Below are 144179 nucleotides of genomic sequence, written 5' to 3'. Positions count from 1 at the left end.
CACCACATAAACTAGGAAAAATTGTGCCCAGCTCCTATTTGCAAATCGGTGTATTTTTGACTGATAATTGGCTTGAAATTAAAATAGATCTTAGATTTTTTTTTGTCATATTTCCTATGCTTCATTGTACACTTTGCCATGTCAGTCTCGCCTCTACTACGTAACACAGATCTAGCTATGATATTATCTGATGGCAGACATGCACTGAAATGACATAAAAAGAAAATAATCAGGAAAGATCTTTCTGAAAGCTCTTAGTGAAAATCTAAAAGCTATCTGAGCTCTGAAGTAGGGTGCATAGATATAAAAAACAGAGCAGAAAAATAAAGAAGCTATTTGAAATAAATCTGGCCTAGATTTTAACACAAAAGGCTTAACTGAACAGAACTCTCCTGTCCCAAAAGAATCCTGAATTCAGCTTAAGGTTTATTATTGCCAGCTTCCTGTCCAGGGATTTACAAAAGTAGCTCTACTTGTTTATAGGGTAAACAGCATTTGAAAGTAACAAAAGTGAGCTGTAGTAGCCATCTTCCCCCCACACGCACGCTTAGTTGTGAAGTTACATATCTTACCCTTTCGGTGCCAGGTTTGATGAAGTGTGAGCCGTGAACTGCTGTGTGAAATAATTTCATGCTTGTTTTTTGGATTCCTTCATGTTCTACCAGTGCTAATTTATGAAACCACATCTCTCACGTGACAGAGTGTTAAAAAACACTCAAATTTTAATGGGAAAATATTTTTCCCTTTAAATGACAATTTCTGCCCCATAATCTTTGCATGGGGTTTGGGCTCAGCTCTTTGTGTTTCTAGGCAGTTTAAAATATCAAAGTTACAGCCATTGTCCAAAAGGAGCTCTGCGTTTGCTGATCTGAAGCCCCCCCACATACTAGCACCACCGCCACTTCTCTTGAAGACTTGTACAGATGCCTTGAGGCATCTTTCAGCAACAGTATCAGATTTGCTTATAGTGCTGAAGCAAATGTTTTCATGGTCTGTCACCTTGATTTTATTAAAGGTGTTGGGCTAGGCTATTATCCAGTGTTGGAAAAGTCCCCTATAGAGGCTTTATATTAGGCTGGGAATTTAGAAAGGCCAGGCATTTTCAGCCCACAATAAACTTTTCTTCACAGGGTACATGATGGAGCACTTTCACAATAAGTCTGAAACAGAGTGATGCTCTGCAGGTACGTCAGGCTGTAGACTCTTGTAGTTTGTGCCTCTGCAACTTAGATTTCATCACTCTTTTTCACAAAGACTTGACTTTTCTTTCCCAGGATTTTTATTTTGCCTGCTGAAGAAAACACTCAGTGCTGGAAAATTCTCCTTCCAAATCACTGCATGCCTGCCTTAAATGCATGGCATCATCAAAGCCATATTTTCATAAACAGCCTGATTAATCATGGCTTTAAAGAGAACAATTTGGGTTTATTCTATAGCTGCGATACATAGTTGCTGTTTTGTTTTTGCTTTGTTTCAGCCACATTAATATAAATAAGAGTAGCCTGAGATCAAAGATTTCCTAAGAGCTGTAGGAAATGTAATGTGTGTGCAGGTGCCTCTGGAATTTGGAGACTCTCTTGAAAGAAGGCCGGAGTGGTGTTTACAAAATGGTGCACACCATCTTCACGAGAACCAGAGACTCCTACAGGGGTGAACTTGGAGGTGCTGAGTTAAATGCAGTATTTCACTAAAACGGAGACGTTCTTGTGCACCAACACAGAGAGTTCAGTTGTCTGCTGTTTATACAGCAAAGGCAAGGCAAGCGTGTGCGACAGGACCCACATGCAAAGCAGAGGGATTGTGTGTGGTCTGAGTGGACTTTTTTTGTCATCCTGTTTGGGAACCAGTTCAGGATCTGTTTCTGTTGGCAGTTTCTTCCTGTTGTGAATGTATTAGTGCATTTCTCAAGGCCTCTGTGCAGCTGAAAGGCTAGTAACTTAAGCCTGGAGTATGACAGACAATCATCTTCCATCGGTTCAGACATGGGTGATGGGATGAAAAAGAAGAGATTACATCTCTGAAAACAAAGGAACTAAGGCAGGCCAAGACCAGCCAGTGGGCTGCAATCTCTGTTTTACCATAAATGTACAAAAATGTCTTATCTCTGGTTTTAGAAAGCACTGTGAGAGAGGTTGCAGCTCTAGGGCGCACCAATCGGCCCTAAGTGGTGGCTCAAAGAAAGGACAAGACTAAAAGAAGCAATTTAGGGAATCAAAAAACACACTCCATAAAACTGCAGATAGGAAAAAATTTCACTGACGGTCATTTCTTAACAAGGTATTTTAAAAGTTTCATTCTGCATTAAAAAGAAATTTATGCAAGATGTGAGCCTTTAAAACACCGAGCCAGTAGAAACATGCTGCATCACATTCAAATGTCCCATTTGCCGCCAGTGCCAGTGGATTATGAAGGTTTAAGATTTATGTTAATTCTTCAATGAGCAAAAGTCAAGTGCCAGCTCCTTAATGCAAACCGCATTGCGATGTAAACGTGCCACAAACCTCTCCCTCAGTTCACATCTGCAAATATTATTTCATACTTAAGGGGGGCAAAGAAAGCAGCTTGTGCTGGATTTCCACTAAGGAGGAGTTACTTTGTGCATCAATCCTGCTAGCCTCTCATGCAGCTCCTGGCCAACCTGAGGATGGTGCCTTGTGGCTGCACCCTGAACAGTGCCCCAGGCAGCACCTTCCCTGTCTCTTGGTAGATGTCATCCCTCTGTTTCGCTTCTTCCTATTTTTTCTTTTCCAGATTTCCAGATTCAGGACTGAAAATGAAGCGTAAATCTTACTGCCTAATAACCACGGCAGTTACTTCAATAAAACGTTACTTAAAAGTCAATGGACTGCACATGTTAAAGACATTAGAGCTGTTAACAGACCATTGTAAAGTAAGCAGAATCTTTAATAACCTGCACATAACGCATAGTCCCGTGATTTTCAGTGCAGGGCAGGCTACAAGCCCTGGCTCTCTGCGTCGGGGCTCTGAGCAGAAACCACTGCTGCATTCCTCACTCAAGGGCTGAAACAGGGCTGGAGAGGCAAAACACTGAGGCCCCCGATCTGGCTTTGGGCATAGCCAAGCCCAATACTTCCCCAAGTGGACATGAGAGAGTGGGGATGGTTAGTTTGGCCAATGAGCTCCCCATATGTGAGGGGCAGAGGGAGGTCCTCTTTTAGATCCCTCTTTTAAAGTCAAGCCTTAAGCATAGGTATGGGAAAGAGCAGCAGATAAAACATCCTTCAAATAAGCACTGTCTTGCCTCTGGAGCTTGCTATTCAGTAGGAAATGTGTGTGTGCTCACAGACCCGCTAAACCTTAGATATGCTATGTCTTTGCTGTTTTCTCTGTCTTCTCCCATTTTTGTTTTCAGCCAAAAGGCCTGCACTTCTCCCTCCTCTCCAAAAAAAAAAATAAAAAAGGAGAAAGGATGAAGCTGGAAAAGATAGTGAATGATTGTAATATTTTTTTGAATTTGCTTAAGTGGAAACATTTATAAATAAGCTGGAGGAGGATTTATGCATCAGGCTGCGATGATCTGCATGTGTGAGCGTGAGGCATGCAGCCAATTTTACACAAGCCAGAACATCCGCCTTCCCCGCCTCCCCACGCACATACACGCATGCCCTCACCAGTATCAAATAGATGTGCCAGCCTCATGATGTGCAACACCTTCTTTGCCCCTTTTCCAGATGCGTGCCAGCATTATCAAAATGTTGAAACTGAACGTGCATGAGCTGTCATCTACTTCAGCATTTGAAGGAAGAGGCAAATATTCTGCTCTCCAAGGAGTTGCCTAAATACTGCGGTTGCCGTTTCTAGCGCACAGAATACGAACAGCAGAGATCTGTTGGGACACCCCCGCAATACCGTGTCTCCAACCTATTACTTTGCTCATTGTTCTTTCTTGTTCAAGTGCTCCCCAAAATACCTCTCTCTTTTTTTTTCTTTTTTTTTTTCTTTTTTTTTTTTTTCTGAGACTGTCTCATATGCTTATAGACTTCATAGTTGGGAAACTGTCCTTATTTTTGACCTCCTCTTTTCTCAGTTAAGTTTTGGGCCCTTGCCTTACCTGCAGCCCTTGGTGTACTGAATTACTGTATTGTCACATCTTCCAGACCACCTCATCCAATCCCATAATTCAGGCTCAAACTACTGACATATCCCAATCTTACCTCTGCGTCTTTTGTTGCTCTCCTCTGATGCGTCATGCTCGTTTCAAGGGAGACCTAGAAATGCACATACAAAGCCAGGATGCAGCTCCAAGGAGACCACGACAACTCTCTGTCTACAAAACAGGAGGCCAGCTTTCCCAAGAGCCGACTTTGCTGCCTGACTTTGCTGGAAGTGCCTTTTTAATTAGCTCATTCGCAAGTTTTTTCAGCTGGCGTGTCTCTACAGAAGGAGCTACGGCGGCCCTCCCCAGCTCTGTCTGAGCCTCTCCTTCAGTGCTACCTAGCACAGTTCTCATGCCAGGGGCCTGGGGACCAGCCATGTTCCTGTGCACAGTCCTTACCCTCGGCATGGCCGCGTCCAGCCCTCTGTAGTATTAACGCTTTCCAGGTTTCTCCCTTTCCAGATGATGTTGTTTTAAAGCAAAGAACTGTAAATATTTTTGAATTCTTTCATGAATATTTTGAAAGCTGTCTTTCCTATCCCAGGCAATTCTGAACTAATTTTGAAGCAAAGTTTTATAAAACCCTACATCAAATGCTTGAGTATTTATTATTTGTTATTTATTTTGCCAAATGTCTCAAATGCATCTATAGGCGACAGGCCAGTGCTCTGATGTATAAGCCAAATACCATAAAGCTGTCTCCATGCAATTTAGAGAACTCTTTGATTATGCACGCTTTGGCTATATTTTTTACTAAATAATGATCTGGGTAGTTAAATTGCTCTAAAAGGTTCAGTATTTGTTGGTTTTAAGTACCCCAAGAGTTGATCTGGTAATTTTTCAGACTTATTTCTCCAGGCTCTGTGATCTGTAAGTGATGGTTACTGATTTCTTTCTTTTTCCTGTCCTCTTTCTCCCTCAAAGACTCTGCCATGTCTTCTGTTTCTGTCAAAGACTTTGCCATGATTTTCATTAAAACACATTTGTATAAAGTTGAATGGAAAAGCTAAGAACTTTGAATATTTTTTGTCTTCTCAGAATAGACTTCATGCCTTTCTGTATTTGTGTGAATTATATATGTGCATACATGTAATTATGTATTTTTATGCACAATAGTGTGCTAGTTCTGACTGAGACCTCTAAACCTTATCACAAAACCAGTAAAATAATAATTTATAATATCTCATCAATACGATGACATCAATAATTCTGACATATAATGCCTGATTGCTGCTTCTTCCACATTTTGACTGGCTTTTGTTGAACTTTCTCTAGCTCTTTTGTGACATTAGAATTTACAAGAGAATATAGGAGAATTTTTTTTGAATTAACTAAAAGCTTAAGTATAATGTAGATTAATTAAGGTCCTTTAATCACTGTGTGGAAAACACATAAAATTTAAATTGCTTTAATTTTTTTAGTTGGATTCACTCTCTGATATGCAAGGGCACCTTATTTTCCAGCAGCCCAATATGATCCTAGTATGTGGTTTTCTTTTTGTCAGACAAAGAACAAGCAGCGACGGTGTCTACCTCGACAGTAACTTCTCCATCAGCTGCAACAGTTGGTGAGCAACTTACGAGTACTTATTTGATGAGTAGCTCTGTTCAGTCAGTGCAGGGCTGTTTCCTGGTGGGTAAAACAAAATTTGAAGGAGGACTCAAATGAGGCAGGCTAGCAGGAGTTACAGACTTACCACATACATGGAGTCATGTTCGGCCAGGTGGAGCTCAAAGCTGGTAAATAGTCACTGGCTGTGGAGTCCTGGAGATGCAGCAGGCAGACACCTGACACACCTTGCAAAAACATCTTCTTCTGTCCATGCAAGGTGACTGTCTAAAGCTCAAACTGGCACCACATGGATATCTCTGAACAATTCTTTCCAGCATTATCAGGTTATCTGCCCCCCCATCACTCCTGCTAATGGAGAGTTAGCTGTACTATTTTATATGTGTTGTTGGTTGTGATTTTGAACAAAGGTGTGTTTCCAACATTTTATTTACAGGATCCAAAATATTCCATTGAAAAGTCAAAAATAATGAGTATTTCAGGGTATATATTATCACAATTTTGTTTCGTATATATTATACAAAAAGATGCCTACTGCATCTTTCAGGTATTTTTAAGAATGGTAACTACACTCTCCTGCCTGGGAAATGGTTTTTACATCATAGCACTTGTATTTCTTAGATTTTGTTAAATGTACTGTAATCATCTGGTATCAAAAAAAAAGAAAAAAAAAAAAAGAAAGAAAAACAAACAAACAAACAAACAAAACAAAACAAAACAAAAATAGAATTTCTAGTCAAAAGTTTGTGAATAGGCCCACTAAATCCCCTCACTGCACGTAAATGCAAAATGATGCAAAAATTTGTCCTAACAGCAATGAACAGATGAGTCTAAACAAATAATGCAGTGATAGAAGCATATCAGGCAACTTCAAGAATACGTCATTTTTCAAGACCAGTTGTACCAGCTGGTTAATGTTCATTTACCATAGCATGAAGAAAGAAGCATTTTCTTTTTGTACTTCAAGAGACCAGCCTGTTAGCCTTCTACCAATATGTGGAAGACCTTGGAGATAGTGTGTGGTTTTACTTTCTAGGTATGATACAGGTTTTTTTAGACAGTCTGAACATGCCACAATAGCGTACATTGCAGTGGTTCTTTGGTGCACAGGATTTTGGGACAGCTTCAAGAGTGGGTAAGCAGCAAGGAGTTTAATGTTGACAGATCCACATAAAGAAACACAAAAAGTAGATTGGTTTTTGAAGGCAAACAAAGACCAGGAAGAGAAGCAGTAATGTTATTTACCAGTATTGCTGGCCATGAAGGGTCAAGGTCTGGAAGAGCATAAATCTCTCTTTTGAAGAAAGTCGTAAGTTGCCTCCACCGTCATGTTAGAACTGTCATCAAGTATTTTCTGTAGCTTGAACTCCATTTTATCACTCAGGCAGACATGCAAAGTCTTCTGTAAAATGAAGTTTTGCAGCAAGTGTTGTTTCATAGCCTCACAAGCAAAATGTTTGTTTGTTTTTACTCTCTTACTTGATGGACTCTCATCATTATACAATATTTTTCTATGTAACTCTTCCCAAAAGAGCATTTTGAGAAAGTGAGATTTCTATCCTGAAATGTCACGACAAAACATACTCCGCAGCAGTTCATTTTATGGCACATTGCCTGTGAAAAATACTCCATAGCACATTAAGGAAATCCTATACTCCCAAGCAGGATGTTGATCTAGCTGTAAGGTGAACACAATTGGATAGTGCCTGCTTGTCACATTAGTCCATTAAATGTAATGTCAAGTTTACTATCAGATACTACTGTGAAAGCAGGTGGTGTAGAAAGTACAGTAGTGTAGAGCTACCATTTAGAGTAGTAGGAAGGCCTGGAAGGGAGGAGGAGCAGTATGTTTTTCGTCATGCTGAGGTAAGACAACCAACATAATGTAGCTTCTCTCCAAAATCAATGAGGTCCCTCTTTTAAGCCTCTTTCTGCCTTGGGCATGCTTGGAAATAGTGGTAGAGGGGATAAACACAGTAAAGCTCCTACTTCACGTTTTTACAAAATTGCTGCAACCCACAGAATAGACTGAATGCCAGCTGCTTCCTGTGGTGTTTAACATTGCTTATAATGAAAGGATTAAGTCTGATAGATTACTAGGGGTATAATTATTAGTTTCACCAAAAAATCTGGCCTAGCAGCCTCACGGGCTGGGCTGCTGCACAGCAAGTGGATCCACCACAGCAGGCTCTTGCTGAAGAAACAACAGACATTCAGCCACAGCCAGCAAATATTTCAATGTTATTTCATTGAAAGTATTACCTTGTTCATCAGTTATGTAGGTAAATGAAAATACCCATCAATGGTGGAACAAAGACTTATCAGCTTTTAACATTTATTATAAATTTGATCAAAAGGATAGCATAACATTTTCTTGGCCAGCTCCATGTTCAATGATTGGCCATCTGCATCATTTTCTTCCCAAGTCCATTGAGTTTTCACTCTGTGAGAGGTCGAAATGTTTAATTTTGATGGCTTTCATTTTCTGTTCCAAGCTGTACTTATCTCTGAGCTTTCCTGTTAAGTTGCTTTATCATTTAATTTCATCTCCTACTGTTTACACCTTTTGTCTTTTCTGGTGGTTTTGGTAGCCTTTCAAATCCTCCTAATGTTTCTTAAAATTGAAAACATCTTTAATTTCTCTTGCATACATGTATGACATCCGGCTAAGATCATTCCTGGGACGTGAGAGTCACACATGTTTTGTACCCCACTTGTATGAGAAGTCATTTTTTCCATCAGGATAGCTCCTCGCTTACTGGAAATGTTAAGCCGGGCCATGGAGACATCTTAACAAGGTCACATACTATTACTTCCCATCCAAATGATTTTTTCTTTTTCTTTTTCTTTTTCTTTTTCTTTTTCTTTTTCTTTTTCTTTTTCTTTTTCTTTTTCTTTTTCTTTTTCTTTTTCTTTTTCTTTTTCTTTTTCTTTTTCTTTTTCTTTTTTCTTTTCATTCTAATTTATATTCAGAAATTCCCATTTCAACGAGTTCTTGGGTTTATCTCCTTTTTAGTGGTGAAGATGCTTGCACCATTTAAATGAAGAAACAAGCATGTCCAGAGGGTTTTCACCCTTCCTACAAGCAAGTCTCTGAGACAGGTGGCCCCTCACTGTGGAGAGGACTGGGTGGCTAGCTCTGACTAGGTGCCAACATTTAAGCATGAGAGGCTAAAACAGCCATTGACTGCACAGTAGCTGATTAATAATCAGGGCAGGCTGAACCTATCATCAGTGGTCAGACTTCACCTAGGTTCCTCACTGGAGGATTTTGGTGTGCTTAGCTCCAGCCTCTCTCAAACACAGTTGCTTGGTGCCACCCTCAGTGCCACCCATCCCTGCCCCCAGGACGTGACCCATCCTTTTGGTGAAGCTGTGACAAGCCTCAACAGATAAGGGTGGACGGGGGGGGGCCCAGATTTCTACAGCTCAGGCTTTATATGAGCTTATCACTGTTGTTTGGAGAAGTCCCACAGCTGTCCCAAAGAAATCCTTGATCATCTGAGAACTGACTGATCAGCGCCATACCATTTCTGTAGCCTGTTGGTTCTCCTGAGTCCCCTACGGCCTCTGATTTGGTCTATATTTTTTAAATTTCTCTGTTGCATGTAGTAAAGTTAAAAGACTTAATAAATCTTCTGACAGCTCCTAAAAACACCAACTTAGGCTCTGAACATTGAAGTATTTCATTTACTCATAAGTTTTCTGGCTCCTTTTCCATGCTTTCTTCTACACCCTTGTTAAACTAAGTTCTTTTAAAATGCCTCAGCTAGAGAAATTTTTGCCTCTCCAGGCTCATGCACAGTTTCACATTGGTTGGGATAATTGGCAAGAGCTTTAGCACATTCCTTATTTATAACTGCTAACAGTTTGTTAGGACAAATACCTAAAGCCTTTTTAAAAATCATTGATCTTTTAAATGTTTGGGGTTTTGTTTGTTTGTTTTTGTTTTTATGTATAATAATATGCTGTGAACAGGAGACCAGATTTTATGATTATGAAATACTGCCCCCAATATCTTATTTTATTCATCATTTTTTTTACCATATCTTGGTGTTGTTTTGAAGCAAGATCCATCATGACCAATACAAAACTGCAAAATGTCTGCGGATGGGTCTTCTCCATCTGCCTGTTCATCACTCTCCCAGCAACATTTGCCTACATGGGGATGTGTGGAGGATTTAACAGAGGTACAGGGGACACCTTTGTCTTATAGTAGACTACTGAAAATGTAGCAGTGGACACCAAAGAGAAGAATAGGGACATAAGAGTAGCTGTTATCACTGAGAAAGAGTATGTGGGCACATTAAATACAAATACATAGGAAGCCAAGCATCATTATTTTTGCTCTCACAGAACAACTTTTTAATCTAAAACAGAAACAAATAAAATAATGGGGTTAGCAAAAGCAAAATCAATAAAAACATGGGTGACCATGGCCTAGGAATCACCAGCTACATCAGAGTGTCATGACTCTCTCCAGAGTTTTTCCTTTTTTTTTTTTTAATCTTTCCAAACCAGTCATGTCTTTTGAAAGCCTAATCGGTTCAATCTTGGAGCTGCCTGGGGGGCAAAGCTCACATCTGAATACAAGGCTCATACTTTTCTCAAATTAGTGAGTATTTGGATTCAGTCAAGACCAAGATTGAGCTCATCTCTAGAAAATACATCAAACAGCCTGTAGAAAACACTGCTCACACACCTCATATTTTTTGAAATGCTCTATCATCTGATACTATTAGGCTTTTTCCTGTAACATTCTAACACCAGATCACTGAGTAGCAGATGGACAGAAAACACTTAGCTATTAATGTTAACCTAAGCATGAACATAGTATTTCAGTTATGTTTTACTAATTTATGTGAGTTTGCAAATCTTATTTATTATGATTATGTTGAAACAGGAGGCATTGTAAAGTCAGTGAGTGAGATTTATATATTAAATAAATTAAAGGAGTCTAATAATTGTCTAAGTCTAAAGACCCTTTTGTAAACAGTACAGGAACAAAAACAACAGACAAGTACAGAGATAAAGTGATCTTAGATGCTTGAGATGAAACACTCTTTGCAGCTCTCTCTTCTCTCAGCAGATAACAAAGGAAGCCTAAATGAATACATTAAACGACAGACCTTTAAATATCCGAAGTTTGAAGGGATGAAACCCCCTTTAAAAAAATAGAAAAGAAATGATGAAAGGAGGTGATAGCTCACAATAAAGGTGAAAGTGAAGAAAATGGTTAAGGAGACTATATTAAAAAAAGACACAACAGTTCATGGACCACAAAGCATACAGACCTCTTGCTGGTGAATGCAGACATTTTGTCATGACTCTCTAGAGTTTGTTATAAGAAAAAGTGCACCACCTAGATGAGTTGAAAGGCAAAAGCAGCAAAGTCATATGCATTCTCAGGGAATTCTTGTTTTTCTTTCCTTTCTTCTTTCTCCTTTCTCCTTTACCTTTTCTCCCTCACCTTTTCCCCTCTCCCATCTCCCCTCTCTCCTCTTCCCTTTCCCTCTTCCCCTTTCCCCTTCCCTTCCCTTTTTCACTTTTCTTCTTTTTATTTTTTATTTTTTCCCTTTTTAACCAGAACTGAAAGGAGCACCAAACGCACATTCCTCTTAGCATTTCAATGAATTCTGTGGGGGATGAATAGCAAGCGTGTACATAACCACACACATATGTATGTATAAATTTACAAGCTACAATATCCAGACATCACGAGGCTCTGCTAATAATTTTCTCAACCTTGCCCAGACTGTAGCTACATTTATGATCTGGAGATTTATTGATTTTAGTTATTTTATCCCTCCCATAATAGGAAACTACCCTCTGGACCATTGACCTATTCTTGTTATAAATATACTTTAGCTTGCTCTCATCATAACACTATCCCAGGCATCTAAGGTGTTGTTATGAGGTGGTGGTGTTATAAGGAAGGTAACCATAGCAGAGTTTTAAAGTAAATCATTTAACTCCTCAAAATGAATTTTCTTCTGTACCCATTAGCTATTGGCACAGCTTTTGTTCAGCCAAATGTAGCAGGGCCCTGATCCATCACAAGAGCTTCTAGGTGTTCTAGTAGCACTAAACAAACAAACAAACAAACAAGTTCCAATTTACAGCAACAATACAAACAGTACTAGCCTGAACTATGTGCAAATGTGTGGTGCCACTCAGCAACCTAACACAACCTAAGGGGCTTTGCTAAGGCTGCCTACCCCTAGCACTTCTGGTTTCCAGCAACTTCCACAGACAAGGAATTTGGAACTCACCCTTCCCTGTGGCCAAATAGATCCAGGTCTCAGGTCTCAGCCCCTGGAAGTGGCCAGTGCTCTTACTTCTGGTGACTGACAACAGTTTCAAAGCTGCTTTTAGGATATGATAGACCATCAGGAACACCTAAGCACCACTCAAAGCAATTGATCAGGTTCAGTTAATATAGCCATGGAGGTGTTCCAGTTCTTTCCATCTTCAAATAGCAACACCTAAAATACTTGCTGTTTTTTAGGTACAAATAGCATACTAAGACAACAATTTATTCTGTGTCCTGTATCACATTGAGTCAGATGATGCTTAAACACCATCCCATTCCCACTCTTGGGACTGACACCTGTGAGAAATGTGGTGATTGTAGGTGGTCAGGTATATTCAGAGGTCAGCAGTCACTTAGGTAGTTTCAGTCATGTCTATATACAACAACAAAGTTGAGTTTTGAAACTATACACAATTATACACACATAAAAACTTTCTGACTATCCCACGTAAGATGTGACTGCGGAAGTCTGTTATTTGCTGGTGTGCTAACAAATTGACCAAAGCGCACATGTTAAAAGTGGGGAAGATCTAGCCTTTAGACCAGTTGCATTTTAGTAACTCAAGCTAGAGGCCATGGCTAAGGGGGCCAATGTGACTATATCAATGCCTCAGAAATCAGCATGGAGCCACCGTCACAACTGCAGTTGCTTCAGCATCAGTGCCAGTGAGCTACAGGCTACCAAGGGCAGAGAAAGAAGATAGAAATTGATACCCATTCTATGCTGATCTTCTCACAGCCACTACTTGAAGTACTTACTCTTCCCACAACCCGAAACATGGTTTCAAACAGTCTTTGAGCAACAGCTTCTCAGCCCAGTTATGACAGCATTCACTTTTGATACATAATCAGTTGAAGAATATATATTAATTGTGTTAATGCCTTCTTGTTTTATCTTTCTAGATTTTCTTTTATCCCCAGATCTTATTTTTTTCCCCTGTAGTGAGGAATCTGACCTCACTTACACATGTATTTGTGGTCTCATTGTAGTGCAACTATTTCTTCAGTGCATGGCACTGCATGTCAGCAATGCCTTGTGACAGCCAACAAAGCCAACCCTTTGCACCAATCAAGAATTTTGATTAAATTAGCAGATTTATTTCCTTGGAAGAATGACAAATGAGTTCAATTTTCACCCAGCATTGTCTCTTCTGAAAGTGTACAATCACAGAGTCACAGAATGGTTGATTTTGGAAGGGAACTCCAAAGGTCAACTGCTCCAACCCCCCTGCTCAAGCAGGGCCACTCAGAGCAGGTTGCCCAGGACCATGTCCAGGCAGCTTTTGGAGATCTCCATGGAGGGAGACTCCACAGCCTCAGTATTCTTCACTCCTCCCTCCCAGTGTTTAGTCTATGAGAACAGGCATACAATCTGGCTCAGTCAGGTTACATCAGTGTAATGGATAACTATTTGTTGGCAGCATCTGAGCAATAATTTGTCACCCATCACAAATTCAAATTCATTGTGTCCAAACCTGTTCCCCTGTCCTGTGTGGGTCTATGAAGTAACACCTGATATTTAACCTCATGCCATCAGATTCTCAATGAGAACAACATCCAGAAGAAAGGTAAATCAGTCACAGGAAATTGGAGGTTTCTGCATATGTCTGCATGGGTTGGGGGTAGTGTTTTAGGAGTGCTAAATCCTGCTAAACCCAGAATCTAAGCTTGGCTCTGAATGAAAAGTACAGTCTGCAGGTGAATTTGATTTCTGCTATTTGTAGTACTTTGACAGAGTTTGGAAGGGTAAAGAATCAAATCCTTTGTCTTTACTGTGATTTCTGTTATCTCTTGCTTCTGTTCAGTGGTATTTAAGTATTTTTGTAAGTGTATTTAACTCTACCCTGCATCCTGCTGAGCACAAACCATAGAAAGTGTATTCATCTGCCATGTAGTAGACCCAAGATGCTTACCAAAAAACAACAACAATCTCTGTAATAATTTAATCTATTTTAAGAAGTGTTAGAAAGGCAAAGGTAAAACAAATATTATCCTGGACAGTTACGTAGAATAAAGCATTATCATCACCCATGGATTGTAATATTCTGCATTGATTCAATATATTGTGGTTTAAAAGCTTAAAGAATAGTTGAATAATTGACTGTAGTTATATTTGTAGTAAAAGAGAAAGAGCTTTGCTTCTGCAGAAGGGAACATCAAGGAACTCTGAGGAGTTATTACCTCTTTACAGCAGATTTTGCCATGTTCTTAAGTATGAAAAGTATAGTATAAATACAATTATGTATAAGTGGAACTGGTGACTGCACTTCCTCCTTGTAGGATTAGAAATATTAAGGAATTATTTTAGTCTGAAAATAGGAAGATTTAGTCCAATATGGAATTTAAAAGAACAAATCAAACCATTAGTTCTGGCCTTAAAAATTTGTCTGTACTTGGTGGTATTATTGTTCCTTCCAAATTGAGACCTTTGGAATTTCTGTAATGTTATTAGAACATATCTGAATCTTGAAAGATTGACATTTCAGAATTATTTCGTCATCCTCTGGGTCTTGTTTGCATTACGAAGGGAAATAACTTTTGCTTGAGCCAATTACACTGTGCTGAATGGTTAAATATATTAAGAGCAGTAACTGAAATCTGACATTCCATTGTCTGCAATCTTCCAAAAACACATGAGCCATTTTTACTTGAAAAGTGCAAAGAGGGTTTGAGAACATGCTTTAAAGATATGTTGCGTGCTTACATTTGGCCCCAAACAAGCTTATACGAGACATAATCTTAAAAAATAAAAATAATAATTAAAAAAAAAAAAAAGTTTCTGTGGGGCTTAAGGATTACCCCCACCCTGTTTCTTAGACATGTAAAATAATAAAAGAAAATCTGAAAATAATTTACAGTAACATATGGGTCCCTTGAATGAAACTGGTGACAGAGCATGTGCAAAAATGTTCATAACACATTAAGCAGGGAGCAAAAATGTCAATTTATAATTTAAACATAGATATGTAATGGCTGGCATTCCCTGATGGGCATGTCTGAGGGATGGAGATGCTGAGCTCTGGCTGTTAGGGCTGCACTGAGCGCAATGCAAGAGCATTAAGAGCTGTGCCTGGGTATGGTGGCACTGGGGCAGGAGGGAGCCGAGCTCTTCATGGCCATGGCTTGGGTTGTGCTGCAAGGTGTCCAAGCACTGCCTGCTCAGCTTCCCAAACCACGCATCCACAACTGTATGTAGCTATGTATTAAATGAAGGACAAGCCTTCCTCTCCCTTCCCCAACTCCCATTTTAGCAGTCTCTTACAAATCCTTACCAAAATTCAATCTTTTGGATGCAATACTGAAATACTTTGTTGCCTTGACAAAGATAAAAGTGAGCAATAGTGCCCACATTCCTGAAGGTCATGTTGAAGCAATGGGGGAAAGACTACAAATCTTTTATATTATTATTTTATTTTCTTTATCCTTCCATCACCAAGTATTCTTGACCCAGCAGAGTTGCTCTTACAGGGTACAGAAATTCCAGCATTGGCCATGCTGTTGTGAGCCTCCTGAGGGCTTCCACTGGGCTCTTCATTTTCCAAATCTCAACTTGCTTTCAAAAAAAAAAAAAAAAAAAAAAAAAAAAGTTTCTTCTTGTTCCTGTTGCCTAAGGGAAAGGCTGAAAACATGAATCCCAATTCTGGAGGCACATGATGCAATTGCTGCATACCCCTTTCCAGCCCCATGCTTTTTCATTATTAAATGCTTATGGGTAAAAACAAAACAAAACAAAACAAAAATTAATTAGAGTTAGTAAAATTATTTTACATTGAAGCATAGATTTACAGCCTCCCTATAGGTGGAACAAAGTATGTTGTTAATCCTAGAATTTCCTGAATTTAGCAATTAATTTGAGGTTCAATGCTGAATCAGGAAAGCACTGAAAGATCATGCAATTTCCTGTAGATGGGGAAGGTACCAAGTTATCATCCTTTTTTACAAGATTTCTGCCCTCCTGAGCCCATCAGATTTCATCTGCAAACAGTTACTGTTTAGCTATAAAGCCCCAAGAAAACCAAGGGAAGAAGTACAGCAAGGATTCGGTTTGGCACGCATCTCTGCTCTCACAGGGCATCGATTAAGGTTTGACTCTCACTATAATAATGGACCACGAGTGGCTTTGGATTCAGATCTGAACTACAACTCTAAGATACATGGCCCCTATGTTATTTAATAGAAAACACTGAAAGGTAAAGGACAGAAAATAAATCATTAGCACGTTTCTGTTTTGTGCTCTTTTCAAGCCAGGCCATAGTTTTTACATCTGCTTTCATTATCTCAGCAGTTTTCACGTAGTTTTCCCTGCATAGGACCATATCTTGCTACAATCCGATGCAGCCAAAACCGAGTTGAATAAACAAGTTGTAATTCAGAACTAGGTCACTAGGTGGTATATAACCGGAGATGCAGGGACGTTAAGACAAACGGTGATTAGCGCAATGTAATCATCTACGCAAGGGCTCCATTTCATTAAAGATGTGTTAGAGCACACATCCATGGCCATCTGGTTCTATTTTGCCAGCCCACTTGATTGGCCATCACAAGCATTCCCATGTGTGCTGAAGCATTGTTGAGCAGAACATCTGGCAGCAACCAACACCGCTGTTAAAAAAAAAACAACATGATAACAACAGAGGCATTAAAGCAAATATATGTACAATAATTTCATTGTTGAAATCTCTACCAAGGCAGGCACTTTGTCCAAAAAAAAAGACAACATTGAAATTGCTCCTTTCCTAAATTTTTACTTTACCGGGCATGCTAACACCTCAGTAGGAAGACGCTTCAGTGGAATAAATGGAATGCCTGTTTCTTTTTTTTTAAAAAAAAATAAAAAATTAATTAATTAATTAAAATAAATAAATGGCATTTACAAGAGAATGAAAAGTATTAAAGCAAGAATGAACTTTTGACTAATTTTCTTGTATTAAATAAATTAAATATATATATATATTCATTCCATATGTTGTCAGAACATAGAACACGCGCATTCTAGAAATAGAACTGAAAAACCAAAACATCTGACTCTTTATCTTGGCAAAATGAAGAATAAGTGTTGAAGGAACCTAATGATCTTTTGGGAGTGAGAAATATTTCTCTCACTGAAAATGGATGGAATTACTCCAGATTTACACTGATGTAAATCCAAGCTGAATGTGACCAAAGTGTTAGTCAGCAAGTAAATAATTGAGTCTGTTTACAACTATTATTTATCATAGACTTAAATTTAGTGAATAAGCCACTGTTTTTCCCTTTTACATTCTTGAGGCTAACTTTTAATGAGTTACGAGGCACCTCATGCTGAAACAACACGCAGCGCAGAAAAAGCGGGATGACTTCAGATTTCCCATCTTTCTTGATTCCTGTGTCCCTCTCTTTCCTTGTCCTTCACGTGGTCTGAGCCCTACCAGATTGTCCAAGCATCTACAAGGAGATAGAAGAAAAGTCAGACAAGGGCTATGTCTGTCCTCAGAAAGTGAGCTCTGCTTAAGATCCTTAAGCAAATACAGCTGATGCATTTGCAGCTTGTCTGCTTTTGCATTTCAGCATTCGATGCAGAAACCCAGCCAATGGAGATTGAGCACACTCCTTATATTGTAGTGTGTAATAAAAAGGTAAAAAGCAAGATGTATGTCCACAGGCCTAATGCCTCCAAACCCAAGGCACAGAAACAAAGTAACACCCCCCAAAAAAAGTCTTTTGTGTGTGTGTGCGTGTGTGTGTGTGAGTGAGTCTATCATAGTATCTTTCAATCAGTTACGTTACTTAGAAGTTATTTGAGTTAAGTAGCTGCCTCTATATACTGGTAAATAGTAGGAGGAGGGACACAGACCAGTTTCATTGGATTATGATATTTTACTCAAAATTTCTGTTGTATGGAACTCAAGGACAAAGAAATTTTCTGCTTTCTACATATTGCTAAAAAGGAAGGAAATGTGAGGTTTCAACCCACTTTCTTCTGGAGAACACAAGAACAGTATGAGGGCTGTCTTTTCCTGGCCTCAGCCCCTGAGAATGGCCCATTTAATCTGCTAACATCAGCACAGTTGAGGAGGACACTACCTGCTGGCAACCAGCTCTGAGGAGGGCTTACAGGAAGGAGGGGGACAAGTATGAAGATGCTCTTGCCTGTTAACTCTTCATGCTGGAAGACAAGAAACTGATTTCCTGCTTGTCCACTGTCAGGAACCATTACATGAGAAAAGGAGGCTCAGGGGCGACCTTATCGCTCTTTACAGGTACCTCAAAGGAGGCTGTAGCGAGGTGGGGGTTGGCCTGTTCTCCCACGTGCCTGGTGACAGGACGAGGGGGAATGGGCTTAAGTTGTGCCAGGGGAGTTTTAGGTTGGATCTTAGGAAGAACTTCTTTACCAAAAGGGTTGTTAGACATTGGAACAGGCTGCCCAGGGAAGTGGTGGAGTCACCATCACTGGAAGTCTTCAAAAGACATTTAGATGTAGAGCTTAGGGATATGGTTTAGTGGGGACTGTTAGCGTTAGGTCAGAGGTTGGACTTGATGATCTTGAGGTGTCTTCCAACCTAGAAATTCTGTGATTCCGTGATTAATCACACACGTAGATGGTTGCTGGGTCCTTTTCTCCCCTAGCAAAATCCTTTCATTTCACACCAGACCAGTGTGGAGGAAAGCCTTTGCACAGGTGCCAAGTCTCTCCTTGTTCTCAGATATGCTGCCTGATGCGGCCAGCTGGCTTTCAGATGGTACATCAAAAACCTTTCAGAGATGCCTGCCAGATCTCTGGGCAAATTGGTACAAACCAACTCATGTCCCTGCTGCCACTCCAGGGAGCGAGGACCTTGGAAGGAACTGTCTTCTCCTGCATGCTTTGGATGCTCCTTGGAGGAAATGGCTTGGTTTGTACCAACACTGAGCCCCACAGCAAGCTACCAGTGATGCATCAGTCCTGGAGTCGAACAGGGTAGGTATAAAACTGATGGAGCCATCACTCCAGCTTTGCACTATACCAGCTGCTTAAACCCGTGCCCTGTTACTGCTTTACAACCCCTGGCAGAAGGGTTAGGCAGAGCTGTTTTTACTGGCAATGATGAGATATGGTTGTAAGGGAACATTACTGATGCACAAGGAAGAATAAAGATGGGCAGTTGCGCTAAAAATACAGTGGTCACCACACAACTGCTAATAACCTCGGTAAATACGATCATGTTTCCCTCATAGAGCTGGCCCACAAGCTCTTGTCTCTTCCCCCTAGTGCCAGCGGTACACATCCTGGGGATCAGTGTGCCCCCTCTGAGCAGCCAGGAATATTTGCTTTAAAAACATTAGTTTTCTACTGGAGTAAATGGTTTGTCAAGGTACTTGTTCCCATATCAAACTCACATCAGTTGGATGTCTTGGGCTGTCTTTGACCTGTGGCTCTGACTGCAGTGTCCCTCCTGCCCTCCAGGAAAGGCACAAGCAGAGGTAAACAGATGCCCTCCTTCTCCGCCTTGGGCTCCTCTGTGTGGCTGATGTTCCCACATCATTTCTAGTATTGAGTTCCCACATCTTTTTTTTAGTGCTGAGTTTTGGACCAAGGCCCCTAGTCTTCCTGCAGCTGTAACAACAGCAGCAATTTAGTGGTAACTTCTGTCAGAAGGATTATGAAATTCATTGACAAATGTTCCTGTGTAGTGTGTCAGATTTGAAGCATAACTGAATGGGAAAAGAGTCCTATTCCAAAAAGAGCTTTTAAAAAATGTGCAGTATGTTGCACAACTATTTACTTTTTTGTTGTTGTTGCTCAAGGAATCAGTCTTTTGTTGTTGGTTTCTTGGTCTGGGTCTGGTGGTGGCTGATGGATCTATTTTTATGATATTGCCAAGGGAGTCCAGAGGTGTGAGGTAGGAGTTCTGGCACTGCAGTCTAATAAAAGGGGGGAAAAATGCATTCAGAAAAAATTAATGTAGAAGGACTATTAAGGGTTTGAGAGATGCAATGGGGGTACTTTCTTTTTTTTAACCCCTAACTCCCATTTATCATGGCCTTTGGGATGGCAAGCAGCCCTGGCCATGTGATTATACTGTTTCATTATTAAGACTGTGGTGTTTTGCTGTATTTGTGACTAGTAACACATATTTAAAAAAAAAAAAAAAAAAAAAAAAGTCACTCTTTAATACATGGAATCTGTCTGTGCTTGCCACTAAAGTGGAGAGAAGGGATATAGGATATTTCTTCGTGCATAGGAAATACAGAAGCTTTCACAGTGTGCTGCCAAAGTAGAAGGACCTACAGAAACTATCAAGTTCCACAGCACATTCAAGAAACTATTTATTTTTGCCTATCCATTTTAAGGTTCAGAAAATTTTAAAGTGCTCAGATTTGGCTTAACTCTGATCCCACTGACTTCAAAAAGAACAGAAATAATCCAGCGCTGAGTTCTTCTGGAAGCCTCATGCTTAATTCTCATGCAGGAAGGAAAAATGCGGCCTAGGAGAGCAATGAGTTGTATAAAGGAGTTGAAATGGAGGATCTCAATGCTCCTAGTTTTTCATCTAGAAAGGACTCAGATGCAACAGGCCTTATAGCAGCAGAACCTGGTATTATGTATGTATGTATTATAGATGCCAGCTAATTCTCTTCCAAGGTAAACTGGGAATAGCTAAGATTTCTTATTTGGGAAGGAGAGATCAAGGACTCAGAAGCAGGTCGTATTTCACAGAATGGAATTACACACTTCTGGGAGCAGGCTACCTTTTTCTTACTGCAGGCAGCCAAACAACAAATCTAAAATATATATATATATATATATATATATATATATATATATAAAAAAAGAAATAGGAGTGACCAAACTATGACTCCTGAAGCACGCGTAGCTCACAAGCAGCTGAAAGACAGACTGGAAGACTTAGCCAAGATGGATTGGAAGACTTAAACCCTGCAGTTATATGTTCTCCAATGCTTATAGGAGAGGTCTGCTATAGCAGGACACTTCAACTGCTCTTCAACTGCAAGGTAGACAAAGAAATTTGTGGAAGTGCTTGGAAGAAGCATTATACACATTAGATATTTCAACCTTATTTTGACCATAACTTACTCCTTCCCATCTCTGGTTCCTTACCTCTTAAACAAGTGTGGTCCAGATGAATAAAGTTTGGAATAGATATTTGGACAAATAGGAAATGGCAGAGTCAAGCAGACTGTCTCAGTTCTTGATACACTGGAATATATTTTGCATCTATAATTATCTTGGTATGGTGTTACCAAACCATGCATTTGTTGTCAATAAACAACAAAGTGAACAACATAGGAATTTATAAAGAACTGAAACCTATCTCCTTCAGAAAGGCATTCTTTTAGTAGTGTGTTATCTTGTCAATGTGAACTGTCACTGAAATCAATAGGGCTTTTGTTGGAAGGAAGAGATGCTCATAGACCCTGAATGGAAGCCAATCCAATACGTCAACACAGAGAAGAGAATTTCATCTGGTCCTCAGTGTACCTGCTATATCTGGGGGCATTTCTTGGGATGTCCCCTGGATTAGCTGCTTTAGCTGCTTCTAATTTTATTGCTTCCACACAAGAGGTGCATCAGAAATGGTAAAAGATTCCTAGTCACTTATTCGTGAGACCTTTGGACCAAACTCCTGCTACTGTACACTTCTTGCTTTACTTGTAAAGACCCCAAAAGAGAAATCAGGAGCACTTTGTCACCACCCCCAGGAGGAGTATTCCCACCCCATTCCATTCAGCTGCTGCTGACTCCAGCACCTACCCCCACGTACAATGGGTGCTTTTTATGAATGTTGTCCAAGTCATCTTTTGATAGCTACAGCATTGCTTTGTCTACTGTAAATGCTTAAGTAAATGTATTAACCTCAGATCTGTAACATCATAAAGCCTCATTATGGTTTGTATGCTTCACTGAAACCTTACCCTGTAGTACTAAACATCTGTGATTCAGGGTGTCAAAGTGTTAATCGGCTGGCATGATCAAGATTAAACAAGTAGATTATTTTGATATTCTTCAGTAATATATTAAAAGTGAAACATGATCTGTTGGCCCTTGAGGTTCAGCCTCAGCACATGCAATTATACAAGGAGTTCCCTGTAAAAGTGATCTGGAGAGCTGAAAAAAGAGAGTCCTTCCCAGATGTGGTCTTAGCAGTGGTCCATAATACATGACATCAATGAGTTAAACTAAGGAAACTAGTGAAGGCCAACATCTCGGTTTTAAGTTTCAGATGAGGTTTTTGCTTATGCCCACCTCAGGAAATGAATATTGCATTCATAAATTGTTTTTCTTATCCAGGAGATGAACCTTAACATTTTCATTCAGCCCCAGAGTATTAGATTTCTTTAACACTTTGCCACATTAGAATATGTTTTCCATCTGAATGTGATGATGCAATATCTGAAGAAAAAGTTGGCTGAGTGGCATTCCATAACAAGCAATAAAAGTTTATGATGCACACAGTATGATAATTGGCACAATATGAATTGAATGCTTCCTTATGGATAATATTTGATAAGATATAGCATGTGTAGCTATCATAACATTTCAATCAACCCACGATTGCTACTTTAAACTGTATTTATTTTATTGTCTCCATAATGGATTTTACAGTGCCAAAAATTGGTCTGACTTCACTAGAAAGATGAAAAATCAGTGTGTTGTTTTCCCTGGTGCATTTATTTCCCACTGAAATCCTTCTCTCTTATTTTCTTTCTTCTCCTTTTTTTCAACCCACCTCCTTTCCATGAGCTGTTGACATACGATTTGTTGAAAGTTGAAGCTAGTGGACACCGATGTTTTATTTTTTCCCCCCACCATGGCATTATTTTTTGCATAGGGGCTTTTACAAGGTTAATTAAATCATAATGGGGAAATCATTCACGGACAATGTCCTTTCCCAGTTTCCAGATTTTATAAACCTCACACCTGTTTTTCTTAGGTTTTTGTGCTGCATCAGCTTATAAATCCTCCTGTATTTCCCAGTGTAGTTTCTTATGAAATAAAACTTTTTTCCCTCCATTTGCTCAACTGTTTTCAATACTTGCAGTCAAGCCTGAAGTTGTCAATCAAGGAACAGCTTATCAGTCTGAGCTTTTCCTTTTCAAGCTTATAGTCAGTGACTTTTGAAACCTGTCAACACCCAGTTGATTTTAGCCTTAACAATAAAGTCACACTCTATCTCCCACCTAGTAGCTTTAGATTAAATTCTGATGTCATATACGTCATATTTACATAGTTAAAACTCATAACAAAGCAACCCACAGGCAATAGGATGTAATAACCATGCAACAGAGCCATTTCCTGTCCCCTTTTTTCTCTCACACTATGTTTCGTGTAGTTTATTGGATGTGAATGTTTTGAAAATGAAAATCGTCTGGGAGAAAACTGCTAGCCAGGCGTGAGGTTTAGAAGAATTCAACTAAAAGAATATATAGAGTTGTAAATGCTTGGCCACCTCTGGTATTGTAAAATAGAAACTCTTTCAATATTTCTTTCATTTCCACAAGAAGAATAGATGGGAGGCCACAATTATGTGCTCCAACAGTCGATTTTTAATATCTTTAATTCTGCTCATATTAAAGGAAAACAATTAACTTGGAGTCAGAAAGCCTTAAACACCAAAAGTTTTACAGTTTTCATTTTAAAGCACAAAGGACCTACTTCAAATACAATGCAACGGGAACTTTAACCACGGGCTATGTTTAAAAGACAAATCCACCATGGTACTTTAAACAATCAATTAAGGCAAGTTTAACAATTTTTTTTTCAGCCTCACAAAATAGCCCTGTTAAACGAAGGAAAATAAAACCCGCTGTGTGCTTCTCTCTCCCACACACTCACACACGCACACACACACAGAGTACCCTTTAACCATAGTCATATCAAGAGATTGTTTTATCTAAAAACAGCTGTGAAAAGAGTAAGCCTTAACCAGTGACCTTTATGTAAAGCAGTGCAGTACCTTCTGCAAACTGGTTTTGCAAACTGAGGACGACCAAAATCCTCTCATTGATTTAGCTATTACTAAGATTCTTAGTGAAAAGTAAAAAAAATAAAAATTAAAAAAAAAAAAAGCCTCAAATTATTTATTAAGGTGTTGTGTTTTTTTGTTTTGTTTTGTTTTGTTTTCACTAGTATTGATTTAGTTTAAAATTTGAACCTAATGCCCAATCAAGAGAATATGAAGAGTGAGGGGAAAAGTCATCAGTGTCTGTTGGAAGGCCAAAGCGCACCTTTCTGATCGGCAGACCCTGTAACATTTCCCTTCTACCCTCACCATTCCTGTCTCCAGGATGTTCCAGCATGGAAATAAATGGTCCTTTAATGCTGAAGGGGCACTCCAGGGGATCCTCCAATTGCTAAAAGCTTATGAGTAGGCTGGGTTTAAACGCACATGTCTGTCTGCATTGAGCAGGGCTTGCATCACGGGTTGAGTGCAATGGGCTTGCCCAGATGTATGGCCAGCATCCAGTTCCTGCAAACCTCGCTGCTTCTGTTTTCCTTGCTGCCGTGGCTGCTACTATTGTTCCAGCAGCTTTCTTTTCTATGACGGCTGGGCCAGCAAAGGTTAAATCAAACTAGCCTTGGGGCCAGATGGCTCTCAATGGACTTGGGAGAACAGTTTTATTTGTACTGTGTTCTCCATTTCTTTGCTCAGTAAATAATGGTTCATTTCAAAATGAACCATGTGTCAGAGCACTAGCTTTCTAGTTTGTCCTGAGAGTGCCTTATTCCTCAACAACCAGCAGTATAAATTCCTCATGAGGAATTCCTCGTTACACACCAGGACCATGGAAAAAGGACCTGTGGGTGACCCTGGTTAAATGTCAGATGGGAGCCACCAGTGCTGCATGGGGAGCTGCAGGAAAGGTGAATGATGGGGGTATAAACAGGAGTGATGTTCATGAGATATCCTATGACTTGCTTGGAGGGCCTCTGCTGAAGTACTGAGTCTGGTCTTGGATGCTGCACTGAAGAGAACTGCTGTGAAGGGAGGGACTCTCAGGGTCATACAGAAAGACAATGAGAACAAAACAGAGATTGAAGAAACAAGGAAAGAAAAGAAATCTTGTACAGTTTAGTCTAGAGAAAAAGATGGAGATAAGAAGTGGTAATAGACTTTGAAATCTTTGAATGATGTGTGCAGAAGGGGAAGGACCTCTTCTCATTCTTTTCACCTCCCTGTAGATGTGACAAGCAGTAATATGCTTGAATTGGAGCAGGGAAGAATAAAGTCAGAAATTAGGAAAACACTCCAGCCATAAAGATAACTAAACACCATCAGGTGTTTTGAGGTAGGCTTTTCAATTTCTAGTGCTGGCAGCCTTTGTAAGAAGAAACACATCTGTCAGAAACAGTTTCGGCACAACAGATCCTGTCCTGAGACAAGGGTAATGACCTCCTCACACCCCTGCTGTCTCTAAGCCTGTGCTTGGCCTTTGGCCCCCTTCCTGACTGCCTCCACACTGTCACCTGTCCCTCCACCTAAGCCATCCAGCTCAACCCCACAGACTCTCCTCAGGTGAATTTAATTGTCAGGAGCCCATAGCACTCATTGGAAGCAGCTCCCTCTATTCCCCCAGCACCTGGCAGTGTTTCTTGGCAAGGGCCTACAACTTCAGGAGGGGCAGGGAATGGATGACATGGAGAAGCAAAGCCACCGAAGGTCAAGTTACCAGCGAGGGGCTCAGCAGTCTTCTTGGGCCTCCTCTGCCCACAGCTTTGTGAATCCGGTGGACCACGCTACCTCTGTCAGTCAACCAGCCTTTAGTACCAGGGTTTGGCTATCTCTGCAAAAGGAAAAAATATACGGGTATAGTTAACATGTGTAACTCTAATGCATAACACATGTAGCCATGTATGTAGCCAGAAGGTGTTCATTGTGCTTGCTGGAGTGATGATTGCCTCAGCTTGCACCACATTTTTTTGTGCCACTGCTGCATTTCCCCCATCAATTGCCTGCTTGGCCACAGAGCATGAGTGCTTTTCTCTTCCAGCATACTGAAACAACCAATCTCATGCCAGCCTCAAACCCACTGTGGACCTCCCTGTACCACAGGAGACTTCAAGACGTCACGCAGCCAGTCTGACATTCAGAGCTGCTGAGCTCTTGCTGAGCTCTTGCACCGTGTGCTGAAGACAGCAAGAACAGATATTCATCAACTTTGGAAATCCAGCCAAGAGCCTTTGCTGGGATTGGGGTGATGGCAGAAGGGCCCTATTCTGTGTATGTGATATAAAACCCAAGCTGTGGGCTCCCTGCTCCTCAAATGGACATGTCATGTATGGTGTAAAATTGCACTCTTAGTCTTCTGTCTACTTCATTCCATGGCAAGGAGTTTATACAAAGCCCTCAGAGAGCCTGCATAGTAAAAGTCTTGTTTGAGTGGACATAGACCACTTAAGCCTGCAGCAGGCAAATTTTTAAGGGAGATGTGGCAGACTTGTTTTTTCTTTCCTAAATTAGAGACTATGTGTACCACCAGAAGTGACATGAGGAGCTGTGCATTAGAGAAGCAGGGTGCCGCTGAGTAGCATGTCTCTGGACTCCTCCTCTGGAGTAGTGAAGGCAGGAGCCAGGAGCTGGTGCTCCCCATGGACACCTCTTTTATGATATTGTGATTCCTATCTTCATGCCTTGCTGCTTGTCAGTCACAGCATGCTGGGTGCCAGCCTGGAGGTTACTGGCTCAGAGCTAACAGTGTCCCAGATCTGCAAGGGCTGATGTCCAGCAGCTGGGATGCTGGCCACATCTCCGTAGCCCAGGCTCTCAGCTCTCACTGGCCTTTCATACTGTCTTCTCTGCTTACTAGCAAATCTTTGTCACAACATTCCAGAGAAAGTATATGCTCCTTCTTCACTTCCCTTTTTTTTTTTTTTTTTTTTTTTTTTAATTTAATCAGAACATTTCCTGGTCTCATTTACCAAGGTTTTAATTTGTCTAGGATAGTGGTGCTTTCTTTTAACATCACTCACCTGGGCAGTGTCTGAGACAACGTGTCTCTGAACCACTACTATTCTCTAAATAATAATAGTTATGGTGATGATAAGAATAATAAATTAAGGCTTTCTAGCTCAGAGAAACATGAATTGGGAGCCACATGCTTGCAGGAAATGGTGGGAGAAGGAAGATAGAGGTGACTTGCTCGGTAAATATATTCATGCCTTTTCTACTCTGGGTGTTTCATGATACATTAGGCTTTCTGATTCTTTGGTGAATGAAGCATGGTGCGTATAATATAGAAAGATGACATTGCACATGAGAGGTTTATGATGATTACAAAGGCAGAAGCCAAGGTGCAGCGTGAGTTTTCTTCAACTAGTCTTCTACCAGACAGTCTAACAAGGAGGAAATATTGGGGCAATAACAGGAGTCAGAGAAGTAACTGGATTTGTTGGAGGAATGAAGCAGGCTGACACTCAGGATAAACACTTTCAGCTTGCCCAGCTTGCCACTGTTAGCTGCGCAAGTGATAAAATAATCAGACCAACAGAATGGCCTCAGATACTGCGAACTGTTACACAAGTCAACTCTGTGTGTCACATTAATGAATATTTATGAAAATTAATATGAAACAATGGAAAAGTTCAGTCATTAAAATATGACCTGCCAACTGCTTCTACCATTGTTTTTGCTGCACCCCATGAAACAAAGAACATTTGGAGTCCAGGCCTCTGCTTCATTTTCAGCTTGTCCCAGGCTTGTGATTTGTAGTTGCAATTTTGTCAAGATGCGAGAAAACAGTGGCCGGTCCCACCACTACCAACTTCCAGCGGCCTCTACAAGGATTTCACTACACGGCAACTGCCACATTGAAATGAACTGTCTCTTCTCAAACTCTGCGTTGCATTTTCTTTGTGGAACTAAAGGCATTCTTCTGTCCCTGGTTATGCAGGGCAAATCCTGTTTTTTCCACTGGGAGCTGGGCCACAAGGCTGGGGCAGGCGCCCGTGTGATGAAATGGCAGAGCAGATGGTTGCAAGCCATTTCTGAATCACAGCTCAGGCACCACCTCTTTGCTGAAGCCCATCTGATCCAAGGACCTCACTCACCGGTGTATCATCATAGATCTAGAATTAACACACAGGGATATCTGAGATTAATGTGTTTTTTCTTTACACTTTGGCTAGAAGATGTCTATGGTCACAGTGAGGTAATGACTGGCAGACACTGATTTTCCAGTGACCTGTGAGGATGCTTGCTCTTGATCTCAATTCAGCACTCCTGCTGGTATGTTTTCTTACCCTTTTTTAACTTACAGTCTTGGACTGACTCCCATACATTGAGCCTTTAATACTCTCAAACTACACGTAACAAATACAAGACCCTTTTTTCTAAATTACTTTCTATTCTTCTACATGCTTTATTCCACTTTTTGTCCACTTCCTTTCTTCTTTTCACAAATTATCTTCCCTCCCCCCCCCAAACTGGTGGGTCTCAGCTCTCTATACGTCTTTCACCTCCGCCTTGGGCTTTCCACACTCACTGTTGTCTGCCACCCTTACCTTTGGCTCCAAGGCTCCTCTTGCCTTCACCTCATCCCAGCCAGTGCTCACATGTTTGTGAGCCATGGGAGGAAATCTTTGAGCAGAGCTGACTGCTCCACACTGTCTATTTTGTTCTCTCACATCCTCACCCTTCTCCTTTTCAGAGCAAAGGATTGAAAAACAAAGTAAGAAATCATTTTCTTGACTGAGGGTTTATACACTGATCCTCTTTAGTTCTGGCACCTTCGATTCTCCTTTAATCTTATCTGGAGCTCCTCTGTATGCCATTTCAGAATCATATAAAATATGCAGCATATAATGTATCTTTCCTTGCTTCCTGCTTTCACCAGCTTCCTTACTGTCAGAATCTGAAGTGGCAGAGATCTCTTTTCATGTCTGAATCTTGGTTTTCCCGGTTCCATTTTTGGCTTCACAATTTGTGAGTGTGCTGTCTCCTCTTTGTCTCGGCACTGTATCTTACAGATGCTGCCCACACCTCTGAGGATACTACCTAAAGTACAAATAAGAAGCAAACATCTGAGATAAATGAATACCTGGGCAACCATGATCAAGTAAGAAAATTAATTATTTGAGAAAAACTATACCACACACTTATAACAACATTGGAAAAAAGAAAAAAAAAAAAAAAAAAAAAAAAAAGCTTTGCATTTTTCATCTCTTTTTTTCCAAAGACAGCTGCAAAAGACAGCTGCAAAGAGAGGGGAGATTTTTGTTTGTTTCCTTGGCTCAAACTGTAGATTCATGTGGTAGCTTAAAAAAAAAAAAAAAAAAAAAAAAAAGATCATTTTGACTTTAAATACATTCAGTTGTCCCCTACTGTTTACTGTCCCCTACTGTTTACTGTCCAGTAACACAAGCACAGCTCTGAACACAGGTGGAGTTTGAACTTAAACCATCCTGTGCCCAACAGCCCCAACAACTTCTCTCCCCCATCCTGAGGTCCCATTGGCATACCCAGCACAGACAACGGATGGACTTTAAACAAAACCAGGAGGGTTGGAGCCAGCCCTGGATATTTGAAGTACCTGCTCATATTGCCTTGTCCGAGCTCATTGTCTTTCGTAATTGCCATCATATGTTACTACGTGCAATGTGACTGAAAGATAGCTTTATTTCCGCTTTGCTGTTTGCCTATTCTGCACCACAGCATATACACCAGGAGTCTCTCACAGTTGTACAAAAGTTGGGATCAAAGTGTCCATAAACAAGCACAATCAGTAGCCTGGACTCATTTTCACTACGTAGAGACTATTTTAGTTATGTGTTCTTGTGATGGAAAGTAGCTAAAATCTGCTCTATTTCTAGTGATATTAAACACAGTTTTTTCCGTGCTGTAATTGCACTTCTTTCTTTAACTGTAACTTGGTTAAAGCAAAAGCATACTGTAGAACATTTTAAAAGCCGTTTATTTCCTTTTTTTTTTTTTTTTTCTCAAAGATAGAAAGAATATTAATTTAATATGGCAGGAAAATAACATTTTTTAATTCTTAAAACGTTTAACATGAAATCCAATCTATGTACATAATTTGTCTCAGATTGTTTCACAATTTGCTGCCAATACCACTTCACCATTTTCACGTTTGTTCATTTTGTTTTTAACAATCCCTAATCCCAAAATTGCCATGAGGAAAATTTCACAGTTCTATGTACTCAAGGAAATTTGACAATGTTAATTCACCAAAGACATTTCTGTTCAGAGGCCGAAATGGAGCAATTGTGAATGGATGCCAGGACTAAATTATAAAATGAAAGACTGTTTTGAACTTCAAGGCACCATTGTAAATTGACATTTTTTCAGTCTTTGAGTCATGTGATCACCATGTTTTCCTATTTCATTAACAAATTAAGAATATTCATCGAACTAGAAATCTTTCCATTGATAGGGAAGATTGCCTACAGGCTGAGTAAATATGTATCCAGAAACACAATAGTATCAAGAACATCCTGTGCATTAACAGAGATTAAAAGTATCCTACAAAGTTTCATAATTTTACATAGCACCATGGAAGATTTACATAGCATAACTCACAGAAGAACAGTTCATTTAGCTGGGAGATTTAGAATTTCATGGGCCATCAAAATGTTCACAGTGTCTGTGACCACATATATGGTTAATTATCACTAGAGCACTCTGTTACATAGAGATCTTCTCAGGTTAAACAATTCTGGTGGACCAGATCTGAGGGACTGGAGAAACACATCCATGCAAATCCCCATCTGCCTCTCCTGGTCACCACCTTCTAGATTTCAGCAGAACTGTGTTTTCTTTCTGCATCAAACCATCAAAGGAAGCCAAACATAGAAAGGGAATCCATTAGAAACCTCAAACTTTGGTCCAACCTGCTAAATATTTATTGAATTTGGAAAAAATGTGAGACAAATTTAGACTGACCTTGGGATGATTTATTGTGATTGGCAAAACATGGTTGTTTCGTATGATTATGACTGTCAAACCAGACAAAGCTAAGTGGTTTCATTTGAATGAAACCAAAGCTTAAATCAAAGTTGGAGAGGCATTACTGGAACAAAAGTTGTTGGGGTTTTTCTCTCTCTTTTTTTTTTTTTTTCCTCAGGAACAAAAGTTGTTTTGATTTGGTTCTTTTTTCATCTTGAGCCAAACTCCATAAAATATTTTATCTGTGCCTTCAGTCTGCCTGCATATATACAAATAGAAAATCATGTTCTTCCTGATCTTTATCTACCTATGTTAGCCAGAATGTAAGAAGTCTTCATAGTTTTATAAACTGGGTTTCTCCGCAACAAATAGATTCTTCCAGAATAAAGAACACTTTTTGCCTAAAATATGCAGAGACTGAACCAGAAGGAAAGAGAAACTCTCATGATTTCATTGGAGAGGTTAGAACAAATTACTATTCCAAATGTTAAATTTCAGGCAATAGGCAAGTGAAAGCAACAATAAAATATCAACATAAAAAAAAATGCAAGTCTAGTTTTGCTATTCTGGCATTCCTGCACATTGCAAAATTTATGGCACTTCCTTATATCATCATAATCATTGTTATTACTTGGAATCATCAAGTGGAGTGGTATTTTTTCCAGCCAGAAGAATTTTGGAGCATGTAAGTTGTAAACAGTTTCCTCATCGTTTCATTGATATTTTTAAGTAGACTTATTTTTTATCTATTGAAATAATCTATTTGAAAACATAGTAATATAATATAATCTTATGTTGAAGCTAATGCAGATACATAGCCAACTTCTTTAAAAAAAAAAAAAAAAAAAAAAAGAAAGAAAACATTAAATAGCAAGTTGAGAGAACTAGAAGAACTTGGGCAGGTAGTATTCCTTTTTTTTCTCATATGGTTATAAAAAAACATTTCCTTTCAGGTTTGAATTATACAATTCACCAAAACAAGCAAAATTTTTGCTTTGAATTGCAGATGTCTTCCTTGACAGAAGAATGCATTTAATTGAATTTGCAATGCAGTCGATACAGAAATAAACATAGTAACAGTTGTACTGCAATTTGTCTAAAAACAGAATTAAAATAAATGCAATAGTTTCATTCCTGGAGGCTAACGGAGAGCATTTTGGTGTCATTGTGGTCATGTAAAGGAGAATATGTTGTAGCTATGAGTTCAGTTACACTGATACCCTGGCAACTGAAAGTAGAATCAGGGCACTTACTTTTGGGTGTCATTCAAGGAACTCTAGAGAAGGCATTCAAACTTCAACAAAATGCAAAATGAGGGCACAGAATACATTAGCACAGGATATGAGTTAAGATAGGAAAGTAAGGTTCAAAACTAAATCTTTTTTTTAATTATTATTATTTTTTTATTTTACACAGATAAGATACTGAGAAGTGCAAAGGGTAACTCTTAGGAAAGTTGTGGTAAGAAACATGTACCTGGGAGCTTCATGTTGGGATGGTTTATCCTTTGAATGCTCAGTAAACAGAGCTCAGACCCTTGTAGGACCATGCAAAAGCCAAAAAAAAGAAAAACTGCAGCATTTTCAGTGCTGCAGAAGTGAGCCACACTTCACAGCCTGGTCTTTTGGAGTGTTGCCCCCAATTCAGTGCTTGCATAAAATTCACCAGTAAGGTAAAGTGAAATTGTTTATGTTCTTCCACAAGCGCATCTAAAATAATACCCATTCCCACTGTGGCAGGAGGAAGAATCTAGCTTTCATTAAGCTGCTGAAGTATAGCAATTTCTTTCATTAAAAACAATTCTTTGCTTTAGCATGCAACACAAAACACCCACAGACCACAGGAAATCTCTGGACTAATTCTCCTGCCCTTTCACCTCTCACACATTCGAGCTTTCTGCTTTCTTCCTCCTGTCCATCTGCTTTAATCATTAGCAAAAGCCTTGTGCAACAGCTCTCACAAGTGAAGTCAGCTGTCATCGGAGCATGTTTAAACTCTGACTGTTAGTTTCCACTAAATCAGCCCTATGCCCACAGGCCTCATTAAACACAGGGAAGAGCAGTGGTCCCAGAGAGCTCGAGGGGGAGCCAACCTTTCCCACATGAAATTGTGGTCAGAACAGTCCTCAGAGCAGGTTTATCCTTTCCTGAGTTTTCAGGTAGCTTTGAAATGGATAGGCAGAGAAAGCTGTCACCGTGTGACCTGAGCACTGGGGGTGGATCTGAAAATGGCGGTTCTGCACCGTAGGCATCTGAGTGCCAAAATACACTAACACCGGAAGGGGAAAAATAAGTGTAGCTCTTGACAGTGGTCTATATGGTGAATGCGGAGAGGACTGCAGTGCAGGACCTGGAGAGGGTTTGATTTTGCTTAGGAAATGAGCTCCCCTTTCAAAACATACTTGCCTTCCCACAGAGCGATGGCTGGAGGAGGAGAATGAAGGCAATGTTGGGGAAGTTCTTGATGGCCAGCCAGGAGAGACTCATGGTCAAAGAGGCCTTGCAAAGTCACAGTCCTTGCCCCTGAAAGCATCAAGGGGATTCACAACAGAGCAAACAAAGTGGAGATCCAGTCTTGCATTGCAAAAAGCTTTACACTTGGATTACCTCTGCTGGAGAACAGCATATGAAATTCAGAGATGCAACTGAAACTAACAAGTTAAGCCAAAAAACAATTGGTAGTGGGTTACTCAGCTGTGCGCTTAAGTGTCTTTCATCGTTGTTGCCTTCATTGTTCATATACTATCTGCTTTGTATGTATGCTATCCACCAGAGTATTAAATCAATCATTAGGTAGGCCTAGAGACCAACACATCAATGGAATAAGTCAAGTGAAAAAATGAGGCTTTGGTCCTGCGTATTCATTTAAAATATACGGATAAGTACACATATTTGGATGAGATCCCCAACTGCTGTGAATTTGTGTGCTAGAATTACAGAAAATACAGACTACCAGGACAATCATACATACACATAGCAGCTCCCATTCATGAGGAAAATATTTAGGTTAAGTGTCCTCAGCTTGGAAAAACAGAAGCGTAATTGGCACTACAGAACAATCAACAGTATTGTAAGTAACATGGCAAAGAAGAATAGGAAATCATTATTTATTGTTTGGGGGTGGATGCACTGTCTTTAGACCTGTGCCTGGCATTGTCCACCCCATGAAATACAAAGATGCTTAAAATACCTGTGTGGAAGAACATTTTCACACAGCACGCAGCTAGGTTTTGCAAGCCAAAGAGAATCAGACAGATTTATGGAAGGTAGGTCTATTTCAGGATATTAATCATGGCAGATGTCAGTCATCACTAAACCACCAATTTCTAGAGGCTGGGAAGATGAACAAAGCTCTACACACCTTGCTCTAGTACTCTGTCGCTACATGTCTGCTATCAACCACTGTTAGCAACAAGACACAGGGTGTGAGTAATCTCCAGCTTTCCAAAATCACAACATGTTTATATTCTCCAGAGTGTAACAACTCATAGGATGTCTTGCCAGGTATTTGGTTCAAATGATAAAGTCACAGACTGAAACACTACAAAGCAAACAAATCAATAAGCAGGGAAGACTCATGTTTGCATCACAGCATTGCCAAATTATCACCTGGTATCTTGAACAGTGCTTTTAATCTCCATCATACTTTACTCATTATCTGGTGGAAGGGTGGCAAGCCTGCAGACCCTGATCTTCAGAAAATAAGGTATGTTTCCTGTAGGGTAGCAACAGATTTGGGTTACCCTGAGTGTACAGTCTATGGATGGGTGTATTTAATGAAGTAATTTTAAATGTTTCAACAAAGCTGAATCACTCGTATTAATACAAGCACAATTAAAGTTGTATCAGCACCTCTGCTTTGAAACTGCATCTCAGCAGGTCACTTTCAAAAGTGTGTTTTTGACACAAGTTTCAGCAAGTGAAAAACTTTGCCAAGGATGGTCCTGGTGAGGTATTTGCGGAGGCTGCAGCTACACTCAGAGCACCTGATGCTGGGATCCAGGCTCCTGTTTGCCCCCTCCCTCCAGGGGAGCCTGGAGCCCTGGGTGGTTGGAGAACAAGGGAGTGCCTTGGGCCAGCCCCCGAGCCAAGGCACCCTTCCACATGTCTGCTGAAATGAATCTGGCTGTTTTCCGCCTTCCTACACCTCTCTAAATGGCCACATTTTAAAATACACGCACACACAGCACACACGAGAACATTTCACATTTGTTTTTTTCAATGTAATGGTTTTGCTTGCTTTGTTATGGTTTCTTGCACCAGATGTAGGAATGCTGAGACATATGGAAAACAAAATCAGCTAGCAAGAATGCGCTACCAGTTGCTATTGCAGGTTCCTCGCAGATAGGTGAACAATATTAAAGGTAACGTCAACCAACTGCCAGAATGGCTTAGAAAGCCACTGATGTTTCCACCTTGCTTATCAATGCTCTCAGCCCAAAACAGTGTAATGCTGGGCCATGCTTGCTCCATTCTTCAAAGGATGCAATTCCAGAAAAATCCTATGATGATAGTAATTAAATATCCCATTGTGAATTCTGCAAGATGACAGCAATTAAAAAAAAGAAATTTAAGCTTCCCCACAACCTAGTTTGGGCCTGTTCATTGAACAATTATATTAAAATGAGGGCTCCTGGGAGCACTCCAGCCTTAGTGATGTTACACAGGACAAACATCACAGGAGAAAGATTTAAAATGTCTCCATACTAAGTGAAATATTGGACACTGGACAGGCAGGCTGGTGAGGATCTGCTTACTCCTGGTTTACAACCCAGCACAGTTTCCTCCACTCTCCCCCAGCTTTGCCATGTCATCTCTTCCCTGCCTGTCTGGGAGTTTCAGTGGGGACAACATGGACACACTTCAACTAGCTTAAATCTCACCAGCCTGCAGAGCCACAGCTAGAGACCCACATGGGCAAGGTAATGCTTGGAGACAACCATATACAGTGCAGATAATGCACACAGCAAGGCATGCTGCCTGCCTGCACCTGTAGCCAGACTCTGCTGGGTCTCACTGGCCTCCTCCCAGTACCTCAACCACCTTGTTTAAAACCTGTGTGTGTCTCCACCACACCATCCCTACTGCACTGCAAGCAATCCTGGGTGCAGAGACAATCCCTTGCCTGGGTGGTTGTGCACAGCAAAACCTGCTTTGCAAAAGCAACTCTTCAAACCGGCTTTGGGATTGCTTGCAGAAGTATACAGCATACTTTGAGTGCTCAATGGCCTGTTTGTGTGTTTACCAACCAGAGGGGGGGTAGTAGCATGCAATTTTGCCAAGGCAAAAAAAGGTGTTCCAAGAAGAGCAGCAGCAGCTGTAAGCAAGCTTTGGGAATTAAATAATGGCATCTTATAAAACTTCACAAATTGAGCCAATAAGTACGCAATAAGTCAGTTTTGAAATTACTGTCTTATATCAAGTTTCTCTAATAAAAGTCAAATTTGTGCTTAGAAAAGCTTAAAGTCCATATGTAAGAAAACTTTATAACTCTAATGGGAGCCATGATAGAGCAGCATGTTAGTAAATACATGTGTAAGCAGCACAGTACAAAGAGAAAAGTAGCAATATGTTAATTATCTCCCTTCTGTATTATTTTTGGTTGTCACTGTGGATGCAGTTGCAGTGAAACACATGCATGTTCCTGACAGCTGTTCTACTCCACGAGGAATAAAACGGCAGGAAGACTAGCAATGGGAAAGAGAGAAAACAGAGGCTTTTCTTCTATAAAAACAAATTATTTGTCCATTCAAAGATAGAAATAACCTTTTTATGTTCTCAGTTACTGATTCAGAGGCAACTTTTCTAAAAGAGATATATGGGCTGGAAAAGAAAGCTGTCTGATGCTGGAGAGCTGTCTGTAGGGAAAGGCTCCTTATTAAGGTTCTCACTTACCTTGGAAGCATTGCAAACAACCATGCCAGCATTGACAGAGAGGTAGTCTCTCACATCCAGAAATCCTGTATGGCCTCTGGCAGTCACATCAAGCAAGTGTGAAGCCAGCCTGGAATCTAGTTCTCCACCAGACGAAAGGTGAGCAAGGCTGCTGCCACTCTGCAGGTGTGAGAGTTGGACACTGTGCAGAAGACACATCCCATCGCTGGAGAGCTTCCATGGGTGAGTGCCCATGCATAGCACCATCAAATAATGACAAATCAGCCAACAGCTAACGGCCTGATTTGTTGCATACGCCGACAGAGCTAACTTTCCATTACCAAGGACAAAAACGGGCAAACTCTTTTTGCTTTCATTTGCCCTTAGCTGCAGTACAGAGCAGCACCATTCTGTCCTGTCCAGATGAGGTAACCACTGCTCAGTCCTTTGAGTTATTAGTAATAAAAGCTCAGCTGAAATGAGCCAGGCAAGATCTTCAAGGACATTGGTCATCAAATTTGAGTATTTTTTGTAAAGGAAAAAAAAAAAAAAAAGGTCTAGTAGAGCACCATAAATGAAGGCCACTACAGGCCTTTTTCCACTCTAAGAGCATACTTTTAAATACTTCTAAATGCTTAAATAGGACAAGTGAAAAGACAAAAAAGCAGGCAGCATGACAAAGTGGTTTTACACGTTGAGTAATCCAGTAGATTATGTGATAAAAAGAACACATTGTACATGCAGTCATCCCTGCATCCTCCAAACTTCACCTTGTCACCCAGAAGACATTAACCATAATGAGTTGAATAGAAATCCAGAGATTTCCAAAGGTATCAAAAACTACTTTAGTTAATCCACAAAGGTGTGATTAGGTATCTTACCAGTTGCTACAATCATTTATTTTTTTTTCTAACAAGAAAACAGAAGAGACACCTAAAGCTTTGAGTCTGCAGTGGAAAAGAGTAAATATGATGGGTTTTTCCTTTGGGGACCATGGTTAATAAGCATGCACGAAGAACAAGCATGACTTAATAGCAATTACTTCTGAGGCAACGTATTGGATGTGATGGGAGCCAATCAGTGATGGGAGCCAATCTCTGCTCTGTCACAAGGGCAGTCAAATCTTCTAAGGCATAGGAGAAAACTCAACTAGAGATGTTGCATAAAAAGGATTAAAAAGTATCTAACTCCACAGGGGCATTCAAGACCTCAGGTCTCTATGTCCTCAAAGTCCAGCATTAGTAACCTATGTGCTTGTCTCTTCACCATTTCTTTTAGCTTAACTTATATGGCTCCAGTTTAGTCCATTGGGTTTTGTGGTTTGTATTCTTAGGCATTCAATACATGCACTGCCCTGTACAAGCACCAACCCTAATGTCTTTATTAGATAATGTTTAAAACTTGGGCATTACAATGCATACCTCTTTTTATGGAGCTACACTTGGGCTTAATGTAGCAAACCAGGTCACCTGTTTTGGGGGGAGGTGAGTTATTTTTATTTTATTATCATTTTGAGTTATTAGACAAAGTCACATCAAACAGTTTCTTTTGTCTTTGAGAAGAAAAAAAAGGTAGCTGCTGTAACCTTTCCTTATCACCAAGTCTCCCTCAGACCTACTGTTCCTTAGATTGATTCATGCTGCGCTGTTAGAAATAGACAAATTATATCCTCTTCCTGTGATATGGTGACTAAAACTATATAAACAAGTGTTTCAGATAGTAATGTGTAAACAACAAGCCAGGTCATCCCTGTGTGCAAGTACGACAGGAACGCAAACTTTCCTGGGCCACAGTTAGGGTGTGAGGAAATATGTAATAGCTCTGGACTTAGAGGCCAGAAAATGTGCTTTACCTATTGTACTCCACATAATTTTGATCATCATAAGAGTATGCAAGTACTTAAGTCTATTTTCTTAGTATGGTTTCTTCTATATATGGCTTGTTGCCTGAATAAGTCATGCATGTTGCAGAGGTTTTCTTTGTTTGGATTTTTCCTTTTGTGTTTTGCTTTTTGGGTTAATAGAGTTTTGTGTGTTGCAGAGGATGGGTCATGGATGCATGTCATGCCCGTCTGAGAGTTGTAGATGGTCATAGATGATCCCTGCCTTCACAGTGAAGCCAGGCAGCTATTAGCAGTCTTTACCTCACACATCTCTTAGCCAGTGTCTTAGAAAGCCTGAGCCCTGGTCATGGCTTCTTTTGAAAACAAGACTCAAGACCTTAAACTTGATTCATAATTCAGGGGAAATCCAGTTTTCCATCTTTAAGATCAAAGGGCTGCCTAGAGTTCCCAAGTCCATACTTCAGGCAGCCCAATTCCACTCAAATCCTTGTACTTAGGGTGTCCTGTGACTGGCTTGAGGCCTTCAGACATGCCTAGGGAATACAAAACACTTAACAAAGGGGTTTGGAGGGAAATGAGGATGACTGAGCCTGGGCCCATAAGTTTTCACTTCTAGAGGTTTTGTTTTTTTCCCACATTTTATTCTGCAGCATGTCCAAGATTGGCAGGAATTGTCCCAGTTATGAGAAACTACATGACAACCTACTGCAAACAGCCTGAACTAATGTCCCTGACTTTCAATAGGGCTTTCAGCTCCAGCACTGTCAATCCAGTTTCCAGTCTTCAATTCTGAGAGGAGAATCCAGATATACTTTTTTCAGATGTTCTAAGAAGGGCTAAGGTAGCTAAACAGAAGACACAAATCCGGTATATGAAATAGCAGATCTCAGCTGCACATTCACAGCATTTTACCTCTGATATTGCAGAATATCATCTTTTTGCTTTGTTGTGCATATGCATGTATACTGCAAAAGGGGGAAAGTTCTGGAGCAAATAGTACAATGCAGTTTCATATAATCATTCTGACAAATCCATAATGCTGTAGTAGAATTTAAATAACATTCTGTTAGTATAAAAAAAAAAGTGTTTTTAAAAACATATGTGTTTTTCCATTAAAAGATTGCAATCTGTACCTAGCTTATGAAGCTCTTTTGCTTTTGAGATAAGACTGTGAATGTATAACCAAAAGGTTTAGCCATTGTTTTTTCCCAGAATGTCACAACATGCTCTGCTCTTAAATTGGAAAATATTGCTGTCTCCATATTTCGTGATATTCTGGGGAATACAAAGTGAGCTCTTTTATGGACTAGGACAGAGGGGCATTGGAACAGCATGTGCAGGAAGTCACAGTGCAACCACTGGGGATACAGAGAGATGCAAAAAAAAATCACATTTCTACTTACAGTCCTATCTGGGAAGCAATTTCCCAATAATATAAGAAGATATATGGATAGTCTGACCTATTTTTTTTAGAGACTCACTGCAGCTGAGTATTTCCTGTACTGACCTGGATCCAATATCATAGAACCTAATAAATCAGTTAATATTTCAGGTAACTAAAATATTAAAAGATGCCTTAAAGATTTAAAATTTTTCCACACATCATACTCCAGTTTAACAAACAAAGGTAATGTAAAACATGTAAAAATTCTCCTCCTTTATTAATTTTTCTTTTTTTTTTTTTTCTTTTTCCTTGAAAGCTATCCAGCTAACGGAGGGGAAGCCATGACCTTAGAAGGCGCTTTTCTCTTTACCAGAGTGTTTGGAGACAATGTGTGTGGCACATTTAAGTGATACATAATCCCCAGTTCTTCCCCTCAGTCTCTGAGGAATACAGACAGAATCTCTTGTTGTGGGAAGAGCTATTCCCCAGAATGCAGACTTGATCTATTCAGTGCATCTAATGCTGTTCAGTTACTCAACAATTCTGTTCTGTTCTGATTTGTCCCCAAATATAGGATTTTCTTCTGTCATTTGACACAAGAATCCAAATCTTCATTTGTGTCACATAGGCCCCATGGCAATCACACAGTTCTTTGACAAGCAGAGATTCTGTATCACTATGCCAGCAATCATTATACTCAGAATAGACCCAACTCCTTTCATTTTGTTGGGCTCTGCTGACAGTGATGTAACTGCACAGGCACAATCTGTTTAGCCCAGGAGAATCTTCCCATTAAAAAAAAAAAAAAAAAAAAAAAAAAGGAAAAAAGAGAAAGGAAGAAAAAGGAAAATAAAAGAAGAGAAAAAAGAAAGGAAGAGAAAGGAAGAGAAGAGAAAAGAGAGGAGAGGAGAGGAGAGGAGAGGAGAGGAGAGGAGAGGAGAGGAGAGGAGAGGAGAGGAGAGGAGAGGAGAGGAGAGGAGAGGAGAGGAGAGGAGAGGAGAGGAGAGGAGAGGAGAGGAGAGGAGAGGAGAGGAGAGGAGAGGAGAGGAGAGGAGAGGAGAGGAGAGGAGAGGAGAGGAGAGGAAAAGAAAAGAAAAGAAAAGAAAAGAAAAGAAAAGAAAAGAAAAGAAAAGAAAAGAAAAGAAAAGAAAAGAAAAGAAAAGAAAAGAAAAGAAAAGAAAAGAAAAGAAAAGAAAAGAAAAGAAAAGAAAAGAAAAGAAAAGAAAAGAAAAGAAAAGATCTTAAAGTGTTTCTATTGTTTTCCTAAAACAAAAGGATTCTAGTTTCATAAAACCAAGGCTTTTATATTCATCAGAGAATCTGTTGATCTCTGCCAGCCAACACATTTCTTTGAAGCTTAAGGAGCTGAAACAGTTAATTCGCCATGATCTCTTAGAGAGACTCTAGTAGCAGTAAAGGGTTTGCTGAAGGCATTTTCCTGTACTCAGGGTTTTAGTTAATTTTATACACAACAACTAGGATGACACGCTATTATGGAAAAGGTCATAATTCATTCCAGTCCATTTGCAAGCCAGGAATTCTAGGATTTGTATAAGTCTTTTGTAAAATGGCCAATTTCATGTAGAGGCATGAAAACACTCAGAATTGCAACTGTCAGGAGACAAAATTCACTAACAGCCGAATGGAATTGAACTCAAAAATACTTGGGTTACTGTCTTGTATACTAGATAAACAGTAAACTAAATTTTACCTAAAAAGAAATGGTTGTGACACTGAAATAATATTTTGCCATCAATCCATAGGTATTAATTCAACCTAAAATGCATAAAACTCAAGGTTTTGCATTTTTCACAAATTTCCCATGGTTTCCAAGCTATCCTGACTCTCCCAGGCCTATAGTGGAACACATGCACTGACGGTCCTAGGCATACCCATAGTTAACACCCTACACACTGATTTTAGTTGTTTTTCTTATTTGCATATATCCCATGGACAGTGTGTGATCTGGCTGCTTATTTCCTGAATTCGATGTAGCTTCATAGCTGTGCTATGTTATTTCATAATGTGCTTCAACTTACAGGCTGGACACACAGGATTTATTGAAAGTATCCAGCAAAATCCATCTAAGACTTGAGCTAAAATTTCAGATTGTCACTAGTAGACAAAGATAAATCTTTGTGTTTACATACTTAAATTTAACTACATAATGTCATTATGTTTATGTATATGGCTAATGCTAGAAGTTAAATATATGGTTAAGTTTGCTGCTGGATAAGGGACTTATTTCAGGAAGAACATTAAAGCTCCGTAGTATTCTGTTTTACTTTAGAATAAAGAATAAATGGGTTGATTTTTTTTTCTTTATTTCCTTCTGTGATTCTTTTTTTAAAGTGTAATTGTGGACCTGAAAACATCAACATAGTTTATGAATACATTTGGCTTTTAAGAAATTGATTATAGCTTGGAAAACGTTAAAAAAATAAATAAAAGACCACAGAAACATTTTATAATAAATATTTTTTATTTTTCCTTGTTAAAATAGGAGATTTCATCTCCAAATATCCTTTCTTTTAAAAAACAAAAAACAAACAGAAAAAAAAAACTCTTTTATGCTTGGGTTACTTGATTTTTGAACTGCAAGTAAATCATCCACCCCAGAAGAGCTTAACAGAAAGACAAAACAGTCACAAATTTCAGCCTGGGAGCAGTAGCAAGACAAAGCAGTTTCATGCGTATTTGGTGAAAGTGGCCCTTAAGCAGCTCCCCTGAGCATGGGAAAGCAGGAGCTCAGTCCCTTTCATCTCTCCTTACATTGGTCTGGCAATGGCTAAGGCATAGATTGAAATTAGGTGGCAGAAGCCAAGTGCCAGCAAGCCATCCTGTCCCAACACCTCTCCTGCAACCAAAGCACCTATTCCACACCATCTTTGCAGGTTGACCAGTAGTAAACCAGCCCAAAGCTCAGCCCGCCTTAGGGTGGACTGGGGCAGAAGCTGCCCACGTGCTGGGTCGTGCCTCCCATAGGGAGGCAGCCCCATCGGCCGGCCAGAGCACACGGCTGCTGGCAGGAACCATCTCAGCCATCCGATATTAATCCTCTGCTGCATGTGAGCCAGAGCCCGAAGAGTCCCTGGGGCAGAATTGCCATTTAATAGCAACCTTTCTCAGTACACTCTAAATTTGGCCAAGTCAAGCAGCTGCAGTCCTATGTTAGTCATTTGGCAGGCAGTTTGATCCTGCAATTTGTTGAGCACACATAGTAGTCCTTTAATGTAGTCCATTAAACAAGCCTCGGTGCATGCGAGTAGCCCTTGGATTCAGTGGGAATGCTTCAGCAACCAAGCGGTTTTAGTTTCAGGAGTCCCATCCTGTTGAGTACATGGGAATTTTGCCATTGAATTCCATGGGTGGGGGGCTCTCCGGGATCAGGAGGACTCTGTAGCAAAGTGGGGGGAAAAAAAACACTTTTAGGCACCATGTGTGGTTAGCCTGGCATTGCTGTTCTGCTAAGGAAAAAGTTTCCGTGTGCAAAATCTGCATTTTCACTTTGCAATGTTGCAACTACAGTCTTTGCAAGTATCTGCTTCTTGACAGATGCAGACAGATAGTGAAGGTACAAATGGCCCAGTGCTGTTTTGGCAGTGTAGTGATGAAGAAGCAGTTCTTCCCCATCGCTCTGTGACAAGCCTGTGGGGCACACCAGCTGCCATATGCCTTAACTGCCCTGACAATACTTCCAAAGCAAACCTAAAGCTGCTGTACACTAGGATCTACTGTGAAAGTGGCTCAATGGGGTAAAGTGGGAGTGACTTGAGCTAAATGTGTTGCATGCTTCCAAAGGCTTAAAATGCCTTTTTCTCCTAAGTCCATCCAACACACACCCTCCTGGTTAATCCCGGGAAGCCAGGGAACAAAAAGCCACTTCACACAGTCTGGTTCATTTGGATAACAAAATATCCAGAGGAATTAGGTCTGGGGAAATGCTCTGACTTGCAGTTGTTTGAGGGCCAGACAAGTTAATAGTGTCACTGCTGAAGATAATCCAAGGAATTTCAGAGATAAACAGGAGCCGAAATGTTCCCTGTTTAATGGATATCTGATGTTACACCTTGTTATTTCTTTTGAGAAGTCTGCACTTATAAAGTCTGTCAACAGCAATGGATATGGTGGGCTTGAGGATCCTCATGACCACCAGACAACTCTGTTTTTACCAAACTACCACATATTCTTTGACTTGCAGCTACTTTTCCATCCATGCCGCCACATGTCAGTGCTGACCTACCCTAGCCTGGGTGCACGTGGCTATTGCCGCTCACACAGCACCGATAGCTGGCTGGAGGCTGTGCAGCCTAGCAGAAGGAAAGGTCACCACTGAAATAACTTTCAAGGGAGAAGTGCTGTCTGCAGCGGCAGATGCATGTTCTCACACACACTCCTGGGTCCCCCCCGAAGTCAGGGGGCTGCAGCAGGAGCAGACAGGCCTACCTGCAGGGAGCAGCAGAAAAAAGGTGCAGAAACACCCTGGATAGGAGAGAGGGTAGAGGGAAGAGGAAATAGAAGTGCAGCAGAATGAGCTTTGCTCATTTTAAGTGTTTGGAAGATGGTTCAGATGCCTTTTTTTTCCCCTCTGACCTGTAAATGCCTTTTGAAAAGACATATAAGCCATTTAGGATAAGCATATTTTAAGGATGTGGTTAAAATAGAAGAATATGAAGGCAGAGGAGACTGTATTTATCAAAGTTGTTTTAATACCAGAAAAAACATAACTATGCTTGTCAAGTAATTTCTTCCTGCTGAAGGCGGCAAAAATATTAATTGAACAACTTACTTGACAAAAAACTTTGGCTATTATTTAGTCAGCGTACTTACAGACTAATTTATGTCTGTTTCCCTCCTCACTGTTATGAGAGCATCCCTTGAGAGCTAACAGTGTGAGATAGTAAAAAAAAATGCTTTTATTTTACATTATTTTATTACCTTCATCCAAATGCTTGATAATGGTACTGGGTTTTCTCTATACAACAAGAGGAGGACATGCTGAGTGAGAACTGTAATAGTAAAAAGTATTTAAGAAGCAAAAACCTTGTTTTCATCAACTCCCAACCTCATGCACACCAGCATATAACTGAAGTTACGCAGAAAGAGGTATTTGTGATCCAGCCAGCACATGAACTGGCTTTAATGAGGTGATATAGTAACTAGTATTCAGCTTTCTAACACAAATCTTAAGGTCATTAAGGTGGGGTTACTTCCAAGCAGTCAAACTTGTCCCGTACCCACAGGACAGGCTCTAGGATCCACACTGCAGAGCATCCGTACAGCCCCCTCTTCACATGCGCACTCCAGGCACACACTCCATTTTCACAATGCCCGGAAAAACAATCTCAGTGTGAAACGAAAAATGCAGCAAAACCAGCAGGTGTTTGGGGACACAGCAGCATTTCCTCCCTTTACTCTTTTGCTTTTTCCTTCTTTCATCCTCCCTCCCCTCCCAGTGCTCATGGCTGCTCTTGGCTGTATCACCATTCGATCACAGCCCTCCTCCCATCCCTGCACACACCGGCAGTGCCAACAAAGATTCATGGGCTGGACGTGGCCTGCCCACCCAAAAGGAGAGCGAGCGACTGAAATATTCCCTTCAGGGTTTGCAAACACCAGCTCTAAGAGCCCAGGCTCTATGCTGTAGCCCAAACACAACTTAGTGTAATCCCTTGCTGCCTTCTGTGCTTATACAGTACAGATCTTCTTGAGTTACAAGACACTTTGAAGATCTCACCTTCTCCCATTACTCGTCTTTTACATAAAATGTCCACAGATGTGAGTCTGCTGGTGTGTCAGAGGACTGCGGTTAATAATTTATAAACCAATACTTCCTATTGGGCATATTGTGTAACGCACTGGGGTACGGGAGCAGGCTGTCTTGCTGCAGGAGCACCCTCTGCTGACGGGCAGCAGCCCTGAGGTGGGGTGATGGCCACTCTGGAGGCCTGTGGGGGACCAGCCCCTGGCCACAGGGACACTGCATCTCAGCTTCTTCAGGGTGGTGGCTGGATCGTGACTATTAAACCCCTTGCTCCGCAGCAAACGGCTTCATGTCCCCAGCAAAGCACAAATGAACGGTACTCTGGTGGAAATATCCCTACGTGAGGTTCCTGGGAGCCCCATGCAATGCAACCCCAATTCGTGAAACATGGATCACAGGAAGCCCAGCGTTTCTGTGTGCATGCTCCAGCAATCACACTGAAAAGGCTCCTCTTGAGCCAAAGCCACAAGGAAATGGTCTAGACAGCTACACCTGAAAATAGGTCGTTGTGTCTGATGGCGTTTGCCCTGTACTTCTAATTCAGCCCAGGTCTGAGTGGAGCATGGGAGAGGATGTGGGCAGATAGATTTGCAGTGCAGAAGATAATTCCCTGCAGGTGGGACTGATGCTCTGGACCAGCAGTCCCAGCCTGGGAAGAAGGGTCCTCCCTAGGGGCGTGTACTGGATGGATCCTCTTCAACTCCCTTCCCGTCTGTGACAGCTCTGGAGCTTAAAATTCCAGTAACAATGGTGAGAACAGTCCTAGAGCATTGTCCTGCAGGGATGCGTGTACTGTGTCATCATAAATAAACAATTTGGCATAGCTAGCAATGGCTGCTCCATAAAGAACCATTGTGTAGCTCTAGAGCACTGACGGCAAGTGCTTGTCCTTCCTTCTCTTAGCACATCTGTCTTTATGACCGTTACATTTATTTATTTTTTCACTTTATTTTAAATCTTTTTACTGTTTATTAACACTTTTTAACTATTTAATTTATATATTTAAATACACAAAGCTCAACCACTAATTGATAGGCTAACAGTTCTTCACATAATCAGAGATCCTAGAGAGATTTTAAATCAATTATTAATTTCAGATTCCCAAAACACAGTAGGCAGTATAAAAGTTATAGAAAAGCTTTCCAGGGCACTGTGCAATTTCAGCTTGTTTTGAATTTTACTTGTGCCTTTGGCCATTTTTCTTACCGGAAAAGTGATTACAAAACCAAAACTTTCATGGCTCTCTAGGCATACCTTTACTGACCTGAGGAAGAGTTTGTGTGCCGAAAGCTTGTCTGCTTTTTCAGACTAGTGTAATAAAAGATATTGCCTTCCCTAACAAACCTTTCCTCGTTGACTGATCAAAATGCTGCAAATGTTATTTCCAGCAGTGCTTTATTATTCTGATCAGAAGGGCAGCTTTAAAAACCTGTGGTAGAGGGATGTCCTCATATAGCTGGAAACCAAAGTGACACTCTTTTTCTTGAACCTTTTGGCTGCTTATGTCCAGTCTATGGCCAGGGAGTCCATTTTTGCACCAGCTGGAAAGGCGGACAGCTCTGCTCTAGACACCCTTCATGCAGGATGGAAGCAGCTCCACATCCTTCCTCCTGCCCCAGCCGAAGACTCCAGCCATCCTCTCACCACATGTCAATGCTGCTCGCTCCTCACTGTCACCCAAGCCCATGTTGATGCTTGTGAGCCCCAGACCGCCCTTTCCTGCGTTCCTCATCAGGGGGGCTGCTGGTTGATGAATAGCAGGGGGCATCACTGGGCAGCCTGGACAAATGGCGGGATGCTGGAAGCTGCTATGCTGAGAGTCATGCATAGGAAGAGTCCATAGGAAGAGTCAGAGTCCTGCACATGCACAGCACACATCCTTGCCTGAGCTAACGACCACTCATCCTCACAGGCTGATGCACCTTCAGGAACGCCTCTGAAGACTGCCATTACCAACTGTCATTATACTCTTCTTTCTCATCATGCAACACAGAAATTGTCTTGCAAATCTGCTGTTAACAGGGCAGGAATAAAGGTTGAGTTGGCATAAGTTGATTGAGTTTTTGTTCACTCACCCAGGGGCAACAACCACCTCCGCAGAGGGCAGACATGAACCACCATGAGGACAGATGGCGAACCAAGACCAACTGCCATCAGAAATACCACACATGTTATGCTGTCTTGGAGAAGCAATGTGTTGATCCCTGTTTCTGTGAATCAAGCCATTTCATATTTTTAAAGGAGGTCAAGAAATACAGATAGCCTCCTTCTGCCAAAATGTACCTGTTAAGAGGCCTTGTGCTGTACTTAACTGGAACAATATCCTGATGGAACTGGCTTTTGGCTTGTACTGCCAATTCTTTTAGAGTTAGTGCATCAGTAATATGTGCACCATCTCTCTTCCACAGCCGTGTAAGCATCTCAGTTTCTTCTCAGTGATCTCCTTTTGTCTCTGTCTTCTGTCTTCTGTCATTCATAATGGAGTAAAGCTCCATTTTGACTCTGCAAAGTGCCAGCATAAAGCTAGTAGCTCTAATGTCACAGGATGAAATATGTTCCTATGAAAACACCAGGAGTTTGGGGTTCTAGTCAGACCTTCACTTGAATGTGACAACAGCATTAAAAAATGACCATCAGTAGTGATCCTGGGCATCTTGAACGTTGCCCAGTTGCATGTGTCTGCACAAAACAACTTCCAGATCTTGTCTGCTTTCAACACAGCCATGGGCCAAGGCAATCCTTGAACAAAATCACTAGAAAATAAGTGTTTCTTCCTGGGAAATGCCATGTGCTTCTACCACGTATTGGGTTCAGTTTTGTCTTCTAGGTGCCTTCAACCTTAGGTGTTCATCTTCTGTATTTTTACCAAATTTTAGATCAGCAACAACTTCCTGTTCTTTGTGTGCTTGATGTTCATTGTCATTGTGGATTGTCAGTCATAACGTAGGGATAAAGTGCAGTTTTAATCATCTATTAATTTCCTAGGGCTTGTTACAAAGTAGCATCTAAAAAGCTCCTCAGCTCAGTGGGTCAAGCATCCACAGAGAATAAGATGTGTGCTGCCAGATAGAGCAATCCTTACAACAAGAGTAAGAGGATATGTTTTTGAAGGTCTTTTATTTAGGAAGAGGAGCAAAATGTTAAGAAGTGCCAAGATTTTTCTTTTGTGTATAAATCCACTCACTTTTATTTCTGGGGTCATGCACCACTGAGGTATGTGGTAAGGAAATAGCATCTTGAACTTGCCTTATATTGAAAAATGAAACAGATCTTCAATATTCCATTGAGAAGAGGGTGTGCATCGTTTCTTGAGAATAAGCCCTTTGTGTCTCTATTATTTTTACAATGCACTTTAATGACCTGAAAGCATGTGTGTGCCTTCTTAAATCATCACATACAAAACTACATTTTGACTGTAAAATATATTAAGAATCTTATAGAGGAAGTTATGCCATGTGTGTGTGTTTTTTTTTTTTCGTTTTTTTTTCTCTGCTTTCAAAGATAGGATGAGTTTTGCCCATATTATAAGGACAAGCTCCAAAAAAAATGAAAAAATAAGGTGGGAAGGGGAAAGGGTTTTTTTGAAAAAGAATAAATCCTAGCCCTAGACTTCAGTGTTAGAAAAGTCACCCTCACCAGATGGCTAATACAGACAAGGGAAAATAGCCAACTTGATTTCAAATGTGAGAGTGATTTTTAAAACGAATGATAGAAACTACTTCAGATTCATTATTTTAAGCAGGGAAACTCATGTGTTTAGCTTACAGGTCTGGTTTGAATAAAACTTTGTCTTTCTTGAATAGAAATCATATGTGATTCCAGGCAGTGGCCTGGACCATTTGCTAATACTAATTGTTGCTGGTTGAAAGTAGGGTAGAAGATTGTTAAAGTCTTCCCTGGCAGTAACTTGATCTGTGGAAATGTACTTTACAGGAACTGTGATGAGGTTTGCAGCTGGCAGACGCTTGTGATAGGATGGCCACATGACTTTACATCTTCCTTTTAATAACAGCATAAAAGCCTGTGTGACACAATTTTGGTAGGATGGCAGAGATTGTATGAACAGAAATAGGGTTATATATTTTTATAAACATTTCACATTTTGAATGATACTCGATGATGTGGCTATTTTGAAATAATATTATCACAATATGCTGAAGTAAATCTGGCAAGTTAGAAAACCACCAACGGAGGCCAGATGGGTTGTTGAAGTTCTCACATGAAGCATCAGTGGTAAATAAAAAAGTGTCAGGTTATAAGCATACCAGTTTATCCTCACCCAGTGTCAACAGAAACCTGGCCAATTGATAAATACTTCATTTGTTGATAACAAAGAGCTCTAACCTTAGTTAAATATATAAAATGTGATTTTTCTGGATAATTTATATGTTAGCACCAGAATCCTGGTAAATTTCAGAGTGAAACCTTATCTTCTGTTTCTGAAACACCAAGGCTACCTATTTTCTATGTTCAGCCATAAACCCCTGTACAGTGTAGCTGTTCGCATTCACATCCAAGTGGGCAGCATTTTCCTGGTGTGCAAGACACCCAGGGCATGACTCAGCTGCCTAAAAATAGGTCTCCATGCCCTTCAGAATGCCCTGATGTGTCTGAGACATCCCTGAGGGGCTGGCAGATGTGGTGCAAGACCCACCATACCCCATAACCCAACCTATCTGGACATCCAAGCCCTCCAGAATAGCATTCAGCTACCTGGGTAGACACCCCACAGCATAATTAAGAGTGGAAGGCACCAGAATTTGAGGTACCAAACAGACCTTTGCAGTATAAACCTGCTAAAACACTTTGGGATCAGTCTCTCCAGACTCCTGTAGTTGTGGCTGTGGAACAGCTGTGGGTTTGATGCCACCTTTCTCCCAGGCTGCATGTCCATATCTTCTTCCCCATGTGGAGCTTTCCAGAAGTATGAGAAAAGCTCAAATCCAGTTGAAGGGATGAATGGCATTTGGATGGCATTAATAAAGATGACATGTCACTTGCAAGCTCATCCAGAAGAATTTCAGCGTGCAGTTCCAGTCCGAGCATCACACGTTTATTTTCATTGTGCATCCAATCAGTATCAATGTGTTTTCTGAAGATTTGTCATGCTCAGCTAGATGGAAAGTATTCTTTTCACTAATATTTGCATTGTTTCACATCTGTTTCATAATATTTCTCATGCTATTGTCAGTGGAATTGTTCTGCCATTTCCTTTCATGATGTGCTTGATGGCTGTTCTGGAAAATAGTTTTTTTACAGGTTCAAGAAGATGCCGTTGGGTATATTTTCCATTTGGCAAACTACAAAAGTAACATTTACAGTTATAAACACCTGTATAGACTAACATATGTTGTATAACTTTCTTTACAGAGAGGTATACAGCATAAATAACATGTAAACAGCTTTCTACAAGTTAAAATGAATGCAGGGAAAAAAAAAAAAAAAAAAAAAACAACGCTGAGATTCTTAGGAAAATAAAAAATGGAAAAAAAAAAAAACTTTTTAAAAAACTTTTCAGTTCCATTCCTCCCCAGTCCCACATTTTATCCAATGACTTTCTTTTGAAAGTAGTGAATATTGTGTACTCATTTTACATTCTATTGAAAAATATAACAACTTCACAGCCACTGGCTCTTTTTATTTATGATTTTACTTCTCTACCCATTTGCAGAGTGGCAGCTGGCTGTGGAAGTGGTCTGTGTTGTGTCCTATTCTGTGTGGTCCTGTAAGAAATTTCAGTGTGATTTTCTCCAGGGAAACCTGAGCTCTTTGGTTGGGTCACATTGGCAGCCAAGGCTGGCATTAAGTCCCTTCACCCCTTGCTGGTTCTCACCTGAGCATACTTTGGCATTTTTTGGCAGCACAATGTCCTTGCCTTAAACCCTTGGCTCAGCTGGAGAGCAGACATGTCATTCTTAGCATTCATATTCTCAACACTAAAATGTGGACTTCAGTCATAATGTTGTCCAGTCTAGCTCCTGCTTTTCTCCGACTGTTTGGAGGTTTTTGGCAATCTCTTGTGACAATGATGATAATCTTACAAGCATAATTCTAAAGCAAACTCTGCTAATTTCTTCACAGTTGGCAGTTTCAAATAAAATTAGTAGGGTAGGTTGTACAAGAAAGTGAACCTTTGCATTGTGTTGTGTCTTGTTCTAAGCAGTATGTTGCAGCTTCAGGGATGTCTTTCATAGACGAGAAAACAGCTTTACCCATATAAATATTGTATTTGTATTTGCAATGGTCATTTGCATATAAAGATTGCAGCTTCACTGACTATGGAGTTTCCAAAACAGTGTAAAACATCTGGGAGAAAGTCCAGCTCTTGCACTCACAAACCTGATACTTCAGGCTTAAATCTCCCTCTTGTCTTCATCTCTCTCAAGAGAAATGGAGATGGCTGTGGGACAGATCTTTGCTTCTTCAATTCAGAAAGCAATGCACTTCTCACCCACTTCCCTGGCATTCATATTCCTGATGGAATGTGTGCTTTTTTCTCCGTGCTTCCTGTTATGCCCTTATGTTTTCTTCCAGTGGAGGACATGAGGGAAATGGACACAACAGGTGCAATAAAACTCACTTAGCTGCTTTGAGGGCATGCAGCCTTACACTGTAGTCCTCATCTGCCTCTGCTCCTGTGCACTTCTAGCAGGTGCAAAATGGTTCTGGTGATGTGGAGAAGCATATCAGAGGGCCAACAGTTCATAGCTGTTTGATAACATTCAAGGCCATAGAAGTTAAAATGCAGAAATGTATGAGAAACAACTGGCCTTCCCACTCCTGCTTGGACCTCGAGCAGGAGGAGCCAGAGAAACACCAAGCGACTCCAAAACCTTTAGGTGCACCCAGTGGAGACCATTTCCTCACACAGCCTGTGGGCCATACTCCAAGTGGCCCCTCACAAACTCTGAGCAGTGGGGGGGGGGGGGTGTCTGTGGGGAGCACTGTGGACAAGGCTGCAGCACGGACTCTGGACAGGCTCTTGGAAAGGGTTGCTGTAACTTAACAGGGTCTCCATGGCTGCCAAGATTATGTAGAAGACCACGGAGACCACCGAAAAAGGAGGAATGGGATAGATTAAAGCCACCTGAGACCCAAACTTTCTAAGCTATGCCTCTTAGAGTTTCTGCACGTGTCAGCCTTTCACAAACAGTTTGGTGAAAATGCTGATCAAATGCTGGCCTTTGCCAGGAGCATGCTTTCAAGAACTGTGTGGACAAAGCCTAAGAAAAGCCTTCACAGAAAGTATACAAAATAGGAATTACTGGAATCCCTTCTCCAGCTGTAATTCACGTGTGTTTTAAATACTATTAACACAGACAAAAACAAATTCTCAGGTAGTTTCTGTAATAGCAAAAGTGGCTGCCGTTATAACAGGTTATGATTCAATGTTTCATTTTCTTTCATGCATTATAACTTACATACAGCCATCTTTTAGCTGGCTCTGTCACCAAGCTCCCTGTTGAAGCCTCAGCCTCCGACACTCATAACTAAAGCAATGAGAACAAGTCCTTAAACTTATCCACTAAATGTGTTGTCTCTGAGAGCTTTTTCCAGAATTATGTCAACTCTCCACTTATCACTTATCTTCCTGGCTCCTGCAAATGCCCTATTCACAATACTCTGTACATGTCCTCAGACTTTCAGAGGCCATCATGAAACATATTAAAACCATTCTAATCTGCTGCTTCACACATAACCCCTCACTCGCAGCTCGTACTGATTCCAACCACCAGGCTCATAATCTTTGTAGCACATTAGCCAAAAGGAAAAAAAAAATCCATTTTCATTCTATCTTATCCATAACATGTGCAAATATTACCTCATCCATCCTTGAGCTGGCTCCAGAGATTAACCCAAAGCTGACATGATAGACGTCTAATTTAAAAAATAGTCCATTTCCTGGCAGTTGGTTTTATTGTCAGGTTTGTTTTAAACTTCAACTTTGGGTGTGACATTGCTACCAGAATTCCATATTTTTAAACACTGTTTTGCCTTCAAAGGCTGTAGCCAAGGATGATGTCATATATTCTGGTAGCTTTACACATATCTGGAGTGGGAGCCTGAAGATTAAAAAGCAAGTTTTATTTGCTAAAATGACAGAGTAGGACGCACAGGAAAAAAAAAAAATGTAAGAAACTGACACAACACCACATTTAACCTGCTGATTAGGTAAAGCATTACGTGAATCTTTTTAATTGAGGGAACGTCGCTTAGGCAGTTTACTAGGCAGGAAGTGGCCGCCGATGCCTAAAGCAAGCAGCCTCCATAAGGTTTGAAGCAGTGCCCTTTGAAGTGAATGGAAAGAGTTTTACTGAACTCAGCGGAGGTACTCTGCATTTGTACTAATGCAATTCCGAGCACAATTTGACCCACGGGGATGAAGGGCACCGGCTAAATGAAAAAATAGCATGAATCCTTTGTTTATTTTACAGAAAAGCTCATATTGTATGCAATATTACTAAGAAATAAAATATCCTTTGCAGTGAAACAGTTTGTTCTTCCTAATCCAGTATTATTGTTACGCATGTGTTAAATCATAGGATACACATGGTTGTAAAAGCTGATTTATTAACTAACTAGAAATCAGAGGCATCCACCCAAGCGCCACCCAGCATCTGCTCAGACTAATGTCCCTCAAAAACGTCCCATATGTCAAAGGAGAGCATAGGCTCAGAAAAACACTAATCCCAGCTGGTCAAAAGGAGCAAAAGAAAAACAGGTTTTGCTTTATAGACTACAGTATTTTGTTTGTTTTCATTAAACACTCTTACTGATTTTAAACATCTGTATTTGTTAACTTGTTTAGTTCTTCCAAACTTAAGAGTACAAACAGTGCCATATGTGCTCACTGATGGCATTTCTGTTCCTCCTGCTAACATTTGCCCGCAGGGCCAGGCTTATCTCTGACAACTCAGTAAACACAGCTCGCTAGGAAACCTGAACCGCCTGAGGTAGGCCACTGCCTACAGGGCAGAGCAGGCAGCAGGGACACGTGAAAATCTCTCTTCTACGGCTTCCAACACCCGACACAGCAATGCCAGCCCAGCTGAGGCAAAGCTGGCATATGGGGGAACCACATGTGGCCAGCTATATTGTGCCCGGTCGTTCACTTTCTCATCTTTTGTGCATGCTAGTTGGAGTCAGAACACACAGGTGGGACTGCAAAGCCCAGCCACTCGCACATCCAGCTGTTAAATTATCTTAGGTGCTATTTTTAAATGCTGAACAGAAACAAGTAGCTTCCCATAGTTTTATGAAGCAAGCCTAACTCACTTTGAGTCACAACTGGTCAAAAATAAGATTAAGAAGTGGTTTGGCTTCAGCCTGTTAGTGCTTCCACAGAGACAAAGTGGAGAACACTCTGGGACTTTTTAATCTAGCAAGGGAAGGTCTAACAAGTTGGAGGCTCAAGCCAAACACATTTAAGTAATGAATTAGATGGGCTTTTAACAAAAGGATTAATCATTATTACTGATCGGAACCAGTTACTAGGGGAAGCAATGTCTTTGTGGCTGCTTTCCTAGAAGGCAGGTCATAGTCAAACCAGTTCCCAGTCCCAGTGCCACAATACTTCTGATTGACAGGGGATGAGACAACACAATGTGTTGTTCTTCACCCTGTGTGCTCGGGGAACCCACAGACCAGTGGGTACACCACTCCCACTCCACAGCAGTGCGGGAAGGTGATGGTGACGCTCGTTCCTTCATGACAGGATGCGAGGAGCTCCCACTCAGTTCTGTGAGGAGGAAGAGGAGTGCTTTCCCCGGCTGTTGAGTTACACGCTAGCACGAAACTTCAGCACTTCCCTGGTGTAAGTGTGGTGGAAAAACCTCTGGAGCACATTTGCAGAAGAGGATGGTAGAAATGCTTCACTTCTACAGTTACCAGATGAAAAAAAAATCTTAAGGTCTGTTAATTTCTGATAATTTGAGTGGCCATGCTCTAAAAAACTAGACCCATTTAAGGCACTTCTGATTGAGTGACCTAATTTTGAGTATTCTGACCACTTTTTACATCCATTAATATAATTTCAAGCTGATCCCTCTTTCAGAGTGCTTTGACTTCAACTTTTTTTTTTTTTTTTTGTTTCTCCTATGTTCCATTTGACATGTCTAATTCCAGGTTCTAGCATATGCCCCCTTGGTAGGCATATGACCGTGGCAACTGGCCTGTAATCATCCAACCTAATTTTTGGCACCCAGGTTTCCTACAGAACAGTTAATAAAAGTGGGCACCTCTTAAACCATGATTCTTTGCTTCTGTTTCTCAAGTAGTCTGCTCCGTCACACAGAGAAGGCAGATGCTGGCATACAATGCTGGCTGGTATTTAGAATTACAGAAGCATAAACCTCTTCTGTCCTCAAACCCACCCTCTCCAAGACCCATTCCCAGTCTTCTAAGGCTTTCCACCCAAACCGTGCTCCACGCTACAAAGCTACAACTCAGAGCTCACCTCTCCAGGTTCTCTCTCCATGAACCAGTAAAGATGGCTATCAGTAAAGAGTTACTCCTCCAGACAAGGGTGCATCTGTACATGAGTTAATGTGACTGCATGGATGTACGGTCATGCTCATGCACTCACTTTTCAAATACACCAGCAGCTCTGCCTGCCTCTCTCCACCAGATAACATGGGAGATTCTGATACTATACAAAAGCTGGAGGAGTGCAGGCAGGGAGATGGTGTGGTAGGTGTATGTATTTCTTCACAGGAAAAGAGGAATGATTAATGGAACACACAAGTATGTTTAAATGGGAAACGAGGGGGCAGAAGCAAAGGAATGGCACAGTTTATTTGTTAAAGGCTACAGAAGGTGCAAGGCATGGAAAAACTGGGTCTGTAGATGGTCTCATGTAGAAGAACTAGGGGCAGCTTCTGCTGTTTATGTGCAAGTACAAATACACATTGGGGTAGGGGAGACTCATGTTGTGAATGGATGAAATTTTCTGATCCTCTCTGGGCACATCCTCTGTGAGCCTGACAGCAGCTGGGTGAGATAACCAACAGAAGATGAGGATGGGCAAGAACTACTATGCAGACTTGGTTCATTTAACACTTCCTGAAGGATAAATATAGGAGAGTGTGCATTAGTGTCTTTCAAAAATCTAGTAAACAATTTGTCAGAGCCACTGCCTTTGCCACTGCTTCCAGAGACTTTCTGAAGAATGATAGGGGATCTCATTAACGTGTTTAAATACCTGAGGTGTGAGAGACAGAGGGATTTGGCGAACCTCTTTTCATTGGTTTGTGGGGCAGGACAAGGAGTAATGGTCAAAAGATAGAGCACAGGAAGTTCCGCACCAACATGTGAAAGAATTTCTTCGTGGTGAGGGTGACAGAGCATTGGAACAGGCTGCCCAGGCAGGTTGTGGAGTCTCCTCTGGAGATATTTAAGGCCCGTCTGGACACCTACCTGGGCAGCTGTGGTGGTTTTAGATGAGGAGGGGGAGTGAGAGAGAGGTTGTGGGGTTTAGCTGCCCAGCACGGTAACAACACTGGTGTGATAACACTGCTGTTCCAGCTACAAGTACAGAGTATGGCACTGTATGGGCTGCTGCCGGGAAAGTTAACATTCCAGCCAGACCCAGTACAGCAGCCTGCTCTAAGGAACCTGCTTTGGCAGGGGGGTTGGACCCGATGATCTTTTGAGGTCCCTTCCAACCCCTTCAATTCTGTGATTGTGTGATTCTGTGAAGCTTCTCTCAGTAAGTTGCTCATGGTACAATTCTTGGCATTTCACTGACAAAAGTATGAAATTGTCACTTCTGTCTTTGTACACTTCCCCATAGGAGGAACTAGCAATATGAGCTCTTCAGAGAACACAAAAGTTTCTAAATGTGTGGCTTACACCTTTTGTTATACCTGCTTTCCCTGCAACATCACTTTCATTCCACTTAATTCTTTAATCTCTATCTTTTTGGATTATTAACAATTGACCTCCAAGAGAGCTAACTCTTAGCACATCAGTAAGAATGTGTATGTTAATCTAATTAGACTCAAAGTCCCCTGGAAAGGCAAAGAAGCATCTGAGGGGATTATCAAAAGCTTCCAGGCAATGAAATATCTTAAGAAATCTGGCTTTACTCTTCTGGGTGTGTACTGTGGTTTGTATACATTGCTGAAATCAGCGGCAGGTGTCTTGGAATGCTACTGCAAAGAAAATACACAGTGGGGTCTAGTTCATATCACTTCACATCCCCTCCTGAATTTGCACCTCTTTCCATGTTCAAGCATTGGATGTTTTTTATAGCTTATTACATTTTGAACTCGACACTGTGAAGATCAAATAAGCAGCCAGTCATCAATTAACTTTCCAAAGAGAATACTTCAATATTCACAACACATATGCGTTGCAGGCATAAATGTTGGTGTGTGTGTGTGCGCGTGCAGAAGAAACCAGGGGAATGGACTGCTCATTTAACACACAAGTTTCCAAACATGTGAATTATGCACTCTTCTTGTACCTCTTTTCCCCACAACATCTCTTTCACTCCAGGCACACGCAGATACATATACACACACATGCTCACCTTTGATATAAAATTGTGGCTGACTCTTGCTGTGAATGTGATTTTCTTCTGCTCAGTGGCTCTCATACAATCCTCTGTAAGTGGTCCAAGGGGGCCACAAGGTAAGGAGAATTTTGGCCCACGATGTTTTAAACCTCATCACACATTAGGGCCAGGAGCAGCAATAGCTTCTCATTGTAAATTGTGCCTGTTATTGTAATTTATCAGGATCAAACAGTTGCTGGCAGCCCTTTCCATAAGATCCGGTTGCAGTGTCTATATCAGCATCAAGCAAAATTAAACATGGCTTGCGAACAGAGGTTTAGCGATAAATAAATCACTCAGGGAGCTTTAGAGAAACAAGTCTTCACACACACCAATGTTATGGTACTTGTCTTTATTTCTCTTCCAGCTTTCTTTTCTTTTCTTTCTTTTTTTTTTTTTTTTAATTTGATTCACAGTGTTCCTATGACATGTGTTTTGCCTTATTCAGCCATTTGGAATACAGGTGCATGACTGTGTTTTTGATGGAGTGTTGCTATTCTGGAGTGCTCCATCCAAAACACAATCCCACACATGTAATCCAAACTGCTGAAGATGAGTCAACCATCTTCCCGTTGCCATGATAATTAGACATATTTTCATTCAAAGTTGCATAGTCTTTATTATTAGTTGCAGATGCCAAGCTTCAACAGTATTGTTGAATCTTAAAAGCCTTTAGCACCGGGCTATTTCATCTCTCGGCATGGAGGAAATGAACCAAAAGCCCAAGCTTATCTAAACTTAAATTAAATCAAATCAAATATTATTACACGGCAAGAAAGCAGTGACACCTAAATACTTTTATTATACATGTAAAAATTGTAGCTTAATACACTATTAAGTAAACATAGCAGCTGAACGGAGAGGGCTTGTCATAATTAAGGGATTCACGTAACAGCAGCTTCCAGTCTTACTAATCCATGCAGGCCACACATCTAAATTTCTTTACTTTGAAAACATTTCAGTTTCTTATCACATTAAGAAAATGACCACTTCCCAAAAGCCTGAAACAACAAAAAACTTCACTAGGTTTTAAATCCTTAAGCTAGGTATTACTTTCAAGACTAATGCTTGGAAAAGGCAGTTTTCACAGGTCTTAATATACACTGCCTGAACCTTGGGGCTGCTAGTGTTTATTTCTGGTACCTTAGGAGCTAATAGGTGATTAGTGGGATAGATATGGAGAGGAAGAGAAGACATGGGAAGGCAGGTGTCATGGGCCTTTGAGGCTAAGCTTTAAGGCCTATTTTAGATCGACAAGCTGATCTCTTGGTGGCATTTTTGGTACGAGGTGGGTGGCAGACAGACATCAGATGTTCAGCTGCTGAAAATCTCTAAGTAATGACAGGTCATAACCCTACCTAATGCCCTCTTTACAAAAAATAAATAAATAAATAAATAAAATACAATAAAAAATCTGCCTGACTGCATTTAAGAGTTTCAGGGTACTGAGGCTTTCCTCTCAGTAGCAACTATTTGTCTGGCTTCTGTTTTCTGTACACAGAAAATACACATAGAACATCAGTTTAGATTATCTTTATTTCCAGGTATGAAAAAAATAAACTGAAAAGGAGGGCAAATGCTGACTCCAGAGAGGTTTCTTGGCCTGTGGAGTGCCAGATCCCCCTGTAGAGCCCTTCCAGCACAGGGCGACAGGAGCAGTGGACTCTATGTTTGCTGTAGGCAAGGTGTCTACCTCCAAAGAAAACAACCCCAAGCAGTGCTGGGGATGCAATAGCAGCGGAGATGAACACGGGTCTCTTTGACTTCTCCATCCTTCGTATCCACGCTTGCAGCATCGCTACAAGCAGCGTGGGGCCAGGGTTGATGGCTTTGTGCACGAAGGGTTGACTAGTGAGACAGCTCCATTGAAATGACACACATGCTCACTCTGCACAGAGAACAGACTTGTAGCAGGCAACCCCTTTTCCTCCCCATAGATGCTGGTTAACACATTGCAGGGTTTCTGCCATGTGAATCTAATTTCGGGGAGGGGGGTGGGTGTTACTCCTCCAGTGGCCAAAGGAAAAAGGGCCTCTTTCAGAAGTCCTCATTGGCCTTTCCCATTTCTCAGGGGCAAAGAGCTCCCTACACATTCACTTTGGCTGCCCATGGACCAGGTGCTGGAGCAGAACTTTTTACTGGTAACTATTCCTTGCAAGGGTCTAACCTTGTCCCTTTAGCCTATAAGACCCAATACCAAATTCCCTGTGCAGGAATGGAAGACTAAGCTTCACAGCACAGCCTAAAGGAAAATAAAAAGGTGGAGCAGATTAATTTAGAATGCAATTATAATGAGAAAAAAGCTTCAGAAAGCAGGTAATTGGAATAAATTTTACACTCCATCTCTCCTCTCCAAAAGTACACTATAACTACTTCTAGCCTGCTGAAAACACCACAGAAACACCACTAAAAATCTCTTTGGTCCACAGGAATACTGTTTATAGCAGACACAAAGTCAGGAAAACTGTGGAATGCATTATTGGTTAAAAAGTTAAAACAAACTCCTGGCAAATAAATTAACTTTCGTTCCAAATTTTCTTTCTAAAAATGTAGGGTAGTATACAGCAAAGCAAGTGATCAAATAACAAAGTCATGACCTTCCAAGACAGAAGAGAATCTTGTCCAGTAACTCGCTGTTTAATGAAGTTATTACCTCAGTAGCATAATTACAGCAAGCCTTTTGCCAAAAACCAAAGTCCTGTAGACCCACTAGATTCAATGGTAAATGCATCAAGCTGCAGTGCTTACAGTACAAAAAGCCACGCAAGCGTGCTGAAATCCTCAGCCCAGTGGTGTGAAAGGCACTGCATATCCCGAGCTCTGCTTACAGCGAAATTCAGCCTTTAAAATAAGATGTTTCCTTTGCAGTATTTTGAGAATAGTAGGAAGAACAAACCCGATCCCAAGGGCAATGCAACCATGGCACCTGCTTTTTTTTGTGGCCAGGCACGGACCAGCTGCCACGCCGTCAGTGCAGATTTGTCAGGGCAGAACCACCAGCATCAGATGAGCATTAATTATTGTGCACGTACACACCTGCTGCTATGCTCCACGTCTGTTGGGGAAAGACAGACCTGCAGTTATGGGAGACTTGCCAGAAGTTTTAGGAAGGTAAAGGACAGGCTGCAGCAAGCGTCCACAAATAACCATGCGCCTTGGTGTGGCATTGCTGGTGCTGGCACACGTAGCTGCTGGTTTCAAGTAGGAAACGGTCCCGGCCTCTAATAGAGACAAATCTTACCATTGTGGTTGCACAAGGATTTCAAAAAAACTTTGAGTGATCTTCCTGAGAAGATGCACAAAGCTTTCTTTCTGTCTGTTCATTTCAGCAGACTCTGGCCTGAAATAACCATCCTGCACTGAAAGCAGGAAAAATAAGTTCCTTGGCCAAGTGGGTGTTCCAGGTTCCCACCACTCTAACAACAGATCATTTCTAAATCGACCCCCAAAAACCTGAAGACCTCCCAGTGGCACTCAACATGACTGTTTGATCATTTTTCGGCCAGTAGGGTAAAATATAATGTTATTGCTAGCTGTGTGTTGGTGAGAAATCTACTCCTGTAATCGTAAGGCTGCCTTACTTTCAAAGGAAAATTAAATTGCAAACCTTTCTCTTAAGATTTTGTCCTATTTCCGTACTGACAGATGTAATTGCACTTGCCATGCTGAGACTTTTCGGACACTTATTTGCAGAGAAATGATGTTCCCCTAAATAAGCTCTTTAAGATAAACACATATGCATGTGCTGTTTATTATACTTTAAAAATACAAAAAAAAAAAAAAAAAAAAAAAAGATAAAGTTGAGCGCAGACAAAACTTTTCAAACTGCATTTGGAGAGTGACCTAAGATGTGGGAAAGTTGTCTATTGCTTATGTTATTTTTTCACCCACTTTTGAGTGCTTTGAGGCTACATTTCCCCTGAGTTATGACAGATATTGCCACCCACCTTAGTTCTTCCTGCCTCTGCCCTAACAGAACCTCTTTGTTGTTTTATCTAATCAGATTCAGAGGCCCTGCTAGAGTTGGCTCTTTCAGACTGTTCAAAGCGGTTATATTTCTTATTTCCCAGGCTTCAGAAGAACTAAAAATAACCAAGTGAAAACCTGAAATGCAAAGCTAATATTCTTGCCAGTGTGAAGAAGATATGTTGGCAGGATTAACAAGAGATTCTACAGGTCTGAATAATTTTAATAAATGAGCACACTTAATTTTTCCTTGCTGAGTTTTTGGAGCTTAATCTTTGCTAAGCCACTAAGAATTTTTTGTAAAAATATTTACCTTATTTTTTTTCTGAACCAAAGATATGTGGTGTGTCTTCACGCAAAAAGAAAAATTTATTATAGCTTTCTGTATACAGAGCAGAATATTCAAGACAGATGAGGGTTTGCAGTTCAAATAACTTTGGGGTGAAAGTTTTGTTTCCCCAGCCCCGTGGAAAGTAAGTCTTCAATGTGCCAAGCACTGAGGACTCTCACTGGCAAAGAAGGATATGCAAAAGGCATAGGACGGGATTGTCAGGCTTGTTCAAATGCACTAGGGTTGGTCAAATCTATCGTGTTTGTATCTGTCTTTACACAGTAATGTTCCTAGGATCTGTCAAAAGTGAAAGCTCTTAATAGGAGGGATCTTGCTCCATGGGCTGGATTACGTAGTGTAGCAACATTTCCCAAAAAGTTTAGAAAGGATCAGGAAATGTCAGAAAAAGCAGTGTTAGATGCTTAACTTCTAAGTTAAGAGAGTGAGAAGCAGCTGTAATTACTGACTGCAAACTTTCATCCTCTTGAAGGCACTTTTAACTGCTTCTATTTGCTGGCGGTAGCACAGTTTTCTCCATGATGGAGAAAGGTTTACTCCTGCAGCTAGTTATTACGGAAACTTTGTGCTCCCCCTGAGAAGCTGAGACATTGGCAGGACAGGGCGCAGCATTAAGGCTATTCAGCATTTACAAAAACGAGGCAAAGGGAGGATTCGTTTTCAAAAAAATCTGAGAAACAGTGCCGTAGACCATGTCTGCAAACTTGCAGAAACCTTGAAATGACCAGCAACGTGACAGCCTAGCTTCCAACTTGCAGCTCAGTTCGAGGGACGCACATACAAAGCAGAAATAAGGTTAGTGAATGGTTTAAGCTGCTGGAGCAATTTAAAACAATACACAGTTTATTTCTCAGCTTGTGGAGAAACTGCATGACGGAAAAGACCTGGGGGGTGAGATTCAAGCTAAGCTGAGTTCAGCCTAGCTACTGTAACACAGTCCACCGTAAATCTGGCCCTCGGGATTTGAGGACTATGGTTAATCAGCAATGGAGCAATGTCAGATCTGCAGTGACACAAAATAGAAAGCATTAAAATTATCTTTTAATATGAAATTTTATTTAGGTGAACTATTTTATAACTAATCCTAACTTAACAATGCTATTTATTGTTTTTTGTTTGTTTGTTTTTTGTTTTTCCTCACAAAAAATACAGTTCCACATAGGAGAACATAAGAATATAGAAGAACATAATTCTTCTGTTTTCTATGAAACTCTTGTTTTTAAGGACGGCTCCTTTTTTTATCTGATGCATATAGTGGAAAGGATTTTGATTGCATAGTCGTGTAAGGAAGTATTATCACAGTGGGCATGAAAAGAGAATGCAGTTTAAAGAAACTTCTTAATTCACCACTGTTTGTTTGCTTTTCATTCAGTATGAAACTGTTAACCTTTAAAAAAACATAACCAAGAATATGGCTAAATATTTATTATCATAATCTCATATTTCACATATTTGCAAGTTCAGTACTGAAATACTATCTAATGCAATGCCTCAGCCAAAGTGGATGTGGCAGACGTTTTGTTTCCTTTTTATTTGATGTCTTTTTCCTCATCGACATTTATGGATGATATTAATCTGAAATAAGACATGCAAAAACAAAAGTATGGATATTTTATCCCTTTTAATTTTACCATTAATAATTTGAAATCATTATACTAATATGCAAAGCCTTCCATTTTAGCAATCTGAAGTAAAAATGTCTAAGTGTACACATGCCACATTTAAAAGAGAAACCAGTGACTACAGTGGCAAAATCTGATTCCACACAAGTCAACATAAGCCTCCCACCAATGTCAGTAGAGCCAGAATTTTACCTTATAATTTGGGGCTCTATCCAGCAGGATCTATTTCAGAATTTGTGACCACACTTCAGCTTTATTAGCATCACCACGCTAATGGCCAAGTTCCTGAAATTCATGGCTATCCCTGCTCTCATTTTTTTTAAGCTTTGCTGTTAAGAGCTCTACAGAAAACTGCTCCAACTGGATGGCATTAGAAGGAAATGAAAATCTTTTAAGTGGCTATTGTGCATGTCACTTGAATGCACTGGATGACATTTCAACACTAGGCAATGCCTCCTCTCCACAACAGTCATCAAGAGTGGTTTGTTTTTTTTTTCCCCCCCATATGGGCACTGAGGTTTCCAACAGCATTGATCCCTCTGCACATTTTTCTATACTTTGTACAAGCCTCTTTGAACATACTTCTGCAAGCAAAAAGGCTTCAATGTGCAACAGTTTTTTAGCAGCTTGCAGGACGACTGAGCCCTTGATGTGATTATTTGATTATATATGAAGTAACTCTCATGATCGATGAATGATGTCGCAGCTATCACTTTGAAGTTAATAGCAAAATTTGCACTGGCTTAAATGTGAACAGGATCAAGGCGCGCAGCATCAGACTGACATATCTTAATTAATTTCCATATTTCTCTTTAAATGCTCATGCCTCACTCCATGCCTCTTCATGACATATGAGAGAAAAGAGCAAATGCTGGAAACTGATATTTTCACCAGCATTAGGCTGTCACGCCTAACAAATCGTTCCAGTGTATTAGTTTATATGGGCATCCTGTCCTTGATCAGCTCCCACGTTTCCCATAGACAGCAGCAGAAGTTGCACACAAAGACAAAACAAATGACCCATACTTTGCAAATGGAAATACAATACTCCATCTGCAGACAAAAGGCCTGATTGAAAGAAGTGCTACAGCACCTTCAGCAGAGTAATTTCTACTGACTTCAATGGAAAAATGCACAGCCCATATTTCTTTGCTTCTTTGAATATAAACTGTAATTTATACTTGGATAAAACAATCTGGGACATATAAAGGCCATATTGGAAGCACAGTCTTTATCTCTCAAACTAACAGGAAATGAGAGACAGTAATAGAATTTTAACTAGTTTCTCACTTGCAATGAGTACCCAATGCTGGCTGAAGAAAACTTCCTTTCAAAATCTTTTCATTCCAAGTCTGCTCAGCAGAGGACCCAAATGCGAGTGTGTGTGTGTGAACAATGTTCATTTGTATTCTTAAGTGAGCTTGCTTTATTTTGCCATTTACTAAACGCTGGCGTAAAAAATTCCTGAAGCAACGTGACTCTCACAACAAACAGAACTGACAGACCCTGGCTGGAGAGCACATGCAGGCACAGACTGCAATTGTTCTGCGGTTATTTGAGAGACAGTGGTCAGGGGAGCGGGGGTCATTAATTCCTCTGCATATTTTAAACACTTCCAGAGATGCGCTAAAACACATTAGAAGCGCGGCAGCCAACATCTAAGGCAGAAACACGGGAAAAACTTCACGAGGGGATGTTTGGGTAAGAGCAAGGAGAGATGCTTTGGGTTTGACCTTTTTGTTAGGGAAATAGATGTAATTTTTTACTCATTTTTTCTTGGTTTGGTGAGGCTGAAGGGGCACACCCCTCTGAAATTTTAGGGGATCAGTGAATGTGCAGACTTTGAAGGGCTCGTTTGCCCCGAGCCCTGGTGCGAGCAGGCACAACGCTGCTTCTCGCCAAGGACCCGCCAGGCGGAAAAACCCAATTCAGCTCTAATTTTGGGGAGAAAAAAGGAAAAAGAAATAAAAAAAAAAAAAAAAAAAAAAGGGCAGAGGAGGGACAGCAGGCTGCCGGGACTGGGAACAGGAGGCGGCGGAGCGCAGGTGCGCGGGCAGCTCCTGTGCTATCCTGCCGTGACCCCTCATGGTGGAAGCGGTCAGCGCCGCCCGCGCCTTCCTCCCCTCCCTCCTCCTCCTCCTCCCTCCTCTACCCCCGCACCCCGCCGCGCGTCACGTGACCCGCGCCACACCCATAATGGCGGCCGGGCGCCGCCTCCCCTCCTCTCCCCGCCCTCACTCCCGGCGGGCGGTACGGTGGCCGGCACGGTTGCCAAGGCAACGGCGGCCAAGCGCGGGCGGCCTAGGCCTAGGCCTGGGCCTCGGCTGTGGTTGCCCTCCCGGGCCCTCCCCACGCCCTGGTGTCCCGGCACCTGCCCCAGCCCCAGCCCCAGCCAGGGGCTGCCCCGGCTTTTGTCTCAAAGTTTACGGTAAAGTTTATAATATTTAAAGTTGACGGTAAAGTTTATTCGCGAAGGGTTGCGGGCGTGTGCGTTCCGTTGTGCAAACCGCCTGCCTCGTTCTCCTTTTGAAAAATAAACCTGGGACGTCGCCAGCGTTCAGAGCTGCAATTTTATGGGTGACAGGAGTAGAGGTGTACGGGAAGAACCGATCTGCTTCTCTAGCAAAACAAATTAACCGTTCTCCACTCGTTTAAGTACGTGGCATTAACAGTTTAACAGTAAACTGTTATAGCATCCACTGTTTGCAGTGCCCTTTGATGTAAAAATATAAAAGGATAATGGATTATGTGTGTCGTGAGGGGTTACATTCTTAATCTCCTTACCATCTTTTCACAGATACTGTCCAAGTGCTTACATAAGGATATCTTATTTAAATCAAAGTCTGGGCAGCCTACTATAACTGGTTTGTGTTGATTTTATTTTATATTATTTACTTTAATTTATTTTATTTATTTTATTTTATTTCTGTCAAAGCCAAAGTGTCGGGTGGTCTGCGGATGAATAAGGAGTGAAAGCAGGAAGCGGTTGTCACCACTCATCTGTCAGAATCCATTTAGTAGGTAGGTAACAGTCCTGTGTACTGAGAGGGCTCCATTTGAGAGAAGTTTTATTTAATGGTAAAAGCATTTCTGCGAGTGTTGAGCCCTTTCATGTTTATGCAGCGCTTCTCTGCCTGGAGGATGCTAAAGTAGTTTAATACTGCAATGTGTGTGCAGTTTTGACGGTAGCCATATGTGTTGAGCGTTGTGATATGCAAAAGCTTTGTAGCATTTTGAGTGTGGGGCATATTTTATACCTGAGAAATCAACAAAGACTTTTGGGAATGAGAGGAGGGCAAGTGCTTTTGGTTTTGTGTTTTGGGGCAGATCAAACTGAATGTCATCCTCTAATTTTGAAGGCTTTTATGTATTTGTTATTTAGTGAGTCCTAAACACAGCAGAGACTATGAAGCAAAAGTTACAATGCCAGATGTATCTGCTTTTAGGAATTAAAAGCCCTTAAAAGAGATGGGAAATATTAATGCTGTGGATTCTTGATTTATCATTGACAGAACTCTTAATTGTAGGTAGCAAAGAGAGATGTCCTTTAAAGAATAATTTAAAGGTGGTGAAGAGACTTGTCATTTCTTTATCCCTCACAATAAATGCTGTGTAAATGCTGTAGCTGTTGTTCTGGAAATTAGTATTCTTATTATATGGAATCTGAGTAATGCAAATCTGTTTGTGTTGACTGTCTCATTAAGTTAATAACGTAGATTTGGGTTAGGAGTGGAAAACTCTGACATCTATCTGGAGATGTTTTTGCTTATAGCCCTGTGAAAGCAGAAAATTTATAGGCTACCCCTAATTTTAGAATGCTTTTAATTAACTTTTTTCTTATTGTTTAGAAGGTAACATCCAGTTGCAGATAATGGCTCATCGATTTTCAAAAGAAGAACTAGATGAGCAGTTTGAAGAGTTTCTGAAAGAGGTATGTCTCAGAGCAAGGTCACATTCATTTTCTCCATTAAAACACAGAAGAAAAATTGAGTATGAAATAGAAGATGCAGCTGTGCTTCTGTCATATGATTCACGTAGCTGTTTTTATGAGTGGGTCCTTGCAATGTCATAGCTCCCTTGCTAAACTGAATTCATACTACTCTGCTGTACTGAAATCAAGAGAACAGTTTTATGATTAAATATGATTATTTTGTCACTGCTAGGTTATTTCTTTAGAATAGAGCCAATGAGATCAAAACCCTCTGTATGTAGCTGCAAGGTACATTTGCAAGATGTCCTTATTTTTCCGTGTAACGCCTAATTTCATCGAACTATATTTAAACACTCATTTTAATTGTAACAAAATTAAATATGTTGTAGTGATTGGAAAAAAATAATTTGAATCTTTTTTTTGCTCATCCTGCTTGATGTTTCTGCATGTAGGCAAAATCTTGCACATCTGTGGGTTATGACTTCAGCTAGCAATTACTGGACATGGTCAGAGTGTCATAATTTGGTGTACTTTTTCATTGGAATAAGCTTTGCAATTTCAGAGTTTGCTTTCTGGTATATCAGACACACTGTGGTAAGCCTAAGATACAAATACCACACAAGTAAGGCCTTTACTGGATGCTACGACAGTATGTGTACAAGTGTAGCTAGCGATTGCAAGAATTTTCTTGGGGTCTTTGTAAGTAATGAATGCATAAAGTGTGTTTTTTGTACAATGTAATTACTTGTGAGAAGTTTTATAGAAGCTAGCACCTAAACTTTCACTTTCTACTGTGTAGTGGAAAACTGTAGTAATAGGAGGCTTCTTTTTCATGGAGATTTCAGTTTTTCCAAGTCCCTCTTTCTGGGTTGAATATCATGCAGCTGCTTTTACAAACACAATATAGATGTTACTTAATTGAGCAATACAAAATTGAGAGAATAGAGAACTAATATGCTATCCGAATATTAAGATTCACAAAGATCTTGAAGGTAAATTTTGGCCTTTAATTTCATGATGTAACTGACTTTCTTGAATTCACTGGAGTTACTAATTGAAGTAAAAATAGCAAAGTAGGATTTGCATTTCTGTCAAAAATGCTTCTTCTATTGTTATGAAGGCAGTTGCTCTGGGGAGGATAAGAGATTTATTTTTTTTATTTATTTTGTGCATCTAACAAAAGCCTGTATATGACCATTTCTTGTATTTTATTCTTCATTTACATGTTCTTTTTACTCTTCAGTTATTGTCCATGTTGAGAACAGTTGAGTTAGAATAATTCAATACAGCTATTTTGTTGTGTTTTTTCTAAGTGGCATTTGGCATCGTTCAGAGAAAGCAACTTTTAACAGCTCATATCTTAAACTTTTTTTATCGTTTCAAACTAAAACTATTTTTAAGCAAGCTTAAACACTTTACACATATATACTGTCCATCCAGTCATTACAAGTATGTTTTATTTTATGTTTTGCTAGCTACAGACCCAAATAATGACATTATCTATGCTGTACTTCATGTGCGTGCATCTTCCACTCTGTTCTTCCCTTTGCTATTGTTTTTTTCATAAAAAGCGGGCAGCCTTTTAGTGTTAGAAAGATGAGAAACTGATGTGCTCCATTTTTTGAAACACATGGCTGTGTAGGTGATGTTTGTGTTGAGAGTATTAAGCAGGAGGAAGGGGTTGGGAAAGTTTCTTAGTAGTTGGAGGAAGACTTGGTATTGTTTAAGCAAATGTTTTAGGAAAGAAAGGGAGCAGGATGTTTTCCCCTTTTAAGTAACTCTTGGTTGCACTTAGTCAAAGTACTTTTATTTGGGGAGGATTGTAGATTGTATGCGTGTCTGAGATGAAAACAAAAAGTTAAAAGGAACATTGTGGATACAATTGGATGATGCAGATCTAGTGAATTAAACTAAATGTGAATGTGAATTAAACTAAAGAAATCCTTTGACATACTCAGTGAACTTCAGAAACTGTCAATGAAGTGGATTTTCTCGGCTTCTGTCATTACATAGAAGGGAACAAACATATAGTAACAATTACTGCATGTGGAATTGGCCGTTTAAGAATTCCTCTGCCTGATGATACTTACTCCAATCTACTTATTTGTAGATATGTAGACTACGAAGGCTGAAGAGAATTATGGATTCAACAAGCTGTTGTCATCCATAATTCTTCTCTTGTTCCTGTGTTGTCTATGTACCAGTGATCCTTCCCCTCGACTTCCACCAGCTTCAGTGTACTTCCCCTACTGTCAGTTTGATTTTTTTTAAGTATCACCTGTCATACTGGTATAGCTCGTGAGCTTTCTGAGTGTTGGCTGTGTAGTTCCCATGGGACATGCTATGCAAGTTCTTTCTTATACACAATGCTTCCATTATTTGCATTTTTTGATGATATTTCAAGCAAAGCAATGTTAGAAAAAAGCTGTTATCTGCTTCTAGACTTCTAGGTTGTTTTTCGTTCTACATAATACTCATTTACAGCTGAGAAGGAAGACTGGAAAGGCTATGTCATCTTAATTAGCAAATCTGTGGAGTACCACAGAATAGTAGTATTTCACACTAAACCACGTGAAATGTTTTGGAAAAGCATTTTTAATTTTTTATTAAAAGATCAAATATATTAAGGTATTTTAATTTGGAGTAGTCTTATTTTCTTGAAAAAAGACTTTTTTCACAAAATAGTTAGGGCAGTTGTTCATGAAAGTGTTCTTGATCCAGTGCTGCATTTGCTTATCTACTTTCTTAAATTCCTTCTCTATAGGAGATGGTAAGCTGATTATGTGACATAGTGGTCCTAGATCTTAAAAATGACTTTGCTTTTATTTAAATTGAGATTAAACAACTTTTTTTTTTTTTTTTTTTTTTTTGTGGTTATTGTCTCTGTAACTGAAAGGCTGAGAGGCTCTTTTGTAGGGGTTAGGAAGAATTTGGTACCACTTACTGGTACTGAAAATCCATTACCAGTCCAAAAAAAATTTTTTTTTTCTTTTAGCAAACAAACAAGAAAAATCTAAGTTTCACTGTTGAGGCTGCTGACCTGTTGGAAAAACACTAGCATTTTTGTGTCAGTATTTCTTCTCCAGCTGCTGCAACTTTACTGTCTGCAGTTGACAAGATGGCTGGACATAGAAAGTTTCCAGAACTTGAGAGCAACATCTGGGAGTTTCAGTTTCTTTAGTTACAATGCTCTAAGGAGTATGAGCATCACTGAAGCACTCTGTTTGCAGAGTAGACGATGCTGTTAGTCATAAAAGAAACAGCAAGTGACAACAAAGCCTGCATCGAGCACCTGTCAGTACTTGCAACCAAACCTTTGGGGACAATGGCACTAGTACTTGGTAGAGACTAGTGTAAGGAAGTTGTTATTTATAGGACATTTATTAAAAATGTAAGACACTTTTGCTCTATGTGGCTGAGCCAACATAAAGTAATTGTAGTACATCCTGTTGTCTAACAGTTCCATAACTTGCAAAAATTGTTTTTATTAAACTGCGAGACTTGGGGTACTTAAACTGTGACAGGCATTTAGTTTTTGAAGGTGCAATTGCAAACTCTGAAGACGTTATTAGTCAGAGATATTAGTAAGAATTATTTTTTTTTCTTAAATGGTGCTTTGGGATGATTGGTGTTTTATGAATGTTCCTGTTAGGCGCATATAAATTGAAGCGTTAGATATCAAGTAAAAGTAGCCTTTTATGGCAATGCTTTTTATACAATAGAAGTCAGGCAGTGGACTACAGAGGAATGTTTTAATAAAACATCCTGTTGCACTTTACATATTAAGCATGCGTGATCCCGTCGCTTCCAGTATTCTGTTTGGACTGTCACGTTTTTTTATTTGTGACAAGTATAAAAGTGAAGCTTTTGAAATCTTCCTGTATGATGCATTCCATATGTGAATTCTTTGCATCCTATGTTTTATGGCTTTTGCTAACACTATTACTGTGTTCTGTAAGTCACTTTAGGACAATTGATTTAAAAAAGTAAGGCTAAAAAAAAAGAAAAAATAAAAAGGATAAAAATAAACAGTATGCCACACCCCTTAACCCTCTGCTTACTGAATTTAAGCACAGGGACTACGTAACACATAAGCTTGCAGTGCACTTTCTTGCTTCTTTGAGCCTCTTTGGTGGTGTTAGTGTAGGTAGAGAACATGTGATTCTGCCAAGGAAGGAGAAAGACTGGAAATGTCAGGTTTCCTGTGTAGTTCTTAAGTTATATTTCCTACATTAATATATTTCCTTGTTCAGTGTCTGGACAGCTATCTAAGTGGGGCTCAGATACTGCCATAAGCCACAGAGAGCTGTACTAAAAGAGATTTTATTTAGCAAGTTGTATTGTTTAAGAAAAGTGCTGTTGTCTTATGAAGGGTTTGTAGATCTTTTCCCATTACTATTTCATAACTAAATTCCTAGGATATTGTAGCCTTTTCTTCTCCACTGAATTAATCCATCAGTCAAATCAGTATAGATAACTAAAAAAAAATATATATCAAAGCTTAATACGTGGAGTCAGATAGAAAGGGATTTGGTGTTTCTGTTCATTTCCATGAGTACAAAGTGAATTTCTGAATTCTGTTTTGCTGGGAGCTAGAAAGTTACTTGTGAAGGTTCACTTTTAGAATATTGATAATGATTTTGTGTAAAAAGCCTGGCCAAGCAAAACAGTTTCTATGCTACTTATTTTTTTCTTTAATCTTTGGGGATGTAGGCAGGATTTTGTCAGGTTGTTATATGTTGTAACTAATTGAAAAAGGAGCTGATGATACTGTTCTTTTGAACATAAACTCTACAAAGCAGTTAACTTTTAATACTTTAAATTCTGGCAGTGGTGTTACAATATAATCTCCAGTATTGCTCCACATGAATATAGTTATTGTCTGTTACTCATTCTTTTCATGCATATACAAAACAAAAACACCAAAAAAAAAAAAAAGCAGATGGGGGGAGTAAAGACAGGCATCTGAACGCAGTTCAAGAACTGAGTGGCTAAAATACAGTTAAACAATGTTAAACAGTTAATGAGAAAAAGTAAAAGCTGTCTTTAATCTTGTATATGATTTGATCCAGTCTCTTTCAGATGATTCACTTGGAAATTCAAAAAAAAAGTCCAGCATTCTTGAGACGTTGGGACAGCCAAGGAAAAAAGAAACGAAGAAAAAGGATTCAGTGCCATGGTGGATAACTGAGGAAGATTCAGATGACGGTGGTAAATAATGTTGTTCTGCAGTTTTTTGGCCACAGGGTGTCAGGCTAGTTCTTTCCCTTCACGCAGGCTTGATTTCAAATGATGTCCATGCAACTCAAGTACTTTAGAACATTACAATGCAAGTTTGCAAAGGATAAAACTCAAATGTAATCGTATTTTTTAAGAGAGATCATATTCAAGCTGTAAGCAAGCTTTCTGCTGTTTTGTTTGTGTTTTTTTTTTTTTGTGTAGTTTTCAAGTTACTAAAACTTGTAAAGAGTAATTACAAAGAGTGAGGTGATTAGAAAATGTAAGTTATGAATTCTGCTGAAATATTTACAGGTATGTTTTGTAACCAACCTGTTCTTATACTGATGGTTTAACAACAGCGGCTGATTCAAAAACATCTGTTGTCAGTATTCTCAATATTTCCCTTGCCATAAAGCATGGCTCAAGGAGATAAGGGTCGTGATAACGCTGTTATTAGTTCACTGTTTGGTCATGTAGTTATGGAAGCAAATATATTTCTTGCAAGCTTTCCACCTCTAGACTAATATTCCTTCATTGTTTCCCTGTTTGGTAGCAAACCGTAGGAGTAGTTAGTTTCCACAGGGTGATTGTCTCTTATTCTTTTAATAATCAGTGGCCTCTTCTTTTCAGGATTTGTGTAGCTTGTAACGGAGCTTAACAGAAAATCCCAGAAATCAGGTTTTCATATGATGAAATTAAAATCAGAGACTACCAGCAATACTTTAAGAATAGCTCTGTCCTGTGAGTGTTATAGTTCAGGTCAAATCTTAGTCTGAAATTGTGCCATTTAGGCATAACCTTTAATGGATGTTGTCTGAACTTGTGATATGTCCTTGGCTTTTAAGATGTTGCTGGCGAACTCCAATGGATATGAGAAAACTCCTATCAGGCAGTGCAGCTGCCTGTTAGGTAGTTATGAGACATTGTGATTTCCTTACTGCTTTCCAAAAAAATCCTGACGAGCAGTGTGGGCATAGTACGATAATTAAGCAGTTAGCATGACCTCATTTCTGTTTTTTTTTTTTTCAATGAAAATTTTCAGGGGTCTTTAGAAGTTTGTCATTCTTCCATGATTTTTCTGAGATGCTTGAGTCAACCCATAAAGGGCTTTGATGCTTCTCATGCTACTTCAACCAGAAATACTGGAATAGGTACCTAAAGGGCAGGCTAATTAGAACTTTTGGAGAACAGTTCTTATACAGGTTAAGTGCAAAGCAGAACCAGAAGTGATGTGATGGTGTCAAGTTGTTCCTGTCCAGACCAATTCAATGGCTTATATTTTTTAAGCTAAGAATATCTTTTCAGCCGTGCAGTTTAACTAGAGGAAAAGCTACAAGAACTGAAACGTGCTTGATCTTCAGTTTGTTGACATATGAAATACAAATAAATTTCTAGTAAACTTGTTAAGGTCCTGTATTGGGTTCATGTGGCAAGGTTTTGGTAGCAGAGAAGCTGCAGGGGTGGCATCTGTGAGAAGCACCCAGCAGCCGCCCCATGTCAGATCAGGGCCAGCTCCAAAACAGACCTGCCTCTGGCCAGAGTTGAGCCAGGGAATTACACTGGTTGGGCCTCTGGGAGAGCAGATTTAAGAAAGGGGAAAAAAAAAAAAACACTGCTGTGCAATAGCAGCTGGGAGAAAGGTGTGAGAAAGTGGGAGACAACCAGCTCTGCAGACCCCCAGGTGAGTGTAGCAGGAGGGCAGGAGGTGCTCCAGGCAGGCAGCAGCAGTTCCCCTGCGGGCTGTGCAGGGAGAGGCCCCTGGTGGAGCAGGCTGTCCCCCTGCAGCCCATGGGTCCCACATGGAGCAGATCTCCACGCTGCAGCCCCCGCATTGGTGGAGGAGCCCCCGGTGGAGCAGGTGGATGTGGCCTGGAGGAGGCTGCGGCCCATGGAGAGCCCCCGCAGGAGCAGGCCCCGGGCCAGAGCTGCAGCCCGTGGAGAGGAGCCCACGCAGGAGCAGGGGGTCTGGGGGGAGCTGCTGCCCAGCCGTGGGGGCCCCGTGCTGGAGCAGTTTGCTCCTGGGGGATGGACCCCGTGGGACGGAGCCGTGTGGGAGCAGTGCTTGAGGAGCTGCTGCCTGTGGGCAGCCCCTGTAGGCTCAGTTTGGGATGGGCATCCCGGAGCAGGGGCAGAGAGTGACTGTGAAGGAGCGGCAGAGACAGTGTCAGGGACTGACTGCAGCCCTTGTACACTTTTCCCCTGTGCTGCTCGGGGGCAGGAGGTAGAAGAGGGTGGATGGGGAGAAGGTGTTTTTAGTTTGTTTTTATTTTCTCACTGCTATAGCTTGTTAGTAGTAGGGAGATTAATATAATTTATTGCCTATGCTGAGTCTGTTTTGCCTGTGACATGATTGCTGAGTGATCTCCTTGTCCTTATCTCAACCCCTGAGCTTTTTCCATCATAGTTCCTCCCACTTCTCCTTGGAGGAGGGGGAGTGAGAGTGGTTGTAGTGGAGCTTAGCTGCCCATCAGGGTAAAAGCATCATAGATACCTTAAAACAAACTTATCTTTTAATGTGAAAATATGTAGAAAGTAAATCTATCCAGTTTTGCAAGCATGGAATCAATTTACCCATGAAAGAAGCGAGACTGTTCATATTCATACTCTTCCTGAGTTACTGATATGGTTCTAGAACTGCTCGTTTTTTTTCCTTTCTCTGTCTCTTTGTGTTGCACGCTTCTGTGCTTCCATCAAACACAATTTTGCTAGGTCTAATATTCTTCAGTAGATGTGTGTTATGTATTATGTTGCTCAGGTGTATTAATAATGGATGAAGGTACAGCAGCATTGCAACGTAAGTTACTGCAAATGAGGAGAAGGTGATCTAGTTCTTAGCTTTTTGTAAGGTTGTTAAATGTGCCGTACGTAGCAGAATAATTGTCCTGCTGAAGAAATAGTAATATTGCTCTGTTGAAAACTATGGAAATTAAGCTGAGCTTAACTTTTGAGAAGTGTAAATTTAGCATTTTTCAAAACTTTGTGCAGATCCTTGTGAATTCTCATAAGCTTGAACCTCCATGTTGGTTTGCAGATAAGACTCTTATTAACAGGCTGTCAGGTAGTATAATTATTATTCTCAAAGTGTTTTGTTATCGTGATTTAACATTATGTAAATGTATGAATCTCACCTCCACCCCCAGTGCAGCATTACAAATACGTGAGCTAGCTCCGTATGAGTTGATGTGTTTGAGTGGCACCGTGGAGAGAGATTGTGATATTAATGAAGTGCAGAGTCTGGCTAATTAGCTTGAGCTATGCACCAAGGTGATAAACGGTTTCCAGTTTGGGGTTTTCATTTTGAGTTGCTTTTGTTTCTGTACCATGCTTTCCCGAAAGATGTAAGAGGGGTGACTGGAGGACTCCATATTTATGCATGTATTTGTTGTCTGATTGTTTTTTCCAAGGCGTCTCATTGCCAAAGTGTTGGGAAATAGGTAGCAATTTGCACTAATGACCTCTTTTCACTTGGTTTTGTAGGCTAATGGTAAACAGAGTAAACTACTTCTGTTCTTTTGGCTAAGCATAGTAAAGTACATTTTAAAATAACTCTGCTTATTATTCTAGGCACGTTTGAAGTCTGTTCTTCAGCTTTAAGATGAAATGCGTAAATTATGATTCAAGATACAGTCTTACATATTTGACAGGTTAAAGACATATCTCTAACTAATATAATGTCTACTTGTTTTTTGCCATTTAAATGATAAAGAGAAATTGGGTAATAATAACTCCTGTCCTGTCTTGCTTGCCTATCTGTTCTTGCTGTTTGTCTTACTTTTCAAGATTTTCAAACAAGATTTGTTAAAGTGAGAAAAGAGAAGAAAGGGATGGAAAGCCATGCTGAAGTAGTGGAAAACAGTGAAAAACAGATTCCACATTCAGATTCCCAGTCTGGTATTTGATTAAATATGTTTTGTTCAGTTTATTCAATATCAGCCTTACATTAGTAGTACATTTCCTGTAGAAAATCCTTTGTAGCAGTCCATTTGACCATAGTTTTCTCATAAAAGCAAGCTGCCACTTAATTTGTTTGTCATTTCCAGAAGAAACTAACAAGTGTGTGAACTTTTGCTTAATTGTTGTTACATCATTGATCACTGTACCTAGCAATGTAGGCAGACAGTATTGAATGTAAGCAAGTGGGGGAGGAAAATAACCTTGAAAGTCATAACAAAGATCAGTATAGTTAGTAAACAGAAAATATATTTTCTGTATTTCCTACTCAAGAAATATTAATATTCAGTGTTCTATTTGTCAAAGCTGAAAAACTCCAGTCAGATAAGTATTATATTAATTTTATATTGATATTATTTTCCGTCTGCTGTGCATGCTGCCTCTGAAATGGAAACAGTGCAGTTGGTATCGTAATGACAAATTGGGTTATTTAATCTGCAGGTTTATTTTAGTCAATGTAATTTCAGATTCATCCGTTTATGTAAAGTAACTATTAGTGCTATCTGAGAAGAAACTCCAAAGAATAATTAAGAGCTATAATTGCTACTGTACTTTACACAAATGTGTTTCATAGAGCAACAATTAACTTGAGTTATATATATAGAGATAAATAGATAGATAGACTAGGTTACATGTGGCATTGGTGTTGAATTCAAACAGATTCAATAATGTTTTGGAGAGCCATGACAAAGAAATATTTGGCAGTTGATCCTTTGTGACTACATAGTCTATAGATCATTTTCCTTAGAGTACATTTCTAGAGTGTATGTCCTGTTTTCATAAGCCTCCTTTGCACAAAATAGCTATAATGCATCTCGGTCTGGGTTATAAACAGTAAAATCGACTGTCTCAAATTAGGCTTAACATTTGAAATGTGAGCAACAGAAGTTTGACGGTTATGTCAAATTACTGTTTTAAAAGGCACAGGTGTTTGCATTATTTACAACTGAAGGTATGCTGTCACCATTTTTGGTGTTTCTATAGATGTGGGAGAATGAAGGTAGAGAAGTGATGCCTCATTAGTGGTCTTGGCCATCAGTCAGGGGAATAAAGGAACCATATATTGTATCAGGAAGGGTTTTAGAGCTTTTTCTTTTGACTTTAGCCTGCATCTGTCATATGTTTATCCATCTTTAGTCATCTTGCATATTTCTGAGTTCTACAAGCTTCTGGTCAGATCTCCCCATAGTCCTCCCATCTGTAGACAGGTCCTGGACACTTGACCAGGTCCCCTAGGCTGCCTTTGCTCTCTCATGTGTCAAGGTAAATTTGAACAATCTTTAACTAAGAATTGTCTCTGAATTAGCCAGTTTAGGATCACCCTACCACTCCTACAAAGCACATACACAAGCACACGTGCTTGATGGTTTGGACAAGTCTCATGCAGTGCGTCTGTCTAGTCTAGGGTAATATAAAGAGTATAGTATGACTATCATCTAAGTCTCATGAGAGAGCACAGTTTTCAGCAGTGGTACTGTTATCTGAAACTTAATTAGTGGTAAAGTGAATAAGTGTTTGGTTTTATTGGCCACTAAGCAAGTCCTCACAGGGGTATAAACAGGCAATATGCAGTTCTTTTAACTACCAGTTATAGAAGCAGTAGTAATTCACATTTTACCTACCAATGTTTTTCTTCTTTTCTTTGAACTGATCTAGATGCTTTCTTTCAAAACTTATTGTACAAAACATCTTTTATTGTTGAAGTAGTCTTGTTAGTTTTCTTTTTTTTTTTTTTTTTTTTTCAGGTAATATATATTTTGAGCTCCTAGAACATTGTATTTGAATGCAAGATATATGTGGAGTAAGAACTAACTAGTAATTTGTCTTTTAAAAATGAAAGAGGACAAAAAATATTTTTAGTTTCAAAATTCATACGTACTAACTTATTAGTTTTTATTTATTTATAGCTGCAAAATTTTAGATAATTCAACAAGAAAATGAATTACATTACTTTTTCAGAATTGGCAATCTGAATACTCACACCTTATTTTTCTCTTTATCCCCTGTCCATTGTATATTAAAACTCGTAAATGTTTGTGTACACCTAAAAGTAGTTCCCCCTAAACCTTCTTCCAGTGCATCTCGGAGCAAGGCTTTGTCTAAATTCAAAATGCTGGAAAAATTTCATAAGGACAAGAAAGATTCATATTTAAACAAAGAAGAAGAAAGCGTCGCTTCTGACAGTCCAGACAATTTGGAGGGTAACAAAATTACTGTGTTTTATATGATATCAAAAAGAAAATTGCTCAATTCTGTAAGTCGTGGCCATATTACAAATAACAGAAGTAAGTGTTTGTCATCATATCTAGGTTTGAGCCCTGCGTATTTTTGTTCTTAAGGTTGAATTTTGTTCTTTAAGGTTTTCTGCAGCTGTGATGAAATATTTTTCTAAGTGAAATTCAGGTTCTTACTTTAATTTATTGTAAGGGGCAGTATACCTCGTATCATGAGTCTTGCAAAATACTGCAAGAATCAACAGTGCAAGGCTATGGGTAGTAAAATGAAACTGCTGCTCAAGAAATCATTTTCACAAGAAATAAAAGTGCCCTGCCATCACCCTTGCAAGTCCCTCAGAAATCAGTAGGACTATTCAAACTGTCAGAAAACACAGTGAAAATATAAACTTTGAAAACCATCCAAGTTGATGTTGGTTTTTTTTGTTGTTTTTTTTTTCCAAGTTCAATAGGCTTCTCAGAGTTCAGATTGTGTAGGGCTACTAGATGTTCTTGCCTTCAGTAGCAACACTAGTATCCCCTTGTAATCTGGTGCACGTATCTGGGAATTGGGAGTGGCTGAGTTATAAACCTCAGTGGCTGTAAAACAGTATTTGATTTTCAGATTATAGTTGGAAAGTGCTTTTTGAAAAGCTCAGGTCTAGTTTGAACTGGAAAATTACTTGAATATATCAGTTTACAAAAAACTCATGAAAACTTCAAGAGCAAAGTCTGTCAGTTTATTGAGCTTGAGATAATTAAAATAAAATTAAAGAAAATGTTTTTTAGTATTTTCTTTCATTAGAAGTTGAGATTACAGCTAATCTAAAGCTGTGCAAAAAATTTGTGATCCAGCTGAAAGCAGACTCCTATTTGCTGTCTTGATAGCTAGAACAAAGTGCCCATCAGGGTAAATCACTTTAAATTATTGCATTTAGCTATCAGGGAAATGGACTGTTCATGTTTTTCTGTACAGCACAGTGAGTTTTTCACTTTATAGTTTTCAATGTAGAAGCAAATAGGTTTTGTTTAGTAGTAACTGTACAGAGGTGGAGCTAGTCTCCAATATCTATTTGTAGCATGCAAAGTAAGTCAGAGCTCTGTATCAGAGAGGAAACCAAAGTTAGGTACAGGATTGGAAGTCATTTGCAAGATGTAAAATCACATGTATTAGCTTCCCAATAAAACATGTAAGGGGACTTTGTCATTGCAACTCAAGGAAAAATACTGTACTACTACTTAACAAGAAGGCTCTTAAAATTAGAACGCATGTGCTAAGGATCTGGAAGGCCCTTCCACCTTAGGGAAGGAAAAAGTGTTCAGACTTCTTTTTCCGCCCTTTTTCTCCCCTCTTTGTCTCACTCTGGTGTATTTTCATTATTGAAGAGAGGGGGTCCTCCATTGTCACAATATAGGCAAGTATGGCATTTCTAAAAAGGAACTTGGACTTGTATATTACAAGGACGTATTAACAGCCTAGTGCTGACGTGCTTGAACAGCACATGGGAGACAGGTTTAGCGTTCTCAATGTGCAGGGTTGTTGAGGTATGCATCTCCTGCAATCCCCTGCCAGCAGGAAATGAAGTTTTGTCAGTGTCTTCGCCCCTTCTGGTATGTTCAGTACAAGCACACAGCTACAACCTAAACATCCTTTGGCCAGACAGAATAATTTCTGAGTTTATTTTACTGACTGGAGATTCATGTTGGAAAAGACAGACGTGGTAACAATCCAAGCCTAAAAGTGGGATGTTATAAGGGGAGGCAGAAGGGACTTAGTAGAGCTTATTTAAGTAATAATTTACTGTAATATTTGGCTTTTAGTTTTCAGTAAGGAAGTAGGTACAGCAGCGTTCTGTTTGAGAGCAGAATTCACACATAAAGTTAGTGCAGTGATGTTGAACCCTTGCAACAATTAAGTTACAGTAAGGAGAGAAACTGCCTATTGCAGTTGCAAAAACACAGAATGGAAGAACTATGTGTTTGTCAACGACCTCCAAGTTTGGTTACTTTTTTTTTTTTCCCCCAAAGCGCTTAATTTGCAACAAATGAAATGTAGCTCTTAAGCCAATGTCTACAAATTTTAGAAGTCTGGTGCTTTCTCCGGGATAGTTAATCAAACATAATTAATAGACTTTCAACAAAGAAGTGCTAATTTCTCTGTTCTTTTAACAACAACAACAACAACAAAATAGTTAATTGTTCTCCAATTGTTCCCCATGAGTAGTGTTGCAGGAAGTCGATAGCAGTTGTTACATACTGAGGCTTGGGCACAAATGTGTAGAATGGGAAGAAAATGTGTATAATAGGCCAGTTAACTCTAATTAAACAAGGTTTATATATCATAACAGAAACAGAAGTTAGAAGAACACAATTTGTAAGACTGTAGATCTTTGCAGTTGCAACAAGATCAAAAAAAAAAAAAAAAAAAGGTGGTTCTGGAACACAACTGAAGTGTCATACAAACAGCTTCTAGGTGATAGAAATATTGCAGCTTCCTTCCTAGGAATGCTTGGATCAAGTGGAAGCATTGTCAAGATACAGAACACTTTGCAGCTGATGGGAGGAACTGATAAGAATATGCACGCAGAAAAGATGCCTCTTCAGACGAGTAATGGGATCGCTGTCTCCTTAAGCAGAGACAGCCTGGAGACAAACGGTGAGAACTGAGAGTGCAACCACTTCATGAAGTTATCCAGATCTAAACCTAAATTATTATTACAAGAGTTCCTCTAATTTATTGCAAGTTGGGATTCCTCACTTGTCAGCTGAAGCTTACGGATTGAAAGCTCCTTATATTAATTTGTGATAATTTGATGCTGTTAATATTTTATGTCTGTCTACAGTTCTGGTTGACTGTTATGACTGTTATGTGTAGTCATAGAGTGCCAACACAATTAGTTTATTCTGTTTTCTCAAATTTAGATTCAGTGGTAGCTTCTGGGCCTAACCAAAGTATCACAGGAGTTGGATTGGATACCCTGGAAGAACAAGAAGAAAAGGAGATCTTTTTTGCCAAACTCGAACAGGAAGCTTCATCAACTATTGATTATTCAAGATTAAATAAAGAGCTGGATTCCAATGATTCCATAATACTAGCACCGTTTGTTCGGTAATTTAGAGGGAAGAAAAGTTGCAGACTATACTAGTGGGCACATGTGACCTGGGCATCTGAATACCACATTTGGGTATCCGTGAGACAAGATCCTCTGTGTTTTTCTGGGTGTGGGTGGGTTTTGTTTTTGTTGTTGGTTTACTTTTTTTTTTTTTTTTTTAAGACAAAGACAAGTGGGTTTAATAAATAAAGAAGTAATCTAAGAGTGTGGCTTGGTGATGACTGAGCATAGCTACACCATGTTTGTACTACGCAATAGTTATAAGTTGATTTAATGTTCTTAATTGTAAGGTGTAACTAAATGAAAAGAGTTAACAATTGATAATAACTAGGTAGTAGACCAGAAAATATCCTGTGTCCCCTGGGATGAATATGGAAGAAAGATAGACTAGGGATATTCATTTGTAATCAGTAACGTGAAAACAAGTATCTGTGAGAATAATGGAAGAATGGGCAGTTCAGTCTGCGTTCATTACAAATGTTAAGTGTAAACATCCAATGTGAAAACAGATGGAGAGAGTTCTGGAGAGTTTTAAACGAACAAAAAGTACTGGGAAAGGGGAAAGAGATGTTTATTTTTGTTTTGTTAATGCGGAATGTAAAGGTCAGAACAGCAAGCAAACCTGATGATAAATTTTTGTATAAGAATCTGGTGTAGATGTTGGAGGAAATGCAGAAAGGAGGTGATTTTAAGAGTTAGACTGAGAATTTGAAGTACGGAGATATACAATATGATGGAAATGAATATGATAAACATACATATTTATTTTAATAACTACTGACATTTACATGCCTTTCTTACCTATGATTTGATATGATGGAGAAATTCAGGTTTCTGGTACTTCTTACAATAAATGTGAATTTTTATGATTTAAAAAATATATTTATTTACTCTCCAAGAAGAGACAGTAAAATTTTCATTTTGTTTCTCAGAAATGAAGAAAGTAAAAAAGGAGAAGAGGAAGCTGCACATGAAGAGAAATCTGGTAATACTATCCAAGCTGTTAAGCTGTTCATTTGAAGATTTTTTTTTTTTTTTAAACAGTACGTATGCTATGAATTGCAACAACCTCATTAAGCAATAACAGAAATAAATTTGTGGATTAATACGCCTGTTCAAATGCAAAGACTTCATAGCAGGGCATCAGAGGATGTCTTGTGCTTTTTATTTTGAGTTGGATTTTTAATCTATTGTGACCAAAATGTATGAGAGAGGAGAAAAGAAAAAAAAAAATGAAAGAAAAAGGAAGAGAAAAAAAGGGGAAAAGAACTCTGCCTATCAAAAACTGATAAAACAACAACAACAAAACCCAACCCTGATCTTGAAATACCTCTTAACATTTGAGTTACTCCAGTGTTTCAAGTGTCATTTTCAGTATTTTTGTTCTATCTTTTCCTGCCTGAGCTTCATCTCTGTAATTTGCAGTATTACTCTTACCTGATCTTTTTTTTCCTGAATTTCCATGCTATACTCCTTCCATACTTGTCTTTCATTATTTGTATTTCATTTGCCTTCTTTATTTCACTCTTCATTCCTAATGTATGATAAAGATTTAGCTGAAGTTTTGAGCAATACTGAACTTGAATTTCCCAAGTATAAAGAGACCATATTTGTAAATCACAGGAAATCTCTTCAGAAATATGATTGATCAATAGATCACAGGAGATCATGGTAGGTGTTGTAGAAATACTATAGCAACTTTGTAGCTTTGCATCATTTCACCCTAAAGTGAGAGAAAAGGATTGAATAAAAATGGTCAATTCAAGTAGGCCACGAGGTGAAAGAGTTAATTTACATCTGTCATACAACAAACTTCATTTGTACTTGGAGATATTATGTGTGAGTTTTACTGTAGTTTTTGTACTACACTTAGTATCGAAAACTTTCTGTTTTTGTGGAACAAGTAATAATGGCAGTAGCTGTTCCTAGCTGAGAAATTGGGACAGAGGAAATAGCTTTTCCTATGCTGCTTTATCGTTCCTGAATATTGCATTTGTTTGATGTTTATTTTACTCTTCAGGCAGCTACAGTGAAGATTTTGAAGAAGAAATGGATGCTAATCCTGGCTTTAAAACTGAAGCAAATCAGGTAAATCAAAATATGATGTCAGGAGTGTAAGTACTTGCGACAAATATAACTTAGCAAATGTTTATATTCTTTTCATGAACTGTAAAATCTCTGCAATGTGTAACTAAATATTGAATATACTAAACCCTTGTATTATATGTACTGTCTGAAAGAATATAATGATCCTAGGACTATATTGTTTTATTGAGGTTATGCACTTCCCTGTGATGTATCACTAAACACTAAGCTCTTCACAGGGTTGCCTGCCTATTCCTCCTTTGAATTAAGAACTGTGGAAGAGTGCAGAAATCATGAGCTTTGCTTAAAGCCTCAGCCTCAGGACGGATAGTGATTAATTTCTCCCTTGGAGCTATTAAAGTGGTGTCTATGCTAGCAAGTGACACAGACCAAAAGAAGCAGATTTGTATGGAGAAACTGTTTGGACAGAGAAAGCAAAATCTACACAGCTTTGGGAATATTGCTATCAACCTGCTTTGTCAGGTCTTTTGAAGTGGAGGGTGTGTGGCTGGACCACACCGGCTGCATTCCTGGAGCATGCCTTCTGGTCTCAATTTTTGTGAAAGGAGTCTATAGAGCACTGTGTTCATCTATAGTAGAGAATTTGTAGTACTTTTTAAGTTTATTGGAGTAATATTTCTAAGAAATGTTTGAAAAGAACAAATAGAATGGAACTGTAATATACTTACTGCTACATTATTTTATATTCTGAAATTACAGTAGAAGACAACCAGAAAGGTGTAAATATCTTATTTCATTTATGCAGAGTATAATGTATATTATACTACTATATATATTATTATTATACTGCATATTATACTACTATACTACTATATATAGTAGTTCCCAGTCACTTACAAGAGAATTTTCAGAAGTGTTGAAAGAGGAGAGCTTTAGAAAAGTGCACATGGTTGGAACACTAAGAACTGCTTTAGTTCTTAGGTTTTGGTCCAGCTTTTAAAGTTTGTCTAGACTTTTTTTCATGAAATTCAAAAAGTAATATTTTTATTTGTTTATTCTTCACAGGAACCAAACACTGGCATGCTGGCTAAAGGTAAAATACAAAATTTCATCAGTAGAAGAATATTAAATGTACCTTTATGATCCTTTATGATAATTTTTCATCAGATTGTATTACTTTTTTTTTTTTTTTTTTTGCTTAATTTGGTTGTATTCTACTGGAAGTCTGTTAGACTGAAATGATTAAAAATAAATCTATGTTAGCACTTCAAAGTAATTACTAATTTAATTTTTTATTTTACTAGACAGTATTTTTGATGGTTATATTTAGAGTTGCTAATATTAATGACATTATAATAATCCATATGTCTGCTTTTTTGGCACGTTTAGAGCATCAGGATAAGCTTTGGTGTACTCCTAATTCCAGCGTAGATGGACTATGAATAAGAGAACTGTGTTTTCTTTAACGCTTATCTTCTTGGTTTTAGTTGTATTACTTGATTCACAAGATTCAACTACAGAACTTCAAAAGGCTGTTGAAACATCAGATGTAGCACTAGGTGAACATTATCTGCCTCAAGAAGTTAGTGGAATGGAAATGAAAGAAACAGGTAAAGCTTTTATTTATTTTAAGCAAACGGATGGTTCTGGAGTCTTCATTTGTTCTTAAGTTGTCAGTGAACATGAAGCCCTTGGCTTTTATTAATGTATCTTGAGAGGAGAAGGAATTATCTCAGTAAAAAAGGTGTCTTTTTAGCATAAACACAACTTTTTACCCTTGGTTACTGTAAAGTTGGTTTCGACATTGCAGCCTGATTTAAATACAATCTCTCCTAGTTATATGTGATAGCTAAAATTCTGCTTTGGCAGTGTTCAACAACAAAATACACTGTTGTACTAAGCTCTGTAAGAGATTGTACCCTGCTGATAACCAGAGTATGGCTCTGATGGCATCTATTAAAATTGTTTCACATATACTGTTAGCTTTAGTAATGAGACAATAGTGGAGGTAGGGCTGGGAAAGGTATGCAAACTGTAGATAAGGCTATTTAGCTCATACTAATTAACTTGGCAACTGTTTATTTTTGTAGCCGAAATAAGACATTTATTTTTTCAGTACTTGAAAACACTGTTCTCACCTGATAATAGTCCAAGCTTGTAACTGAAACATGGGTTGTGGTGATATGCTTCCCTCGCAGAAAGTCCTGTAGTGTCTCTTAAGAGCTTTTATTTTTCACAGGCACTTCCTATGGACAAACTAGCAGTGACATCGAAGCATTACACCAAGCATATCATCACATCGATCAGTCTTTGGAAGACACTGATGAGCAAAAAATACGTGATTCTGCAATGGCAATCTCAAAGTGCTTATTGGAAAGTGTTTCACAAAATAATGATATCTATTCAAAAAACGTGTCAACCACTGAGTCAGGTAAATACCTTAAAGGGAAAGGCGTGTGTTGTACAAGCATGTAAGTGAACTAGTAATATCTTTAATATTCAATTAATGAAATATTTTTAAATGTTGTCCTTTTTACAAATACATTTTCTATTCTTTTTAAAATATTTTTATTACTTTGCACCAATCAGACCTACCTACTGTGGAAGAATTAATGAGACCTATTAAAGGAGATTCGTATAATGCCAGAGGATTTGATTTGGAACCTGAAAGGTATTTATTTCAGAATGTGTTCTAAGAATTGTAATAACTGAAATCCATTAACTATTTGTGAAAATCAGCTTACAAATGACTCATCTGTCTTTTTCACTTTTTTCACTAAGACTGAAATTTTACAGCTTTGCATTGGCATTATGGCATATTGCTGTGAATTGTACCATGGTTATAGTTAGTTGGTTTAGACCAGGTTGCCCAGACTTTGTTTAAGTGATAAGCAGCAACATTTGCCATGTCATTTGGATGAGTCTTCCTCATGCTGACAACTACTATAAATAGGATCTCTGCTTTTTGGGACTTCTGCACAGGTCCTGAAGCTGTCAGAAATAGGTTTTGCTTAACAAATTAATTTGAGGAGCTTAACACTTTGCAGAAATTATCATTTGTGGTTTTATTAACACTGACTGCATGCTTGTGGGTGTTTGTCTTATAGCCCAGTTTGGTGCCTCCACAAAAGCAGTTACTGCTGGGAAATGTCTCTTGTTTCACAGTGTGGGAGTCAATCTTCAGCCTTAACTTTTTTTTTTTTTTTAAATAACTAAATCAGCAAGATTGTTCTTATAAAGAACCTAGTGACTCTTTCAAGTTCAAGCAGTCTTTACAGATGCTATATAAAGAAAAAATGTCCCACTTTTTCCAGAGTCGCAGAAAGGTAAAGGGCAAAAATCTTATTATATCGTGACTTTATTTCTTTTTCTTGTAGCCCTGTGAAACAGACAGGCAGCACAGGAAATGAACTTGTCAATCACTTGCCCTTTAATGAGCACCAGAATAATACAGTTTGGGAGACAAACTTAATTGAAAAATCTAACAAAGACGAGAGCATCTTTCTGCAGATGGGTGCAAATAAAAGTAACCTTCAGAGGGTGACTGAACAAGAAATTCATACCAGTGAAGTTCAGCCTGATGTACTAAATGAAAAGATTGTAGAAGACTGTCTGCTTTCACGAGGCAACAGAACTAACCAGGTAAGTAGTGTCAAAAAGATTTTTATTACGTGCAAATACATTCAAAATGTGTATGTCTTTAGACTGCCTGTTATTTGATTATTCTCCGATGTCTAGAAACTAAGAGCGTTGCTGTTTTTCTAAAACATTAAACCTTCATGTTCTGATTGCTATTGTTAGAAGGATCCACATCCATTAGACTTTGGGACTGGTAGGACAGGAAGAATCTTAGCCCAATACATTCAAGGCTGTTGCAGTTCCATATCCCTACCTCAAGCTAGTAGTGAGTTTGAGCATGTATTCCCATTGAGGGAATGTATGTGAACAACTGGAGAGTGCTCCTACAGAGTGGATAGTTAGAAATACAGCTCATTAAGAGCATAGATTAGGCTGATCAAATGTAGGGCATTTAATCAGACTAGCATGGTGACCAGCAAACCAGTCAGCTTCTCTAATCTTGTTTTCTATTTCCCACACTTGTTTCTACCTAATCCGTATGAATCCTTCCCTTCACCTAATTTGTCATAACAAGATTTAGACAATCTCCAAATTCTGTCATCCCTGAATCCCCTAAATTAACCCCACTCTTGCCTTTATGCAATCACTCCTTCAGTCTGCAAGGCACTGAGGAGGGAGGTTGTTTAGTTGATTCATTCTGGTGGGCTTCCCACAGGGCCAGTAAGCTAATCTTTCCCATTTCCTGTTCCTGGGAGTCATGTGCTCTGTTTTTAATGATGAGGTTTAGGAGATTTCTCTGCCTGCCTCTGTTTCGCTTCCTTACTTGGTTTCTTTGTTCACTGTGATTTAGCCTTTAGTCAAATAACCTGACAGCTACATGTTTAGGTAAGCTAAAGATCCTGTAATATAATACAACTTCCCAGAACAATGAAACAGAACCAGTGCAAATACTTGTTTTATATAAACTTATGAAGTAGGAAAGCATAATAAATTCTGCAGGATGTCGTGCTATTCACTTGGCTAAAATTAAATCTTAAAATTAATTCCCTTGTGTTTTTTTTTCTTCCCCTCCCATTCAAGTAGTCTTATTGCTGTGTAATTCTTGTTGCTGATTCCATGGTTTTCTAGTAGCAAAAGTTGCCTTCAGATCACACTGAACCCTAAAACCCATTTTAAATAAATATGCTTTGTCATAGGCTATTCAGTCTCATTCCACGAAGAATGAAAGATCAGAGTCAATGACAACTAAGCAAATGTTGTACAAGAATAACAGAAGTGCAGCACCTTTACGTAAAAAGAAGTCTTTGTATGGTCCTCAAGGAGTGGTTAGAAGTTCTGGGTATGGGAAATCCACTTCACACTCAAAACAGTCTTTTCCAGCTACTGAAAGGAAAATGCCAAGAGAAACTTTCAAGAAAAACACTGTGAAAGCCAGAAGTCCTTCAGACAGAGCCAAATCTAAAGGTAATTCTGTCTTAAGAAGTCTGAATTTTACTTTTAAGAGCCAGAGCACTTTGCTGTTCATGCTTCACATCCTCTTTCTTCCCTAGCTCTGCCCTCCCCCCCCAAAAGAAGTTAACATTTCAAAATGGTGTAGAAGAAACCAAAACTAAATGCATTAAATGTGATTAAGTACTGATGTTTTTTTTCTATATTTTTCTGTATATAAATCACCACTTTATTTAGGATTTAGCTATTGTTCACCAGTAAGTCCAAAACAACCCAAAGTCCAAAACAGGTGCTGTTCAAAAATGAGTCTCTGTACATTACATTTTTAATTACAGTAAATGCAAAGATTTGATAATAGACTAGCTTCTGCACATGATACTGAATTTATATTCTCGGCTTCTTTTTTCATCTTTGTTTTTCTAGAAAACAAAACACTAAAATAAATAAATGAATGTCCTCTTTCCTGTTCATGTCTCCTGTTGTAGCACTAAGGAAAGGATAATACCTATGTAGTCTTGTAAACGCCGAGCTGCAAGTAGAGGAATTTTTTTTTTTTTTTTTTTATGACTGACCTCTTGCTGGAAGGATTTTCTGAGGTAATTCAACTGGCCATCTTTTGCCAGACCACATTTGCAGTCTCAGAGGCATGGAAAGATAACTTTCTGGATGCCAAGGTTTTAGCACACTTCTACCACGTAATGCTTTTGAAAACCCTGCAAGTAGTGTTGGGAAAACCAGCTGAGGATTAAATTGCCTGACTTAAGGAGATGCTTCAGTGGCAGCTGTCAGACTAAGGAACCTTGTTCCTTAGAGCATTGCTGTAGAGCTGGAGATGGTGCAAGTGTACAAACAGACAGAGGTGATAGAAGTGAAAGACAAGTCCTAAGAAAATGAGGACACTAGCCTCACTCAGGCATGCTTTTCTCTCTTTGTCTAAACAATTCTCCCACAGCAATTTCACATGTGTTCAGAAGTTGCTTTCAATAGAAAGAAAGCATTCTACCTCTGTATCTAGGAAGAGAAGGCATTGAAGCAAACAGTTCCCTAATCATCAGTGCACCTTTGTGAGAGGAGAGTGTGGAAAAACTGTAAAAAGTATTAAATTTGGAAAATTATAATTGCCTGTTTGTTTTTAGGTGTGATATTCCTAAGGAGGAGCTCTTAGCTTAAATCATTAAAGGTAGAAATGAAGTGGCAATTGTAGTTAGTGCTTGTATTTCAGAAGACTAAGTTGTGCATAGTTCCATGTATGGTAGTTACTTTCTAGGGGGAGCTTCATTTTTTTTTTTTTTTTTTTTTTACTTTGTGGTCAGGTTGCTACTTGATGCAATAAGTAAATATTGCATTTCTGTGTGTGCTACCTGCACTCCAAATTTTGAAAATCACTGTGTCTTACCTTCACCGTAGCTTTGAATACATTTTATTTCTCTATATATGTTTTATTGTTTTTATTGTTTTATATGTTTATTTCTGTAATATGTTTTATTTCTGTATGCACAAATAATTGGTCCCTTCTCGAGCAGAGAACTGAGATGAATCTTGTTTCATAAAGGATTTATTATCCAGCTATTTATCCTAGTTGATCTTGTGTTGTTTTTTTTTTTGTTTGTTTGTTTTTTACCTTAAGTACGGAACCGATGCCTGCTATGTTTTCTGTAGTGTCTCATTGCTCTGAAGTTTCTATATTTAATTCAAAGTACAGGTTGTAGAACGCTTCAGTTGCATGCTTACGGGCTGGATCACATGAATAGATTTTTTTTTTTTTTTTTTCAAGGACTTCAAGTTCTAAATTTTAATTTTGTTCTGTTTTCCTTTCTGCCTGATGAAGAAGTCTTATTTGCTACAAGGGTAATAAGATCTGCAACAAATGAATCAGTTTCTAAGGAGGATATTAACAAGGTTATGTCTGGACAATCAGTTGTTCATAACGTTGGGCACCAGGCTCTGGATTTTTGCAAACAACATCAGCATGTAAGTAGTAATTAGTGATGCTCCTAATTATAGCATGTACAGCTTGGTTTGCAAACCTATTTTTAATATTATTTTTTAAATATTATTTTTAATATTATTTTTAATAATATCCACAAGATATTGAATAAATAATTTAGTCAAATGCTTGGTTTTGCTTTTAAAATCTGTAAGTATTCTGCTAAGGATCTTAAACAGTGCTTCTATTTGTTTTTCCACCTGAGTTACACTGTACATTTAGTATTATCTTTTGACTTCTCTAAGATGACTGAATTTGTAGTATCATGATGGATTTTCCTTCTTCCTTATAAACTGTATAAAAATGTATTTACTGAATGCCTAAATCATTACTGCTTTTCAAAAAAAATGTATAATGGAATAAATCCAGTGGGTGTGTAGTGGCTCTCATATGAAAGGTGTTTGCTTCTAGTTGTTCTTTTTTTTTTTTTTTTTTTTTTTTCCCATGCATTTTTAGGAAGTGAGAAAATAGCTCATTAAAGGAAAAATTTGTGGGATGTTTTGGTACTAGAATGGTGTTTTATTTTCTCTTCAAGTATCCTATGTGGTTGCCAAGAGCCAGAAAGCCAGTTAAATAAAATTGATTAGAGTAATTTTCTGTAAACAATCAATTCATTTTAATGGTTCCCTGGATTTCTCTCTTCAATAGCATTTGCCATTTTCTCCTGGCAAAAGTTGTGAGAGAGAACTGTATTTGCTAAGACGAGCACAAGTTGCTGAGGAGGACCTGAACAGAGCTCGTGATTTGATTCAACAGCTAACCAGCACAGTTGCACAAAAGGAGAAAGAAATGGAGACAAAGATACTAGAATTGAAAACACAACATGAAAAAGAGCTTTCTCAGTGGGGTCAGGAAAACTATGTTCTTCAGAGCAAGGTACTTTATCACTTTGTATCCTGATAGTATAGAAAATGAGAAACATTACTTCTGAAAGTTGTTATTCTGAAAGCATGTTATTTTAGATAAGTTGTTAATGAGCAGAAAATCCACACATACAAACCGGTAGTGTATGTGTTCCAGTGCAGTATATGTTTATCCAGTGCTTCATTTATTACCTATAGGACATGATCTTTTTTTCTATAAACTATGCTGTCCTGAATTCACTTATTTTGCTATTTTGAGATCTCTGCAGCAGTTTTTGTTTGTTTGTTTGTTTTTCAAAGATTTAACTTGGTCTTATGTGTTTAAAAAATGGGTAAGAGTAACAGATACCACTTGTTGAAAAGCAGAAAAGTATATGTTGAAATACTGTTTGTTTATTTATTTCAATGTTGTGTTTTATCTTTAAGGCATATTTGCAGGGTTATTTCACTATAACTTCCAGTCTAGGTAAATAACAGTAGAAAAGGGAGGGTATATTTAAAAAATAATAATAATTAAAAACTACCAAAATTTTTATACTTTGTTGCTGTTTTGTATTGCTTCTGTTAAACTCCAATTCATTGATCTACTTTTATATCTAAATGTGTAGTAACCTATGTATAATATAAAGTGTAGCACTGTAGAGGATTTCATATGGCTAAAAAATATGCATCAAATCACTTCTATTTCTTTCTGAAAGTTGAGAAGCATGGAAGAGCTGTCTAAAGAAAAGAGATGGATCCATCATGCAGCAACAGTTCCTGTCACTGAAGAAAAACTGTCACAAATACAAAAAGAAATTGAAGATCAAGAGGTCATTATTCAAGGTTATCAGCAGGTATACCACACAGCATTTCATGTTGTGTTCTGGCCAATTTCAGAAAGAAAACCATTTAATGGTTACTAATGTTCTGTTGAAAATAGTTACCTTTCTATCTAAAAAGTGGATGGAATTTAGATGTGAAGGGCAGAGAGATATTGCACATTAAGTGTTTTATACATGTCTAGTTTAAACTACCTTTTTTGCCCCGAATGTAATAGAAAAATATACTTCTAAGTAATATTGGAAGTCTGTAGGGTTCTGTTTTAAGATGTTTTTCACAGAATATGAGCAGCTGATTACAAGGAAACCTTGTAAGTGTGCCTGATTTATTACTTAGTCAAGCATATAAATAGATGATGCAAGCTTAATGATCCCTTTGAATACTTGCAGCTGTAAAATAAGTTAGTTTAACCAGCTTCCAGCTGGTGCTCAGCAGCATTTCTTAGTATATTTTGCATGCAATGTATTCCCATTGTGGCTGTAGGTATGGCAAATCAGCGACTGTTTTTGTTCAAGGAGTAGCAGCATAGGCAGGTTGAACTTTGACCAATCATCACTCACCCACGTATGTGCTTTTAGAATATAGTTGGGATAGCTTTGCGGCGGAGCTAACTCAGGAGGACTGGTACTCCAGAGTGAACAGACACTTGGGTGAGGTTTTAGAGGTCACTAAATACGACTTTAGTGTAAAGATAATGAAAGTAGATACCCCTTTTTGGAAATTTGTTAATAAACATTTGGTGTTTGCTTCTGCTGTTTCATTGTTTCAGGAGGGAAACTGCAGAAGTCATAGATAATTGTTTTTGAACTGGGTATAATGGTAATTTATAAACATTCTGTATCAACTAACATTAACTTTGTTTGTGTCATCTTAGGAAAATGAGAAGTTATACAAACAAATGAAAGAGCTGCAAATCCAAAACAAAAAAAATGAAGAACAAATGTTTAAGGAAAATCAGTGTTTAATGTCTGAGTTAATAGCACTAAGGTAGGCTTAATCAAACATCTTACCTAATGTGTCTAGATTTCTCAGGTGATTTTATTATTTTTGTTTATGAAGAATCACTGCAAAGTTTGTTAGATTCATGTTTTATGGATTTTCTTGGATTTGTGATTTTGGTGTTTTTCTTTTTGAGAAAATTTAGATTTATACTGATCATGGGCTGATCGTGCTGACGTATGGGAAGAGGCTTCATTTGTGGAATATTTCAATTTTGTGATTTGAATAACGATATTAAAATTTTAATGTTTAACACACATACTGCACTTGTCCTGGCATTTCAGCTCTGCTCAAATCTGAAAATGTTTTGATATTGTTGTAAGATAGATCAGGAGTCATGAGGGATCCTGGTAGTGGAGGAAACAGATTCACTGCACTGTAGGCCCTCTAAGATTTGTGTCCTATGTAACTAACAAGGAGGAAACAAAAAAAATTAAAAAAATAATAATAATAATAATAAAAAAAAACTAGCAACTGTGTATATTCCTAACTTATAAATCCTTGCCTGGGAGAGGCCCATAGGTGAGTTTCATTGATGCAAATAGGTTTTCTTTCCTCCTCTCATGTAGCAGATTTCCCCACATACAAGTGAATATTTTTGGTATAGGGATAAGCACTGTACAGTTGCTTTTTAATTTTATTTTTGAGCCTGCATGAATTGATGTTATATAGTACCATTTGGAGGGTTCTGTGTTTTGCTTTCAGTATGCCAAGTCATCACATTGCAAAATTGGCTTTTTTTTATTATTATTTTATTTTTTTAGAGAAAAGATAGAAAAAATTAATATCCAGTCACAAATTGTGCAGGATTCTGAACCAGCCAGGAATCAAAGTTTCACAGAATTGATTTCAGAGCTTCGAGCAGCACGGGTAGGTATATGCCAAGCCTGTTTGTCACATGGGGGGGAAAAAAATCAATATTGTAAACTAACAATGTAAATGAAGAAGGTAGTTGAACCATGCTTCTCTTTTACACTGCTAATTATTTGCCATGCTTCTGAGAATTCATTTGATGATACATTTGTAATATACAAGTAATCCCTTTCTCATCAGTGAACTCTCACAAGCAGTCCCTTAAAACACAGATCCACTGAAAGCGTGGTGTTTGTGTTTATTGACCTGAAGTCCTGAAATACCTTGTGTGAGATGTTGCAGAAAGTAGCAACACTTCTCTAGATTTCACCTGAGACAAATCCAGAACACTGTTTATCACTGCTCTCTACCAAGAAGCTTAGAAAAGAACGTTGGAGAGAAAATAATCTGTTACAATTTGCTCACCTCACTCATCTAGTACTCCACATGCTTCTGTTTTTGAGGGAGAATGTTTTGTACACTTCACCCTAAAATGAAAGGCTTCCAAGAGCTTTTGTTGCTCTGCTTACTGCAAGACTGTTATAGTACATACTTGCTCTGATGATCAAGCAAGAAACTAAAAGGAGTTTTGTTTTGTTGTTGTGTTGTTATAAAATGGTTAAGTCAGGGATAAAGAAAGCTGGATCTAAAGAGTTTCACAACCAGTGGAATTGTTCCTGGTCTGATACAGTTGATGTTGAGCTCTAGAGACTCCAAGGGCTCCTCTGGTTTCAATACAGCCATAGTGATTTAATCATTTTACGGTGAAAACCATGTTCATGTTGATGTGTGTTCAGTTTTCATGTCTTACCATTTTCTTTAAAACTCAGAAGGAAGAAAATAAATTACAAGAAGAGATAAAACGTCTTAAACAAGATAAACAAGCTCTTGAGGTAGACTTGGGGCAAGCAAAGAAAGAGAGAGATTTAGCAAAATTTCAAATTGCATCCACATCAGGTAAAGCACCTTCATTTTATTTAGTAATTGTGCTTATTCTTTGCATGACTCCTAAAATATACAACTAAAATTTACTTCTTCATATAGTATGACTTTGAAAATGATCTGGATACATTTGACTAATACTGTCTAAACTTGCAATAAAAGTATACAGTGAAAGAGAGACCACTGTACCTTTGGCACTATTAGAAAGACTTTTATTGTATCCAGCTAAACTCTTTATTGCTTATTAAGCTTGATTTCTTGCCTATCTCTCAGTGGACATGGAAAACATATGATTCCACTTTTATGACAACTCTATTCACAAGAAAAGATTGACCATGTTGCCTTAATCTAGTAGGTAGTGTAGAAGAGTAGATCCCATTGGGATTCTGTTTTCAATACCTTCTATGGCAAACTGTGAACTACTGACTACTACTATATATAAAATAACTATTATTTTATGGTTTGTTGTTTTTTACTTTTTTTTTTATATATATATTGTTGCATTTAAAGACCTAATTTGCATCTGATTTTAAAACTTTACTGCAGCAACAGGATTGTCAAAATAGGAAATGTATGAAATGTGCTGAGAAGAATAGTATTGACTATCCAATACATTCAAATAACATTGAATTATGTATTCTTCAACACTTAATTACTAATAAAACACTAATAAGGGTGTTTTATTCTTGTAGGTGAGAAGTCTTACGAATTTAAAGTTATGGAAGAATCATACAAACAGGAAATTCTTCACTTAAAAAAAAGACTTCAGTGGTATGCAGAAAATCAGGATCTTCTAGATAAAGATGCAGCCCGTCTTAAAGATGCAAGAGAAGAAATTGAAAAACTAAAACTAGAGGTGATAAATATTTAGCTTTATTTAAAGTGCTGAAACTTAAAATTATTTCTACGTATGCATACAATGTAACTTTGTCCTTCATAATGCTCCCACCTTTTTGAAGAAAAACCACGGGAAACCTTCATAACCTTTAAATCAAATGTGGATGTCTTTATATTCAAAATATGAATTACTGCACATGAAGTCAGAATTGCAAGTGAATATTGCTTAAAACTGTTTTTGCTTGTGTTTGACACACTAATGATACTGCTAGAAACAAAAGTAATGTGGCTTAAGATTAGCAGATTTCTTGACTAAGAAAATCTGACCCTAAATTCATGTATTATAATGTAGTACGTTGTATTATTGCATATTAACCAAGCCTGCGTACTGTGAGGATGGGAGGAAAGAAAGCAGATTTACCAGTTTGCAGTCAAGAATTGTCCCTAGAAGAAAAGTTTTCTTCTAGATTTCTGTGTCTAGTTTCAGTTTTAGCTCCATGGATCTTAACTGTCTTCAAGAAGCTGTAACTTAGTTTAAAAACATAAAGGAACGATTAGTACAGAAATAACTACTAACAGTTGTTAAGTTGAATATTTCTATGATTGTTTTTATTTGAAATGCTTGCTTTTGTACTACAAGAAAACATCTCTGAATGTATATTTCAGTTTTTCTCATAAATTGGATAGGTCGAGAAGCTCAGAGCTGAAGCTGGAGACGAGCGTGTGCAACAGAAGAAACGTTTGAAAGACAGAGCAGCAGATGCTAAAAGAATTCAGGACCTTGAGCGACAAGTAAGCCATAATATAACTGTGTTTCACTTAACCTTTACTTTAGATAAGGTCACTTACAAGGCTTACTAGCCCTTTCATAAGGGTAAAGCACTGAATGAAGCCCTGTGACAAAGTAATTTTATACTGTAGAACACTCAACGCAAAAAGCTGCAATTATTTAGTTACAAAGGGCTCTCCTGCTACTGTGTTCTAAGCCATTTACTGACAACCATTTAAAATCGTTTAATGTTAAATTACTATTCAGAGTTTCTTGGAAAAGAGCAAGAGGGCAAAAGCACATGTAAGCTTCCTGTTTCTCTTCTGAGACTCCCTCTGAATTTAGTAAATCCTTAATATTTCAACCAAGTTGTTTCAAGAGAAGACATTGAAATTCCATTGAGTTCCTACAAAAGCCATGAAAACTGGGAAAATAGGGAACTTAAAATCCATGTTTCTACTGAGGAAAAAGTCAGAAGGAACTGCACCTTCCTCAGTTTTTGGAGGTGGCAGTTGGTTAGCATTTCACTCCAAAATCGTTCAATTTGCTGTGCTGGGGGAGAAGCAGGGATGTAGGAAAAATAGGAAAGAGCCTCTGCAGTATTCTAATGCGAAGAATTCAGAAAGCATCTTATCCATAGATTTAAACAAACAAACAAACAAACAAAAAAACTTTATATTAGTCTTCCACACAAGGTTTTAGTTTATTTTGAAGTTTGCAATGAAATAAAAAATGACATTACATCTGTTACTGAGAGAATTTCAATGCTGTTATGAAATCTCTCTGTAGCAGTTGGAAAAGTAGAGTGGAACATGAAATTGTGAATGTGAAATCCAAAAGAAAATCAACTATTTTAACGGCATTAAGAGCCTTATACAACTTAAGAGTTAATAAAGTAAATAAAAGGTCTGTCTGACATAAGGCCATCTGATGACCAGAGCTATTCTGTTTAAATCTGTGACATTGTATAAGAAGTCAGTCACTAAGAGATGTTTACAGACAAGCAAGACTTATCAATAACAAACGTAAACAATGCAAAAGAAATCATTATAACAAAAATTCTCAAAACACATCTTCTCGTTCTTATCCCAGCTTAAATGGATCATGTTTGTCAATATTCTGTCACTCATTTCAGTACATTTTTCACTAGAACTTTCTTCTTTTTAACTTCTGACTTAATTTTCTTTTGGTAGATCAGAGAAATGGAAGGCATTCTGAAAAGAAGATATCCAAATTCTTTGCCTGCTTTGATGTTCGCTGCTGCTGCTGCAGAGAAAACTAACAATCTTTCAGCTAAAACAAACACAATTGATTTTTTGGAGAGAAGAATAAAAAAGTTAGAAACGGAACTTGAGGGTAAAGATGATGAAGCTAAAAAAAGTCTCCGTGCCATGGAACAACAGTTTCAAAAAATAAAGGTAAAAGATGGAGGCTTGTTGAGTAGTCTGCTCCACAAGTTACAGTCATAAGGCTATTGGGGTCTACCACAGACTAGTGGTGAAAACTGAAGGCCAAGACCACACTGAAAAAAATATTAAAAGAATTTATTGCTAGAACTTCAGCAATTTGGGCATCTAAAATGTAAAGAGCATTTAAAATTGTTAGAATAGTACCAAAACTGAGAGGTCAAGTTTCTGGGGCATAATAACTTAGTCCTTACAAAGAGGGTGTGTGGATATCATTCTGTGTGTCAGAGCTGCTGCTCACTAACTTCCTCGCTGTATACACAGCAGGTTGTGGTTTCCTTCTGCAGGGAACACTAAAAATTCTATCCAAAATCTATATGATAGCAACTTTTAAAGATTTGTGTTAGGAAACACTGAAATTTGGCATTTTACTTCACAGAAAAGTAAGTTTCACGGGTTCTTAATTAGCAGGAAAATTGTACTTCACATCTTAAAAATTGTGTTTGCAAGCATGGCAAACAATGGTAGATTTTAACAAAAATAATTTTTTTGATATATTGTGATATTAATTTGTTTGTCCAAGTTGTTTACATCTGAACAGAACAAAATTACATGAAAAATGGTTTCTTGTCCATCTAATTTTCTTTCTAATAACAACTCTATTCACTGTGAGTAGATGAATTTGTAGTAAGTGTCTTGAGTAATTCTGTTCTACCTCAGACTTAGCTTTGCTTCACATTTTTTTCACTGATTCCTGAACTGTTTGAGTAGTGTTGTTTGTAACAGCGATGTGTATCCTGTCTTAAAAATCTTGTGTCAGACACGAAACAACTTTAAAGAATAATAGAAAGAGCTATTCATAAATGTACAGTTAAAGAAACTGCTTCCCCCCCTTCTCCCACTCCTACTCCAGATACAGTATGAGCACAGACTTGCAGAGCTTGAGCAGCTGCTTGCCTACAAATTCATGAGTGAATTGCCAAAACCGAATGCTGATAATTCTACCGAACTTGAAGAGGAGCTTCAGAATCTGAAGAAGACCCATCAGATCACCGTTAAAAACCTCGAAACAGAAATTGAAAACCTGAAGAGTCAAAATTCCCAATTAAAACTCAGAAGTAAAAAGGATAACAAAGACTTAAAATTAACAGACTCTCAAATAAAAGAAAGTAACACAAAAGACAGACTGTTAAAACTAAATCAAGAACTGGTCACAAAAAATAAAGAAATAAGAGACCTTACAAAAACTGTAGAGAAACTTCAAAAAGAAAGGATGATGATGTTGTCTGATAATAATTTGAGAAATAAAACTGATAATAAGGAAAACTCTCAAGAGATCTTGAAAAAGCATACCTTAGCAACAGATAAAAGGAATTCCAGCAACAGTGAACCCTTTCTGGGCATTTTTCATGATGACAGAATATACCAACCTCATGTTTTTTCTGATCCTAATATCTCGGAAGTTCTGCAAGAAAATGCACAGTTGAAAGAGGAGCTAGAAAAATTGTCTCTAGAAATGAACCAGCAGAGGGTGAAGTCTCAAGCAACGCTGGCTTATTCTGAAAATAATATACGAAGGTAAATGCTCAGTATGTTCCTTTTAAAAAACTTGTTAATAATGGGTGATGCAGGATCAGAATGACACGTCAACCATGTGTGAAGCCAGGTTATACTTGACCATCATTCTCTGTAAATTTCATTTTTGCTGTTTGATTTTTCAGAGCGGTGTACAGATACAATTATTCCTGCAGGAAAACCTATCTCAATCCTTTTTCAGTACTACAATTTGTCATGGTTCTGAGTAAAAAAGATCTCAGTATAAATCATTGTATCATAAATGCTTTGTGTTGCATAGTATTAATGTTTGGTACATATTTTGGCACTTTGCTTCAAACTGAGGCATGCTTTCAGTTTTAACCAACAGTAGAAACTTTACACTTCGCATTGTTTCCCTTAGCTCCCTTCATATTCAACACAGAGGTAGTAAGTACATTCAGATAGCAACCCATTTTATTCTAAAATAAATACGTGAAATAGCACAGCTAAATTGTGATTTAACAGCATCTATTTTCTCTACCTTGATTTTTATAAGAGGAGCCTAAAAAGGTGGTTTGGCTGAGTTTTCAGTATTCTAGCTGCCTCTCGTTAAATGGAACACATCTCCAACATTGTAGGATTCCCACCCACTCATTTCTCCAAAGTGGTGGAAGTACTGGTGGTCATGTCTCTTGCAAAGTATTATGAAATATCTAAGATGTGCTACCTCTAACACTTTTTTTCATATTTTGTGTTCAAATGAGAAAATTCACTGCATTTTTGAAGAACCGTCTTGCTGCTTTACTACATGTTATGTTCTTCTCCTGTCCAGGATACAGGAAGACACAGCAGAATACATTGCATCTCTAAAAGCTTCCCATCAGAGAGAAGTAGAGAACATCCTTTGCCAGTACGCAAAGGAACATTCTGCTTCCAAAGTAGCTGAACTTAACAGCAGAATTTCAACGCAAGAGGTGAGATACAGTAGATACATTCATAGACACGTAGCAATCTGGAAACAAATGATTTCAACAAGTATCTGTAACTTTTATTTTCCTTTTAAGTAGGATGTATTGTTTCAGAAATGGGCCTGTGCTACTGTATTCAGAGAATCAAAATGGCAGAGGCTGGAAGGGACTTCTGGAAGTCATCTGGTCCAACCACCTGCTCAAGCAGGGACACCCAGGGCAGGTTGCCAAGGCTATGTCCAGGTGACTTTTGAAGATCTCCAAGGATGGAGATTCCACCACCTCTCTGGGCACCCTGTACCAGTGCTCGGTCACCTGCACACTAAAGAAGCCTTCCTTGACACTTAAAGGGAACCTCCTGTCTTTGAGGTTGTGGCCACTGCTTCTTGTCCTGCTACTGCGCACTGTTGTGCCAGAGCCTGGCTCTCTCTTCTGCACACCTTCCCTTCAGGTGTTTATATACATTGATAAGATGCTCTGAACCTCCTCTTCTCCAGGCTGAACAGTCCCAGCTCTCAGCTTTTCCTTATTACAAAAATGCTGCAGTTCCTTCATCATCTTTAGTTGCCCTTTGCAGGACTCTCTTTAGTCTGTCCAGGTCTCTCTTGCAGTGGGGAGCCCACAGCTGGATACAACATTCCAGGTGTGGCTTTACCAGTGCTGAGTAGAGAGAGGATCACCTCCATTGACTTACTCGCAACACTCCTCCTAATGCCCTCCAGGATATCATTAGTGTTTTATTTAACTTGGTGTCCACCAGGACCCCCATGTTGTTTTTTTTTTTTGAAAAGCTGCTTTCCAGCTGATCAGCCCCCAGCATGAACTGGTGCCTGGGGTTGTTCCTCTCCTGCAGACAGGACTGTGCATGTTCCTTCATGGAGGGTCCTCTTGGCCAGGTCACTCAGTGACAGCATAGCCATCAGCCATTCCCAGTTCTATGTCCCATCAGAAATCTTGAGGAAAATACACTCTGTTCCACCGTCCAGGTAATTGATGAAGATGTTGAGCAGGATTGGACCCACTATTGATCCCGGAGGTACTCCTTAGTTACTGGTCTCCAACTAGGCTTGATTCCACTAATTACTGCCCTCTGGGCCTAGCCATTCAGTCAGTTTTCCATCTACCTCACTATCTGTTCATCCAGCACTTATTTCATCAGCTTTTCTATGATAGTATTATAGGAGGAAGTGTTGAAAGCCATACTGAAGTCAAGGTAGACAATATCCACAGTTCTCCCCTCAAGCTAGTTGTTTCATCATAGAGCATTATTGGGTTGGTCAAGCATGGCTTCCAATTTTTGAGTCCATGCTCACTACTAGCAATCACTTTCTTGTTTTTAATGTGCTTGCAAATGGTTTGCAGGATTAGTTGCTCCGTCACCTTCCCAGGGATCAAGTTGAGAGGCTGACTGGCCTGTAGTTCCCTGAGACTTCCTTCTTGCTCTTTTGAAGGAAGGAGTGATGTTTACACTCAGCACTCATGGTAGCAACCCATCCGGGTCCATGGATTCCTGTATGTCCAGTTTGCGTATTCTCTAACCTGATCCTCTTCCACCAAGCGTACATCTTCCTTGCTTCAGACTTGCCCCCCTGGTCTCTGGAGCCTTGCATTCCTGAAGGCTAGTCTCACTAGGAAAGACAAAGGCAAAAAGTCACTCAGTACCTCAGCCTTTCCCTGTTCTGTATCACTAGGGTGCCTGCCCTGTTCAGCAGCAGGAACGCACATTCGCTAGCCTTCTGTTTGCCGCTTACATACTTAGCGAAGCTCTTTGCCTTTGTTCCTCTCACCAGTTTCAATTCCAGGTGGGCTTAGACTGACTTGTTCACCTCTCTGCATACTTGGATAATGCCTCCATATTCCTCCAAAGTCACCAATCCCTGCTTCCACCTCCTGTGTGCTTCCTTTTTGCATTGAGTTAGGCAAGGAGCTACTTGTTTGTCCATGCAGACCTTCTGGCATTTGACTTGCTGCTTGTTGGGGTAGACTGTCCTCAAGCCTGGAGGAGGATCCTTGACTATCAATTGGTTTTCTTGGGCCCCCCTTCCCTCCATGGCCCAATCCTTTAGACTCATCCGAGCACATCCCTTCAGAGGCCAAAGCCTGCTCTCGTGAAGTCCAGGACTGTTACCTTGCTTTTTGCCATTCCCTGGTGGATTCTGAATTCCACCATCTCATGGCCATTGCAGCCAAGGTTGTATTTGACCTTCACATCCCCAGTGAGTCCTTCCTTGTGAGTTTGATGCTCAGCAGAGGATCTCTTCTAATTAGGTCCTCTCTCACCCGGGTCAAGAAGTTGTCACTGATGCTCTCCAGGCACCTTCTGGGTCACTTATGATGTGAAGCAGATAGCGGAGTGAGTATTGTCCAAGAGGATCTAGATCTCCAATTATATTTGTGCAATAAAATTTGGGGAGAAAATGCCTACAGTATGAAGGTAGGAAGCACTAAAGGATTCAGATTCTCTCTCGATATTTTAACTGAGGGAAGGAAACTGAAGATGAAAGTTGTTTTTGCATACTATATATGTACATGTGTGCTGTGTAACAATTTGGGTAATTTTAGAATCAGTAGTAGCTTTTAATATATGCATTGCTTGTAACTGCAGTACTACAACACTTATTATATTTCTGGTGTGTTTTTCCTGTATAGGTTTTCATATGTTGTCATAAGAATTTGTTAGTGATAACTATCTTTTTTTTTGTAGATATTAATAAAACATCTCCAAGAACAAATCAGTGAACACCAGAGACATCAGGAAGCCCTTCTGGTTTCACAAATGCGAGAGGAACTCCTACAAAAAGAGGTATATGTAAATTTGGATTCCGTGTACCTTACAAAATTTTCTTTTTCATCCTTGTAATGAAATACCTCAAGTAATATATAGTCAAATAAGCCTTAGAAACAGTATTTTTATCAGTATCTCCTACATCAATTATATCTGAGAATATATATATATATTTTTTTTTGAAGAGGGTTAGTGCTGGGATATTGGATAAGGGGACTTGAGGGTTGTGATAAAAGACTATGTAAAGCTTTCACTTTAATTTACTCATTAGACATTAAGAAAGTGAACAAAAAAACTTAGTATGTTAAAAGAAAAAATATCAAGTTGAAAGAGGAAAAAAATGAGAATAAAGCAATAGAGCTTTATAAGAAAACATACCTAAATTTCTGGAGGCTTTGGAAAATCAATTGCAAGTCATCGGTTGAGCTGATTTGACCTGCCAGTTATTAGACCAAAGGGGTTTGATCATGTGTGTTAGCAGCATGTTTTTTCTTAATCTATTCCTGAGAAATGAGTTTAACTGATGCATTTTATATGTGATCTTTATCCAGTGTGTATGAGGAGAACAGAGTGTGAGAAAGTTTTTAATCATATTATCTATTAATTTTTTAGTATGCTTAGAAGTATAAAAATTGACTGTGAATAATCATTTTATGACTCATTACAAACAGGATTGGATTTATCAAAAAAGGACTAGACTTCCTTATCTTTAGGCCACTTCACACAAACAAAAGATAAAATCCCTGAGCCGCTATTCAAGCTTTCAAATAAAGGAGATATTTCTCTTCTAAGTCTCCCCTTCTACAGCTTTTAAATAGTCATTAAACAACACAAATACACTTTGCAAGGCATCTGTTGTTATCAGTGTTAAGTACTGTATGAAATCTTCATCAGTTATCTGAAATTTTAGGTGGCTAAATTGTTGGAAGAACTTAGAGAGGCAAAGGAGAGCCAGAGTCCCGAAATGAAGCACTTCTTGTGTCTGGAAAAGAAAATCAAGCATATAGAGACCAGATATGCAGAAAGAGAACAAGAACTTCAAAAGGTACACCACAGCATATTCTGCATTTACTGCTCAAGGGCAATTTATTGTTAGAACTGTAACGTTATGGTATGTGCACAGGCTCATTTACCCCATATTGGAGATGGGGGCAAATATTTTTTGATACAGCCATGGTTTGGCCTGCTGATACAATGAATGTGGTGCTAGTCAGCAATCCCTTGCTTCAATTACACCGTGAAAGCTGGCCATTGAATATGTGACAAGAGTTTGTAATTTAGTTTATTAAGCTGTGATATATTCCTCGACTAAACTCTTAATTTTACTTTCTAGTCCTAGAAGTCCCCTTCAGGAAAGCTGCATATAAAAGCAGGCAGAGAAACATCTTGCAGCTGTCGACTACATTTACTACCCTAAACAACAAAAAAAAACCTTTATCGTGTACACACTAAAAATTCTGTATAATTGCCTAATGTTTGTTTGACAGTTGGGTCTTTGACACAGCTCCTTGTGTCTGACATTTGTATCACCTGAATGGGCAAAACAGTTTTGCTTTTTGTTGTTGATTTTAGATTTTATATCATAGCCTCTAACCTGATCTCTCTATATGGGGAGCTGCTATCAGCTGGAGACTGTTTCCTAGTCCATATAAATTTTTCAACACTTCCATCGTTTCAATGTTTGAGTGTTTTATTTATTGTTTTAACTTTGACTTCATGTAATTAAGTAAAACCAAAGGACAGTTGGACTAGAAAACAATCAAACCTGTAGCAGTTCATAGCTTGTGGAGTTTGTTCTACAGTTTTGAACCAGATCTCAAGGAATTCCCAGTTAGGTACAGAATTGTTCATGGTAGAAGACTTTTCTCACACATTTCTACAACAGATCTTTAATTCCAAAAAAAGAACTGTGCATAAAACAAGCCTGTAGATTAAAAACAAACTCTACCACCACTAATGACTCTTTTTGTTTGCATTCTGTCATACTAAGGCAACTGTAATGCAATTACTTTTTTACGCTATTCATTTGCTTTTGTATGCTGTGATAACTTCCTATCATTTCTGCAAAATACCAGCTGCTGTCTAGTTTGTGATCCATCTCTTCTGAAATCCTTACATGACCCATAATATTTACTGAAATGTTTTTAAATGTATTATTTAAAAAAACAGAAACAACAACAAAACACAGAAATGATACTACGTAATAAGCAATTTCATCTTTTCTGCTGTTATTAGCTTTGCTATGCATGAAGCTTTAGGTTTTATTTGTTCTAGTTTTGTACCCTTAATCACATGCAGTGGGGAGCCAAACAGTCCTCAGAACAAACGATAACAAACCTGAACCGAACAATGTATGGAAAAACTGATTGCTGAACAAGGCAGTAACGGCTTGTCCTTGGTACCAAACTACAAATGTCCTTTAAGTGATAGAGATTTCTTTTAAGAATCTATTAGAGCTTAATAGTGGTGGTTACTTTCTGATTTCCTGTGACACTTTATGTTGGGTAATCCAATAGGATTATGCCATGGATTCATGTGAAAACTAATTCAACTGTGTATCTGCGGCAGCTTCAGACCCTAGTCAGTGATATTTGCTGATAATTCATATAACCGCTGGCTTTGAAAAGCACAGCAGTAGCACAGAATATGTAATTCAGATTTTGTTTGTTTCTGCTGCGGTGTTCTTTAATTAACACATTTAAATGGCAATTCAAAAAGCTCATTTTGATTACAAAGGGCTCTACATTATGTGATCAATTTTGTCTAATATATTCAAACTTTTAATTGCTGCTTTGGAGAGGCTAAGTCAAATTCTCCTGAGGCTCATTAGTCAGTGATGGCTTCTACCCTTCTGTCATCAGTGCAAATATCTAAAGGCAGTATATTGCCATGAGAACAATTTTTTGTAACGTTTGGAACAACTTGTTCCCACTTAACATCAGCACTGGGCTTTGAGACTAAGCATCAAATAAAATGAAGTGGTATATTTTTGCAAAGGAGCAGTGGTAACTGAATATTTGACTAGAAAATCACAATGCTGACTTGCTTGTAATTTGCAGGCAACACAACACATCACTGAAGCAAGGCAAACCCACGAAGCTGAGAAGTGGAGAAAACTTGCACAACAGAAGAATCAAGAACTGGAGAAATTTCGAGTGGAATTGGATTCAATTTTAGATGTTTTACGAGAACTGCAGAAACAAGGCGTTGTTATTCCAGCACCTAATTCCAGTGGATTCAGCATAACAGATAACTGTTGGAAGACATGATCAGATAGAATTCTGCTTGTGTAATCACCTTACAGTGTTCAGTTACATACATATGTAGGAAATGTTATGGGAAATCATTGATATAATGCTTGTGCATTTAATTACATTGATCTTACCTGAAATCTTGCTGCTTCAAAGGGAGAGCATTAAGCTACACTGCAGTCCAAGTGTATGTTATGTTTTGTTAGTAATAAAGGTCATGCACTATTTTTTTAAAATGTGAGGAACTTTGAGGTTATTCTATTGAAAAATTCCATGTAACCTTTTCAGATGCTATTGAACATTCCTGAATATCCTTAATGCCTGTATTTTTACTGTATAGTGTTACCAATAGCTACCATACAGTAGGGCATGGACTTCTCTTCCACCATTTTGCGTCTCCCTCTCTAACCTATAAAACTTTCTGATTTCTTTAAGATCCCTTTCAAGTTTTTAAATGCTTGAGGAGCAGGGCAGCCACTTTCCGTTGCCATTCTGCTGAAGTGGTGGACAACACAGCAGGTAAGAAGCTGAATGTTACAGATACCACCACACCTCCTATCCTGTTAACGTGCACGCACCTAAGTGTACTTACCCCTGTAAGATAGGGGCTAGCGTAGGAGGCCTTCCTTCTGCATCACTGTTATGTAACGTGGGCTGCCCTGCTCCAGAAGGAAATGGGAAGGGGGGAAGAAAACAGCTGTTACACCTGTCATCTGGAAAAAAACAAACTCTTATCTTGGTAAGAGGGTAGAAAAAGTAGAAGAAAATGAAAATATAGTAAAGAAAATTGAAGGTAGATATTTAGTGGCTGGAAGAATAGGTTTCTGAACAATAAAATCAGTCAATTACTAGTCTGACAATGTGACAATTAACTCCTTAAGAATTATGTAGGTCATACTCTGAGGTTCTAGCTCAATCAAAGATACTTAGAGCAAAGACAAGCTAAAAGCTAGAATGTACGCCTGAGGTCCTCTCCTGTAATTGTGTTCATTCTACACTGTATTTTGTTATTGATTTTGCCTTGTGAAGCTAAGCTTCAAATCAAAAATGATATTGTTCAGAGCTGTGTGTATGTATTTATATGTCACACTTCATTAGGGACCAGTGGTAAGCACGCATTTTGGCTTATACAAGCATGCAACAGTGCATAAAGCTCAAAATAGTACCACTTGCACCACGTAGGCACAGGCAGCTATTTACAAGTGTCAAGTAACAGTGCAAGATGTTTGAGTACACACAAATCTAAAACATATGCACATATATATTTTTTTAAAAAAAAGTCAAGGATGAATATGAAACAACCAGAGTTAGTATATTAAGCTGTTTTTCAGCTTCAGTTTTCTCCCCAAATAATGAAGTACTGGTCTATATTCATAAGATGTGTAAATACAACACTACTTCTATATAAAATATCAGGTGTATATAGAATCATAGAATATCCTGAGTTGGAAGGGACCCACAACGATCATCAAGTCCAACTCCTGACACTGCACAGGTCTAACCAAAAGTTTAGACCATGTGACTAAGTGCTCGGTCCAATTGCTTTTTAAGTTCAGACAGTCTTGGAGCAGTGACTACTTCACTCCAGGCTGTAGAGAGAATTATCTTAAGCATTTGTGCAGTTCATTCACGTACCTTTTAAAATTCTTGTATTGGAATCCCAGCAAATGCTGTGTCTTTTAAACTGTTTGAACTAAATTTCACATTAAGTTCTCCTTCAGTCAATTTTTACCTTTACTGTAAGACAGAATATGATTTATACTAAGTTCTCATAGGCATTTATGTATTTGTGCATTCACTGAAGCTTGTCTTTAAATTTGTAAGGCATTTACCATGAGGAAATCAAGCAGGCAGCTGGCTTTGGTGACTCAGTGACCTAGATTATAGATAAGACAGCTGGTTTGATAAAGGAGAACAGCATGTGCAGAAGAGTCACAGCAGAGGTGGCAGACACACAAGCACTGTTCTCTTTCAAGTTCTCTGAAACACACCAAAATTACTCATGTAACAAATTAAATAGGTTATTGTCATGGATGAAGACTTTATTTGATAGTACATAATACATTTTCAACTCTGCCCCTCTCTCATCTTTAACCTATACTGGAAAAAGAATAAAAACCAGACTCCCATTACCACTAAATATTCAAATTTTGCTTTACTCCAATTTTGCCTGGACTCTGAACAGCTGTCTGTTAAATGTGAATTGTAATGTTTAGCTTTACACACTGTTAACTGTATTCCTATTGTCCAAAATCAAGAGAGCACAAGCCTCCAACTCTTGCTGGAATAATGCATGGTGAAAGGCTCTGTGCTGTCCTTGGCTGTCAGTCCCTGAGGCTATAGCATGACTTCAGGGATCACCATGGCTCCAGGTGACCTGGCTTTATCATCTGTCATTGCCAGAAGGACAGGAGTGAGTATAAGAAGAGCACAGTTTAATTCCTTCTTTGCCACGGGCTTGTAAATGGTTGTATGGGGTTCTTTTCCTCACAGAATGACAAAAGCGTCAGTATTAAAGAGTTCAGGAGCTGCAGCTCAGATGTATAAATGCTAAATATTTTAAATGATGTTCACATCACTTACTTTGCCTTTTAGCCTCGCAGACAGTACATCATTAGATTTCAGTAGAGAAATTCATGGTTTTACCTTCCTCCTTCTTTTCTCTATCAGCAGATGTCTCCTGATTTCACTGTTATTTTTTTTTTTAAAGGTACATAACTAAAACTTGTTTATACACAGAAAAAATATTTACTTTTGAAAACTGGAATACATAACTTGCCCTAGTAAGAGTTGTTACACAATACATACTTAGGCTAACAAACATATGCAATTATCCCCATGAAGTTAAGTCTATCACAGGTGCTGTACTTACAGTAAATTTTGAGAATAGGCTATAAAATGGTCAGCCCAAGCAGTTAGAAAGCTTTCAATAATTCCATTTTCAGACATGAAGATGGGAAGACCATTAAGTTCCAAGTATTCCTTTTGAACAATTACCCTGGTCAAAACACTTTTCATTTACTTTGCCTGATGCTGGCTTTCTGGGGAAGAATGCACTTTTCTTTAAAAAAAAAAAAAAGAACACATATAAAGTTGATTATTATACCAGTCCCTTTTCTCATGAGACAAATCATCATGTCTATTAGTTCTTAAGAAAGAAAAAGAAAATAAGACCAGTTTTAAAATAATTGCTTTTGAAGACTACAAAAAGTTTCTGTATTTGCCTTTGACTGTTCTAATGCACAAGCAGAGCACAAGGCTGAACCGCATGGTTGCCACAGTGTTTCTCAAGCCACATCAGAGCTGCGCAAAGTGCAGGCTGTATGGTTGTTTACCTGTCAAAAGGAGCTTGAAGGGCATGGTTAAAACAGAAAGGAGACACGATGAAGAACAGAAGCAGGATCAAAATGTTTAATTACTCTTACAGGATTAATACATGCTTCCAAAGGACACTAAGAATGCAATTCAAATGTGTAGCATGCCCAGTTGGTATTAGCCCTTGGTCATTTTATTAAATGCCTGTCATCTAGGAATTAAGTGTCACCATCTTCCATACACATGAACACTTTTCCCGTCTCCCCAAAAGCAACAATTATGCTCCTAAACAAAAAGCTTGAAGATTTAAGGTGGGGGAAGAAAAGCTTAGACCACAGTGAATAGCAAGCTTTTCTTTTTCTAGAGCCCAGCCTTCATGATTTTGGTATCTAGCTTTCAAAATAAGCTTCGTTTCTCAATAGCAGAAGAAATGGATAATTTCTTTTGCACAGGTTTTCCCCACTTAAGCAGCAATTTGTTTTCAAGATTGGCAAAGGGGGGAAGAAAAGATCAAATTTCGCTGCAAGCAGCTCACTCGTCCAGAAAAAAGTTATAAAAGCCACATTTAGAAGCAGCAGACCTTGCTAGCAGGACCACTATTCTATCACATTTGAGCTTGAGCTCAGACAAAAACTTCCCATTAGACAGGTGAGATGCCTGAGCTCCCTCAGCAGGAAGCAGCTACCACATTCACAGCACAGCCCTTTTCCACTCAGCTTGAACAGTTGAGCAAAGAGGAATTACACTCTGGAACCACCTAGGTTTTTTCTGCAGAGCAAGATGGTTGATTGCCCTAGCTAAGGTGATTTTGGCAAGGCACGTTTACACGTATACAGGCTACAATGAAAGTTTTAGTCCTTTCCAAAACTGTATTTTAAAACGTGGGATTGAAAGAACTATACTCTGCAAACTTTCTGACATCACTGGAGAACACTTATTTAAGAACAGCTGTGAGAGACAGCTATATAGATTTTTGTCTATTTGTGCTGTCAAAAAGATCTATTGACAGAGACACTTCCAGTTCCTGGTGCTTTCTGGACATATGCAGTACCAACGCTAAGGAAAGGGACAGGAACTAATCTGGGAAGGAAAAAAAAGAAATGGAAGCCCACAAAAGCTACAGCCTCTGTACTCATGGTTAAGTACTCACAGTGACAGGAGGCCATTCCTGCACTGTAAGATACGAGACACCTCTGTGGCAATCTACACAGCTGCACTCGTTTAATACAGACTTCACTTCAGGCTTTTCTTGGGAAGTATTTTCAACGATAATCTGCCAGTTTGAAATAGCCCATGCTTTTAACCCCTACTTAATGTGCAAGGAAAAGGTGCAAGAAATTACATTTGAAATCAGGAAATGTAGGTGTCAGTGGTTTGCAATAAAGGCAAGGGAGATGAAGAGACAGGTTTCTTCCTCTTCCTATATTCTTTAAATGCATAACCCATTCGTTGCTTTTTTCCCCTATTTGTCATTTGAAAGGAAAAGAATGAATTCATCAGAATTTGCATCTCAGAAGATTATATCAGCAGGCCACTGCTACACGTTCATTTGGACAAAACCATGTTGTATACAAAGCAGGTTACTTTCAAAAGAAAAAATAATCCAGTTAAGCTGGGATCTTGAGCCCCCTACTTTGATACACGTGAAGAGCTTCCTACAAAGCACTGTTAACTCAAAATCCAGCAAACCTGGTTCTTCTGCCCTCCACACGCTTGCTCTAAAACCATTCAGCCACTAGCTAACCATCTCTTCAAGAAAGCTGACCAAAAAAAAAAAAAAAAAAAAAACAACAACTAAGGTTCAGAACCTTAATTCTTCTCTAAAAATGAAACAAAGATTGAAATTACACCTACTTGTTTTCTTAAAAAACCCTTACCTGGGGAATAGTTGTGGTTACACCACCATCCCAACCAAGTACAGAAAGATGGAGCAAGTACAGCTCAGCTATGCTTCTGGAGCTGGCTGCCTCAGAACAACTTAAAGCCTCCTAAGCCCTTCACTGGCTGTCTGGTCCAAAAAGGGCAGTTTCTAGAGCTGGAAAGCACAGGAAGGTTCAGCTGATAAGCAAAGCATGAATTACATACAAAGTGGTAGTGGTACTTTAACTCTGTTGGCAAAAGAATATTTTTCATCTGGTTTCCTGTGATCTAGCTACTGAATTCTGCATTACCCAACTGGCAGTTCACATCAACAACAAAAAACAAATTAATGTGTGTTGGATACTAATTCCAAGGCCAACAGAATGTGGCTCTGAAGTACCATAACTACAGGCACCAATTCGCTTCTACCAGGCAGCAGGTGGTGGCAACAGTTTGTAAACACAGTAACAGAACCATTTAATATACAAGGTATTCCCTCTGGAAGCTTGTAAAATGGGTCTCACCTGCACCTAAAAGCAGTTAGGCATTAGAAGTACAAATTAATGCCACGCAGGTATCCATCGTGCTGCTGTTTCAGAAGTCCTTTTGGGGAGCGGCAGAAGCTGCAGAATCTCCCCAGCGGCTGCCTGCTTATTCCTTGCTTCAGCTGTAGTTTGAGTTCACACTTTCCTTGGCTGAGGAGTTCTCATACACCTCCCAAAGCCAGGTTCTGGCCTTCACAGTCCCCACAAGTCATGGTATCTTCAGAAGTTGGACATAAACAGTCATTTAAAACCAAACTGAACAAAAAACAAACAAAACCAACAGGGAGCAAACCCAATACTGGACAAAAGGCCTAGATGACAGAAGGCATTGGAGTAAGGCATTCAGTGTTTTACTTCTCATCTAAACTGTTCCGTAAGCACAGCCATTCCTACATACAATTTTAAAAAGAAAAAAAAAAAGCAGGGGCCTGAAATACCTTCTACCGAAAAAAAAAAAAAAAAAAAAAAAAAAAAAACAGAAGGATGAGAAGGGCTTCCAACTGGACAACACCAGGTTTTTTTTTTTTTTTTTTTTTACCTTAAAGTAAAAATTTTCAGTCAAGGATCCGATGGGAAGATTGCATGACGGATTTGCTTTCTAAAATGATAGGCGGCTCTGAGATAAGGAGATCATCCTCACCTAGGGAAGAGTTCTGCTCAGTGTTCACAAAGTTAGGAATATTAAATTTTGTAAGACAATTCAGGTCCTCCTCAAATGTTCCACTGCTCCTGGGAACTTCCTGAAAGTGGATATTACTTTCCAGACCTGGACCTTTCTGATTTGGTTTTGCTTTGTCTAAGCGTTCCACTTCATTAATGCAGAAATGGAAAAGTGACCGGGATTCTTCAGCTATCTGACGAGAAAAGACTCTCTCCGATTCTAAAGGTCTTCCAAAATCTGCCACAAAGCTATTCATCCGGAATCTTTTTTCGGAAGGTTCTGCATTGCTAGGGAAAATAAGAAAAAAAAACAAGTGAGAGCACGAAAGTAGAATTATTGGTATTCTCACCATCAAATCAAGATTGAGCAGCCATTACGATCAGGAAGAAAGGAAACCCTATAGCTTATCTACAAGGGACTTAAAAGGCCAGCACTATTTATTTTCTGCTGAAGCTATTTCAAGTCTCAATTTGTAGTGGTAATTTTCCATGGGAGTAAGTTATCAACACCCATGTTCTTTAATGGCACTTATAGCAAGCAGTATATTTTAATAACCAGTTCAGCTCACTGAATGAGCCTACAGAATTTCCTCTTAGGTAGCTAACAAGCAGTAGGCAAGTTCAAAAAAAAAAAAAAAAAAAAAAGTTTCATAGAATGCTTTGAGAAAAATCTTCAATAGTGAAAACCTTTGAGAGACATTAGGTAACGCTGCTGTCACTAAAGGAGTAATTGGGTGGTTGGTTGTCCAGACATCAAACCGTCATTTGTATTGACCTCGGTCAATGTCATTCGGATTTCCAAATTTAAACAGACTACTATAAAGACTGGAAGGCTTAAAGAATCAGAAACATAGACCAGGAAGGAAAGACATCTTGACATTTCTCTTGGAGCTTTCTGTAAGTGTTAGCTCAGAACAGCTCCAGTCTACACAGATCTGTGCAGGAGCCACAAACAGCTGAAGGTGAGAAAAGCTCGACCCAGACAACAGTTAATCCTAGAAATCCCCGATTTTCAAGTGCTAATTTACTTTTATGACATTATACAAGAATTAGAGCCTAACAAAGTCAGTTACACTGGCCTTCAAATCAAACCAGTCCTCTAGTTTGTCAAAACAATATTGGCTCATTCTGCATTTCAAAGTGAAGCATGCAGAAGTTTAATGTTTAAACCGATGCAAGACACAGGATTAGCTAAATGATGATCTACTGGATGCACAGCAGGAGGCAAACACCCAATCACCAAATATCCTGAGTCAGAAGGGACCCACAAGGATCATCGATCGAAACAGACTGGAATAATGCCACGATAACCTTCAGAACAGGTGACTGACATTAACATATTTGTAATGCAGCTGAAAGCACCCACTGAGCTGCGTATAGGGTTTTGCAAAATGAGTTCCTGTATGGTTTTGTTGCACAGAGTGGAGCTGGCAAGCACATTAAGAATAAACATTGTAAGCCTAGGAATCAAGTTTTAAATGGAGGAACAGAAGATGCAGAGAAATTTTACAACAGCCAAGTTTTTGAGGACTTATTACAGAGAACGATCCTGTTCTGAACAGGGAGCACATGATCTAGCATACACTCATATTGTCAGATTCTGAAATTCATGAACACTACCTTGCTGTATTTTGGGGAAGACTTAAACTAGACTAAAAACTTTTATAGTCTTGCCCACTACAGTACCCAAGCATGCCTCAGTGTACATCTTTCCAGAAGACTGATAAAACAAGACAAGCAGTTTCAGAAATCCCAGTTCTTTATTTGGAGAGCCACGGCAGAGATCACAACCTACTCCTATTGCCGTATTTGGGCCAAGAGGATTCCAAGTCCCAGAAGCTGCCATTAAGAGCAGGATAGAGAACATGAGACACCTCGAGCATCACACTTAAAGAAAACCACTCAAACAAGTAGTCACCAGGGAACTAATGCAGGGAAACTAGGCTCCCTTCTGGGATCTTTCTAGCCAGTGGTACTGGGTTCTGGTTGCAGCACTGAGCTCTGGCCTCTGCCCAACAAATTCAAGTGTACCGTCAGGGTACAGACTGGTTTGCAGTATACCCTTCCACTGACTTAGGACTGTCACTTCAGATTCCTCTGTAGCTTAAGCAACCCTGCCTCGATACCTCCATGAAGCCTTGTAATCACAAGGGCCAGACTGGTTACATGAGCAGACTTGCACATTTGTTAGATAAACATGTTTTAAGGACTTTTTTTTAAAAGCATGAAGAAACACAGGGTAATGTCTTCTGAGTGACAAAGAAGAGTAAGGCAGAAATTTCAGAAAATTTCAGGCAGAAATATGGAAAAAATAATTAACCTCTTTTTGGACAAGCTAATGTTCTACACCTACTAATACAAGTGAACAAAAGAAAAGTGCAAGAGGTATTTCCTTTACTAATTGCATTTCTGCCTCCTCATCCACGTCCTGAACCTCTCCTCTTGGGCTGAGGATGTACCCAAACCTGAACATCTTGTACAGTTTTAAAAAGAACATGCTATCATACCCCTTTATATTGAGCCAAGAAAAGCTTATTACTAGAAAAATCAGAGCATTCTACTTTGGATCCATCCATCCGAACCCAGTTACACTTCTCTCTCGCGTTAATGGTACTTTAAAGAACAGCCAGAATGACTTCCTGAAGTCAGAGACACGTCCATCAACCAGGATGGCTTTCTCCCAAGACTTAGGGATCCCATTAACATCTATTTCTAAAGGACGGCTGCAAGATAGCCCACTAATGAAACTATGAGTCATGAAGAATCCAGTGAGCTGTAAAGACAAAATGCAGGCAAAATAAATCCACAGTCTACACTGTTTTTGCAAGTAGGTGTTTATGTTCTCCAGTTTTTATATATACGCAGCAAAAATAAGATACATCAATAGTATTTGCTGCCCTTAGCGTATCTCTGGATGTTGTTTTTCCAGTACTGTACACATTAAGTTATCAGATCTCAAAAAACAAGTGTAGATTTGTTAAAGGCACCAACTCAGCATATGAAATAAGTGGACAAATATACAAGCATACAGCTCTCACAGCTGCCAAGGAATTTTAAAGTAGGTACAGAAAGGAAATGTCTAGGCTGTGTTCAACAACTGAAGAAAAAACTATATTTAGATTTAGGATGGAAGGGACCCTTGGAGGTCCCTAGTCCAATGCCCTGATCAAGGCAAGACCAGGTGTGAATTCAGGTCAGGTTGCTCGAGGCCTTATCTGGACATGGAAGTTGACCAAAGACGGAGGTTTCACAAACTCTCTAGACAGCCTGTTCCAAGAATATTGATGAAGAAAGCAGAAATGCAGTGAGATATATCAAGCAGCCCTCTGCTACTTCAATGTACACTTTTACAAGCACACAAACATTTTGACAAATATCCATGTAAAATTCTCATTGTCACGTATTTGACTTCATCACTTCCTCCCCCACCTTGTATTACTCACATATGTACAGACCTGGATGCTAAGCAAAGAAAAAAGATCCCCAGAGAAAAGAGACAGCACACCAGTATTTGCAAAGATTTTAAATATATTTGGGAGCAGAGCATGGCTTTTCTGTTTGTTTTGTTTTGACAATACGTAAGGGAGGCAAAAATCCCAGCTATGAAATTCAGCAAGTCAGTTCCGGGAAGCTGAATTCTTCTGCTTGCTTCCTTCTCCTGCTTGCTTCCTTCTCAGAGAAGCAAAAACATAGGAGCAGAGCCAGGAGTTCTCCGTACCCGCAGGTCCTCCCTAACACGCGCCTGCCTCTGGAGAGAAGCTATTACAAGCTGTCAGATGCAGCCTTCATACGAGTAACCAGCACAGGGCCCTTGGAGGCAGAGACAGGCAGGCTGCGTCAGGAAGCGTTAACGGCAGACAATTGCCTTTCACAATCAGCTCCTCATCACTGCTACCTGCCTGCGAGCCTTCTCACCCTCCAGAGAGCCTTTTGATTTCTTCTTGATGACAAGCAAACGTGGGAGGAGATGCGGGCTCAGACTTTCTCAGAGGGACACTGATAGCCTGCGTGCTGCACAACTGCATTAAGTGTCAGACTTGCAGATAAGTGGTTGAGCCAAGGCATGGTGTGCACATACAGATCAGCCAGAAGGAGGTGGAGAAAGGCTTTATTTGTGATTAAGAGGACTCTAGTGCTAAGAAGTAAGGAGCTGATCGGGACTTCCCCATCTACTGCAATTTTTCAGCAGAAACTAAGACACCTGGAGGCTCGGTGAGCTACAGGGTTAAGAGAAGATCTTGCAAATATTACCAACATCTACGTTTTGGACTTAGATGCAAACATGTAAAACCCTCCATGCTTCAACATTCTTAAGTCAGTACCTGCATTGTATTTAATTTGTATCTACCCTGTCAATACTTGTGCCTTTTTCAAACACTTGGAACAAAAGAAATATTTTAAAGACACCCAACAGCCTTTCCTAAGAATGGAGTACAAAACAAAAAAATAATATTCTGAGCCAGTGCAACATCAGCACTGTCACCTGTCATTTGTGGGCTGCAGGACACCACACAGGCCACCAAGGCTGCATTTGTTATTGCAGTTTTTGGACTCACTCTTGATGTGGCGCTCCAGTCTTCGTCAGCAGAGTCAGGACAAAGAACATGAAGATGACAAAAACTGCAAGACCAACCCAAAATCCAATCACAATGGAATCTGGTGAAAAAGAGAAAATAATATGATCAGTATTTCACCTGCATTTGCAGAAAGTTCCCTTCCACATACAGTATGAGACTACAGATCCCCAAAAACTTTGCATCTTATTCCTGGTTGGCAAAATGGGAAGAATGATAAGATTTATTTTTATTTTTGAATTGAAAGCTGACACTGAACCTCTCATTTCTAGCGCAAATTTTGCTCACATCCAGACAAACCAGAAACAAGCTGAAAGCAGGAAGGGACTGAATTCTCTGCTATTGAACTAGAAGCAGCTTCTTTTGTTATGCCTGGCCCACATCCAAGCACTGCTTTGGAAATAATTCAACACTAGAACTCAGATAACAGGATTATTTGATTTTCAGAAAAAAACTCTGTCCCTATATAGCACAGAATTCCTGCTACTTTGAATGATTTCTGCCTGACACCACTGGGGTTCCAGGTTTTGACATCTCTTTGGCACGACAGGCTTAGGAAGATTTAGCTGTCTTTCAGTGGTACAAGTGGGACAAGCAGTTCCAAACAATTGGTAACCACAGCCCAGAACTACAGAGCACCAAGCCAAAACATGACTTGGGCCAGGACCTGCAGTCTGCAGGTGGTTTTTCACCTGTCCTTGCAGTTGTTTATTTTTAGTTTATGCAAATATTCAACACTTGCACTGTAAAAGTTCAATAAAATTAACACACAGACAAGCCAAAGGAAAGTCTCAGGCACGACAAGCTCTTGTCCCACAGCTACCTCCAAACCTCAGCGATCCCCAGTGAACGCAGAGCTCCTCGACAAGCCATCTGAGCCAATCCAGCTGGAACAGTGCAAAACATTTACCAGTACCTCAAACACTCAGTCTCCTATGGGACTGACTAAGTACACCAGAAAACAAGGAACTGGCCCTCCTGCCTGGTACTTGGCCCCAGTGGTTCATCACACTCCCACTGTGAAACATCTTCCACCTTAAAGGCAGATCTGGAAACTAGAAATCAACTGTAACCATTTGCTCTTTCTGTGTGAAGAATAAGTGCCTGCTGCAACTCGACATTTTCTCCCTGTAAAAATACTCGATCATAATCAAGTCACTCCTTAATCCCATTTTCTGGTAAACTAAGGAGGTTAAGTTTCAAGTCTCTCACTGCCAGTTTTTTCCATCTCTCCTCAACATCCTTTAAAATAACCAAAGGTAGATCAAGTATAGGTCTTCATGATGAGTAGAAAATGGGGGAAAAAATCACCCCTTACTGACGCTCTGTACACTTTCCAAAGCTTGGAATATTCCTTTTAGCTTCAAGCGTACTGGTAAGAGTTTATTTTTGCAATTCTGTGCGTTGTGAGCCCTAAATTATTTTCAGAATCACTCTGTATGTATAGCCTGTACTCGGTGTTTCAAGATTCATCAGGCATTTCACCTTATTAATACAAGATAGTTCATGGTTATTTATCATCTTAGACTTTGCAGTACCTGCAAATTTGATCTGAAAAGAAATATCCCCATTAAGCAATTCACCACTTAACCAACTGCATTGGTGAGCAGAACAAAATATGATCAAATAGGATGCTTTAGAAATACATGCATAGATCATATTGATCAAGTTGAAAAAATGAATATATCAGACAATCTTGACTTTTCTTTATTGACAAATTACTACTTCCCACAAAAATCACATCTGCTGGTATTGTGTGCTCCCATAATTCATGATTAGCAAGCCTTCCTCAGGGTTTGTTTGGTGTTTTGCCCCCTGGAAGAGAACTCCTACGCCTACTGAGCATAAAGCTACATCTTGCTTCACTGTGGCTGTTGACACTTCTAACCCTCTGCTGCATCAATGACGTTCTTTGGGTTTCTTTAAAATTAAAGCAGCAGGCCAGAAATCTCTTTAGTATTTCATTTCAGTCTCACTCATTTAAGTGCAAATTATCCAAACCTATTAATTTCTAAACATTTATTCAACATAAATGGCACGTCAAACTACTTGCATTCAAAATAAATGCTAAGACTACATTTACAATACCAGCCAAGTTCCAAATAGATTAGGAAAGCATCCCATCACCTTTCTAACTTTTAGTATCAGCCTTCCTAACACTAATTCATAATCCTCTTAACAGTCCTACCTATTTTACCTCTCTCTGATGTTACCAAGGCTTCTTCTGTTCCAAATGCACAAAAAATTGTTTGTATCTCTGCCAGTCACAGATAACTCCTGGTTATCTTTGTCTATTTACTTTAGAAACTTTTAATTTATAAAACATCTGGTGCCTACTTTTCTGGATTTTCTGATTTCTAGTTTCTGCCTTCACTTCTGCTCAGGCAGAACGTGCTTTCAGCTTTTGAAACAGATTTTTTCATATTTGAAAGATCATTTGGCATTTAAACAGCCCCTCTTCTCACCAACACCCTTTTTTTGTTTGTTTGTTTGTTTTTGTTTGTTTGTTTACTATTTTTTAATTAAATAATTTCTGTGAATTAGATTGTTTTTTAAGCATTTTTCTCTACAAATCACTTTACGTAACTTTTTCTCTACTTTCAGAGAACAGGCTTCTGAATTTCTTTTTCTGGTATGCTGAATTGTTAGGAATCTCCATTTGACTGTAACTAAATCAACACTAAATCCAAATCGGCCTCCGACTTTCTCTTGTAGAATTCATCTTACCTTATAGTCCAACACAGCGCTCCCTCACATTGGGTGAAATACCTTGGTACATCAGAAATTCAAAGAAATCACCTCTAAGTTTAAGAGGGGACAGATGTTTTACAGCTGGCAGTGTGCTGCTGCCAGCCTGCATCACCTGAACTGGAATCCACCCTAAGTTTTTAACATAAGTTAAAATACAGACGTACATGCCCTCTCCAGTTGGACTGGATTCTTCTCTTGTAGACTCATTTCTGGACTTTGGTGGAATTTATATACATTTATCTACCAGCATTCCAAGACTGTTGTACCATAAAGGTCCTTCCTGTTCTCAGTGCAGAGTAATAAGATGGACCCTTCTCAGCCACTTCTGTTTTTCAGTACTCTAACCATATGAGCAGGTGTTTTGGGCCCCTCGCTACAAGAAGGACATCGAGGTGCTTGAGCGGGTGCAGAGAAGGGCGATGAAGCTGGTGAGGGGCCTGGAGAACAAGTCCTACGAGGAGCGGCTGAGGGAGCTGGGCTTGTTCAGCCTGGAGAAGAGGAGGCTCAGGGGCGACCTTATTGCTCTCTACAGGTACCTCAAGGGAGGCTGTAGCGAGGTGGGGGTTGGTCTGTTCCCCCACGTGCCTGGTGACAGGACGAGGGGGAATGGGCTTAAGTTGAGCCAGGGGAGTTTTAGGTTAGATGTTAGGAAGAACTTCTTCACTGAAAGGGTTGTGAGGCACTGGAACAGGCTGCCCAGGGAAGTGGTGGAGTCACCATCCCTGGAAGTCTTCAAAAGACGTTCAGATGTAGAGCTTAGGGAAATGGTTTAGTGGGGACTGTTAGCGTTAGGTCAGAGGTTGGACTCGATGACCTTGAGGTCTCTTCCAACCTAGAAAATTCTGTGATTCTGTGATTCCACACGGAGTGGCACCACAGACACTTTCTCCCTGCACCTCACACCTCCCCATCAACAGTTCAGGATGTTTATTCCTTTGCTTTCCTTACAGCTCCCTGTACAACATACAGACAAGCCAACAGCACCATTTTAACTTTACATTGTAAACCAGATCACCAAAGCAGAGCCTCATTGCTTTCACATCAGTTCTTTTATCACTGATTTTGATTCTATCTTTACTACAAAAATCTTCGAATAGCAAAGCTGAGGAAGATGGAGTACTTCCAAGTGGGAGCACATCTACAAAGCCCCAACCTCACCGTTTATGATGCTTGACTCTACAGAATTTAAAATTCTTTGTTAACAAAAGCTGAAAATCAGTCTGCATACATCTGTGCAAATAAAAAAAAAAAAAAAAAGGGTTTAACATTTCTTACATGGCTAAAAAAAAAAAAAAAAAGAAAGAGAGCCAGCAAATAAAGTGAGGACTTGTCAAGTATTCAAGGTCTCCATGACAATGTAGCCCTAACATAACCTTCTCTCACACATTCAGATTGCAGTGACTAAACGTTTGACCATGTTGCCTCCACAATCCTCAATAGGCCCAACTCAGCTGGAGTTACCTAGAACAAGGTATTTATTGAAATATCATCGCATATGCAAAAGACATAGACTGTTCCTTTACTAGATTAAAATCAACCCACTGAAAATGCAGTAACACTATAGTAAAGAGAGGCAACTCCAATCTATCAGTTAAAAAGTGGGATAAAACACAAAAGGAGAAGGGACTTCCTAAGTAACTGATTCAGTACTGCTATTAGCCCCTCTCTTTCACAGATACAGCAAGCTCCACCTGAGAGGTGGTGTTTCCTCTGTCCCATTCACTAACAAGTGTCGTCCTGAGCCCTCCTGCTCTACGAGCAGCACAGCCAGACAGCAAAGCCAAGCTGCCATACCCAGCATGGCAAGCAGCTCAACGGCAATCTGAGATTCGTTTTACCACTAGACCTCCAGCAGTTCAGAGGTAACTATCATTTATATTTGTTCTCCCATCACACTGACACACAGAGCTAAGAAGATGGTGAGTACACACACGGCAGCTCATCTTCCTAATCAGTGATCTCTGTAATCAGGTTTGGTCTCTGATTAAGTGGAAAAAAGGAATATAAATTGGAAACATGATAAAAACTAACCTACATTTTTCAAGTACCTAACATTTGTAAAAACACAGAGAATAATCAGCAGACTTCTGTTAAAAAAAAAATAAAGAAAGAAAGAAAAAGTACAATTCAGGCCAAACAGTAGCTTCTGGTCTAGCTTTTGTCTTTTAGAAGTTGTAAGAACGTCTGTGAGTTCTTCTGATTCTCCCAGTGCCTCCCCAAAGCCTCCCGAAGCAAGAAGCAAAGCAGATCAGCTTTCCTGGGCTACTGATTGCCACTGCAAGCCTCCTCCTTCCCAGTCCAAATCCTCATCACAATGAATGAGGAAGGAAGCATGGATCCCACCCTGGACCAACACCCCAGTACTGGATGGGGACCCTGTCCCGCTACTTCAAAGACTGGTGCTTAAACATTTGCACAGAATATTAAGCTGTAAAACAGTGGGATGAGACGACTTGCTTCTCTTTGGAAAAATGCTTGCAGAACACATCCCAGAGTTTTGAGTTCATTTGTTCCTTTTTTTTTTTTAAAAGGAAAAAAAGGAGCTTAAAGGAAAAAAAAAAAAAAAAAAAAACTTCCCCTGTCTCTCCTTCACCCTCCTCCTCCCCCCCCAAAAAAAAAAAAAAAAAATCTAGAAGTCAAAGTTACTGTAACCAAACTTATTGTCCAATAAATATTGGCCTGGTTGCACTAGTTTGTCCTAGCTAAATCTCCTCTTGGAGATAATTTTCATCTCTCTGATCTCTATCCTCCACTTTCTACTTGTACTGTAATTAAACAGCTCCAGCATTATTACAATACTACATTAACACAAGCATTCTAGGAAGAAAATCCTAATGATAAAAGTTTCTTCAAAAAAGAAAATTCTTCTTTCAAGTCTCTTGAAAGCTTTACACATTTTTATGAAAGAAAAACAAAAGCAGTAAGGCTGCCCACCAATGCCCTTTTCACATTACTGGGAACAAGAACAGAACATGGATTGCAGCAAGTAGGCACCAGAAGCAGCAGGGGCTGCACCTGCTGTTATAAACAGTTCTTAGTAGTCTGCTATTCCTTAGTACTGAGAAATTCCTACTACACTCAAGAAATCCATGGTGCTCCTACACATAATGAAAACAGCCGACAAAAAGACAGAAAAAGAAACAATTATAATAATTCAGTAAAGAGGCTAATAACTAATTGTTGAGAAATCAGAAAGTTCAGAGAGACTTCTGTACAATAATCAGCTATAACTGAAGGGCAGTGAATAAGATGGGGAAGCTCAGCTGAAATAAAATACGTCTGTAGTGAACTTACATTTATGGGCCTTCAGGCCTTCAAACGACACCGGCCCATACTCGTAGTACTCGTACTCCCAGGTGTAATCAGAGTTAGACATGGCCTGCTGGGAGGTTCTGTTAGAAATCAACCTCAGGGCAGACATCTTGCGCTACAATATGTCCCTGTGGATACAAAATGCGTTAGTACAGAATACATTTTTCTAACACATCTTTTGATTTCACCCAGCATCTTTTCTTACTTAGGGGATTCTCTCATCACTGTTCCCAAGATGAACCACTCACGCTTACAAAGATGCTCCCACCATTAAATCCAGTATCACTGCCCACCAGGCGAGGCCATCACAAGCCCTCTCACCCTTTCCTCAGTCTTTGCTTGCCAATCCTGCTATTCAGGACCGTGACAAGCTGGAGAATTCAGCTGATAGGAACCCAGCTGACTGCTCGGCAGGAAAGGACCTGAGGGTGCCCCCACCAACACGAGTCACCAGCATGCCCTTGGGGTAAAGAAAGCCAACCACGCAGTGGCCTGAATTAACAGGAGTGTAGCTCGCATATCAAGAGAAGCATTACTTCTCTATTCAGTGCTGGTGAGATGGCGTCTGTGGTACCACATCTGGGTTTGGTGTCCTCACAAGAGGCTGAGGGAACTGGGTTTGTTCAGCCTGGAGAAGAGAAGGCTCAAAGGTGACTGCAGATGCCTCTGAGGTCTAAGTTAGTCAGAGGGCATTGAGAAACTGGGCCAGACCCTTCTCAGAGGTGGACAACAACAGGACATTAGGCAACAGACTCAAGTTGAGACATGGGAAATTTCAATTAGACAGACAAAAATACTTACCTGATCTAGCTGAACATGCTTTGAGCAGGAGGTTAGAGCAGATGACCACCAGAGGTCTCTTCCAACCTAGATTTTTCTGTGCTAAAAGTTTCAATATGCCACTGCAGGAGGAAAATAAGACAGGAGTGATTTTCCCCGCAGATCAACAAAACCTGCAGGGCAACATTACTGAGTATTAAAGTTAGCCTGATAGATATTCTGTCATTCCAACACTGTGCTAGGGATTTGTGTTTTGCAGAGTAATTTTTCAGCATTAGACAATTCTACACACACTGAAAGAGAGCACATCTCTGCACAAAACATCTGCTGCAGCAACTGGAATCAGAACATCTAACCTGAGGTTTATTACGAAATAGCATTCCATAAGAAACTGTTCAGTGCTTTTCAAAAAGTAAATTGAGCTTGGGTAATTCCACATTCAATTCAAACCCAGCAGGGTGAAGACTTCATGTGGTTTGCAAAACTATTGCAATTAACTGTTCTTTGGACAATGAAACTTCTCATAGTACAAAGTCAAATCCAGGTAAAACTTATTAGCAGGAGGGGGGAAAGGACCCTAAGTAGCCATGTCACTCAAAATAGCTGAAACTTCAGTCTTCTGTTAGATTCAATAAGACCATATGCAAGTATAGGACACTCCAAATGCTAGGATGGCCATGCATAAAGACCAGGAAATCAAGCAAAGTGAGAAACACAAATTCACTCCAGAAGTACGACCAGCCTTTCAAGTTCATAAAAAAACATTATATTTCTGTAAAAAGTGATAAATCATTTAGAACAAGAAATGGATCTATTTTTCAAACTCAAACCAGCTTCATTTTCAGGATTAGCCATTCACCCATGGTGGAGTGGGAGGCTGGAGAGGACGAGATTTGCTTGAGTAAGGATAAGGTGCTTCATTACCCTCACCCTTCTTCAGCCACTCACAAAGCTCCTAATTAGACTAAATAGCCTAAAGCACAGAAGGTGAGGAAAAAGATGATTTAGGGGCTGCAGTGTACAACTCATTTCACAGCTCAGGATGTTTCCCATCCTCTATTTCCTTAAGGGTAAGAAGGAACATAACAGAAAAATTTTTTATTTTTTAAAGTGCTCGTGTTAACAGGAAATTTCCTCCTCTGCTTTCTCAGTGACTTGAAAACTTTCCTTATTTCCCGGAATAAGAGAGAATGTCTAATTGAGCTCTAGACAGTTTTTCTTGTTTTCTAAAATCAACTGAGGTTAACTCCTACCTTCTGGAAAAAGCAAATGGCACAGAGGAAAAACTATGATTCTTGTCCTAGCTTGCTCCTACCAGCACAGCTCTGTCAGCTGTCTCTTACAAGCTTCTGCATTTCATTTTTGTGACTGACCCCTGAGGGTTCCCATCATCTTTTTCCCTTCTCCTCAGTGTTTACTTGATGATGCATCTCCTGTCAGATTTTATCAGCATGTTCCTGTCTAATCCTGCTTTTCTCTTTTGCAGCCTTCTAGAGGAGTCTCTTAAATATTTCTTGTATGGCTTTAGTGTTCATTGTCACTGCCTCTTTTAGCATTATCATAAATCCACAGGCAGAAAACTTCTGAATAAGATATATGAACAGTCCAAAAAGTGTTTCTTCATCTACCTCAAATGCAAGGAGATAGAATCATAGAATATCCTGAGTTGGAAGGAACACACAAGGATCACGGAGTCCAACTCCTGGTTCTGCACAGGACCACATAAAAAAAAAAAACACAAACAAATAAATAAAACCGTGCCCGAGAGCATTGTCCACAGGCTCAGCGCTGTGACCACTGCCCTGGGGAGCCTGTCCCAGTGCCCAACCGTGCTCTCAGTGAAGAACCTTTTCCTAACAACCAGCCTAACCCTCCCGTTTCAGATGCATGCTGTTAACTGGGTGTCATGCAGATCCCTCCGCGCAGCCTAGTCACTAGTGTCTACTTGTGACTCTTCTCCTCATAGGTCATAAGAGAATTTGTCCTGGTTTAGGTGTAGGTTCAGACTCAAAATTCCAGGCTATCACCACTGGCTATAAGCATTTCTACACTTCAGTTGTGGATCAGTCACTATCAGAGCAACAGGTGCTTACTGAAACTTTGGCCACTGGCTCCTTGCCTGATCTGTTACTCAGGCTTTGCAGGACATAAAGCACGCCTTTACGTGATGCAGTAGAGCTAAGCATAAGCATTGTCCCAACCTAGCATACACCTCACTTATAAGCTGTCTGCCCAAATGTCTCTAAAACCTTGGCCTGAAACACATTAAAACAAGCCTTCTATTCTACATGCCTACCTGTTGACTCTGATGTATACGGCTCACACTGGCTCTTTTTCTTTCAGAAACAAGTAAATGAGCAGTAAAAAGCTTTATTTTGCTCATATTTATTATGCTCATATTTATTTTGCTCATATTATCATAAAGTAAAAAGCTTTATTCTGCAGTCAAGGAGACTCGACTGCAACTCCTGGAGCTGAATTACACCTTCATGAGAACTCATTCTTAACCTTTGTGAAAGTCTGTAGGGTCACAGCTGCCTGCCAGTGGTACCTGTGCAAGGCAGTTTGACTGCAGCACTGAGTCTGCACAAAATCCATGTCTCTGAATTGCAGCAGTGGGGTGCAGACACCACTGAGGTTCGACTATTTGAAACACTCTGGATGTCATCAACACATTTGCTCTGCACAGCCACTTACCTCTCAGACTGACACCCAGTCGCTCTAAGGGCAAAGCTGGGCACACGCCATATCTGAAGCACAGCTCTGTGGTTCACACTGCCACTGGAGCCAACAGGGCAAATCCGTTTTTGTGTGCATCTGGAACTGGTCTTGGATGTCACCAGCAACAGCCACCTCCAAATCTGATCTGCATGCACTAGAGTAAATCCATGTGGACTGGTCAAGGTAATGTTCATTTCTGGAGCAAGATAAACTACCAATACTGTAGATGCAAGCAAGGAGGTAAGTTTTCAATCAAAAACTACATTAATTTTCCACTTTACCATTCTGCTTACTTCTGCAGAGATCAAACATTTTACAGACTTCATAGACTAAGCAAATTGTTGGTCCCTTGCAAACGGTGAAGATCCCAAAAGCCAGGCAGGAACAGAAATCAGCAGCATTTCAAACTGTGGTAAGTCTGAGAAAGCTTAGCACTGCATCCTGATGCATCAGCTCCACCGGTTATGCAGTACAATTAAACCAGAAGCACTGGCTACAAGAAGGTAACAAACTCAGGCTGTTTCTGTGCCCCCCTCAGTCCCCATCCTACCAACAATATTCTGCTTGCTGGGGGCAAGGGCAGCAGCCATCACACCACTGCATTGCTTCTTACTCCATCCTGAGGCAGTCACAGAGGAAGAAGTGAATGAGGAAAGCAAGCACAAATCTGTTTACTCTGCACTGCAGGAGCTGAAACGTAATAGAGATCTCATCTTTCTACAACCTTACCACACAGTTATTGCTTCGAACAAGCTGTGCCACTTCTGAGTACTGATGAGAAAGGAGTCTGCAGCAGATACTTAGCCAAATGGTCCTTGCTTCTTTCCAGTTCTCAAGATCCTAGATGTACAGGGTTTGAGATCCAGCTTGAGGTCTTGTACAGGGTATACCCAATCTTCTCACCTGCAATAATAGAGGAAATCAAGCAATATAAAAGCAAAATTTAGCAGGAAAAATAGCAAGATAATTGAAAACTGACCGTACAATTAGAATCAATCATACATGCTAACTTTGAGTACATAGCACCTGGGACTTTTCTTGGAAAGAAAAGAAAGTACCAATATTAGCAACTCAGAACAGCATCATCTGCATGAGCTATTGCACTACAACAACAAGAATAATTTTAGACTCATCACAAAAGGGCTTTATAACAATGGTACGGAAAAAACACTAAATTAGTCTAATGGAACTAAGGACAAGAAATGAAAAATCACAGGCAGCTGTGCAGCATACTCCTGTATTATACATCACGTAACATACATTTTAATATCCTTGCAAATGTAAACTAGACTCTAGCACCTGCTTATCCAACATGCATATGAATTCTCACGAAAACGTCTTATTTTCCACGAACTAGCACTTAATGTCTTATGCTGTTTTGCTGCAGCGTAGGTCTCCACACCATTATGTATAATTTTGCATGCTAATCGTATGGCTACTGCTTGTGCCTAGTTTAAAAGCAATAACTTCATGAATTTAAAGTCAAAATTAACAAGTAAAAGACCAAAACAATTTGCCAAGTACTTTCCTAAAATGTCAATCATATACACAAACACTGATGCCCACTTAGTAGTTCAACTCAGATGGGGCCACCTGAAGCTTGGCAGAAACTAATAGGAAATCACATTGTACTATGAGTTCGCAGACAACTACATGGATTTGAAAAAAGACAAAGAAACACTGTGTATGCTCGCTTTTAAGTCTTGTCTAAGAAGAAGGCTGAATTATACCCAATGGGACATCACAAAAGTTATATACTCCTTCTATTCTGAAGGAGTTTCAAACCTGAGCTGACAATAAAGGGACAGGGAACTGTCAGTTAGTACAAAGCTACTGGAACTAGCTCCCAAAACACACACTGAAGCAACAAGCTTAGTTCAACTCCAGTATCAAAAGCCTTTAAAATTACAGGCAAAATATGCAGTCCTAAGATAGTATTAACTACAAACAATAGAGAGATACTAGACATAATTCCATTTGTTTTCTGCAGCTACAACAAAATTATGCAATCAATCTTCAGAGCTCAACTTTGAATCCTGAAAACACATCAGATTTTGCCATCTCAAAAGTCCAAATGGAGTATTATGAGCATTCACACTTCCACCCAAATAATAAGTCTCTATAAAAAACACTCATTTTGACAGCTGATGTAGTCATTGGAGAGAACAAGACCAAACCTCCTCCTAAGCAAAGAGGAAATAAATGGAGAAAACTGTATCTGAATAACAGGTTCTCATCTCTGAGCAGCTTTAAAGTGCAAAAGCTACCCTTTACTAGATGTTTTTTTTACTAGCTCTATTACCACAACAAGCTCAGTGCTGAAATGGAGATCTTTTGGATTCCTTGCTAACCCCGAAATCTGTTACTCCAATGCCTTATTCTGAGTAGGGAGAAAGATTCCCCACTTTCCATATTCATACTGATCAGCCCACCTCAGGTCAGCTGCAAGGAGCTAGAAAACGCATTTTAAAAACAACTCTTATAGCTGTGTGTTATTATGCAATAACTGATAATAATAAATGATAATAAGAAGGCAACTTCAGTAGTAGGCTAGAACAAGTGTTTCAATTTTTATAACCCAAAGATGACATTACTTTTAATAGGAAAAAAAAATCTCTCTGTGAAGAGAATTTCTGTCAATGCACATAACCCTATTCATAGGGTTACTAGACTACAGATTTACTCTAATGGGCTAGTTTGCAAATCACAAGGAAACTGCAAACCTGGTGCTGAGTGTGGCCAAAGGAGCAACTGAATCCAAGAATAGAGGCATCAGGGAGGATTTCAAACAACCACATCTACCCTGACTGTTCTTAGCAGGGGTGAGGCTAAAAGAACTAACCATTTTCGCATCACTGCATCAGGGAACTCAGCGCTAATTAAGGGACTCGGCCCCTTTGCTGAGACACAGCACTGCTGCATGTAGGGCTGCACATCTAAGGAAGCAGAGAAGTGTGCTCACCCCTCATTTTGCAGCTCTCTGTCAGCTTTGCAGCAATGACAAAGCCAAGACACTGCAGCTAAGAAGCAGAGTGGAAACTGAGGCCATCTCCCCTCCTCCGTAACAAAACAAGCCCCTGACCTTCACACAGCACCCGTCGGGTGTGAAGCACAGCCACGCACTTCACTGCTCAGCTATTCTATCCACAGAAACAGATTTCCTCTGCACAGCTCCTGTCTGCCTTCAAGGCAGCAGAAGATAAACTGGCAGAGCCGAACCAAACAGGTATGATAAACCACTCGCTCAGAGTTGCAACCACTCTTGGATATCTCACAGCAGCGGTTTGGCCACACTGAGGTAGAAAAATGTCTATGGGTTAAGATCACACCCACAGGGTCTGTAAAATCATAATCTCCCTCAGATGCGAAGTAATTCTTGAGCTTTTCAGTTTGAAGAGTCAGCTGTGTATTATGTTTTCTCAATAAAAAAATAAAAAATACAGCTTTTCCTGAAGACTTCCACACTGCATGGATAAAGGATTTCTGAGCTCTTGCAGTTCATGTACAACACAATCAGTTCAGCAAAAAACTTTGAATAGCTACTGAAATGGATCTTTACTAAAAAGCAAACTGGTTTAGGACTTTTCCAAAACAGAACTGTTTTTTTTTTTTTCTTGCCTTTCTAATTCTCTCTACTGCTGTGAAAGAAGCAAACAATTTATTTCAAATTTCTTCCCAGCAATACAATCAGACAGCAATACACTACTCATAAATGCACATCCAAACACTCTCACCCTTAATCCCTACCATGTCTCTGTGCTACACCAGGCAATAAACATGCAACAAGGGACCAAGGAAGCAGCGTTAACAACAGCACAACTGAACCGAAGCTCATTGGAGCAAGCACACAGAATAAAGCCTCGAATGTACTAAAATTTTGCTCACACTATTGGCTTTAAGATTGGAAATTTGATTTAAACAGTTTAACAAGCTGCTTGAGCATCATCTGGGCTTCACCTTATAACCTTTTCCACCACAATGTGTACACAAGCTGTGAAAGAATAAGCACAGCAATAAACAACTTTGACAGCTCTTAACACTCTGGATTTTATTTCTTCAGAAAATGAATTCTCTGGCAACAGCTTGATTCTAAACATCTTTTCTCATGATTGATGCAGCCAGAATGTTTCATTATTTTAGGCAAGAAGGGAGCCAGACTGCCCTCAGTCAACAGGGAGTTACCATCTCACTGGCATCTCGCCAGGTATTTACTCCTATAGCAAGAACTTACCTTAACTCTCTGATTAAGAACCTGAATAGGAAGTAGGCAAATGGACAAGAAAAACAAGCAGCATTTGAGACAATTGCCTGATTATCTGAGAGCGGAAGCCAAAACATCTATTTATTTCCACACCGGTTATGCAAATCTGCATCTCTGAGGAGCTCAAATGAGGAGAAACAGAAAAGCGCAGAGAGAAAAGCGGCAGGTTGGAGAACACAACTGGAAACACAAGTGCCCTCACGTTGTGCCAAACGAGCCCTGCCCAGCCTTGCTGGGGCAGCATAGGCCAGCATCGCCACCGCTGCCCCATCCCTGTACCAGCCGTGGCTGACACAGGAGCAGTGCCAAACTATGGGTTTGCCACACACCCTGTCACCCACACACCCAGTCACCACCCGGCACTGCGAGCACCTACTGATGCGGACACGTCAGGATGAGCAAGGCAACCATGGGGGATCGGAGGGAAGCTCTGCCTGCTGGTCTCGGAGGGGGTCAGCTCCAGCCAAGGGAAGGGCAGGCAGCTGAGCACAGGGACCTGATCCTGCCACCGGCAGCAGCCGCTGCTCGCTGGAGGGGCCACTGAGGGATGCTGAGGGATAGTGGAATAAAGCACCAGGCTCCTCTGGGGAAGGACAAGGGCAAGGCTGAGAATGGGTAAAGCCATCCACTGCAGAGAGCCACACGTCACCTGGACAAAAAAGAACAAGAAATATATTCTTTTTTTTTTTTTTTTTTATTTGCAAGTGTTTTTAGGTTGGATTTTAAAGTTCGCTCAAACGCACAGCAGCCAGGGCAGAGCCGAACATCCAACCCTGGGGAGGGAATAAAAACTTTTAACGCCTTCCCGATGTGCCACAGCGGGGTGGTTACGGGCTCGCTGGGCTGCTTTGGGAGACGCGTGCTCCGGAGCACCAGAGGGAACCCCTCAGCTAAACACCGAGACGAGACACAAGCCCCCTTTTCGCAGGCACCACCTCCCCCAGCACCTCAGCCCCGTTTATGAACAGCCCACGCGAGCCCCGCAGCCCCTCAGGGCGGGGCGGGGCAGCGCCAAGGTCCAACCGCCACAACCGCCCCAACCGCCGCCGCCCTTACCTGGCCGGGCGCCGCCCCGCCCGGCACAGCCCAGCACAGCCCAGCACAGCCCGGCAGGGCAGGGCGCAGCGCAGCCAATGAATCAGCAGCAGCCGCGGCGCCCCGGCGGCATGGCACGGCACGGCACGGCACGGCCACCCGCACGTGATGCCGCCGCCCGGGCCAATGGGCGGTGCGGGCGGGAGCGGCGGCGCCTGGCGGTGCTGCTGGTACTGCTGCTGCTGCTGCTGCTGCTGCTGCTGGGGAGGCTCCGGCGCCGCGTGGGCGGCCGCGGGCAACGGCCTCGGCGGGCGCTGAGGGGGCGGCGGCCATTTGCTGTTAGCCCAAGGGGGGAGCGCGGGGTGGGGGAGACCTCTGAGAAATCAGCGTGAACTCGATGCCTGCCCTCAGCTGCTTGTGGTTATCAGAGCACGGGGAGTGACAAGCGTAGGGCGCCTGGAGGCTGGCTAGTTCTCGGTTAGAGCGCGTTGCTCGCATTCTCTGTGGAACCTGTTGTGGTGTTTGACCACCCTCACTGCAAGAGTTTTCCCTCTGCTTAATGGGAGTCCTCCGTTTCACTTTATGCCCCTTCCCTCATACCACAGAATCATCTAGGTTGGAAGAGACCTCCAAGATCACCAAGTCCAACCTCTGACCTAACACTAACCAGACCTCCACTAAACCATATCACTAACCTCTACATCTAGAGTTCTTTTGAAGACCCTGTCAGTGGATACCACTGAGGGGAAAGAGCTCCCTGATTCTTCTACCAAGTATTTACGCACATGGGTGAGAAGCCTCTGAGCCTTCTCTAGGCTAAGCAGCCTCAGCCTCTCCTCATACAACAGGTGCTCCAGTTCCTTCTCCATCTTTGTGGCTTTTATTCATCATCATGGCAATCAGGCAGTGTCCTTGAGCTGCCTCACACACTGATCCAACAAAGCCATTGGCCTGCTGTGCTACCTGCCCTCAAGTGTTACAGTGAGTCCTTGTTAGGACTCACTGACGTTTACCCTTTAGCATCAGATTTTCCATATGGTTCACATCCATTTGTCTTCTTCCACTTGAATACAGCTCATGTGCAAGTAAGGGCATCAGTGAAACCACTGTATTTCATCTGTCTCTCTTCAGGTGGGACTGTGATCTTGGACAGGGCTGTTTCTCTCCATAAACAGTTGTAAAAGCTCTCAATATTGTCATCTTCATCTCAAAAGTATTAAACTGATGCTTATGTATCATCATAATTAGAAAATTCAATAAACACAATGGAAAGTCAGGAACCTGCCTTCTCCTATTAATCCATTGATGTTGAAAGGGCAGCGTGACTCAGACTTTTTGTTTTTATTTATTAGACTTAAGTAAAATTTAGTGCTCAAATTCCCTCTTAAAGAAGGTAACCTCATGTAGCTTCTACTCATCTGTGCTTTTGTCCTTTAAGGAAAGATTAGAGCTGTTTTTGATACCATATGCAGCAGAGACCAAACAAAACCACACCACAGCTAGACTAGTGAATCAGAATTGTATTTTCTCAAGACTCTTAATATCAGTTTCTAACATTTACTGGTGAAAATGTAGAATTGGTGATTATGCAGTGCTCTTTCCAGGTAAGCTGCGGATCTCTGCAGGTGCACAAACTCCCAATGAAGATAAAGGTGTTTAATTTTTTTTTTTAAGGGTCTTTTCCCCATTGCTTCTGTCATTTCATTCTGTCTCTTCATGCAAATCATTAGTGTATCTTCCTGCTTACAGAGCTAGCAGTGGGAATTTCTAAAAGGTAAAGGAATTCAGCTGAGGGTAGTCATGAGCAGCGTACATTTGCATTGCAGCTGACCACAGTGAGAATGGAGCTTCATCTGCAGCATCTGCTCTCTTCTGGCTCAGCAGCTGTGGTGTCAGCCCAGGATTTAGTGAAACACAGCTAGAGACTACATTTACAATTAAAGCACAAATTCTGCAGAGAGTCATTCTACCAGTCCTTCTTACTTGCCAGATCTTTAAATTTATGTAGTCAGTAGCTGCCTGGGTTTTAGCAGCCAAATCAAAGCAACTGCAAACAAACAAAAAAAACAACAACTCTTCACTGTAGCTTAGTCATAATAGACCACCCTCCCACACACACCAAAAAAATACAATTTTGAAAAGGAATATTATTACAGAGTTAAAAACCTTGCAGTTCTTACGTATCTCAGGTGGTTTAAATGGAAGGCAACAGACGGACTTGCCTGCATCTATTATGACAAGTAGGACTACATTGCAAGAATAAAGTCATTGGGTTGCATTTGTACCTTAGTAAAAATGTTATAAAGAAACAAACTTTGAATGTATTTACCATTTTTCTGTACTACATTCTCAAACTTCTCAAAGTTGCAGATCTGTAAAAAGGCTGCCCTAGTGAGCTTTCCAGTGCTGTTGATGGACAAGTGTACTAACAAATTCAGGGTTCAATTTCACTAAAAAATAATTTTGATTTTTCTCTCAAACAATGCTGAGCTCCACAATCTGTCATGTTTTAAAAGAAATGGTATTATTAGGGAAAACATATTGTATCTTCCTTACAACATGAAACTAAAGGTAAAATTTAAACATTCAAGAATAGAGAGTGAAGTTTTGACATAAGCCACCCATGCATGTTTGATTTCATTCATATTAGTAGAAATTAGATGTAAATCTACAGATAAATGTAACAATAAAAAAGTGGTTGAGTAATGAACTATATTTGTACCTTTTTAAAAAAAATATTATTTTCTTATTTGATTATTTTTTAAATGAAATTAGTATTACATTGAGGTTGCAGGAAACTATTGGGAAGCAAGTGGAATAGCTTTCTGAGAGATACTTCTTGTCCACAGTAGCATTAGGAGAATCCAATTCCTCCATTGTAGCAGGTATCAGCACTCTTCTGCTCTCCTGTTACTGAAAATGTTATCTCCCTTCCAGTTTGAGTTTGATGCTTAGTACCATTCCTCTGTTAGAATAAATAAATAAATACATTTCATGGTATATTCTATTACAGTTGTGTATTTACAATTAATATTATTTGGATAAGTTTTATTGTCTTGAACATTGCATCTGTTAGTGATGTTTTTCTTTTGGTAAAGGAAATTTCCTTCTTTTTAAAGGTAGATCAGAATTTAAGCATTATTCCAGCATCAACTACATAAAAGTTAAATGTCACATATCAACTGATCCTGAGTATTTCCCTTTTAAGGAAGGCACAGAACTGATATAGCTCTTTCGTAACATCAGTTATGTCCTTTACTGATAGTTTTGCCCTTTAAAACTTCTTCAAAATGACAAATTTCTAGCATATAGTCCTGTTTTCTTTGTGTGACCTTCACTCTGTGATCTTCTCTCTACAGCCTGAATGTTCTGAATTACCTTTTAATAATTAAAAAAAAAAATAAAAAATCAAGAAAGATCATGCCTATGCCAGTTTACTACCCATAGCTGTTTAAAATCTGAGCTAGCTCAAACCCCATCTAAATGCTTGTTGGCTTTTTAACATATTTTTCTTCACTAAACACAGTGTAGATACTACATGTAACTTGCCGTTATTTTTATTCACCAAACTTATAATCTAATTCTAAAAATTCGTTACAGTTGTTAGACATGCCCTTACTCCCTTAAAAATACATTGTGATATTTAAGCTTGGAATACACCAATGCCTTTTTTTTTTTTTTTTTTTTTTTTTTTTTTTACTGTGAGCAGTTAGAACATACAGCTCTCTACAGCTCTCTTTGCAGCCATCAAATATCCGTAATCAAATTCTTAAACAGTTGTCCCGCCTCCAACACTTGCAGTTACCTCTCAGTCAATTTTAAATTCTGAAAAGAATAAATTGCCTCCAATACTTACAGTCTGTCCTTTAATTTGGTACCGGATTAATCTTGTGACAGCCTTTATGGTCTTTTGCACAGCTGTGGCAAGCTATGTAGCCTAGATTTTCTCATCTTGTCCTCTTGCTAATGTGATAGCACAGCATTGCTCTTCCTTGGTGTGTTGATCACAGAATAAAATCTTAACATCTGGCATGTTTCATCCTAATTTATGGAGCATCTTTCCTTGTTCCTAGCACAGTCCCTGTTTCCCAGAGGAGCAGAGTTGCAGAGTTATATAAATAAATAAATAAATAAATAAAGCAAAACAAAACAAAACTCAAAGATTTGCAGTTTATTATTCTATGCAAAACAAGGAAGGGAGGGACAAGAAGACTTCATTCCAATAAATTCTGGGTATTGTTTTCTAAGTATGTTAGTTATGAGGCATCTTTATTCCAGCAAAACTATTCATAAATCACAGGCATTATATCCTAGTTTATTCTACAGATTACGATTCTATCATTTTTAGCAAAATACTCTGCAGCACTTGAATAGCACAGCATCCATAAGTAACAACACAGAAATGTGCTCCATATCACTGAAATTTGATAAGCTACAGCATGTAGCTCAAAGCTTATCAGAACGTCATGTTCATCCCCTACACTTGATATGCCACAGCAACTGCTAGAAATCACAAGTATGACTAACTGCCCTAAGCAGTAGCTCTTCCAGCTTATGTATTGTTTATTTTGCAGATTAAGAAACAGATAAACATAGATATAATTTACTCTGACTGCACTGAATCTGCTATAATGTGCAGAGGACCAGTGTAGTGGAATTTGAGGCAGTTGTATCTTTCTGGGAACTCCATACCGAAAAGGAACCAGGAACCCTAACTTCAATTCTGCCTTTGGATGTCTACTCAGGCTCACAAGTGCTCACAGACCCTGCCACTGAAATTCAAGTATCCCTGAAGTTGTCCATAAGGAACTGACTGGTGAAGCTGGAGGAAGGGTAATATTTCCACTGGAGGCATCACCACATGTCCAAGGGCAGTTCTCTTCTCCCTTCACAGATACTCTTCACTTTGATGGGAAGAGCTGCCTAGCATATTAATATTGGCATGCCTTGCAGGTATTAACACAGAGGCTTAGATAGTCTTTACTTCACCCACTTCAGTCCATGTTCTGTCTCTTGGAACTGAAGTCATAGTTCAAGCAGGTCTGAGAGCTGTGCATTCTCTTCTGGGAAGATAAATGGGAATGTGATCAGATGTGGATCACTGCAAAGAAAGGAGATGAAAATAATTCTTCAGTCTCAGACACTGCAGAGATGATGTTCAGTCATTCTTTTTTTGGTCTTATTAAGAAGCTGTCATCTTCTGATCGCTCTTAGAGTAGGTCGTGAAGCTTCACTCAAGCCTAGAATTTGTAGTATTCCCCTTCCTGTTGGCTCCTCCTTAGTAGAGGAGAACACATAACCTACAGCAGATATCACTCTGCCAGAAACGTGTTTGCTCATAGAAGATTCACAATAACATGATCACCGCTGTACAGAGGATCTTTATGAACCAGGGCTGCACCTCCTGAGAAACAGCATCATTTAACTGCTACACAGTTCACCATACAAAATTATTACAATACTTTCTGTGAGGCATCTTAAGCTGCACGAGAATTTCTTTTGTTAGATAAGCTGATATAATCAGAACAGGCAAAGTAACATGCACAAAGCATTTCTTCTGGTCTGAAATAGATAGAGGCTACATCAAAGCTAACTACAGGCAGAATGAGATTTTACCTTGATTGACATTAATCAGTGAAATGGTTTGGAAGAAAACGTGGCTGATACCTGTGACATAGAGATGGATACTAGAAAGAGATAAAGTTGTAAGGTTGGTAGTTCTAAAAAAGCAATAGTAGTCAGTTTCTGGTAGATCTATAAGCGATAAGCCAGGGGCAGGATATAGGCAGAAACAGTATATACCACAAAACCAGTGTTCTTTTGAGTCAGTGGTATTCAGTGTGCAGTAGAGTTATGAACTATACTCACCAGACTCATCTGGTTAAGGTAAATACCTTGAAAGTCGTGAAAGAGGTGAAAGGAGCACTTCTTTGTGAAAATATTGACGGGATGAAAATAACCAGGTGTTGTTCTGTACTGATTGCACGGTAGCAATTTGGTCCCTTTAAATTTCATACACAAACACAACCACTTCCATAAAAACAGCAACTGGCCAACATAACCAGTACAAAACAGTCATTGTAAAGACAACATTAATTTAAGAAGGAAATGCACCACATTTTGGGGAGTCCCTTAAATACAGTTTTCTATACTGCAAAAACAGACCCTGTTTATAATACCTGTGCAATTGTCATCTAGAACTCTACTGGCAGGTGTGTGGAAAATGATGCATTCAGAAGTGAATCACCATCTCTAGTGAAAGAAAAGATCCTTGAGGGGGAGAAATTGCCTACCTACCTCCAGGTGATTCATGTTTAGGACTCCTAAAATGTTAAGGGTTTCCATTTGTTTTAGACACTTAAAGTACCAAATATAATTTTAGAACTCATATCTCATTTAACCTCCAATGAAAATGTTGCTTTTTAACGGGCTTGCTGTTTTTAAAAACATCATTTTAAATCCCCAGTCAGTATAATACCACAGCTCACTGAATTCTGAATGTAACATTTTGGCTTTTAGCCACCTTCAGCTTTGAAGAAGTTTTCTTTGATAGAACTTTAGATATACTTCCACAACGATAGCTTTTCTTTTTAGCTTTAATCCTTCTGAGTCATGTCTCTTCAAAGAAATAGTCTTTCAGTTTGGACTACGATGGTTCTCGGAAATAGCTTTTAATATTTAAGTGCTATTTGAATAGCCAAGTACCTTTCATTTGAAAACTCAAACTTTCGGCCAGCTTCAAATCTGACTCTTGATTTCAGCAAAGTGTTTTTAAGCTGCTTACCATGCCAGAGAGAAGACCACACTGTTTTATCTTCTGCATGATGAGAACCAGAGTGCCCCAGAGGCCAAACAATTTCAGCAGATGGAGAGCATGGAGAATAGGGATGATCAACGCAGGAATCCTGCTGGCCAGTAGAAGGGCAGGAAGTCAGAACGTTTTACCAGTAACTAAGTGATAAGTATTCATTCCTGCTCCTGTGAAAAAGGCTGCTCCCATCATAGAGGGCTTGTTTCTAAATTGAAAATGCTGAATGTGCTAACCTGCAGGTCTTTCTCCACTGAGCTTTTGGCACTGGGATCATCCAACCGTACAAATACGATGTAAGAAAAAGTTCTGCCCTGCAGCACTGAAAACTTTGCTGTGCAACAGGTAGCATGATGCCTTATTTCAGTTAAAGTATCTTTTAGGACAGAGACTCTGCAAGTACTGAATTTGTAAGTCTGTACTCAATAAGATTTTGTGTCCATCCAACATCTTCCTTTGGTAGGGAAAGAAAGTTCATTTAGGTCAAAAACTCAGTCCACCGACTTTGCTGGAGCTAATAAAAGCAACACTTTTATGTTCCCAAGTCAGTAGTGTTTCTGAAGTGCTCACTGGCCACTTGTTCTAAACTGGAACTTAAATGGAACAGAAGAAAATGGACAGAAGGGGATGCTGCAAGGTTCAAGAACAATTCAGCCCTATATATATTCCAGACAAACACATCCATAACCCTTCCCAAGAAAGAGTAAAACAAAAACAACCACCACCACAAGAACATACTACAGTCAAGTGTATGGTTTAGAAAACAAAGCTAAAATGTGAATACCAGGTATGTTTAAACTGTTAAATATTAAAAAGCCCTCCTGTGAGAATAGGCTAATTCTCATGCTGGGTTGGTCTGCAAAAAGGGAGTGAAGTTCGAACTGCTTAAGTAATATAAATAATAGGAAGCTTTATGGAATCATACCATACACCTTATTAATCAAAAGAAAATCAGGTTTCAGTACTTAAAGAGACATTATTGTCCTAAATTGGCATCAACTTGACAGGGATACCATTGTGAAACAATTCACAGTGCTGGTTTTATGATTAGTGTGGGTGGAAATGATACGCCTGAATTCTCCTTGTGAGAGACACGATTAATGTTGAGGTGCTTCTCACCAGCAAGACCTTATTATTAACTTCTTCTCCCTTTTGCTTATCTTCAGGAAGAATAGTTTTTGAATTACACAAGAGGAATTGAAAACAAAACTGTTAACAGCGCTAAGTCATTCTTACAACTCAAGTTCCTGGCATATGTAAAAAGGTAGTAAGTAATTACCTTTTTAATAAGTCTGTTATGACGATAATCAAAAGTGGTGGATGTCCTCTGAGCTTGTAGAATACAACATTCAGGAAAAAGCTTGACGTCCAATAAAAGAAAGCCAAGGAACTCCAAAAAAAAAGTTGAAGAACTTCTGTTCTTTATTTTCTTGTTTGGTTTTCTGTTTGCTTGTTTGTTTATTTTAATATAAGCCTTGACAGTAGTTCCAGATTTTGAATTTTCATTGTGTGAATGTACTATGAGTCCAAGCAATGGGGCATACCCTGTCCTGAAGTATGTAGAGATTAAATGGGGCAGGGGAAAAGTTATAGCATGATGCCCAAATAGAGAATGAGAAGGCCGAAGTTGAAAAATTTAGTCACGTTTTGTGTTCAGGGAAAGACAGACAGACACCCCAGCTATAAATCACAAAGGAGAAGTATGAAAATGTACTAAAAAGCCTGTTCCTAAACCTTACTTTGTGAGTATGATTAAGCTATCCATCATTAACAGTGAGAAAGTAAATTGATAGATGTATCCTGTCACAGATTAGTTTAAACTGAAGATACCAGCACAATCCCATGGTTAAGAACACCTCCCAGATTTTAGGGACAGATAGACTACCCTTTTTTTCTCTGTCATCTAAACCATGATATAGCTGCCTTTGCTGCAAGCAAAGCCTGATGTTGAGGAAGCATAACTACCTCAAACCTGAAGTCACAGACATTTACACCCCATGTCTGAAGCATCGCTTCAAGCTCACTGAAGAGTCTCTGCACTATGAAAACTTTGGCTAGTCTGTAAAATGCTGACTTGAAATTTCACTACCAACATTATTGGATTGAAATGGCAGCTTCCCCTTCAAATCAAGCTGTGTGAGTTTCTGAAGCACTGGCTGTACATGACAGATAAGTGGAGCAACTAGAAATAAAACAGAAGCTAACAATGTTGATCCCAAGTTATAAGCCCTCCATCACTATGCTTACACTGCTCATAATAAGAATATTTCAGCTAGCACCACCTGAGCTGGTAAGTACACACAGCACTAGTTTCTATCCCCAAAGCTGTGTCTATGTGGCATTGAAGCTGATTCATTAGCCCTGTCTCTTATGTGGCTCATTATTCCTAACACAGAGCCATACAAGCATGGCTGCAACGTTTTACTGTCACAGAGGTTACTCATTCCACACATACCTGTCAATATTCTCTGCAACATCTGATGGTACACTAATCCCTAGCATGTATAAATAGTGCAGCAAATCATAAAACCTGCCAATGACTCATCTAGGATTGGATCTTACCAGTACAGGGATGGTACAAAGCATCTGTCTTCAATAAAAATCATGGAGCTCATGAAAATAAACAGGCATGGGCACATATGCAGAGGTTTGGATTCTAAACACAGCTGTAAACAGTGACCCTCAAAGCCCTGGTCTTCAAGTGCTAGCTGCTTTGGGATGATCAGTCTAAGGATGCCAACATGTAGGTCAGAGTCATACAGGAAAGAATGTTTTCAAGTGCTGTTTTCGGTCTGTTTTCTGGCTTAGCCATGGACTACTTGGGCAAAGCACTTCAAATCTGCACCTCAGTTCCACATCACCCAGTGCTATGGTGGTGGAAGAGCTCCACAGGGAGGCTTAATATCAGGCTCAAATAACTGTACAGATTGTAACTACAAATCATTTTCTGCTGTGCTTTGAAGATGACTTGCCCAAATTGCATGCTGAATGAGGGAGGATAGCAAGATCTCTATCTTTTTTCCCAAGTCCAATGATAAATTTTCCCCCTATGGTTTCATTTTTAAATTAAGGCAATTTTAATCCATCAATTTCTCTCTTTCTATTTCATTTCCAGCCTCTTGGCATTTTCCTTTCATCCTTTTCTATCTTCTTCCAAATTTGTTATGGTTTTTACTGTCTGATTAAATTTATTTAGGGCTCCACCTTTCACTTGTTTATTGTCTGACTCACTTGCTCTCTTCACTCTCCTATTACTTGATGCTTAGGTACACATTGTACTTCCCAGCTCCAACAATCTTTTCTCCATCTTTCATGGCTATTGTCCAGTATTTTGTGTATGAATAGTTTTCATTCCATAAATTTTCCCAGTGTCATCCATTAGTGCTGGAAACATTTCAGTATGCTAAACTGGATAGGAAAACTGAATAGTCATCATAGGATGGCTGATCAGATTGTCAGCCAAGAAAGGCTTTGTACCACTATTCCCCCAGCTTTCGGTATGCCAGTTCAGCCACTACATTTGATTTTTTTTCTGATACCATATGCAAGATTTGAAGAGACTTTTCCCAAATATATATGCGTATCTCAAAAAATGCAAGGAAAATAGGAATAGGTTCAAATCAGGTCTCAGTACAAGAGGATTTTAGTGGGTTATGTAACTGGCTGTATCTTTGTGTGGTGGTTTTACCCAGCTGGGGAGCTGAGCTCCACCACAATCACTCTCTCACTTCCCCTCCTCAAAGGGAAAAGGGGACAAAATATCCCCTTGGACTGGGGGCTCAAGGGTTGAGATAAGGACAGTGA

General features: G+C 39.5%; 2 protein-coding genes across 2 annotated transcripts; one reads left to right on the top strand and one right to left on the bottom strand.

Moving 5' to 3' along the window:
- Window positions 1-68090: 68090 nt before the first annotated feature.
- Window positions 68091-107797, top strand: CEP162 (centrosomal protein 162). Its single transcript, XM_084285070.1, has 26 exons — window positions 68091-68165; window positions 73238-73376; window positions 82053-82205; window positions 82472-82658; window positions 83595-83647; window positions 84683-84750; window positions 85774-85801; window positions 86196-86318; window positions 86948-87139; window positions 87298-87379; window positions 88086-88350; window positions 89484-89751; window positions 91565-91707; window positions 92372-92599; window positions 93285-93422; window positions 94283-94395; window positions 95172-95277; window positions 96090-96216; window positions 96894-97057; window positions 97726-97830; window positions 99001-99225; window positions 100127-100791; window positions 101582-101723; window positions 104422-104520; window positions 105413-105547; window positions 107562-107797. Exons 1-26 carry the CDS (start codon window positions 68106-68108, stop codon window positions 107769-107771), a joined length of 4218 nt encoding a protein of 1405 aa, XP_084141196.1. The 5' UTR covers window positions 68091-68105; the 3' UTR covers window positions 107772-107797.
- Window positions 107798-114027: 6230 nt separating this feature from the next.
- On the bottom strand, window positions 114028-124879 carry MRAP2 (melanocortin 2 receptor accessory protein 2; the record flags this gene model as incomplete). The annotated part of the gene is made up of 3 exons (XM_084284160.1): window positions 114028-114421; window positions 118690-118789; window positions 124753-124879. The coding sequence occupies 3 exons, from the start codon at window positions 124877-124879 to the stop codon at window positions 114028-114030; spliced, it is 621 nt and encodes a 206-aa protein (XP_084140286.1).
- Window positions 124880-144179: the final 19300 nt, after the last annotated feature.

Source organism: Netta rufina (assembly GCF_964035555.1).
Source record: "Netta rufina genome assembly, chromosome: 3".
Taxonomy (NCBI): domain Eukaryota; kingdom Metazoa; phylum Chordata; class Aves; order Anseriformes; family Anatidae; genus Netta; species Netta rufina.
Note: the sequence above shows the minus strand (reverse complement) of the source record. Positions and strands in the feature narration are given on the sequence as shown.

What these genes read in the sequence shown, in the direction of transcription:
- CEP162 (XM_084285070.1), top strand. Translation starts at nt 68,106, where the DNA reads ATGGCTCATCGATTTTCAAAAGAAGAACTAGATGAGCAGTTTGAAGAG. An exon ending in TTGAAAAACTAAAACTAGAG is followed by an intron (nt 97,058 to 97,725) that starts GTGATAAATATT and finishes TAAATTGGATAG; the next exon opens with GTCGAGAAGCTCAGAGCTGA. An exon ending in AACAGTTTCAAAAAATAAAG is followed by an intron (nt 99,226 to 100,126) that starts GTAAAAGATGGA and finishes CTCCTACTCCAG; the next exon opens with ATACAGTATGAGCACAGACT.